General features: G+C 41.7%; 1 protein-coding gene across 2 annotated transcripts; it reads left to right on the top strand.

The window, feature by feature from the left end:
* The first annotated feature begins 39,359 nt into the window (after nt 1–39,359).
* Nucleotides 39,360–143,551, top strand: NEDD9 (neural precursor cell expressed, developmentally down-regulated 9). Of its 2 annotated transcripts, none has more exons than XM_067568334.1 (7): nt 39,360–39,538; nt 109,640–110,086; nt 131,673–131,774; nt 136,308–136,409; nt 136,898–138,118; nt 138,501–138,590; nt 140,930–143,551. In XM_067568334.1, exons 1-7 carry the CDS (start codon nt 39,536–39,538, stop codon nt 141,437–141,439), a joined length of 2,475 nt encoding a protein of 824 aa, XP_067424435.1. In that variant the 5' UTR covers nt 39,360–39,535; the 3' UTR covers nt 141,440–143,551. The 2 variants fall into 2 exon arrangements, with proteins under 2 accessions (XP_067424435.1, XP_067424434.1); XM_067568333.1 differs by lacking the exon at nt 39,360–39,538 and adding an exon at nt 87,310–87,459.
* Nucleotides 143,552–144,179: the final 628 nt, after the last annotated feature.

Raw genomic sequence — 144,179 nt, 5'->3', positions numbered from 1 at the left:
CTGGGGAAAATGGCCCAGAGAGAAGAATGGGAGCTTGATGCATCCAAACTACAACTCCCACAAGGCACTAGAATGGTATTTCCAAATCGGAACGTTTTGGTTTTCAGCCAAAAAATGTTTGGGTTGTGGGTAGTCAGTTTTTGAACAAAAAGTTGAATTTTTTCATGGAAAACAGACACTTTTCATGAAAAAACCCCATTTTCCATAGAAAAGTGTTTGGGTGGAAAATTTTCAAGCAGCCATAATTGGGGACTGGTTTACCACACAACTGGCCCAGTATTGAAGAGTACAAAGCGTCCTTTTTGCATCCCATCCTGATCTATGCACTGTGACTCTCAGCCATAATCGAGGATGTGGCCTGCAGGTTTTGAGGAAACCCTTCCATTTTCTGAATGCTTTATCCTCCTGTTCTTTGTCTCTTCAGTTACAGCTCTTTCTATTTGTATATTCTGAGATATTCTGTATATTCACAATTTTCACAATGCCACTGTAAGATTTTTTTGCCTGGGTTCTCAGGATGCACTAAACTGCACAGCAAGCTAAATGGTTTAGCTCTCACAACACTTAAAGTTGCCACCTTCTTATCATCTGCAATTTCATTTGCAACAACAAAAAACGCAAAATACTTAGTATATGAGCTCCATTGAGTATATTCTGAGAGTGATACATATGAGGCTTGTGGTATATATCATCCAAAGGACAAGAAGGCTGGGTTCCTAAAGTTTATACAAGACCTTTGGATGACATATACCGCAAGCCTCATTGGCTTGTGTCTTCTGTTCTTCTCTTGTGTGGTCATTCTGAGAATAGGACACAACTGTGTAATAAAAATGATAATCTAGCACTAATTATACGCCTTCAGCTTTCCGATTTGAAAAAGTTCTTTGGAGATTTTCATTGCTGCCGAGAATAGAATTATTAACTAAAATAATTGTTGTTGAGTAAAAAGAAAAAAAGAAAAGAAAACTAAGAGGATTTTTACCACAGCAATGGAGGTGTTTTGGTCTCTAGAACATGATTAAAAAATATTAGACTGGAGTTCTGACAAACACCTCTGCTGATACAGGTCAAGCCTGTCTCTTTAGGCAAAGATTTTGGCAAGGTAAGGCATGTAATATGCACCACCACAGAAATAGCCCCAGGAGACAACGTGCTGTTCAGAAATTCCTGTTTGGAGCAGAAATCCCACCCTTCTTTCTTCTTGCTCCAGGAGTGGGAGACAGCAAACTGCTACTGACCTATACCAGCAGCAAATCATCACACCCCCTGCAGCAACTCACCTATGTTGGCCAGCCCATTGGGGGCAGGATGGAACTTTGTTGCCACTCCTTGCCCACTCCCCACACACCTACTGCAGAGGGGAATAATTGGTGTGCACCCACTTATCCCTGTGCCCCTAGCCTGAAGGCTGGGTAGTGCCTGCAAGGGTGTGAGAGATTTTTTTTACTTCCATCTGATCCCTTTTGTGGGTGCATAGCCCAGGTTAGAATCTAGCCCATAGGGATATTTCATACTCTTATTAAGCCAATGTGAGAAAAGGACCTGTTTTTAAAGAGGCAGATATTTTTAATTAATTTTATTGCTGCAAATTACAGAGTTGAATAGAGGAACTCTTTTGCAAGTGGGTTGTGGAGAAAGTCTATGAAAGGAAGAACTGGGCTGGGGCTGGGGATCTGGAGCTCTGTTCCTCTATTTGATGCGATCACTTTTAAAGGTCACCCCCTGGGAGACCGCATAGATCACATTCTTTTTCTAAAAGGAACAGGGCTACCAATGGAGATTTATATAACACACTTGTGCTACAGTTCTGTATTTTTTTAAAAAATCATTTAAAACCATATAATAACTTTAGCAGGGATATCATAAGAGGCTGCCAAAATTTCAAACATTTCCTTGATGTAGGATGATCACAATGGAAAGGAATGTGAATCTTATCCAGCAGTCAGTAAGGTTTTGTCTTCCTTAATCTCTGAAACTAAATCATTGGGTAGTTTTTAGTCTCCGACCTAAATCTTAATTGATGCTTACTGTCATTTAGATTACTGCGTGATTCTTCTAACCAGAGACCAAAGCGCTCTTTAGGGCAGTGGTAGTATAGGAACCCCATGATAAAATATTTGAACAGTAAATAACCCCCAGGATTTATTACTGTTGTAATCTATTCATGTATGACCGAGCAAGACAACCCTCTGAGGAAATCTGATCTCTCTGAAAGCTCAAGTTTCTTTTGTAGTATTAAAATGGCCTTATTTTAGGTGCTTGATTACCAGAACCTAAGCATGTTGTCACAGTGATGAGCTTACACATTCAATCGGGGATTGAGTAGAATATCAATAGAACAGGTGATTTGTTCCCAGTGTTCTGTAATTTTACTTTGCATTGTGTAGCCATTTGTTTTTTCCAACATGTGAATTCTACCAAACTCCCCAGAGCAACCAGAGTAAAACCTTCCTACTCTGCAGAATCTAAAGGCTATTTATTTTCATTTAGGGATTGGTCAGACACAGTGTAGATCAAAGCAGAGAAGCTAAAAAGTCATCCTCATATGCCAGTTAATGACAATCACATCAGAAGTCTCTCCAAAGCTGCCAACATTTGCAAATACTTTGTAGAGACTCTGGAGTGGATGGTGGAAACAGAGACTTTCCTGTAGAATCCCCTGAAATATTTTGAGATTCATCTTTTCAGAGGAATGTAACATTAAAACAACATTTTCCCTAATGAAACAGGCAAGGTCCCCTTTCAGTAGAGGCAGTGGGCATACCTACCTCATCGCTGTCAACATCAACAAGTTCAGTTGTGCCTTTAAAAACAACTACTGACTGTGTCAACTTCTATTCTTCTCCTCTGAGGGAAATGAGCACACAGTGACTAACTGAGAAATTAGGGAGAGGAGTCATTTGATATGCTCTCCGCTACCTCATAATCCCTTGCTGTTTCTCCATGGTATCTCTGCCAAATTGGGGCTTGGGCAGGTTTCTTTATTAAGCCATATTTAAAGGCCACATGCTTCTCTGGCTAACCAGTGAATTTTCCAAAGGAAAATCCAGCTGAAAATAATGCTTCTCTTTGCAACATTAAGGCCTGAATTTATATCCCATTGACTTTACATGCTTAAGTGATTTGCTTAAATCAGACCTTAATCTCTCCATGCCTCAGTTTTTCCACCTTTAAAAATGAAGATAACACCTCTCTACTTCATTGTGGTATTTTGGGGGCTTAATATGTCATTGTTTTTGTTTCTCCTTTCTTTTTACACTCTATATTATTCCAGCTGTAAGCATTAATTATTATTATTTATTTGTATTGCAGTAGCTCCTTGAGGCCCTGGTCACAGATCATGCTAGGCACTATATAAACACAGCACAGAAAAAAGGTCCCCACCCCAAAGAATTTAAATGTAAGTCTGAGATGAGAGACAACAGGTAGCTATGACAAACAGAAAGAGGGGACACCCAGAGAGCAGCAAATCAGAAGCAGCTGTCACAGTACACAAATTGCCTAGCAATTGTCAAGTGTTTTGTAGGCCTCATATCAGAGGTGAGATTTAAGGAGCAATTTGGAGGAGGATAATGGAGGAGGAGGCCTTTTAGATTTTTTATGGGAGCTCCTCAAATTGATAAGGGGCTGTATGGAAGAAAGCATGATAGTGTTTCTGGGAAAATGGGACTGATGGATGATAAAGCAGAGTGAAGGCAGGGTTCAAACACAGTATAAAACATGATAGGTAGGGTGGGTCTACCCCACAAAGTTCCTTACACATGAAGGTGAGTAGTTTGTCTTCATTTACATTCACAAATGTTGGGAACATTTAGGTCCAGATCTAAACTTCCCTGTTCAGGCCCCATCTCTAATTTCCTCTCTTCAGATTGCCCCCTCTTCAGCTCCTGCTGTCACTGGTACTGGCTCACTGGCATTCTCAAACTATCCAGCTGCAACGCCACAAGAAATGGTACTTGTGCTGCAGACCCAGCCACATATGAATACGAACCAACAAGCCACAAACCTAAAAACATGCCACACCCCAAACAAGGATTTAAAAAATTACCATTATTAGCCACTAAATAGGGTAATTCTTGATTCCCAAACACTTGGCAGAACATCCAGATCTGTTTTAGGCTCTCCCAGCCCACAGTGGTAAAGTGGCTTTCCAATTTTTATGTAACACTTGGAAAAAAATAACTACCCATTTCCTCAATAATCTTCCCTTTGTTTCATACAACTTGCTTTGATCATGCTATGAATCAGTCCGTGAGTTGCTGAGTGATGCTAGCCATATTGCTAAATTCAGATGCTAACCAAAATGAAGGTGGATAAAGAATCTCCTATTTGGAAAGCCAATTCACATTTTTTGTAGATAGCCAGCTGTACTAACCACCATTTTAAAATCTGTACGAGGGAACAGACTAAACACATGACCTGTTCCACAGCCATGAAAGAAAAGTACCGTAAGAACTCACTCCTCAGGCCTGGTCTACACTTGAAAGCACACCGGGGCTGGACCAGATTTTTTCTTTAGTGGGCAATTCCGCAATTTCAATTTTTTTCCATTTTGAAACAGAACAAAAGCAAAAACTTTCTGAACTTCAGAAAAAATTGGAACTTTTCATTCTGCTTTTGACCTTTACAAACTTTCATTTCGAAAAGTCATTCCAAAACAAAAAAAGTGAAATATCCCATTCTACATCCTGTTTTGACATCAAAATACTTCATTTCAGGTTTCTTTTCAAAACAAAGCTTAATCAAAATTCACACTTTTTTTAAACATTTGGATTTCCACAAAAATGGCATTTTTGATCAAAAAACTGTTTTGATGAAAAATTTCTGATCAGGTCTACTAAAAGTTTTGCTGGCATAGTTATGTTGGTTAGAACAGTGACAAAACCCACACCCATAACAACGGACCATCAAATACTGGGTAAAACACAAATAAGGCTAGAGTACAAATATAGATATTGATAGTAGTGGTTGGGTTAAAAAGAAATGTATGTCTCCAAAAATAAAAAATCATTCATTCATTCAGAACATCTTAACGGTTTTGGTCAAATGTTTTTAATTCATGTTACTGAGGTCCTCTCTTTTAGCTACTTTCATTAATCAGGAATTTATCCCTGGGCAATATGAAAGCAATGATTTGTTGGTGGTAAGAGTTAAGATTACTCAGTTCAGACAGCTGTTCCTCTGGGTACTGATCTCAAATTACACCAAGAGATATAACATAAATAATATAAAGATCGCATATATTGTAAATATAGAGATATTATATATCTCTTATAAAGAGATATAACATAAATAATATAAAGATCCTGTATTTCAATTTCAATGTTTCAATGTCAAGTCAAACATTTTATTGCAAAATCTGGATACCAGGAGGATCTATCTAGACCTTTAAGCACATTTCAACAGTTGACCCAGGAGCGGGCTGGAACAAAAGGTTCAATTTTTAAGATATATACAATTTTGACAAAAAAAGATGTAAGAAAACTATTCCGATGAGAAAGAGATTTGTATAAAGAAATTGATATGGATGAGTGGGTCTCTATACGGGAAAGGGGATATAAATCTTCAGTTAGTGTGGCTCATAAAGAAAAATTTTAGAAGTTACTGTATAGATGGCATCTAATTCCAGTTAAGATCTATCATATTTTTCCTACCAGGGAGGCACTCTGTTAGGGGGAAGGGGAATTGAGCAGAAAGGGGAATATATTTGGACATGTGATGGTTATGTCCAGGAACTAGATGGTTCTGGGAGGAAATTATTAAAGACGGTCATCTGACAACAAAATGCAAGCCCTGGACCTGCTTACTTAATGCTACAGTAAGGGATCTACATTTTAAACAGAACCATAAATTAGTTTTTTTAAAATTATTATTAGCAGCAGCACTTTGTATTGCACATTATTGGAAAATGTGACTCCTCCTCCTATGGAACTGCAGTATAGTAAAATAGTGACTGTCCTTGTAATGGAAAATCTTTCACCTCATGTACTATGTAACAGAAGTGCCAAAAAGAGAAATGTGATCACCCTTTTTATTGTACTCAGAGGAGGAGGGCTCCCCAGCCAGCGAACCAGAATCTTTAGCCAGGTTCTTTGTATATTAACTTGATGCTGAATAATTAATAAGTAATGTACAATGGTAACATTTTATTGTAACTTTCCCTTAATAAAAAGGTGAGGGTTTTTTTTTTTTTAAATTACACCCCTAACCAATAAACTATGCCAGGAAAATCCTTAGTATAGATGCAGTTATTCCAGCAAAAAACTACTTTAGCCTGGATAGCTTAGTCTGTCCTTTTTCCAGCATAAGCTGCATTTTCACTTGGGAGGTTTGCTGATATAACTCTACTTATCTATAGCTATAATGGCAAACCTTTTTAAGTGTAGAGAAGACATCCATTTGTGGGATCCACATCTAATAGCTTTTGAGCTTCAGGTTGACTCTTCATCAGTCAACCAGAGATAAGAAAGCTTATGTTTTAAAGTATAATTAATTAATACTTTTCAAACTTTGTATTTATCAGATGGCTACAGGCATTATGTCCAAAATAACATAACAACACGCCCAGTTAATGGTTACGCACTTGTAATACCTTTTGGATGTGTTAGGAGACTAGAGGTCAAAGATCAGATTCTTTCAACCACTCAAGAAGTGGAGGTATCTTGTACAAACTGCACTTCTTGGTGTGTGTTACTCCCTGTAAAAAACATTTTGTTACTCAGTAACTTTCATATGTTCTGGAAATGACTCTAGATAACAGCTAGTCCAACTGAGAGCCAACTGTGTCCATTCTGGTCCCTTCGTTCTTCTTTATCACAGGAAAATTCTCTCTCACTCACTCACTCACACACACTCACTCCTGCTCCCGTCCTCTAGCACCACTTCACATAAGCTTTGTGGAAACACTGTATTTTTCCTTTATAATGCAAAAGTAGTTGGCTTCCTCCAAGCTATAATGCTATATACCACTCATCTGAAGATCTTTTAGAATATTCCTTTTGCTTTCTATGGAAATAGTGAATTCATATTTCCAAGCTCATGTCAACTAAAGACAAACTTTACAGGTGACCCCTGAGTCCAGGGCAATGAGTGGACTGTCTATGTTCTTAATAGGCCAGCATTTCCAGCACTGTTGCTTTGATCTAGACCTTGGTATATATTGCATGCAACTTAGGACTTGTCTACACTGAGCAGCTTCATCATCATCTCAGCCATTGATGCAGTAGCATTGATTGAGCAGGTCTGGTGAAAACATGCTTAATCGATTGCTGAGCGCTTCTCTTGTTGACTCTGGTACTCCACCAGAATGAGAAGGGTAAGCTATGTTGACGGGAGAGCACCTCCTGTTGACATAACATGGTGAAGACAATGAGACTACTCAACGCAAGGTACATTGACTTCAGTTATGTTACTTGCATAACATAACATGCATATCTTCCATCGACGGCACCGTGCAGTGTAGACAAGCCCTTACACGTCTATTTTAGACACTTGTATAGCCCCATTGCTCTGGTATCTGAGCACCTCACAACCTTTAGTGTATTTATCCCCATAACACCCCATGAGGTAAGGAAGGGAATCACCAATCCTGTCTGTCATCTTTTATAACAACAGTATTTCATACTGCCTTGCAAGTTCTGATGTGGCTGCCTAGATTATTTTTTCCTATGCTAATTCAGAATAAAATTATTTAGTGTGGCTTAATTTATGAAAATTAGAATGAAAAATATCAGTACCTCAAGGACACATGAAAGAGGTATATTTACATTTTTCTTTGTGTTGGAAACTCTGTACTTGTACGGCCCTGCCAGAGACCTGCCCACAACTTTACAATAACAATGAAAGGGCTCCAGTATTATCTGGAGTTGGGAGGATTTAAAAGGACAACAAAACCAACAGGAAAACCCTGGCCAGGGAGCTATAAAAATAAACAGTAGCCATTCAGGTGACAGTAGGGGGTGGACCCTGATCCTGTTTTCGTTCCCTTTAATGTTGTAAATAGTTATGAAATAGTGGCCCAAATTCTGCTCTCCCCTGTATCAATTCAGAATAGTTCAGTAGAGTCTCTCTGGACACACATCAGAGTAACAGAGAGCAGAATTTGAACCAAACAGGGTTGTAGTAGTTTTCAATTCTCTCTAGTCTTCTGGGAGATTTTATTTCTTTAAGGCCAAATCCTGCCCTTGAACATGCTCACGGAGTCAAATCCTGGTCCTGTTGAAGTAAAAATGGAAATTTTGTCTATGACTTCAATGGGACCCAGGATTTAGCCTATGGAGTTCCCACTAAAGTCAACAGGAATTGAATGTGAGCATCCGAGGGCAGAATTTGGCAAAGACTACTTTAAAGTGCAGTTTTACTTGGTGCACCTGATCTTTGGCTCTACTCCAGATGCTCTGCATCATCTCAGTAGTACAAAGCATCTATAAAGCTAATGGATCTGATCCCTGGAGAATTCTCCCCATGTAGGGGAATCATCAGGTAGCACAAAAACACCACTACTGCTTCCCCTGGCTCATGCTCCCTTGGGGATTTTCTCAAAAATAAAGGGGACATGGCCAGGGTTTCCATATACCCTGGCAGTTCCCAGATGCCAGTGCATCTTCTTGGACCTGCGGGCAGCTAGGTGTAAGTTAGAACTAGGCTGAGCCCCAGGACAAGGGGGAGAGTAAAAGAGGCTTAAAGCCACCTTGCTCACCTCCTGCCAGTATTGTGCCAACTGAACTAGAGGACTTCCTGGTACTTATTCAGTAAGAGTGTCAGTGTGGGATTTCATGATTCCATTACAAGCCAAAAGATGATCTTTTCTAACTGCTGGTCTGAATCCTTCATCTGAGATCTGAAAAACAAGCTGTTTTTCTGCATCATACACCTCATCATAACAACAGCCATTCAGAACCAGATTCTTTACTGCCTTGCACCGTGTGCTGTCATTTACACCTGTGCAAAGTCTGTGTAAAATTCACAGTATCACAGGCCATTATGATAAATCTAGTCTGAACTCCAGCATAACACAAAGCATAGGATTTCACCCAGTGATTCATGCATCAAGCCCATAACATCTGGTTGAGTTAGAGAATATCTTTTAGAAAGACATGCAGTCTTGATTTAAAGACTTCAAATGATAGACAATCCATCAACAACCCCAAGTAAATTATTCCAATAGCTAATTATCCTCATTGTAAAAAAGAAAAGTGCCTTATTTCTAGACTGAATTTGTATAGCTTTAGCTTCCAGCCATTGGATCTTGTTATAACTTGGTCTGCTAGACTGGCCAGAAATCTGCTAGCAGAAATCTCTGGTCTACATAGGTACTTATAGACCATGATCAAGTCACTTTTTCACCTTCTCTTGGTGTAACTAAATAGATTTAGCTTATATCATTTCTCACTGTAAGGCAGGTTATTCAGAAATAACTTTATTCTTGCCACTTTTTTCTGAATCCTTTCCAGTTTGTCAACAGCTTTTTTAAAGTATGGAACCCAGAACTGGGTACAGTATTCCAGTAATGGTTTCACCAATGCTGTATACATTGGAAACACAACCTTCCTAATTTCTATTTGATATTTCCATGCTATAATCCAAGAATCACATTTGCTATTTTAGCCGTCACATTGCACGAGAAGTGCATGTTCAGCTGCTTATCCAACATGATGGTAACAGCTTTTCTGAGTCACCGTTTTCCAAATTACAGCCCATCAGCCTATAAAGTACGACCTATGTGTTTGGTCCATAGCTGGATGACCTTACATTTAGCTGGAATAAAATGAATATTGTTTAAATGAGCTCAGTTTAACATGCTCTGTGGTGCTTATCATTATTTACCACTCCATTAACTTTTGTATCATTTACAAACTTTATCACAATAATTTTGTATTTTATATTTTCTTCCACATCATTGATAAAGATATTGAATAGCATTTGGCCAAAAACAGATCCCTGTGGGAGCCTACTTCAGATTTCCCCCATTGGATGATGATTCCCTATTTAGAATTACTTCTGAGATCTAGCTACAAGTAATTTTTAAATATATTTAATATTTGCCATGTTGATTTCGTATATTTCTAACTTTTTAATCAGAATATTGTGTGGTACTGAGTGAAATGTCTTAGAGAATTCTAATACAAGTACATTTAAGTATATATTGGAACAATTATCTTTGTCCACCAAACCTGTAAACTCATCAAAAAATTATGTTTGTCTAACAAGACCTATTTTCTATAAATCCATTTTAATTAGAATTAATTATACTACCCTCCTTTCAATTCTTTACTGACTGCATCCCATTTCAACCTTTCCATGATTTTGCCCAGGATTGATGTAAAGCAAGGCCTATAAGGTCATTCTGTTACACCTTTTAAAATATTGACTCAACATTTGCTTTTATGACCACTGTAAATGACACAAGATGCAAGACAATGGGTATTAGACTGATTGTCTTGGTACCCACATTCGTTTTTTTTTCAGTTCTTGCGCTGAAAAGTAACGAAATTCAGAGTGTTCTAATTTACAAACAAATTTTCACTAAATACCATAGAAATTTTGCAATTTTGTTTTGCTTGATTTCATACCCCTATAATGTTGCTTTTCTGTGAAATTTCACAAAAGGTTTATTACCCAGAAGAAAACTTGTAAAAACTTTCAAAATCTGCCCTGTCTCTTCAAATTCTGCCCCCACCTTCCTTTGGGAAGCGGAACATCACCAGTTCCATTGTAAGAAGTCCAGCTGGGACAGGTTTTGCCCCTTAGTGTCCGATTGCTCCCTATTTGTTTCCCTCTCCCACACCATCCTTTTCTTTGTCTCATCCATCTCATCTTTTAGACCACTAGCTCTTTGAAGGAGAAACTGTCATTTAATATTGTGTTTTTGTACAGCACCTAGAACAATGAGATCCAAACTGGTTGAGGCTTTTAGGCATTGCTGGAACATACCTGATAAATGATGATGATGATGATGGTACTCCCACACTTATTCATGTTGAGTCATATTTTACTCTGCAAGTGTGGGGGGGGCAGAGCCAAGGTGAATAATAAAAGGTCTCCTCTGCCCAATTTTGAAGCATCATAACTCTGGATATAGTCTAACCCTTGTCGTAAATGTCCTGTCTTTTGCTTTGGGAAGGACTAACTCATAGCCACATATGGTAGCCTGGCCATGATTCAGCTGAAAGCATTCAAACAGAAATGGGGCAAAGCAGCTGTAAAAAGAAATAGGAAGGGAAGGCTGAGACATTTGCAAGATGTTGAATTGTGCTTGGCACCTTTCATTGGATTGTATTATTCTGCGGTCATGATAGTTTAAACTATCAAATTTTCATCATTTGCCAAACAGACAAATTGGGCCTGGCAGCATATGTGAAATATACTGAATATAATATTGCATAATATTAGAATAAGATTTAATAATATTGCAGCCCTGATCAATACAATGGATTAGTAAAGAAAAGTATCCTAAATTCCAGATGATGCTAAGCTGCAGTTTTCAATCAGTAATATACGTGGTAGTTTAATGCTATCTAGTTATCTGTATCTGTGTTAGCACTGCTATGTTACGCTAATTCTTTGCTAAATTCATGCAAAGGGAACTCAGGTAACCCTTCAAATCCAGATGGAGTATTTTAAGAAATTGAATTATTACTTATGTGCCACAGGAAGGTAACTAATACGCTGTTTAAGTGTCTTTGACTAATGTATTTTGTCTAACGTTTCGTCTGGTCTGAAATGTATCCAATTTATCATTTTCCAATATAAACCCACTGGAACAAAAAAGGAAGACAAGAAATAGGACCATGCACAAGCCAAGGTTTACCACTGAATGCTGGAAACAATTTGTACTGTATTATCGGCGTCTGTATTAAAGTAATGGTTACTGTCCCATGCACCAGCTTTAAAGGATAATTAATAAACACAGGTGGCCAAAGAGCTGTCTGCTCATTTAATGTGATAAGTGTAGGGAAGGGGAAATACTGGAGACTCACTGCTGGATATGGCTATGCTGAAAGCACATCTATACAAGGACGACAGACTGTACATTATTTAAGGAATGGCTTTCTGGATATAAACTTGCATAGACTCTGCTTTGAAAGCAAATCAAATGCTTAGTGTTGGACCAGGACATTCAAGTTTTTGCATTCAGAGAAAGGTAAACAGTTACTGCAGCATAGAGCTGTTTGCTTTGATAGTTTATTCCACTGAGGTCAGTTTAGGGGGATATTCTGGGGATGATTTTCCCTCTTTGGACTTCTGAGCAGCTAGTCACTAGTCTGCATTGGACACTGGATCCAAGCCAGCAAAGGTTGACTCAAGGCTTCCTGAGGCCCTACATCACTCCAGTCTAGGGATCAGCTTTTTGCTGATTTTAACACTTGGAAAAATGGCTAATAGTTAAGAATTGGCTGGTTTCCTGGAACTAAACAGGAACCACCAGGGTGTTTGTGACAAAAGGATGGGTTCCTGGCTTTTGGGAGGCAGGATCCTTGCAGTAAGCTAACCACACTTCTTTTTCCCTGCCAGGAAAATCCTTCCTCCCCCTCTCCCTGCACCCTGCCCACTCTGCTTTCCCCCCTTGGTGAGCAAGCTGGAAACAAGCAGGAAGGTAGTAGTGCCTCATTTGGAAAGAGCCAGCCAGGGGCAGAAAGAAACCTGCATGGAGTCCATCAGGCAGCCCTGTTACCCAGAAAGGAAGCAGGCTGGCAGCATAAAGCGTGTCAACCTGTTTAGAGGGACCTCTTCTGGCACAGTGAGGTCAGAAGGGCTTTATTAGTGCTTACTAGCAGGCTGGCATATGGTCTTCTGCAAAGCTGATGCCAAGTTCTGTGAATGGATTGTGTAGGGCAGTGTTTCTCAATTGGTGTTTCATGGAACCCTGGGGTTCTGCGAGATGAATTTCAGGGTTCCGCGAAAAATTGAAACCGCGCCGCTGAAAACAGCCGACAGCGTGCGCCGCCGAAAAGGGGAAGATGTCCCGGATTTTTCAGCGGAGGGTATCGCATGGCCCCGCAGAAGTTAAAAAGGGTTCCGCGGCCAAATTTAATTGAGAAACACTGGTGTAGGGTGTTCCAAGATCATTACCCTACACCTCCAATATCCTGCATTTCTCTAAGCCAGTGTTTCTCAGCCAGTGGGTTGTCACCCCCAGGGAGTTTGCAAAAGACAAACACGGAGGCTGTCAGGTGCTGAAAATTTGATTACAAACTAAAGCAATGAATCTCATTCCCTGCACATCCTTACCCTTCAAGGTCAAGTACATTCATTGTTATAATTCATACATTTTTTACTCTTACTCTTATAGTAAATGTTAGGGGGTTGGTGACAATTTTTTACTTTGCATAAGTTTTGACCTTTTCTAAACACAAGTGGTCAGCTGTCAGTGGGAACTAGAGAGATCATTGTTAAATTAGCCTCTTCCAAGTCACAGTTTTCACAGCAGAGCCACTGGCCAGCCTCAATTAGTTCCACTGTTGCCAGTGTTTGTTATGAGATGCCCCAAAAGAAATTTCAAATTAGCATGCAGAAAATTGAGTGCTGCAACACTCACAAATGCAGCTTCAAAATGCAATGTATTTTGAAAGCATGGTCTTTTGCATCTTGTCCTGGGATGTATGCAACACTCTGGTGAGTGTTGTTACAGAATTTAAGCAAGTGTTCAACAACAACAACGGGGGGGTGGGGGGAAGATATTTCTTCAGCACTGTTGAGACACTTCCTTCCAGCCTGTATATACACGCATACCAAGAAGCATTTAGACAACTGCTTCTTTCTGAGCTAACGAGTAAAATTCCAGGCCAAATTTTGCCCTTCATTCCATCGGTGTGAATCTCGAGTAACTCCTTTGAAGTCAATGAATTTAAACCAGAGAGCATAATTTGGCCCTTGCAGATTCTCACTGTTCTCATACTTTGAAATATTTTCATTGAATTCCTCTGAAAGCTGATTGCAGATTATGTTCTGGTATGGGACTCTCTTCCTTCTTTTTCAGGACATGCAAATTATATTTGTAGCCCTGTGAAGGAAAGGAAATTTTTATCATGAAATTTCATATTTAAAAATGTCTCATTCCTATTCCAGGAAAGTCCTTGCCACTGATATTTTATGCATTTTGCAAAGCTGTAGGACAATGGCTAAATATTTTTTTAATTTAACTGTGCAAAAACACAAAAAGCCACTATTGCCTGAAAATTTGTACTCACAAATTTTTAAGGAGAAATGGAAACCATCTTTGATTTTTCTCTCTCTCTCATGTGTTGCTAAGAGAGAAGAAAAACTGAGAGAAAACGTAGGAGGTCAGATCTTCAGGTTTAGCTGAGCTTTGTTCAGTGTAGGACCTGAGGAAAAAAGGCAGATGTGGCATTATGCCATCTTTCCAACACCCAGTCCTGGGGGTCAACTGAGAGTTGTTTCAGGCCCTGTGTAACCTAGAGCAGTCTCAAAGAGACTTTTTGGTTTTCAGATCCAGAGAAAACATCATATGGCTGTGATGGAGTCTCCAGGGTGCAACCTGGACTGTGGGACTGCTGAACAATCTGTCCCACCAATCTGGGTTGCCTCCCACACTGTGATATTGATGTCAAACTACAAACCTCTGATAGGCACTGCACTTACACAGACATCCACAGGTAGGGACACACCCAACTGTGTTACATGAATGAAGTCTCAGTCACTCATGAACCATTGATAGGGAAGCTCCAGCCAATTCTTCCCTTCACTGCAGTCTTGAACCCCAGAACAATACCATCTTGCACTGATCAGAAGCCTGAACAGTGTAAATTCATTAAGTTTGCCACTCCCTCATGTGAAATGGACATACATTAGCCTTTGTAAACTGAGTTGAGATTTCCCAAGCACTTCAACTAAAACACACTGTTTTAGGTAAAATATAAGACAGGTTTACTACAGGGAGAATGATTTTAAGTGATTGTAAGTAGCAAGCGTAGAGATCAGAGGTGGTTACTTAAGAAATAAAAATAAATTTGCTGTCTAAATTCTACAAACTAAGCAGGATTTGAATCAAGCAGTGTCTCACCCTTTCAGATGGTACAAGCAGGTTACAGATCTTCAATATACAGTCGGGGACTTTTTCCCAGCCTGGGACCACCCTCCCCCAGTTCAAAGTCTTTGTCTTCCAGACGTTCCTCCAGGTGTTGAGTTGCGGGGAGGGGAGAGAGACCAAGTGATGGTGTTACTTCCTCTCATTTATATTTTCTTCTAACTTGCTCAAAAGATCTTTGATGTGATGTGAGGATCAGGCAGTCCTCATTGATCAAGCAGCCTCCACTACATTGCATACATGTTCTCTCTGAGAAGTCTCTAGATAGTGGATTCTTTCCTTGATGTGTGTTAATAAGCCATTAATGCTGTCTTGCTACCCATGGCTGGTCCATTGTTGTACCTGAAAGTCTGGTTTTGGATGTTCCCAACCTCACAACATATTTCAGTGACACATATAGCAATGCTTTATAACTTCACATACAATGATAACACATACAATCCAACAGGATATTAATGTACAACAGATCAAGACTTTTAAAAGGATACCTCACAAGGTATACTTTGTTCAAAACATATCATAATCATATCACAGTGGTGAATATGGGGGTGCCAAGGTGCTATTCTGAGGTAGAGAGAGTCACAACAGCTTAAATTATATGATGAAATGCAACCATCTCAACTCAAAATTCAAGTGCATAAAAGTTTTCACTGACAATCAATTAGCAGCAGCAGCATCCTACCCTCCCAACCAATAATATCACAAATGCAGGGATATTTAAAAGGAAGCACTGCATTTTTGTGGGACCTAATCTGCCAAGGTTAGAGTTCTTTTGGGCAAGTGGAGCTGTGCAAAGTGGCTGGGCCAATGGGCCTAGACTGTAGTTGTTCTTAGACCGTGAGAGATGGACAGTCAAAGTGTGACAGCAGCAGAAGATTGGAAGAAGAGAGTAAAACTGCAAAAGAAAGAGAGAATCTGATAAGGAAGAGAGACTAATGGGAGGATGAACAAACAGCCTGTTTTTGACAAAAAGTCCTCTGGAAAGGGGAGGGAGGGAAAGGGGTAGAAAGCAGTAGTAACAGACAGGAGTTAAAGTAGTATTCTGGGTTTACCCAAATTATTTACACACAGGAAATCTGGCTCAGATTGCAGTGCTGACTGCACTACAACTCCTGCAGTACTTCCTATTAGCTAGGGAACAAGCTAGGGATAATTTCAATTTTTCTTCTGCAAAACCTTAAGTTATTTTGGCTGTGTGTTTTTGGATTCATGACCTACAGAAAACTCTTGCAGCATGGATTTAGCATTGTGGCAACATTTGTTTACACTTCAGCATGCCTGAAATCCTGGGATCTAGTAAGAGAGATGTCCAAAGATGATTCACTATACTAACATGCATGTTTTGATGTTTTACATCAGTTTCACTCTGCTTCATCAGTTTTTGTTTTCTGAAGTGTATTAGTAAGAGGATCTGGCTAAGGTGGGTGGTGTCTAGACTCACTTCACTTTGTCTTCTTCAGAGGGTTTCAGTATTTTGGACAGCTGTGCCATGAGTTTCCAAAAGCCTGGAGTAAGTGAAGATGAGGAAAAGGATGATGCAGAAAGGTCTATGCAGCTGACCACCACCCGGTGCAGTGATTGTCATGTAGTTTTCACTTTGCCCATTTACCTATGGGTGTACATATACTTTGAATTGCACGTCACCACATAGAATGTGCACGGTCATGAGAGAGTTTTTCTTGAGCAATGTCTTCTAGTTGACACCTGTTATCATAAGGTAACAGTCTGTCATAAGTTGCAGAAGCCAGTGGCTTCACGGGGAGGAAAGGGACACAGCAGCAATTGAGAGTAATTTAGTTTGTGAAAGGACAGTTAGGGTCAGATATCCTTCCTCTTGCTATCAAAGTTAGCTTTTGTATGCTCTTGAAGGTAGATAGGTTTTTTATTGGACACAGAAATGGGCCTTCAATCAGTTTAGAGGTGCTAAGGCCAAAAATAATATCATTGCAAGTGGTGCAAGGGTCATGGTTTTGTGAACTGAAACTGCTACTACAAAAGAAGGAACAGAGCTGTCAGCCCTCCCCTGGGTTTTTGGTTAGTAAAGCAAGTCCTGATGTCACTAAAAGACTTGTCAAAATCCTTCCTCACTGCACCATCCCTTGCTTCATCTTCTCTCTAGTGCTAAATGCCCATACACAGGTTCAGTGTAGTTGTAGCCATGTCAGTCCCAGAATATATTATTTAAATCTAGTTCTTTTAAAAATCAAACAGGCCTTATTTAGTACATCTTTGTGGTGGAGAATATTGAGCACACTGTTACCTTAGCAAGGGTGCTCCAAAGAATTGTTACTGGAAGATGGAAATCACTAATCATGATAACATTCCATACCGTCTTCGTTCCCTACATCTTCCTGTTGACATACTGATGATGAAGGCACAGCATGTTGCTCTGGGTTCTGACAGGTTGAGTTGCTGCAGCAAACTCTACTCTGAAATCTCCTGTCTAGTTAAAGATGCATTTAAGGGTCTGTGTACAGATGCACTGCACATAACTCCCACTATTGAATGTGATGATTCTGGTGCTCTGTCAGTACAATTTATGAATTTTGATTGATGTTGTGAAGCTATTGCTACGAAAATCACTGTATCATGATGGCCTCTGTATGTGAATCCCCACCCCCATGTCTTACAAGCCTGAAAGCATGTTTTCCCCAGACTGAGGACAATGGACAGTTCTTAACTCTTAATGACTAGTCCATAGAAATGCTAAGGGACTTCACTCAATCTGGAAAAAGATATTTCTGCCTCTTGTCTGAAGGGACGGGCAGAGGGGAGTTGAAAAAGTGGAAAGTTACCCAAAGACAGAAGAAAGCAAGCCAGGCGGCGGAAGGGAAGATTGGGGAGCACATAAATTAAGGAACAGGAAGCATTGGGAGGAGAGAGGTCACAGAGGCTGGGGGAGAAAAGACTGCATGAGGGAGAAATATAGAAGCTTGGATGAGGCAGGGGACCCTGCCCACCTTTCTGAGCCCAGATGACCCACCAAGGACTCCCAGGGAAGTGAGGGGTGTTGCAGTTAGGAAGTGTATTGTTTGTTGTTTTCTAGATGATCTGGACTCTCTTGTGCTTTATATGATTAAATATAGAAGAGCAATGGTGTTAGAATCTGAGCAACGTGTCTGTGCGTATTATATGCTTTATAACTTCCACATGCCTCCTGGGCGAGTTTAACAGGCTCATACCCTGGGGTGGAGTTCTGGGGGAGAGTGTTTAAGTGACAGAGGAGTCCAAAAGGGGCAGCTCTGAGGCTAGGCAGCTGGACAACAGGTTCCAGCTCTCAGGATGGGCTGCTAGACAAGGGGTCTGTTCCCTGACAACATGTTTAGGGACCCCCAAGAATGGGGCAGAGGCTGACCTCATTTCAGGCCCAAGGCCTAGAACACCTGGTGGCTGGGTTTTTTCACAGCATCTGGTGAGTGGCCATCAGGGGCACCTGACTGGATCAGTAACATCAAAACATAGCTCAAGGTTTATTGATCACAGCCACTGCAATGACTATGGGACAGATGCTCCTCTGAGTTCTGGCTGCTTTACGTCATTGCAATGACACAAAACACCCCTACAGCCATCTTAACCAGTAAGGCTGCTTTGTGCCCCCTGAATCTCTCAGTAGCATACAGCTGCCAAAAGGACTCATATGACATCCTAATTCCATCCTCCCCTGGTGCAGGGTGCTTGGATGGTGCATCTCTACTGCCCAGGGATCTCTGGTTGACAAAATGGCCCCTTGGGACCACATGCAAGTGCTGTAAAATTCAGCAGTCCTGAAGCAGTTCTAATTTATGTCGGATGGCCCCTGCATCAGAGGGACACAAAAGTGATTTAAAGCAGCTCAACTTCTAGGCCTTAGGATATCTGATTGTATGAGGCTCTGAGTATCTAGAGTGAGGTGCAGCATGACATCAACTTCACTTTACCTCAATGGGAGTTGAGGGCACTTAGATGAGGTATTCAGCACTTCATAGGACTGAGCTTTTAAGACTAAATTCTTCTCTCAGTTACACTGATCCCAATGTAAATTTGGAGTAAGTTATTTCTCACTAAAGGAGCTAAACTGTTTTGAACATTAAACTATTTTAACTTCAGTGTAACGACTCCAGATTTGCACTGGTGTAAATGAGAGCACACCAGGACCCATATTATGTATGAATCTAAAAGCAATTATTAATTCATCTGAACTGCATCCCACCAGAATAGTTTCAAGTTTGCTTTGGCTGATAGTTCCACGTTTAGTCTCAGAGAAGTGTTGTATTTTGCAGTACATTTGTTGCAACATAAACATGTGAAAAGTTGCTTGCATATGTCAGAAAACTTCAAGTACTATAACGTCATTCAACTGTGTTATTCAGTTGTTTAACATGTAATGTTTTATTGTAGCGTGAATAACCTAACACTTAGTAGATTCAATTTGCCTTGTGCTGTCAGTTCAACACATTTTCTTGGACTCACCTCTCCATCTTTAACATGAGGTAATTTTTATTCTGAACCATGGAATTCTAAAGTGAGGCTATCATACAACTGGGCTCCAACAGACTTAGAGAATTAAGCAAACAAGTGCTTTTCATTATCATAAGAGTTTAAGGAAACTCATTCCCAAAATGTTTACATACATAGCATTGTTTCTCTACTGCCAAAGGCCTGCTGAATTTTATGGCAAGCCTTTGTTGCAAAGAGGTCACAAGCAATTTGCCCTTCTTTTGTTCTGAGCTGACATATAGGCAAGTTTATATGACTAACTTGTGTACTAATGAAATGTTTATTTAAGGCTGTATCTTTCTGTATCAGAAATCCAATGAATGAAATATAAATAACTTAGCATATTTCAAATAGTGTTTTTGTGGTTACCCTTGAATACTAGAAACCATTTGGCTTTTTTTTTTTAGCAGTGAGATTTTAACTAATTAATTGAACAATAGATATGAGAGTAATCATGACATGGCAGAGGAGAAAATAAAGAAAGAGTTGTTTCACTTTAAACAAAAGTGGATTGACCCTGCAGTATGAAAGCATGCCAAAACTAGGCTTTTACTGTTATATGTAAATCTCAAAACTAAGGAGTGTTGGGGAACTATTTATTTGGTTAAATCAAACAAATGGGTGGTAAATAGTGCCTTACTTCTGATCTACATATATTTAAACAAACATGCTACATATGCTACAATAATCTTGAGCTATTATTGTAATGAGCTCAACTATTTTCATAAACACTATGATTTTTAAATGAGGGAAATTTTTTTATTACACAATTTTTTAGATAAATGTATTCGAATGTGAGAATACATCAAACATCATAGAATCACAGGACTGAAAGGGACCTTGATAGGTCATCTAGTCCAGTCTCCTACACTTATGGCAGGACTAAGTATTATCTAGACCATCCCAGACAGGTGTTTGTCTAACCTGCTTTTAAAAATCTCCAGTGATGAAGATTCCACAACCTCCCTAGGCAATTTATTTTAGTGCTTAACTACCCTGACAGGCAATTTTTCCTAATGTCCAACCTAAACCTCCCTTGCTGCAATTAAGCCTATTGCTTCTTGTTTTATCCTCAGGGGTTAAGGAGAACAATTTTTCTGCCTTCTTCTTGTAACAACCTTTTATGTACTTGAAAACTGTTCTGTCCCCTCTCGGTCTTCTCTTCTCTAGACTAAAAAAAACAATTTTTTTCAACCTTCCCTATAGGTCATGTTTTCTAGACACATAATCATTTTTGTTGCTCTTCTTTGGACTTTCTCCAATTTTTCCACATCTTTTCTGAAGCGTGGTGCCCAGAATGGGACATAATACTCCAGCTGAGGCCTAATCAGCACATAGTAAAGCAGAAGAACTACTTCTTGTGTCTTGCTTACAACAGCACTTCTGCTAATGCATCCCAGAATGATGTTTGCTTTTTCTGCAACAGTGTTACACTGTTGACTTATATTTAGCTTGTGATCTGCTATGACCCACAGATCCCTTTCTGCAGTACTCCTTCCTAGGCAGTCATTTCCTGTTTGGTTTGTATGCCACTGATTGTTCCTTCCTAAGTGGAGTAGTTTGCATTTATCCTTATTAAATTTCATCCTATTTACTTGAGACCATTCCTACAGTTTTTCTAGATCACTGAATTTTAATCCTATCCTCCAAAGTACTTGCAACCCCTCCCAGCTTGGTATCATCCACAAACGTTATAAGTGTACTCTCTATGCCATTATCTAGTTCATTGATGAAGATATTGAACAGAACTGGACCCAGAACTGATACCTGTGGGACTGCACTCGAGATGCTCTTCCAGCTTGACTGTGAACCACTGATAATTACTCTCTGGGAACAGTTTTCCAACCAGTTATGCACCCAGCTTAACATAGCTCCATCTAGGTTGTCTTTCCTGGGTTTGTTTATGAGAAATTCATGTGAGACAGTATTAAAAGCCTTACTAAAGTCAAGATATACCACATCTACGGCTTCCTATCCTCAAGGCTTGTTACCCTGTCAAAGAAAACTATCAGGTTGGTTTGACATGATTTGTTCTTGACAAATCCTTGCTGACTGTTACTTATCACCTTATCTTCTAGATGTTTGCAGATTGATTGCTTAATTATTTGCTCCATTATCTTCCTGGATATTGAAGTTAAGTTGACAATGTTAAGCTGACAATTGTGCCAGCCATGTTATTGAATACAATCCAGACATCTCAAACCATAATGTACTAGATAATATTTTCTTCCCTTATGGGACAAATCACCAAAGGGACTATTGTCACATTGATGCATGCAAATAAGTTCCACTAATGTTGCAGTTGCACTGAAAGGAAAATAGTCCCATAAGCCTCTACACCTAAGACAATGGAAAACTTTTCAGAACAATTGAGGGAGCAAATGTACCCTGAGTGAATCTCAGACTGCAAGATTTGAGAGAAACATATGTTCACACAGGAAAATGGATAGACACTTCAGTGATATATACATTTTTAGAAGTCTGACACATTTAGAGGACACATCCCTGTATTGGACAAATGTCAACCCTGCACTGAAGAAAAAAAGATGACAATAATAAATTGCTACGTACTATATTCCTTCCCTATGTAACTTACCTTAGACAAGGCCATGACACAAAACAATGTACTGCAGCCTGAAATGCCCCAACTAGACCACCTCTCCTCCTTTACTGAGTCCTGATAGCTTTCACAACCATTTATTCAATTAGTTGAAATAGCACTGCTAAAAAAAAAGTCAAAATGGTTTCCAAGGTAACCATGAAAACACTGCTTGTAACTATGCTAATTAAATTATTCAGCCTAGACTACAGAGTAAATTAGGGTGATCTGCTGCTCATTAACTTGGGTTGGTAATGCTTTTAGAAAGATAGTGGGCTCAATGCTAGCCTTCAATAAACTCTCTTTGTGCCTCTCCAGTTGCACAAAGAGGACTTAAAGTGGCCTTAGAAAGGCAGCTGAGCAATTCCCCAAATGTAGCTGGCTTTAAGTCACCCATTCTCTCCTCAGGCATAAGGCATGCAAGAAATCAGGGAAGAGGAAGCTAGGGATGTGAAAGGTTAAGACCAAAATGCAAAGTGCTCTGGTAGTCCTAGGCCAGTGGAACAGTCAATCCACAGGAGTCTGAATAAATGTAAGGGAGCCCTAACTTGCACCCCCCTTACACATCACTTCTGAATTTGGCCCATCAGGTGGATCCCACAGAGATGGGGAAGAGTTTTATTCAGAAGCTAATTATTCACTTTCACTCTGCATGATTTAATAGAGGTAAATGTGTGAGCTGTGGTCTTATCTTCACAGCTTAAAAAAAGGAGTATTTTATACCACAAGATAACTAATGCACATGAGCTAACCTGAGGTAAAAGCACAGTGACGAAAAAGCATTTTAGTTGTACTATGAGGTAAAGTTGCCAATGTCAGCACTGGAACCCACCTGTGGTTGACTTTGTTTTACTGCAAGGTAAACTAAGTAAAGTGCCTAGTTTTCACTGTGTTTTTACCTGAGGTTAGCTCACATGCATTAGTTACCCTGCTATAAAAATATACCCCTTTTCCAGCAGAAAAGACCAGGCTTAGGGTGCTACAGTCTTGTAATGCAAGGGCAATCTTTTGTACTGATTTTGACCTGGCATACAACAAATGTGACACACTCTGTTACTCTGAGTGTAAGACCACAGCTGTAATTTCTGGTTGTATTTGCATGGGAAATGGGAGTTTATGCTTATCATTTCCTTAAAGAAACCAATTACAAACTACTCAGTGTGCTCCCAGTCTTCTCCCCAAAGTGTTCCCAGTCTTCTATTTACTTTTACGCACACACACACACACAGAATATATAAGAAAGATACCACTTTTAAAATAATTTTCCTGATACAACCATATGAATTCCTATGAATGCTCTGTGGTTCCAAAAGAACTTTTATTGCTAATTTATTGCCCAGAACCAAGTTGGTCTCTTTCTAAATTAAGCTTGCAGGAAAGTGACCGGTTGATGTTTGTTTGCCCAAGAGCAGACACCATGGGACTTGCTGCTTGATGTGTCAAAGGAGAGATTTTTCAAGCCAACATCAGGAGGCAGCAGCTACAGGAGGTATTTCACCTCCCTGAGGCTCTAGTTTGTCACCCATGACTAATTCTTCTGTTGTTAAATTGGAACACGGGGACTCCTGCTGATACTAGTGCATTTTCAATAGGACAAACAGGGCTTTTTTCCCCTTTAGCTTTTAACTACAGTACTTATTTTGTTTTTTTATTAACCAACCTCGGCTTTGCCTGCTGTTCATTAGGTTCTTTATTACCTCCTGTTTCTTATGACCTACCTCCCACTACTCCACTATACATTTAGAGACTTAGTGGGTGGTAAATACTATGCATACCGCTTTGCAGATGGGTCAAGATGGGTTTATAGCTGTGTCTATGTGCAAATATACGCAAGTGTAATAATGAACAGACTAGTAAGAGACAATTGACTCAGAAAGAATGGGCCTGCTTCCTAGATGTAAGAAGCATGTCTAGTTTTCCAATCTCAAATTTTGATTTAAAAAATGTGAGGGTCACATGATGCAACTCAGCATACAAGGCGATATTGTTTGGTACATTGGCCCACTATTTCTCTGGTGATTTTAAAGCAGATTCTGGGTGGTTTATTTGCAAATTGTAGCATAGGCTTGAATCAAAACCTCAAATCTGAACACTGTTGAACTCTGGGAAAGTTTGGATCTGGATTTGAACTGTGTGGCTCAGGTACAACTGCACACGGGTCATAACAACAAGAACACCTTCCTGTTATGGACCTAATAAGCTGCTGCCCTTTCCCAATTCTCAGCTGAATGTGCATTTACTAGATACTGGACTTCTGCTCCTTATTGGTCAGGCCCACAAATTTCTCAGGGAACCCATTCCATTGTCTGCATGTGGGGAAGCATTCTCATTGGCAGCGTTTGCCTTAGTGCACGATGTGTGGAATGAAAAAATTCATTTGACTTAAATAAATACAAACCAAGATCTCTGGAATCAAAAGGTTAGTGGGTTAATCCACTGTGCCAGCTACCTCATTCTACCCACCTGTGAATATGCTGGAGCAATTCTACCACCACGACTGCCTTTTATTAAAGGAGTGCACACTGCTAACCATCTTTTGTGAATTTGCAGAAGGGGATGCCAGGTGTTTTCTCTGAGTAACTGCAGTTTCAGGAGTGGTTCACCTTGCAAATTTTCATTTCATGTGAAATGCTATTGACCAGATTAGAGTTCCTACTTGCAGGCACACCATATGCAGTCAGTACTAAAAGGTTACATGTCAGGTCATTCACTTCACCCTCTCAGGAAAGATGACATGACATGGTTCCTTCCTAATTCATTTCTCTCAATTTAGGTAGACTTAGGAGAAGAAATGAATGAACAAGAGTTTTAGGCCAGCGGAAAAAAATCATATTTGTAATACATATACTAAAATGACAACAAAAACGTTATGTGTTAACAATGTTATGGTTGCAAAGTCAATCACTCAGAATTTAGGAAATGCCAGAATTATGGTTGTCTGTGCTACTCTTAGTAGGCTCCTTTATGCATATGCATTAAGATACACTCTTTAATTACATGATCACATGCTATTTTTTCCACAGGACCCCAGCACAATTAAGTGCACAGGATGGACCTGCTTAAGAAATCAATCAGGCTTGTGTAGTGAATAAGGCTGTTGTCTTTAGGGACCACTGCCTCATTTGTTGCAGAAGTTGAAAGATGTGTAGTAAATGAAGCAGAGGACTGCAGGAAGAGAAAGGATGGACTTCAGTAAAGCATTTGACACTTTACCAGGTGGAAAATTATTAGTTAAACTGGAGACGGTGGAGCTTAATACAGGAATTATAAGGTGGATAAGGAACTGGTTAAAGGGGAGATGACAACCAGTAGTGCAGAAAGGTGAACTATTGAGCTGGAGGAAGGTTAGTAGTAGTGGGGTTCCTCCAGGATCCATCTTGGGGATGATCTTTATTTAATATTTGCAAACTTAGGATGTATCAGGCAAGGGATTCCCAGTAGAGATAGGAAAATATTAATGCCATTGTAAGACCTCATCTGGAGTATTGTGCACAATTCTGTTACCCATGTTCAGGAAAGATTAAATCAAACTGGAACAGGTGCAGTGAAAGGGTGTGAGAGTGATCAGAGCAATAGAGAGCTTATTTTACGAGATAAGACTAAAGGAGCTTGGTTAGTTGAGACTAACAAAATGAAAGTTGAGAAGCATATGTTTGCAGTCTACAAATACATCAGGGAGCTAAACACCAGGGAAAGAAAGTAGCTATTTAAGCTAACAGACAATGCTGGCACAAGAACAAATGGATATAAACTGGCCATGAATAGATTTAGGCTGGAAATTAAAAGAAAGTTGGTAACCATCAGAGGAATGAGAAACAGCCTTTCAGTAGCAGTGAGTGCAAACAACCTTACTGGTTTTGAGATGCAGCCTGATACATTTATGATTGGGAGTTATGGTGGGGTTGCAATAAGAAAGGCCTGGACTTGATAACTCAGGAGGTACCTTCCAATTCTACATTCCTCTGTTTTATGATTAAGGTAGTTGCTGAATGCTGCACTGCAGACTTGGATTCAATCCCTGCCTCTGCCACAGAGTTCCTATGTGATGCTGGGAAAGCAGACTGCTACTGTGTGTTCCTCAATTTCTGGGTGCTTCTGCTGAAACTGCTGAGCCCTGATCTGCAGAACTGCTGGGTATTCACAACTATCACTGAAGTCAGAAAGCTGTATTTCAAATATATCAAGTGGTATGAAAATTCTAATGACACTTAATAAAATATCAGGCCCCAGGCATCTCAAATCAGGCACTTAAAATTAGTGGACACTAAGATCAATTTTAACCTTAATATCTCTGTGTCTCAGAGTAAAAGGGGAATAATACCACCACCTAGTCTCACAGACACGTTGTGAAGATAAATTCATTATTATTTGTGTTACCATGAGACACTATGGCCACAGAAAGGCCAACAAGGAAATTAATAATTTAGAGGATTAAATAAGGCCTAGGGACACACTGAATGAGGAGGATAAAAAAATATTAAAATACTACCTATTCTCTGACTGAGGCAGGAGAAAAATAACAATGATTATGTAATTAAACCATAACATATCCATATCCAGAAGGTGCAAGCAACCTTAATTCTGGCATTTTCTAATTTTTGAGTGCTTTACTTTGTGACCTTTTAATGTAGGTTTGTTTGTTTTTTAAATGGGATTTCCTATTTTTTTTAAACAAACTAAAAAGACTCAGAAATTCTATCATGTGGAACCACATTGACTGCCAGCTTGGATCATCAGCAGGGGTCAAACCTTTCAATCCACAGCACAGACCTCTACACCGCGAACTAATGAAGTAACTGATAGGGGTGACAGGCTGTTACCCTCCTTGTAGATCAGCCACTAGGAGGGAATGAGACATACACTTTGCAGTGGGTTTTACAGCAATTTGCTGAGAAAAGAACAATGTAGAAATACAGGACTCCTGAGTTCAGTTCCAAGTCCTGGAGAGAATGTACATAGACCTTCTGCACTTGTTCTCCCAGCTGGTCCCTATCCTCCTTTCATCTGCTAGCCACTCCCTCAGGCTTCTGTAGGGCTGCCACCTCCAAGATGCAGAAAAAGTCACCATACACTCCCACAAGCAAAAAGGGTCCTAGTGCTGACTATAGACAATTATTACCAAAATGTTTCAGAGAACCATTTTATACACCCACCCATGCCCATCGATGTGTATTATTGTATCTTTTTTCTTACCTTTTCCTTAGCTTACAATAAATGTTTTCAGACTTTGTACATTATACCACCGACATTTAGTTTTTGAATTTATAGTTTGTGTTTGATTTGCTGCAAGTGCTTGTTTTTAATTGTGATTGTGACCCAGGGACTTCTTTGTGCCAAGTGGCAAAGACACAAGGGTACAAAAGGGTTGCAGGGATCACCCAGGTCTGAGAGCTACATACTAGTTCACTAAATGTCATGTAAGATCTCTTATGACAGCCTATGTCACACTTGTCATCATAATTATTGCAAGATGTCTGTACTGAATATATGTGTGGAGTTATGTCTATATACTAAAAATTATCTTCTCTAGGTCCTGAGAGTTAAGGCAGGTCAGCAAAAGTGATCTACATACACCAGTCAGGCTGGAGGGAACAGACTCTGTCTGGTCATGTGCAAATTGAGTATTGTATGGTTCACCATGGACACCCATTTACAGTCTGAGCAAAATGCTACTCACCAGGTTGCAGGGACTGCAGGGGAAAAAACCCCAAAACAGCAGGGGTTATGCTGTTTAGGAATAAAGACAATTAACTTTTGGAACTATATCTGGGGAGCAGATGAACCCCCAGTTATCCTTCATCAAGGGGAGACAAGTTGTCAGTGGGCTTGGGCTCAAAATAGAAGAGTCTCAGCCTTCCTGGTGGAAAAACACTGCGAGAAGGACTTTAGGGTAAGCAGTATCTTATTGGACAAGAGGGCATCTTGTTAAGTGAGGTTAGGCTCTAGTTATGATTTTATTTTGTATATAACCCTTTGTTTCCAATAGCTGTTTATTATCGTTTGAATCTCATTCTTTATTAAATAAACTAATACTTGCTTACTCTATGTGCCATGTGTTAAATGGAGATGTGTTCTAAGGGGTAATGAGTAAGCTGTGGTGTACTGTTCCTTTGGGAACACCGGGCCTTGTAATTCTTTGAGCGTCCAGAGGATAAGGAGCTGGATGCCAGAGGGGGATAGTCAGAAGACTTGGGGATTGGAGTGTGCCTGTCTGCGGGACAGATGAGCCCATGTGGGCTGAGGTGGCAATGCTTGTGTTGCCTGTGGCTGGAAGCTGACCCCTGGCTGGCACAGAGAAGGCTCCTTCATGCTAATGGCAGATGGCAGCAAGGTGCCTCAAACCCTGTGTATCCCTAGGAAGCATCACCGTGACATTGTGGAATTCCAGGCATGAGTACCTGAGGTTGCATCTAATACAAAGGCTGAGGGATGTGCAAGAGGCTCTGTGTAGTAGCCAGGGTTGTGGCTGCAAAGGGGTGGTGCGTGGGTGTCTGTAAGGAGCTGTGGGTGATCAGTGCCTGAAAAGAGCTGATGTATGCTGGGCAACTGGGAAAACTACAGGGAAAGAGGTGTTGGGTGTCCAGCGGAGGCTGGAGTGAGTAGCCAGAGGTGCACCTGTTCACTATGTCCTCCCTGCAGGCACACTCCTGCTGGGAGCAGGTACTAGGTGCCAAGCTGCCCCCGCCTCTCCCCTGTCAAGCCCAGCAAGAAGACTGTTTGCAGCGAGGAGGATCCTCCATGCTGCTGCTTCCCAACAGCGACCCCCCCGCTCCTGTCAAATCAGGCAGCCCCTCTAAGCAAGCCGGTCAGCCTGCCTGACCATCTGGAACTCAAGAAGTCCCCTCCCTGAGCTTGAAATTCTCCATCTCTGCCCTCCCTAAATGGCGCCCCTGCTGTGACCCCCTTTGACCAGGGGCACACAAAGCAGGGTTGCCACAGTTGGGCTAAACTCCTGGCAGGACTGAGCTGCAGTTGCACCTTCTGGCTACTTGAGCGTGCTGGGGCCCCTGTGGAGCAGGCAGTCGGGCGTCTTTGCTGATGCTACAGCTCAGTTGCAGGCTGGTAGTGGCTAGACGATGGTGGAGTTGGCAGCAGCAGGGCAAGTGTTGATGCCAGGCTCCTCCACCTTACCCCACAGCCCCAGCTCCCTCAAGCCCTCTAGCACATGGACAGTCACTCCTCTACTCACAATAACTCCCCACACACACTAACTGCCCACAGAGTTTCATGGTCCGGTCAAAAGCCCCTGGCGGTCTGGGTTTGGCCTGCAGTCCACCTATTGACTACTCCTTCTCTATCCCCTCACAACTCAACATCAAACTGAACTACTAAATGTAGACATCTTTAAATCAGCAGGTCCAGAGACCTTGAATCTAAGAGTTTTAAAAGAGCTGGTTGAGGAGCTCGCTGGACCATTAATGTTGATTTTTCAATATGTCTTGGAACACTGGGGAAGTTCCAGAAGACTGAAAGAAAGCTGCTCATGTGCCAAGATTTAAAAAGGGTAAACAGAATGACCTATACTGTGACCTATACGGTGATATAATTAATGCCAATCAACATGGGCTCAGGAAAAATAGATATTTTCAAACGATCATATCTCCCTTAGTAGCCTCTTTTCCAAGCTGAAAAGTCCAGTCTTATTAATCTCTCCTCATCTGGAAGTTTTTCCATACCCCTTAATTTTAATTTTAGTCCATTTTAGTTACCCTTTTCTGTACCTTTTCCAATTCCAATATATCTTTTTTGAGATGGGGCAACCAGATCTGCATGCAGTTTTCAAGATGTGGGCATACCATGGATTTATAGAGGCAATACAATATTTTCTGTCTTATCATCTATCCCTTTCCTAATGATTCCTAACATTTTGTTAGCTTTTTTGACTCTAGCTGCACATTGAGTGTATGTTTTCAGACAACTATCCACCATGACTCCAAGGTCTCTTTCTTGAGTGGTAACAACTAATTTAGATCTCATAATTTTATGTGTATTGTTGGGATTCTGTTTTCCAATATGCATTACTTTGAATTTATCAACATTGAATTTCATCTGCCATTTTATTGCCCAGTCACACAGTTTTATGAGATCCCTTTGTAACTTTTCGGAGTCTGCTTTGGACTTAACTATCTTGAATAGTTTTATATCATCTGCAGATTTTGCCACCTCACTGTTTACCTCTTTTTCCAGATCATTTATGAATATGTTGAACAGTACTGGCCCCAGTACAGACTCTTGAGGGATACCACTATTTTCCTCTCTCCATTCTGAGAACTGACCATTTATTCCTACCCTTTATTTCCTTTTAACCAGTTACTAATCCAGGAGAGGACCTTCCCTTTTATACCATGACAACTTACTCTGCTTAAGAGTTTGGTGAGGAACCTTGTCAAAGGCTTTCTGAAATCTAAGTACACCATATCTCCTGGATTACCTTGTCCACATGCTTACTGACCCTCTCAAAGAATTCTAGTAGATTGGTGAGGCATGATTTTCCTTTACAAAAACCATGTTGACTTTTGCCCAACAAATCGTATTCACCTACATGTCTGATAATTCTGTTCTTTACTATAGTTTCAACCAATTTGCCTGGCATTGAAGTTAGGCTTACCGGCCTGTAATTGCCAAGATCGCCTCGGGAGCCTGTTTTAAAAATTGGCATCACATTAGCTTTCCTTTAGTCATCTGGTACAGAAGCTGATTTAAATGATCAGTTACATGCCATAGTTAGTAGTTCAGGAATTTCTCATTTGAGTTCCTTCAGAATTCTTGGGTGGACACCATCTGGTATTGGTGATTTATTACTGTTTAATTTATCAATTTGTTCCAAAATCTCCTATAATGACACCTCAATCTGGGACAGTTCCTCAGATTTGTCACCTAAAAAGAATGACTCAGGTTTGGGAATTTCCCTCACATCCTCAGCTTTGAAGACCAAGCTTTTTTTACCTCTGTACTTAGCATTGATACAAATGCTGCTGGAATACTTTGTCCAGCTCTGGAATCCACAATTCAAGAAGGATGTTAATAAATTGGAGAGCGTTCAGAGACGAGCCATGAGAATGATTAAAGGATTAAAAACATGCCTTTATAGTGATAGATTCAAAGAGTTCAAGCAATTTAGTTTAACAAAAAGAAGTTCAGGAGTGACTTGATCACAGTCTCTAAATACCTGGATGGGGAACAAATATTTGATAATGGGCTCTTCAATCTAGCAGAGAAAGGTGTAACATGATCCAAAGGCTGGAAGTTGAAGCTAGACAAATGCAGACTGAAATAAGGTGTTATTAACCACTGGAACAATTTACCAAAGGTTGTGGTGGTTTCTCCATCACTGGCAATTTTAAAATCAAGACTGGATGTTTTTCTAAAAGATCTGCTGTAGGAATTATTTTGGAGAAGCTCTATAGCTTTCATCATAGAGGAGGTCAGATGATCCTAGTGGTCCCTTCTGGCCTTGGAATCTATGAAACCCTATGTGCCAATGGGACTGACCATGTCCCATCCCCATAGTGACTGGCAAGCTCCAACCAAGGGCTGGACAGACTGAACTTGCATGCAATTGCTCCTCTTGGCTGCCAGGAGCCATTGCATCAGACACAGGAACTGAAAACAGAGCCAGTGTTTCTCTTGTGCTCTGAATACCCCTATGCTGCCAAAGCCCAGGCAGTGAGGTGGAGGAGAAGGAGGAACAGCAGCAACCTGGTTGGAATGCAGAAGGGTGAGGCAGGGTGGTGATTTCCGGTGCCACAGGGTGTGGGATGCTGTAGGTGGGGGAGGCATGGGGGAGTTAGATGGGAGCAAAGGGGATGCAGGGTTGCCACCTGGCCGAGTTTTGTACTATCTACCAGTTGCCAATGAATGTGCTGGATGCTGGATTTTTTTCTACTGGACTGTTAAGAAAGGAGCCCTGCCATGGACTGACAGCAGAAGTTCCACCGAGGATGTGGGGCTGACAACCAAGTATCCCCTGGACCCACGGTTAATGTCTCTCCCCTCCCCCCAGCCCTTGACTATACCTTGATGAAGAAATTTGGACCTTGACAAAAAATAATTGACTACCCCTGCGATAGAGTATGCTCAGCACAGACAAAATTTCTGGAGAATTTAGCTGCCAACCTCTAACAAGTCTCTAGCGAACATGTCCAAACTGAAATTTTTTTCCCCCAAAAGACTTACAACCTGGCCAAATTTGGTCATACTTTCATGACGTCAGCAAAAGGGACATTTCTGATACAGGGTGACTGCCCTGCAAAAGTTCAATTCCAAGTTCCAAAGCACGATGCACTAGAGCTCCTTGAAAAACAGGTTGCAAGAATTTTTTTAATAAGGCCAAACTAACACATTTTCCCCCCCAATTTAATTCTCAGAAACAGTTGCAACTTTTCTGCTGAAACTTTTCAGAAACATTCAGCCTGAGTCAGACACTTGACATGGAAAATGTCAGCCCAAATGGTTAATGTTTGGCAAAGTTATAAGCAACTGAAAACAGGGTCTTATAATGGAAAGTGTCAGGCAAACTTAACTGCAGGCAGAGCTACCAATTCCACCTATAATTCCTATGTATTGCTATATTCACAAGGTAACAGCTCCTTTAGAGCTATATGGTCTTGTGTCATGTCAGACTCCATGCACTTTCAGAAAAATAAAACTCTGCAAATTAACCAAACGTCACTAGTTGGACTGAGGTCCCCTCTCTCTCTTTCCCTGCCCATTCTCCAGATCCTCCCTTCTCCTTCCCCTCCTAGAAATGAACGTGTCTCCTAACTGATCTCCTATCCAGTCAGCCATACTTTACCAAAAGTGGTCTTCTGGCCAGTGTCCACTTAAATGTGGCATCTCAGAGGCTCATTTCATGATATAACAATGGTAGCAGCTTTCTGGGGAGCCAAAACACATTCTGGCTCTATTAGAGAGGTACAAAGGTGCAGCAAAAAAGACACTGGACAGGGACTCAGGAGACATTAGTCTATTCCTGGCTCTCCCACTGTTCTGCTGTGTGATCTTAGACAGGTACTTTCACCTCTTTATTCCTCTGTTTCCTCTCCTACCCTTGTCTATTTAGATTGCAGAGATAGTCTATCTTGCTGATATCCAAGGCTTCTCTTCCAATTAGAAGCTAACTGCTGTCTGTACAATTTCATTCAGCACAAAGGACTTTTTGAGTGCTAGGGGAGCAAAAGGAATCTGAAGCAGCAACTTTCAAAATAAGCTGAATAAATTTTAAAGCAAATAAAAGATCAGCCTCAAACAACCAATCATCTGTTTGTGCGCAGCAAAAACATGTTGTTTCTGTTCATTATACTAGAGAAAAAAACGCCTTGTGGGAGACCTGGAAGGAGTGTAGATTCATTACAGTAGCACTTTGTTTTCTTTCTTTAGTACTATGAAAGAGTATAAGTACCATAATTTAGAATATATTGGAGCATTTAACAACTCCAATACAATGTTGTACTTCTCTTGAGAAGAGTGGTAACGATTTATGTTTTTCTTGCTTCCTCAAACACAGCTGACGAGTTGTTTTTTTAAGAGTTTAATTGGATCTGTCTTTCCATCATTATGTTATGATTTACCATGGTAAACCACATAGATCATAGAGGAATAGTTTTGCTCTGGATTCCAGCTGGCAAGGGAAACTATCTATGTGCCTCAAGGTGGACTGGGGAAAATGAATGTATTAATTAAAATAAAAGGATAATAATCCTGGCACAGCTATCTGAGAAACCTATACTCACCTCAGAAGTGGCATGTGATTGACAGCCGTAGCTAGAATATAGCTGTATAAAGCTAAAGTTTTCACCAGTTGCCTTCAGTTCATGGGGGTGCTAGCTTGAAGGTGTTATTATAGTATCTAAAATTAAATTAAATAAGTTAACTCACTCTTTGGTACAATCTATGTCAGCTGATGGATAGAATGTTGTAGTAGTCTCAGGGGTGGATATTAGACTGTCTCTTGGTCAGAAAAGGGTTGATGAAATTACTAATGGCTCTCAGACCCCTACTGCTCTACCTTAAGCAACAGGCCACCCTTCTTTTCCTTTGCTGTATGGGAAGCTGACCCTGGTTCTTCCTCCACCCCCTCACTATCGCCACCTTCTCTTTGGTTTCCTCCACCATCTGACCTCCCTTGAGTGGTGCACATACCAGTTCGGTCAATGAAGAATCACACTGAGCAGCACTACCTGTATCAGTGGGGAGCACTTCTTTGACCAGTGCTTCCTTTGTTCTGCCCACACCAAGGATTGTCTACATGGAGAATTTTACCTACGTAACTGTACTGGTGTTGTTATACCTGTACAACTCCATTTGTGGACATTTTTATGCCTTTTTCCAGTTTAGATTTTCCAAGCAATTGCACCTGAAAAAAACTACAGTGGAAAAAGGAACTGTTATTCTGGAATAAAAGTGTCCGCATGGTAGTTATACCAGTATAGCAATATAGGTATACCAGAAAATGTCCCCATTGAAGACAAACCCTGTGCAGTGTCAGATTCAGCTCTAACCTAGAGGATCAAAATTTGCTCACACAGAGCAAGGAATACTGTGCAACATGGGAGCTCCTGGGTAAGACAAGACAGACAAATGCTCTTCCTCAGGGGAAATTTTACCACAGAAGAGATGTTGTCTTGATGCTAAGTGGGGAGGAATGAAAATACGTGATGCGCCTCTTCTCCTCTCACTGTGATAAGGCCACGTTACTGGCACGCTCTGATTGTACACAGGAGAGAGTGGGGCTAGAAGGGAGAATAGGAGATGTAGCAGAATGGGAGACAGAAGAATGAGCGTGGTAAGGTCAATGACCATGATCTTGCTATGAGGTAGCACACTCCCAAGTGGAGCAGCTTTGCAGGATCAGGTCTTATTGTTTGTATTTGGTACTGGATGAGTATTTAGGCAAAGTATTTGGATCAGTTCCAAAAAAAGAAATTACTTCTGTACATCCCAGAAGACAGCTTACTGTTTAAAACATATAATAAAATCCCAGTCGTCAAGAGATTGTCTCTGTGTGATATGCAGTGAATTTTAATTTAAAATATTATAATTTGGGTTAGAGCTAAGGAATTGTGTTCAGTCAGCAGATCTTCTCTCTTTGGAAGCCAGAGTCAAAAGAAAGTGAAAAGTTGGCTGGTGCCCATAAAAGAAGTAATTTTTTCTTCCCAGGGAATTGCTACTTCTGTGCTTTACATCCAGACAGACAGAAGACGACCTTGCCAAGGCATCAGTTTTCCTCATTTGCTGGGAAAAGAGAAATCAGACTGCAGTATGCATGACTTTTACTAGTGGTTTGGCTGCTGGCTGAAAGACCCTACGTATTACCCAATGCATTTGTTGTAAGTTTAGGGGTTTTTTAAGTATTTCTGTGAACTGATTCAACTACAGATCTTGGAAGTTGGTCTTTTCCCTTGTTGATATAGTCTTATTCTGCATAAATATTGCATAAGACATTAGTGTAGTCTTGAAAATTCAAGGGGACAAAAGGTGCAACTTGAATTATGTGCATGTTATAAATATGGGAGATGGAGGCATGTAGAAACTAAAAGGACACTACAATACTTTTTTGTTCCTCAGAACAGGTCAAGTGAACCATAGTCATTTGTGGAAAGGACTAACTTCTGGGTACAAATGGCAAGTGTTACTGGTGTTTTCAAGGTCCAGTCAAATCAAATGTACTGTTGGCCGGCTCACAGTTTGAGTATTAAATTTTGAGTTCAGAGGCTTCCTCCAGACTGATTTCTAATGGATAGAGTAACAAAGTTCAGCTCTGTACAACCAAAGTTTGTACCTGACAATCAAGGGCTTTTTTTCAGCCACAATTTCCACTTTCCTGTTAAATGCAAGCAAAACCTAAATATCTCCCTGCCTATCCTTCTTGTAGCATGTTGGGGGAATTATCTAACCTGCACTGTCTACTCCTGGCCCCAGCCGCAGATAGATTTCATGATAATCCCTGTATTGATAGCATGCAACTGAAGTCTACTTCCCTCCCCCAACCACACCTCTCACTTAGGAAGTGAATATTAACCCTCTGCCTGCCAACACCTAGACAAGTGTCAATTGCACATCACAGTCCCCCCATACCTTAATTAATGGGACTGAACACTGAAAAATACATAGTTGGAAATCAGTCTGACTCATCTGTGGGTTACTACGGTTAAAATAGGTATTAGAATTACAATGAGTTTAGCGTTTAGACTTTATGGGATGCTGGTAAAAATGCTGCCTGCGTTAATCTCACTTATAACATCTGTATCCTGTATTACAAGATAATATTTGAGCATTTGTATTGTAAATCTCTGTAACTGTGTAAATCACCAGACAGGAGAGAGACATTAATTAGTGTGAAATACTGGTCTCCAACAGAAGGTGTTCCATCCTGCCCAATAAGGATAGCCTACGGACACCAAACAAACTAGTATAGAGCATTAAAGAAGACAAAAGCCTTTGTTGTTTAACTCTCTCTTCCACCAGTGGAGATGAGTCATACAAGTAAATTCCCTTCCATCAGCAGAGTTTACAGCTCAGCTCAAGGGGCTGGGGGAGGGGAGGAAATAAAATCCCCTACTATGAAGGAACAGTATCTTTACGCTACTTGGACTCTGAGGGACAAGGTTTTCTAGGCATAAGCAAGAGAACCCCAGTGCTTAGCTTAGGTTATCCCTAATAGACATATAGAGCTTGCTTATTATGGATGCTTCTATTACCTTTTGAAACTTAAGATTGTAGCTCATTTGTGTGTTTATGTTCACTTGCTTTAATCTTGTAAATAACTCTTTTGTTTTCTTTTCCTGTATAATAAATCTTTAGATAGTTTATTATAGGATTGGCTACAAGCATTATCTTTGATGTGAGATCTAAAGTACAATTAACCTTTGGGACTGTGTAGGCCAGTGGCACGGTCCAGCTGGGGCATTGCGACCCTTCTTCAGGCCCAGGGAAGGCCACAGGGCCTTCCTTTAGGGGAATAATCAGTGCCTGTTTAAGAGTCTATAGCCGACGGCCTTCCCACAGCGGGGTGATTAACGCAGTCTGATGCCCCCAGCCCTAAGGCAGAACGTGCAGGCGAACAGTCTATTACCCCAGCCCTCCGGCCGGGCGGGCAAGCAAGCAGTCTAGTGCCCCGGCCCTCAGGTAGGGTGAGGCAGGGAAGCGGTCTATAGTCGCCGACCCTCAGCCAGGGTGGAGACAGGCAAGCAGTCTGTGGTCTCCAACCCTCAGGCAGGGTGAGACAGGCAAGCAGTTTATTGTCCCCAGCCTTCCGGCAGAGCGGGGCAGGCAGGCAGTCTATTGCCTCCAACCCTTAGGCAGGCGAAGCAGATAAGCAGTTTATAGTCTCCAACCCTCAAGAAGGGTGAGGCAGGTAAGCAGTGTATTGCCCCCGGCCTTCCAGCAGGGTGAGGCAGGCAGGCAGTGGATCTGCTGTCCGTAGCGGCAGGGGAGCGCACCTGCTCCTGGAGTAGCTAGTGAAGGGGGGAGGGAGACGCAGGCCCACCCATCTCCACTGAGTCCCAGCCCAGGGCCCTATCAGTGGCACAGCTGTTGCCACTGAATCAACGGGACTCCAGCCTCAACACGCTGATTGGGACTGGCCCCTGATTCAGCCACTGTATAGCTGCCTGTCCCTGGGCTATTTCCTCCCCCTGGTCCCCGAGTACCTGTGTGTCCTCCATTTCCTTGGGGTCACTTGGGTACTCAGCATGCGGCAGGCCCACCAGTCCCCCCTTGTCGATCGGCGACAAGTCAGGGAGCTCCTCAGCAGAGGGCAGCTCCTCCAGGTCACAGGGTTCTTGAGGTTCCCTGGCATCAGGCAACTCCTCTAGGTCCACGCCGGCCTCAGGGGGTATCTCCCATCCCCGGGCCTCGTGGGGCTCGGTCCCATTGCTTGGGCCTGGCAGGTCGGGCAGTTTCTGGGGTCTCCGCTCGAAGGCGGTTGCTCCGAGTGGCTGCTCGGTTGGGATCAGGCCTTGGCCACAGTTGGTGGGAAGGCACATCTGCTCCGGTGGCAGCCTTCCTCTTTCTGAGATGCGGGGCCTGCCTTTTATACTTCCTTTTCCCATGGAAGCTCCGCCCCTCTGTTTCCGGGCAGATTGGGCGGACAGGCCTGGGAGCGTCTGACCGGGGCGCTGCGACCCTTCCTCAGGCCCAGGCTCCGAGGAAGGCCACAGTGCCTGCCTACAGACTGGGACTGATCTGAAAATTTCTATGATCCTTGGTGTATGGGATCATCTGTCATAAAAGTATGCTCATCTGGTTGGCAAGATAGATTGGAGTACCCATAGGAACTGTCCATGACTCCATGTTTAGGCAGTTATAGTGCATAAGGAGTTTACATTTGATGATTGGCTGATGAAATCTAAGTAGAGAACTCTCAGCCAGCTTGGGATTTGTGCCCTGCTTCTTAATAGTCTGCCCTGAGGTTGGTACTCATGCTTTTGGGCCACTGTAGGATAGCTTGACAGTCAGCTCAAAAGTTAGATCATAAACTCTTCAGTGCAGAGAGACTTCCTTTCTTTTTATGGTTTGTATAATGCCAGCGAGGGCCTGGCCTATAGGTTCCACTGCAATACAATACAATGCAAATGAATAATATGTTACAAATATCATCTCAACTATTAAAACTGAAATAATGTTTAAAATCCAATTTACTTTCACTTTGTGCTCTTTACCCTTTGTATTTCTCTCAGCTTGTGCAATGAAAACAGAGCAGTTGATTTCACTTTGGATTGCAGTCATTTTCTAGGCAATTACACTTTTGAGTTCTCAAAAACTAACATAAAACTATGATATCTGGGTTGCAAATAATTTTTGGAATGTTTATTTGATTAAAGAAAACTTGCTGTTGGACAAGTATGAATATAATAATAAAGCCCCACCAGGTGAATGAACTAAGGAGCAAAAAACCAAGGCTTTCCAGGTTTGCACAGATAAATTAGCTTTCTGCAAAAGAGCCTAATCCTTTGAAATGCATATAAGGAACATTGTGCTGCTGGCTGAGAAGAAAACATATAGCACGTGGGCACAGGCAATGTTATTAAATCACATACCTCAGACAGAAGTGAGATCCATCCGAGCTTATTACCGTGCATCAGTAGGAGTTTTGCGGGGAATCCCAGTAGTTCAGAACGTTTGAATTGGCAGGTTGGTAACGTGATGAGAAGAGATTTTCCCTCTTTGATCATCTGCATCACTGTGTTTCAATGACCTTTTGTTTCAGAGGAACAAAGTGCTTGTGTCCATGAAGAAATATTTGGAACAAGGAAATCCTGGAAGTGAAAAGAAGACCTACAATAGAAAAGGACAAAAATTAGCCAGCATACCAAAATGCTGGGTTTCCTATAGAGATTGTTATCTTCAAGATACAGAGCCCCTGTGTTCCTTGAATTAACATACTGCAGGCGGAACGTCAGAAACAGTGGATAATGGTAAGTTTAGTTTTCAATTAAGTTAAAACTCATTTTAATTCAAGTTAAGCATTCTTTTTAATTAAGTTCAGCAAGGAAATACTTTGTCCTCTTAAACAATACAGACCAAACACCCACCTCATTTAGAATTCTGACTGCTCCTTGTTAAGGTCAATTGCAATCAGTCATTTTCAGGCTTAGGGCTATTGAGAATCTGTAGTTCTGTTTTGCCTTCTGTTATTGGCTAGAACTGTAAGCCATTATTGTAGCTATGTACTTGGTGAACATGTTGCCAAGAAGATTTCCTCATGCATGTAAAACAAAAAAAAACCCTACAAAAACATTGTTCTGGTAAGTGTATCAATAAGCTTGTAAAACATAATTTAAGTATGATTTTATAATTGCCATTTGTCTGTCTGTATGTAACATGATAACTTTTGAAGAATGCATCCGGTCAGTTCCAAGATTTCAAGAAATGTTCTAGGCATCAGTGGGGAGAAACAACTGATTTTGGTGACAATTGGAAAACTGGAACCCTGGGAAAACTTGATTTACACACAGTGCCTATTTGGCGCACCCTGCTCTTGCCTGAGCGTTAGCATGGTGACATCAGAGGTAACTCTCCACTCCCTTCCACAAGCTCATTTGCATCTCATCAGTCCCATTAGTTGCAGTGAGTTGGCAAATGAAACTGCAGGTCAAGACAGAGATGCTTTGAAAGAGTTGTGTGCGTGTGTGGGGGGACGTGGAGTTCAGAACTGGAACAGCAGGGGCTGCTTCAGATTAGGAACTATACTGGCTGAGTAGGAGTGAGACTGGAGGTTTGCACTGTGTCTCCCTCCACACTCTGTCTGCCTCAGGCAAAAATTGTTTTCCTTTGCTCCTCTATCTCCCAGACACCTAGGGTACCAGTAGTATGCCAAATGTACTGCGACCCATCAATAAGCACTGTAGGTGCTTCAGCAGCTAGGCTTTGTAAGTGCTAGCCCTGGTGGATCCCAACCACCGTTCAGACACATGGCTATTGGAAACGTTATTTTACGAGGGCTGGCAAGAAAGGGAAAGGTAACAAATACCCTAGGTACGTACTTGAACAGTTACAGTTCAAAATGAGCAATGGCAGTTCCAGTCAAGAGACAGGGTTCTTCCAACCTAGTGCCTGTGGTGCCCTCTCCAGTCCAGTCTCTGTTCTATGCAAATACACACTTCTAAGCACATACATATTTGCAGGTTTCTAGGCCAGCTTCAGTTAATGTCTCTCATTGGGGCCCATCTGCTGCTGCTCCCCCAGAAGTCCCACACACAGACCTGCAACCAGCTGTAGTGTCTGTCAGTCAACCTGTTCCAAACACAACTCTGCATCTGTTCCTACCTCCAGCTCCCAGCTTGCCTCATGGCCTCTGCTTGAACTTCCCTGCAGCTCTTTGCCTCCATGCAGCTACCACTCCCAAACATGGCACAGCCACTTCATGATTCAGGACCTTTTCCCTCACCTGGCCAGGGAAAGGGAAGTGCGGCGGGGGGGGGGAGTAGACCCCTACTTTGTAAATCCATCACAAGTTCTACAGTTGGGAAAAGATGACCAAGAAAGGCATCAAGGTTGGGGGGTGGGAATGGAGAATAGAAAAAGAGTCAATGGCAGCCTGGGATGTGGGGGACATGGGGAAGTAAAAGGCAGCATGCAGGGTGCAAGCCTGGGTGGGAGGAGTCAGAGACAGAGGAGGGGACCGAGGCAGCAGGAATGAACTGTAATTAATTTTATTTTCCTTTGTCTCTTTTGGGGGGGGGGGGGGAAGAGAGGGGAACTTATGAGGGTGCAGTCCCTCAAGGCTGTAAAGCACTTTGAACTCCTCAGATGGGCAGTGCTCTATGAGGGCAGGACATATTGGATCAGGGATAAAGACTGCATTCCTGCCCCTCCCACCACCTGCTAGCTTGGCCTACGTAAGTAATGAAGTGCATAACCCTGAAGTATATTAACTGACACGCCTATGTTTTATGTGCTTCTTTAAGTAAGTCATTATTGCTTCCCCAGCCAGAAAATACCACCTTTTTCTAAGTATTCTGAATTCCTTTTTATCTTATGTGTTCTGCTTAACAAGTGTTTGGAAATGGAGTCATTGGTTTGGTCACAGTCCCACAATCCTGCCTTAAGTAAAACTCCCACTAACTTCTTTAGGATTTTAGTCTGAAAAAGGCTAAATGTCATAATTATGTAACATTTGTCCAAACCAGACCATTTTACTAAATCAGGCTGCCATCTCATTTACTATCACAGACTCATCCAAATTATAGAACTGGGTCATCTTTCAGATTCAGACAAAATGTAAATGTTTCATATTTGGTTAACCACTTGCAAATTTGGGAGGAAAAATTGTTCTTATTTAGTTGTACCATTTATAGTGGTCTGTCCATTAAAGGCATTAGGCTTGATTCCAGTCTCTCAAATGTAAATTCTTTGGGCATGTCATGGGGTGTACCAGACCTGCCCTGGCCCAGAAGGGGTTAACAACACACTGCAAGCTGAGAAGACCATAACCCTCTGCCTCTGCTGGGCATGCTCAGCCTGGAGGCCGGGTATAAAAGGAAGCCAAGCCGTATAGATCAGTCTAGACTCAGCTGGCGGCTAAAGAAGAAGGATGCAGACTGCCGGCTCTCCCCAGGGAGTTGCTGCAGACTCCAATCGTGGAGCTAAGCCATACTGAGCCCCAGATGGATTCCAAGTTGGTGGACAAACCTGAAGAAGGGACCAAGCCACCAGGAGTGACACTGGCTGAAAACCTTGGAGGCCCCGGGACATCATGGATCATCACCACAGAAGACAGGGTAGGAAGTAGCCCATGGGACGTAAAAGGTGCTATGGCAGGAGAATTGGAGAACTGGTCAGCATGTTTCAGGAGGATCTCCACTGACTAGGTGGCAAGTACCCCCCCGCCACTGCCAGGGCCCTGGGCTGGGGCTTAGAGGAGCAGGGAGGGCCCGAACCCCCCTAGCCTATGTGCCATACATCCTTTGGTGGCGCCTCACTCCCCCAACCCCACAGAGGGGGCTGCTTTAGTGACTCCAATCCTTAAGCTGTGCTGCCCTAACAGGGAGGGCTGCCTTAGTGACTCCGGCTACTAGGCCATACTACCCTCTCGACTCCGACCATAGGGCCATATTACCATGTTTAATAGTCAGGGTCTCCAACGGGGTACCTAATTGGGGGCTACACTGCTTTTCCCTGCCTTCCCAGCATACACGACCCAAATCCCACGATGGGGCATATCAGACCCATGACAGGGCCAGAACTCATTCTTTCATAGCTAGGGATTACCTTGACATGAGGGAATCCTCAGTTTATGTAGAGTCAGTGTCAGGGGCAGGAAAAGGTATGGCTACGGCACATAGTGAGCCTTACTCGCATCATAACCCCTGAGGTAGCTGTAACTATGCTATGGCCCAAAACAGCGTCTTAATGCCTCCAGGTTCAGGGCAAGGGCCAGAATGATGTACTTCACATCCGCTCTGCTCCTTTGTGGAGCACAGCTCAGCTGGATCCAAAAATCTCACCTATTGACTTCAGTGGCATTTCTCCAGGTTTACACTGACACGAGTAAGATCAAAATCAAGCCTGTACAGTTCAGCTACACCCTAACCAGAATCCAGATTGCCATCTGTCAGAATGTCAGCTTTCAGTTAAAGAGGGGGTGGAGAGAAAAACAATTAACATTTTATGAAATGTTTTATCAGACACAAGATGCCTTCTCATTCTGCTCATTTCTACTAAATAGGTCAGGGAGTGAAACTCTCATGTTGTCTCTATCTATGCACATACCGCTTTAGAAGAGAAGATGTGCTGCAATTTTAGAGTTGTTAATTTACAGTGGCTCCTTACTTACAGAAAGTCCTTGACGTCATAGCAAAAATTAAATAAGATTTCCCCACCTGTCATCATGGAGGCCTTCGACTGCTTCTTGTCTCTTGCAGCACCACTGTCCATATCCAGGCTTCCCTTGAACAGGAATGGTAAGGGAGCCAGGCGTGAAACCAAACATCCCCAAGTTTGGATTATTTTTTGGTTTGGCTCATTACAGAGAGGCCTGAATTGCAAAGATCAGATCTGGACTCACTCAAATTCCAGAGGAACCAGGGGTCAGGTCTGGTATTCCGGTACAGACTCACCTCTATTTTTCAAAGATGCTTATAATCCAGCTCCACTTTAGCTGCCATGACAGTTGTTTATTCACAGTTGATTTTCTCCTCTTTTTATTGGTCCCATCATAAACAAAAGTCAGAGGCCTACAACCCTCTTCTCAGAGACCTATAACCCTTGTATAAATCACATAAAATATGCCCTGCATAAGTCATGTCAGTTATACAATTAAAGATATTTTCCTCTGGTGATGTAGTTTTATTGAAGTATAAATCACTACTAAACAGCAATTTAGTGCAGACAGGAATTTTATTGGGGGAACGCAGATCCCCTGGGCTTGTCTGGAAAATGAGAAACATATTCAGAGATGATGGTATAAGATTCACAGGGGCTACACAGAGGCCTGTCTAGACTGAGATTTAACTTTCTCATTTAAATCAAGTAAAATAGCACTGTGTTGGATCTGATTGCACAGTCTTCTGTGTTCAATTAAAGAGATTTTATAAAGCCCAGTCACACTGCAGAAATTAAGCTCTCAGAAAAGAGCATTGTTGAATACACAGAAAGTAAACAGGAGTCAAAATACAGCAAATGACCACTGAGTTTAGAAGGCTTTTAGCAGCCCTCAATTTTTTCCTTCCAAAATCCAGGAATTTTCCCTTTTCAGATACAGGTAGAAGAGGCTGCAGGATATTTTCTGCAGTTTGTTTCCTTCTAAGCTCAGTTGGTGATTCTCTGACATGGAATCCCCTCATATTTCTTTCTAATACTTTTTATCTCTCCATGTTAAAATGAGATCAGATTCAAGATCCACTTCTTTAGGGCTAGATTGTGCTCATGTTCATGGAAGGGAGGAGGGAGGTAGCTGAATTGGAATGAGTTTTTTGCCCAGGGGCTCCTGAACAGGGTCTAAGGCACAATCCCTGTCCTTGCATTCCTGGCATGCAAGAAATGAGGGAGTTTAGCACTGACAGTGACACTAGGTTTCCCCGAAAGAAAGGGATGAAGGAAGGGCATAACCCTGCTTTGCTGTTGTGGTCACCATAGATGGGAAGAGTGCATGCTGCACGCTAGTAAAGAGGGATAATGAGACCTATGTTCCTACAGCGCTGATGAGACCATTATGCCTGCCTCAGGCACAAAGCCTCTTGGAGTGTCTGCCAGTGAGCAGTGGCACCCCGCCTCCCCTCCACCCTCTGTGGGGGCACTGGTTTACAGCCACAGCCTCATCCTCCATTTGTAAAAATGAGGGTAGTAATGCTAGAGCAATAGTATACAAACACATTATTTTCTCTCTATGCCAGTTGTTTGGGAACAGATCCACCTTCATTTTTCCCACAAAACCTTAGGATGTGGCACATGGGGAAGGTGGCACACTTTTTCTGCATAGCTCTTGTATTTCTGCATAAGAATGGCCATGCTGGGTCAAACCAATGGTCCACCTAGCCCAGTATCCTGTTTTCCAACAGTGGCCAATGCCAGGTGCTTCAGAGGGAATAGAACAGAACAGATAATCATCAAGTGATCCGTCCTGTCACCCATTCCCAGTATGATGACATCAGTAAAACCAAACCTATACTTTTTCTTTGTAAGGACAGACAGAGAGACCTTGCCATATTGTGCTACCAATACACTATGCTTTATTTCCCCACTCTCCTGGCTGACACACATACACACCTTCCTATTAAGGATTTCTGGTAGTGTAGTCTACTAGGCATTTCCAATATGAAGAAATCAGAACTTTATTCAGAACACTATGGGCCCGATTCTGTCCTCACTCAGACCTTGTGCATTAATCTTGAAATTACTTGGTTGCATGGAATCTGAGCACGGACAGAATTTCACCCTAAATGTACATACGGCTACATTACATGGAAGGTTCAAGTTCAGCCCTCTCTCTAGCTGAAATGGGGTTGTGACTAACCATGATTGCCCTTAGTTAGTCAATAGATTTAGGTGCTAAAACAATTGACCAGCTAGCAATAGACTGAAACAGATTGTGGGACCCTATGAGAGCCAAATGAATTGTACTTGAATTAATTACCTAGTTAACATCCATATAGCAGATTGCAGATGTGAAGTGCTAAGTATTATTATTTTGCCCTTTTCAACCTTTCCAGCCTGTTGCCAGCTCTTGTGATTTTTATCACAAGTCTTGTGATATTTGGTGTTGTCCTTAACACCCCACCAGCTCATGGATTCAATTCTGTGAGAATCTCAGCCTTCACTTTTTTAAAAAAAAGATAAGTTTCTAGCTCTCATAGGGTATGTTTTTACTGCATAATGAGTTAGCCTGAGTGATAGGCATCTGGGTCTGAGCACTTGGGTTCGCCTAGACTGGCTGTGAGCTGTCACACTCCAGAGTTATACCTGGAGTTACTGAGCACTCATTAATGCTGCCCTTCCCTGTGTGCGTTGCTAGGACTACTGGGGCGCCTAGCCCAGGGTTCTTTGTGGGGTAGCCGGCTGAATCATTCTGATTCTTTCCCAGTGAGTTGTGGGAGAAATTGTTTTTTCCTCTGGACACATGGAGAGAATTGTGGGAAGGCACTGGAGAACGGTCAGCACACAAAAGATTTAGGATGCATCCTCAGTGCAAAGTGGGCAGGTTACCAGCCTGAGTGAAAGGTATTCCCAAGCTCTAGCCTATACCGAAGCTAGTTTGGGTTGAAAGGATCACTTAAATTGGGTGTGAGAGAGAGAGAGAGGAGTGCCTGGGGGGAAGATAGGAGAGGGGTTTGGGGCAACACACAAGTGAAAGCCATAGTTAACTCTGAAGTGAAGACAGGCTCATAAACATGAACCTTTAAGACTCAAAAAACCAGAAAGCAAAAACCTGATATTTATATTTAAAATCTGATGATTTTGGGGGGTGCAATTCATGATTTTTTTTTTTTTTTTTAATGCTTGGGGTTGGCAATACTGCTCTTCTTGCCTGCAGAGTCCCTCTGAAAAAATTCCTCCTCATTTGCTCTCTTTCCACTCTACCTCCATTTAATGCTACTTACTGCTTCCATCCCTTCTGTAACTAGCCTGCCATGGCTGCCTCCTCTAAGTCATTTTCAATAGCACCAGTTGAAATGTGTCAAATGTAAAATATCAATATCTTCCTTTAAAAAATTCAGACATTTTTTGGCAGAATTTGTCACCATTTTCCAACCAGCTCTATTTTGGAAGCATGGTGACTTCAAAAGGAACTTGCATTGGCCCACAGCAGCTAGCAAAGAGGGTTTGGAGGCACTGTTGTTTTGTTTTGTTTTTTTTTTAATTTTAGATGCATGAAGATGTCCACTGCCTTGGCTCAGCAGCAGAGACCAAAAAGAATGTATTTAAGACATCTCTGAGCTATTGTAACAGGCATCCTTTGACTTTAACTGGATATTCATCCTCAACCTGAATCTCCATCCCACACATTTTAGGGGTGCCAAATAACTACCCACCTCAGGCCTATTCCAAAGCCTCTTGAAGTCAGCAAGAATCCTTCTATTGACTTCAATGGGCTTTAAATCAGACTCTTAGGCTATTGTAGAATGCCAGGCCAGCAACAGGAGGGAGAAAGAAATGTTAATAAACTTATTAAAAGCCAAAGGAAGGCATTGGAGGAAGTTGGGATAAATCAGTGAGTGAAAAGAAAAAATAGTTCTCTTTTACAGTCTGCTTTTATTTATATATATTTTTTAAAGGCGTGGAAACATTTCTAGATACTAGATTTAGTCAATAGTTAAAACAGTTGCCTCATAGGTTTAAAAAATTACCTCAGTTGAGCAACAATGCTCCCCAGCTAGATTTCAGGGATTACATCTCACTCTGTCAATAACTCTTTCATTCACAAGGGCGATAGTTCTCAACTTTTGCTCGACATGCATTATTTATGTTCCTCCCATCTGAAATATAGGGAGATGAAGGCCCAAAGTAGCAGCTGCCTGAAAGGCACCTAATTACAGGAAATGTTGTGTGGAGAGTTCTAGGTCATTAAAGATTACCATGGAAGAAATTTGAGTTAATGTCCAGTGAAGCAGCAAAAGAAAAACAAAGTACATCATAATGGCTCCCTGAAGCAAATACCATGTTTTAGGTTTTTCCCCTTCTCCCCACCCCCAATTAATGATATTGCAAGCTAATCCTGGAATGGGGGGGGGGGGGACGAGAATGTGCTGCTTTTGTTAAACAAGGAGGGAGTTGCAAGTTTTTATCCTCCTATCTATGACACGTGTAGATTATTCACGCACATTGGGCTAGATTTTTAGCACTGCTTTGCAGCCTGTCTAGGGGAATCCTTCAATGAGGCAAGACCATGATACCAGCTCCTCTCTCACCACCCTACCAGCCACCAGTGTAGGGGCATTGCCATGGAAAATGGGCATGCCTGGGATTTCCCTGTAACTTGACAATCCTCAACTGCTCGAATGGCCTTTAGGAGTGGTTAGCAGCCAACATAAAGTAGAGCAGCCCTAATGCTGCTCTGTTTTATGCCTGAAACATCTAGACAGCCCTAAAATACCAGCAATATAAAGGTGACTTAAAGCTAGTTTAGCAGCTCAGCTCTCTCCCCTTCCTGAGCTGGAAAGAGTGTAATTCGGACATTGACTAAGATCTGGCTCATTGTCTGGTAGTGTTCAGTACCTCATCATGTCAAGTTTCCCTTATAGGGTTAAATAAGGGGAGGCATAATTCAAGAAGTGATTCAGTTGAAGTTTGTTGTGTATTTTGTGTCTTGCCTAATTGCCTAGGTTGTCGTAGCCACTGAGCTTAGTTTGTTGCCATAGCAATAGAGTTAGACTATTAGGGGATAGCTCAGCCAGTCCTGACTGGTTTTAGTGTTAGTTCAATAAAGATGCTCCCTGAGTTTGCATTTCTGTGTTCTGTGCTGATTTCTCTCTGAACACAAGTACTTTCCAAGGATTTAACATGACAAAGTTCAGATTCTGAAAGAATATATAGCCTTTGGGTAGCCTGAGAAGCAAAGGTCTCCATGACATATTGGGATGACTACAGTCCATAGGGTCAAATACATATTCATATAGACACCATGCTAGTCAGTTTTATACATAATTATTCAGCAAACATGACATTCAAGGATGTTATGTTCCACTTTAGGTAATTACATTCCATCTCTTTAAAATCTCCCTCTGTTTGTTTGTTGTTATTTTCAACTGTAAAAGTTATTCTCCACTTATTGCACTATGCTGTTGTGTAGTGTTGCTGAACTCTGATTATTACCATAGTTCACTCCAGAAGTGCCTGCATTTCAAAGGTGAACAAACTGATTGCTATTTCTACAGTCTATACTATTTATAACATTCTTTGGGGTCCCTTTTTAGATAAGACTACCAGAAAATACGATCATCATTATTATATTTCTGGTGAGAAAGAGAAGCTAATTGCAGTTGTATAGGGGGGATTTACTTTTTCTAAACCTAATGCACCACTGTGCTCAAAACAAAACCTTTGTCCAGGTTCAGAAATATTTTGGTTCTCTTTTTTACATTATTTTTCCACTCTTCTGCAATTCAGTGTTTAAATCTTCCAAAATTAGGAAGGATCATGAGAAGTGCACACTTTCTGGCTTAAAAAAGCCTATTTTCACAAGACAGTCTGATCTTATGGTATGTCCAAAATCAAAGAGGCTCAGATAAGGCATGTAAGTCCTCCGATGTCTGAGAGCAGACCCATTGAAATTAATGGAATTGATCATATGAGCAATGACTACAGGATTGGAGTCAATTTTTGGACAAACAACTGGTCTACAAAATTAAAATGGTTGAAACATTGGAGGTTGCCCATAATTAATAGAAATTCTTTTAGGAATACTTTTGCTAACCAACAGAAACAAAACACTAACAGAAAAGCTTCTGTGATGATATTTTTGTTCTTGAAGTGGAAAGGAATATTGTCTATTTATTTTAGGTTTTTTTTTAAGATGCTGATAACTAGGGACAGTATTTAAGCAATATGCAAGAATGAAGAGACATGCGATGCAAGAATGAAGAGATGAGGTGAGTGAGGTAATATCTTTTAGTGGACCAAGTTCTCTTGATGAGAGACAAGCTTTCCAGCCACACACAGCTCTTCTTCAGGTGAGGGAAAGGTACTCCAAATGTGACAGCTAAATGCAAAGTGGAACAGATTATTTAATCTTAAAATAGTTAGCACATATTTTAAGGGACCATTCAAGTTAGACTAGATTACCTTTCCCACACCAAGAGAAGAGCTCTGTGTGGCTCGAAATCTTGTCTGTCTCCAACCGAAGTTGGTCCACTAAAAGATATTACCTCACCAACCTTGTCTCTCTAATATAGTCGGACTGACACAGTTACAAATACAATGCATGCATGCAAGAATGAAGACATACTGACCATGGACCCAATTGTAATCTCATTGCTTCCCTCTTCCCTAGTGGATTTTTTAGGGTAAGGATTTTTCCCCCCTTCTCCCTTTTCCCCCATGAGGTTTCCTTATTGTGCACTTGACAAATAGCATACTTCATGTTACATTTTGTTTAAGAGTACAGTCAGGCCTATGGGCATAGCATATAACTGTCAGTATAGAAAGAGTGCTTTGTCTTAGCGATGGACCAAAAAAAATCCTAGGGCAAACTTTGGAGAAGTCAAGAACTGAACTTCTTGGTTGGCCCTTATATCTATAATGGCCCAAACTCTGGTCTCAGCATCCCAAACTTTGGAAAAATGTTTATCTGGATCCAGATCTAAACATTCTAATTTGGACCCATCTCTAAATTTAAGCCCTAAACATAGATGCACTGATTATATAACAGGGGGCCTTTGACATATTGGCCTATTTAGTAGAAGCCTGTGATATGATTAGCCATCACAGCAATGCACTTCTTCTTCTTTAGGGTTTAATCCAAAGCACTTTACAGTTAAGGGAAAGACTATTGATTTCAGTAGGCTTTGGATCAGACCCTTAATTAACATACCTCGATTACCTGGTTACCAGATCATGCATCTCAAACTGAGGGTGCCTTCCTTCTTCACCATGAAGTTTGTGCTGATCCTCCTGAGGCCTGGTCTACATTACAGAGTTAGGTGGACATAAGCTGCCTTTTGTTGACCGAACTCGGTAAGAGTCTATACTAGAATGTTGCTCCCATCTATGTAACTCACTGCTATGCTGATTTAGTAACTACATCTCCACAAAGGGGTAGCGCTTAGGTCAATGTACTTAGGTCGACATAGTGTCAGTGTAGACACTGTTACTTATGTTGACTTTAGTGACCTCTAGGAAGTGTCCCACAATGCCCCACCAGGACCGCTCTGGTCACTCTTTTGAACTCTACTGCCCAGGTACACAGGTATACATACATTCCTTCCCTCCAAATCCCCATGAAATTTTGAAATTCCATTTCCTGTTTGCTCAACATGGAGAGCTCACCTAGCAACTGCCATTCTGATCATGCCAGCAACATGCTGCAGATGCTTTCCTGTCTGGAGTACAAGGAGGTGATGGCTCTCCTGTATCTGTGGAGAGAAAAGGTTGTGTAAGTACAGCTGTGATCCAGCCATAGAAACATTGATCTCTACCAGCAGATTACTCGGAACATGGAGAAGGGCTGCAAGAGGGACCCGCAGCAGTGCCACATGAAAGCCAAGGAACTGTGGCAGGTGTACCAGAAGGTCAGGGAGGCTAACAGTGGTTCTGATGAAGAGCTGCATGCCATCCTCAGTGGAGCCCCCACCCCCAAAAGCCCCATGGATACTTCAGAGGAATCAGAGACACAGGCCCCTGGAGTGAACAGTGAGGAGGAGGTGTTGGACAAGGAAGAGGAGGACATTTCCTCTTCAGGCAACCGGGGATCTAGTGGTGCAGCGAGCCAGGACCTGATTTTTTACTCCAGAGCAGTCGAGCCAGACCCTACAGTCCAGCATGGGCAAGCCCGGTGCAGGGGAAAGAACCTCTGTTAAGTATGCAGTTTGCTTTGATATTGCAGGGACATCTGTTCACTTATGCTTTTTTAAATCAGGCTAGACGAGGTAGAGCAATAACAATAGAGGTAGATTTGCTATCTACTTCTCATTCCCCTGTACAGTTCAGCAGAGGGGGCCTTGCAGAACAGTTTGTCTGTGTGTACCGGGATGTCCCAGGAACCCATCACCACGATCTCGAGGAAATTTTCCAGAAGACCTGCAACAGTCTGCCAAAGGTTTCTGGGGAGAGCTGCTTTATTTCTTCTGCCATAGTAGGATACTTTGCCACACCACTCAGCACTTACTTCAGCAGGCACCATTGCAGCACACAGGCTAGCAGTATGCAGATCTGGTCTGCAGCTGCACACATGCAGGAGCTGTTCCCTTTCGGCCTCCCTTACACTCAGGAGTGAGATATCAACTAAAATCACCACCATCTGTGGAAAATGGTGCCAGTATTCAGTTCAATTGCCCTATTCACATATACTCATGCCGGTGAGCTACCCCTCTCCTCCCCCCCATTACTGTCTCAACTCGTCCCCTCCCCCTGGCCCATACTCACCAGGCCTGGGACTGCTGCTATGCTCTGAATCTCAAGAGGAAGCAAGAATATAGTGCTTATCATTTATGTGGATCAAGGGGAGTGAGTTCAGTATACCAAGTTTCCATTTACCTTGTGAATACACTCTTAATAGCACTTCTGTGTGTTGCATCTTCTGCAGCTGGAAATGTGGCCTTAAGGGTCTCTCCATCCACACCAGTGGAGCAGCTCAGCCACATGAAGAGGAGAAAGAGGAGGCAGGATGACATGTTTCAAGAGATCTTGCAAGCCTGTGGTGCTTCAGATATTGAGCACAGGGCTAGAAGGATCACCCTTGTGGACAGAATAGACAAGGATAGAGCGGAGAAGAGAAAAGCACAGGAAAAGGGGAGAGACATGAAGCAGGAGATGCTAGCACTTCTCAGGCAGCAAATGGACATTTTGGAGACACTTGTTGACCTTCAGGTTCAATAGATTTGTGCTTACCTCCCTCTGCAGCCCATAGAGAACTCCAGAACCTCCCTATACGCCCCTACACTCACATTCCATGTGGTGTCTGGGGCTGTTGCACTACCCTCACCATGCCACCCCAGGGAAGAGTACAGACAATCACAGCCGCACATACACTAACTGTGTGTCTCACAGGTCAGTGTATGCGTTTGTGAAATGAAAATAACTGTTCTTTCACTTTAAAGGCTCTTTCACCTAGATTCATAAAGTTTCATTGAACTATAAATGGCTTTGCATGGGTTTGGAATAAAAGTCTATTTATGGAAACAATCTTTATTAGTTCATAAGATATGCTGTCTGGGGCTGATGACATTCACAGATAATAGGAAAAGGTGCATTTGCAATGTTAGATTACTAAACACACAGCACTCATTATAAGGTTCATATGGGGGTGAAAAAAAAATGCCAGGCAGAGCACACAATGGCAACACGCATTACTGTGGCTCACTATTAAAAAGGTCTTTCCAAGTCCCCCTGAGCCATATAGCTCCCCCTTGAGCTCTTCTTATAGCCCTAGTATCAGACTGCTCAAAATCAGCAGCGAGGAATTCCACTTCTGCCATCCACCCTTGTAGAAATTTGTTCCCCTTTGCTTCATAGATATGATGAAGCATACAGCAGGCACCTCTAACCATTGGGATATATTTTTCACTAAGATCTAATCTTGTGAATAGACAGCACCAGCAGCTTTTCAGGTGGCCAAAGGCCATTCAATTGTTGTTCTGTTCCTGCTGAGCCTGTAGTTGACGTGCTCCTTGCTGTGTTAAGGTGGCCGTAGTACAATTTCATGAGTAACGAGAGTAAGAGGTAGGCTGGGTCTCCCAGGATTGCTATTGGCCTTTCAACATCCCCAATGGTAATCTTCTGGTCTGGAAAGAAAGTCCTTGCTTGCAGCTTTCTGAACAGGCCTATGTTCCTAAAGATGTGCGAGTCATGCACCTTCCCTGACCATCCCACGTTGATGGTGGTAGAATGTCCCCAGTGATCCACCAGCCCTTGCAATACCATAGAAAAGTAGCCATTTCTGTTGAAGTACTCTGGGGCAAGGTGTCTGGTGCCAAAATAGGGATATGAGTGCCATCTATCGCCCCACTGCAGTTTGGGAAACCCACTGATGCAAATCCATCCACTATGTCCTGCACATTTCCCAGAGTCACAGTCCTTTGTAACAGGATGTGATTAATGGCCCTGCACACTTGCCTCTCAGCAACCCACACAATGGCTTTTCCAACTCCAAATTGATTCCTGACTGCTCCCGACCTGATATTGCCAGATTCCACGCTGCGATGGCCACTCACTTCTCCACTGTCAATGTGGCTCTCATTTTGGTGTCGCTGGGCTGGAGGGGTGGGGTGAGCTCCACACACACACTCAGGAATGTGGCTTTGTGCATCCAAAAGTTCTGCAGCCACAGTTCATCATCGCACAACTGCATAACAATGCGATCCCACCAGTCAGTGCTTGTTTCTCATGCCCAGAACCAGCGCTCCACCATCTGCAACTGCTCCATGAATGCCAACAACAACCTTGAATTGTTTCTTTCTATATCTCACAGTAATCTAGCCTCCAACGAATCATCATGTTCCCCACGGCTCCTCTGGTGACTCTGCAAATACTGCAGGATCAGGCACATTGTGCTCACAATGCTCATCACAACAGCGCAGAGCTGTGCAGGATCCATGCTTCTCACGGAGATGGCAGATGCACGAGAGGTGTGAAACATTATTGGATGCAGATAAAATTATGGGGTGGAGAAAACTGCATCCTGGGGCATTGACGCCATCTTCCCAATCACCCCTGTATGACTCATTGCCCCGTGAGGCATTGCAAACCCTTCCCAAAACACCCTGCGCTAGATGGTGATGAGTTGCACAGTGGGATAGCAACCCACGGTGTACTGCTCTCTGCATCGCTCTTATTGAGGATATGCACTGCCAACACAGGAAGCATCGTGTAGACATGCAAAACTGATTTAATTACCGTGGCAGCTTTACATTGAGGTAATTTAGGTTGACTTAATTTTGTAGCATAGACGTGCCCTGAAACTCAGCATTAACACAGCAGAGACTAACGGCTATAGGATATTCCTCAGTCACTTTGCCTGCAGCTGTGCAAATCAAAAAGGGAAACAAACACCCAACAAGGAACGCCTGCTGGGTTTGCATCCCTGTTAATCAAGCACCTGGGCTACAGCCATTGTTTATTCAAAAAGCTAATAAAAGGAGTCTGCAGCTATTTTCTGGTTTAGTTGTTTAACAGAAATTGATTGAAGATTGAGAATAGCTATTGTGTTTTATTACCCATTGATTTGTTTCCTGGCACTTACCAAAATAAAGGAGGGACGGTATAGACTGGCAGAACTGCTAATGCTTGCTACAGTCTCTACAAGGTGTGGCCCCACTTTGTGCTTATTATCACATCTCATAATCAGCTTTTGCCTGCAGCAGAGTACGTAAACAAAAAGGCTGTAAAAGAACATAAGAAAAGTTGGTTGTTTCTGCCTTCGGTCACAGATTGCTATCATGGTTTAACTATGTTTTAATAGAAACATCATCTATATTATGTACAAACAAGTATTTGATTTTTTCTCTACCACTTTAAAAGGAGTGCATCATCATTCAGAAAATGCTGTCTGTGTTTCAAACAATACATCATAAACATCAGAGATGGGCCCAAACCAAAATCCCATATCCAAACACGCCAGAATTTTGTAGGTGCTTTCAGTTTACAAAGCTAGAAATTAATTTCACAGTTTAATCCTCTCTTTGCATTGGGCCAAACCAGACCTGTGGATCTAAATGTTCTTTGGGTGATCAAAATCCAGATCTGAATTTTGTGGTTCAAGCCCATTTCTGTTATGAAAACAGATATAAAGTCTAAATAAACTCAAAATCCCATTTGAGTTTCATCTGCTGTACATTAAAAACAAACCTCAGTTAACTAAATTGAGCAGTAGGTGTTCTATCTGCCTGATATCAGAAATCTTTACTAGCTCCCAGACCATTGCAGAAAACAGAACAAAATACCATTTTTGGAGTCCTCCATCGAATGTATCTATCCAATCTCTTGGCTGTCATCTTTTCCTGTTCTCTAGTCTTTTCCTTAGATGTCAGATTTAGCTACTTAGATGTCAGATTTATTTCTGTATGCACTGTAGTTGTAGTTGTGTCAGTCCCAAGATATTTCTTTCTGACTCATTTTTCTGGGTTCAGTGTTGCAGGGTGCTGAGCGCCTTAGATCTCCACTGAGTTGGGAGTATTTAGTACCTTACAGGATCAAGCCATCTGACTCAATTATGAGTTTGACACACAAAACTTTCAAAAGTGGCCGTTGACTTTGAATGCCCTGATTTTTGTCCAAAAACACACACCCCCAAATACAGTCATCATAAGATTTTAGCTTAGGTCTTTTTTCAGTCTACCTTCATTATCTGGAACAGTCTTTCTATGCCTGCCACACTAAGCTAAGCATAGGAACTGCCAAGTGGGTAAGACCAATTGTAAATCTAGATCAGTGTCCTGTGTGACATTGGCCAGCATCAGCTGCTTCCAAGAAAGATGCAAATAACTCTGTAACCTGCAGATGTGGAATAACCAGCCCAAAGGGAAAGTTCCATTAGTAACAGTTGGTTTATGTCCTAATTTTGAGATTTTATATCCCTTCCAATGACTCCTAACCCCCCATTACAATAATAATAATAAAAAATTAAGATGCTTGCTGGCACACAAATTGCCATTGGGATAGGTCATTTAGATTGGATTAGACTGGATCCTCTTTCCAAACCTCACCGTTTCTCCATGATCAATCAGTCATTCTGACTTTTGCCCTGTTTGTCCATTCCACTCTATCATATCATAGGTTTATCAAAATTAGATATGGCAAAAGTCACTTAGGTCACCTTGTCCATCACTTTGCCAAAGTAGGAAATTCCCAGCAGTGTATTCTCAAATATTTTGTCCAGTCCAGTTGCAAATGTCACAGAAAGTAATACAGGAGTATCTAATGCCTGATGCAGAATATGGTGGCTCTAAATTTTCAGCCCAACTATTTTTCAGAATTTTCCCTTCCACTGAATATCCATGATGAATATCAAATGCATAGCTTTGCATTTTCCTAGCCTAAGTCCTTTTGTATTATTTCTCAGTAATAAAACAGTACAGTAGTAATTGTAGCTGCTGCTTACAACCTCCCCAATTTAGTGTCATTAACAGATATTTTAGAATTACTCCCGGTGTAAGCAGACTATACTGTACTATACTTGTTAGTTTGTTCAGAAGCAGTCTCATTATGCTGAGCTTGCAAAAACAAATTTCATTAGTACATACGCTATGAATAGAATCATTCTGTATTTAACTGGCAGGACTATTGGCTAACACTGTGTCTGTGTATTGTTCTGTACAGTATCATCTTCAAGTTTTCATAATAATTCTGAAAAAAATGTGCATTTTACCCAGGGCAAGAAAAGCCCCTGCAATATAAGATTTAATTGGGACCCAGAATTCAATTCCTTCTTTATAAGAATAAATGAGCAATTGAAAACACACTGAGATTAATGTACTAATCATCTGTTGGCACAGCACAGCACGGGGGAAAAAGCTAATTATAAGGGAATTAAGAATATCAGGAAGGTCATCTGGGTTTATCATATACAGAAGACAGTAGCAAAACACTAGGGCTGTTATAGCTTTTATTTATTATAGCTTTATAATTAAGGTCCTAGAAAAAAAATATTTCTACCAGGAAATTCATTATTGGGTATGTTTGCATATCTGAATTGTAAAAAAAAAACAAACCCTTATGTAAGAAAGACAGGAAATCTGTAGCTCTAGGCATCTCCAACACGGTGAGGCACCTAGTAGTCTTCTACTCTCAGTAGGCAAGATCCTGCTCTCATTTAAAAAAAAAATTAAATAGCTTCCACTTACATCAGTGGGAGGAGGAGTAGGCCCACATGTGATATGTGGGACTTGCTTGCTAGTAAACCACCCAGAGTCAACTTATTCCCTGGCTGTAACACCTATGCTGTCAGTGGAGTTACAGCAGGGATGAATTTGACCCACAATACATGTTGTAAGACAAACAATATTTAAAAAAGAAAGAAGAAGAGGTAGGATCTGCAGAGAGAGCCAGATTAGCTGCTGCTTTTTTTTTTTTTTTTTTTTTTTTTTTTTTTTTTTTTTTTTTTACCCTGCTCTGGTTCATCAGGAAGCATTACTCGTGTGTTTGTAAAACTGTGCAACTACCAGTGAGGACTAATTCTCTTCAGATATCATGGTGAATGAGTTTGGTTATATAGTATTTATAGGCTTCTGAAAAATACAAAGAAATAAAGGAAGATAAATACATTTGCATAGGTAGGTGTCAAGGATGGACACTGGTGAATGGACATAGGTGAAAGAATGGACACTGGCTCTGTGGTGTTCTGTTGGGGGCAAGGTTCCTCTTCTGTGGAATAGTAAGGGATTCAGCTCAACCATACTTTCTAATTCCCTGGGGTGATTTGTGCTGCCATCCTTTCTCAGTGTTGCCCCCTCTTCAGTTTCATAGACATTACTCAATTGGAGCTGCACTACTATGGACTTCTCTGCTGGCTGTTGGACCCAGACGCCATCTGAAAAGTGGAGAAGAGCAGGGTTGTGATATATAGAGTCTGTGTGCTGGGGTGGCACTCAAAGTTAATACTGACTCGGAGGACGGGGACATACAAGGATCTCCCATGTGGAAGCTGGGAGAGTCTCCTCCAGCAGCCAGGAGGGGGAAGAAAGTGGAGAATATTTCTTCCAGCAGAAGCAAGAAGGCAAGTGACAAGAGACCACATGTCCACATCTTTGCAACAGCTAAGAGGAGAGTTACTTCATGGTTTCATCATGTAACAAGAGAAGAAGGAGCTTTACATAAGGAATATGGTTTGGTGGGAGAAGTTAAACTAAATCCACAGCCTAAGTTCTGACTTGCTAACGGGTGACAACTAGAAATGTACATCAGCCACAAAGTTCAGAGCTGGATCTGAATTGAATCCTAACTTCTTCAGAGTTCAGGGCCATTGGACCCCCCAACAGTCCCAGGTTTCACAGGCCTGTCCTGCTTTGACACCCAAACCCTCTGTCCTGGTTGAAGTAAACAAGTCCCACATTCAAGCCAGGGGCAGTTTCCCCCAGGCCCTCCGTTTGAAAGGGTCCCAAACCGAGTGGGGTAGTGATCTGCTGCATAGGGGTGGCAGTACCACTCAGGTTTGGCCCAGCCATCCCTCTCTTTGCCTATCCCATTTTAGCCATTTGAAGCCCTGAGATATATGGAGTCACTAGGATCTTGAGTTTTGGTTAGTCTATTGTAGAGAATGGGTTCAGCTGAAAATCTAAATCTGGAACCCTGCTGAGCTCCAAAATCCCCCAGAGCATTTGTGTGCCTGGACCTTTAAGCATGAGCCAGGAGTTCCCAATCAGAACAGACTGGCTATAATCAAGGAGGCTCTCTGCTTTGTCCTAGGACTGACTTATTTAAATAGGAAGAAGATGATTTTCAGCTGAACCCATTCTCTACAATAGAGGCAGTACACTCCTTCACAGGGTGGAAGACAAGACAAAATAATGCAGGATACTCCATTAGCTTCAAGAAAGGTCCAGCTAACTTTGATCATCACCTCTAATTTTAGCAGTTAGCTCTGATTGCACTTTTTAAGGTATTCTTGCTGCCAGGATGTATTCAAATAGAAAATAACTTCTGAAAAAAGTGAGAGACCTACAGGAGACAGTTATTTACTGGAGGTGTAATGGAACTCAGTGCATTTTAATGAAACTTCATTTGTCAAGTTTAGTGTTACTTGGGTGTGTGTGGTTTTTTTTTTTTTTTAAAACAATCTAGATGGAGATCAGGTCTTGATATCTCTTAGATGTGCACTGTATTTCATGTGAGGAAACAGTTCAAGTTTTAAAATGGTGTTGACATCATGCAAAAGAAAACCCCCAAATAATCATGCTTCTTGTCAACGGAAATCAAAAGAAAATATTTTCAGCTTTGGCAAAGTGACACACCCAGTTGCATTTTTATATGGGCTCTCTGCTGTCTGATAATCCTGTATGGGGATGAGGCCACCTGACAAGTCAGCACCATCTGGATGCAAAAATCAGATGGAAATTTACTTCACATGGCAAGATTACATCTTGTTGCTTATTAATGTGTTTTGATATGTGAACCCTGGTTTACATATTATCAGCGTAAATAGAACTCTGTATTATAACAGTGAAAGAATCAAGCACTACAGTTGAGAAAGCAAAAGCATTACCAAGATAGCCTCCTGTTTTCATTAGCTTAAGCTAATGTCTGAAAATGTCACCTATGAGGCAGAACTTGTCCAGCTACATGTCTATCTCAAGGTGAAGTTTTTGGAAAGTTTCAGCAGAAATAGTTCATCCATTTTTAAACAGCTGAAGAATAAAACCTCCATATATTTTACTCTTTATTAAATAAAATAACTGATTTCTTGTTAGACAGCTCTACAGCCTGAATAGCTGGAGTTAGAAAGTTGAAATATGGCAGGGAAAGAACCCTCAGTGAGAAAGCGCCCTTGAGTGTTTTGGTGATTTTTAAAAAAATTTTATTTTATTTGACTGAATTATGAGGCTTTGGAATGTGTATACTCTGCATGCCTTGGATATTTTGCATTTTGGTAAGGTCCTAAAGTCTGCTTCTAAGTAAGGTTCTATTATATGTGCCTGAGTGGCTAACTTAGCCTGGTTTAGAAATCTATACTCACCCTGCTGGGTGTCTATTCTATTCTATTCTATTCTATTCTATTCTAAAGGTTCTTATATTACACTCTCTGTAATATCTGAGCACCTTATAAAAGAACATTAAGTAATGTGATTAAAAACTGTCATATATGGTTCATCTTTTCTCTCAGATGCTTCCCATCAGGAAAATTCTTTGCACAGGTGGCGTTTTGTTTTGGTGGTTTTTAAAATACATTCTATAACTATAAATTATATGGGTTTGATACGGTTGATAACACACGTCACAGAGATGAATGGAAACACCTTAAAATGGTTCAGGTCCATCCACTCAGTCTGAATTCCGAGGTTGCTTATGGGCACCTGTCCTTCACCAATCAACTACTGAGTCCCACAAAGCTTAACCCTCTCCTCTATATAACTCAACATTTGCAAGAAACCACTAGGGAGTTGCGTGCTAGCAGTATGTAGATAACGTCCAGCTCTACAATTTCTTTCCATAAAATATAGTCAGCACTATCTCCCAGTTTTCTCAGTGTCCAGTCAAAATCAGCAGCTGGATGAACAGTACTTGGCTAAACCTGAACCCATGCAAGACTGGTAGTAAAAGGGGAGTGCTATGAAAAGCTTGCCTCCTTTGTAACAATGCTGGCTCACACACATCAGTTAGCACTTCAAAAGACTTCAGAAGCTATCCATTCCATCTGGCAACTGATCACGAACCTTACTGAAAACAAATAGATTGTCAACACTATGCTTTCAATTCCATCATAGCCTAATATAGCCATCACTGAAAATATTCTCACTGATTGGCAGATATCCTACTCTCTAGCCAATGAGTAACTCACTTGAAGAATGGCGTTATTCAGTGCTGGACACTTAAAACAAGCGTGCAAATCAGAAGTCCATTGAAAGAGAGCAACTAGAAGCATAGGAGTCTCCCCATTTCAACCAGCTTCCTGGCCCTGTATCACAGACATCATTCTTCCAGCTGGGGAGAAGAGGCCAAGTCCCCCTTCAAACTCACCTAACCTCCCTTCCTCAGTCAAAGGAATTCTTCGGAGTGAAACAAGGTACTTTTCTTCTCTCTCAGTCCCTGCCCCAAGGGGCTATATGTATTGTCTCTATCCATTTCTACTTCAGCATAAAACAGCATTCACAGTTGTCAAAAAAGGGGCCTGCTCTTGCCTCTAATTACAAAGTGTGGGCATACTCAAAAATACTAGGATATGCTGTTCATTGCACCCTTGTTTATAACAGTACCAGAGTAAATTAACTGCAAATGGGGAATCATCATCAAGAGAGTGTGTTTCCAGTGAGGTTCCCCACTGATCCGTTCTTGACCCTATGCTATTTAACATTTTTATTAATGACCTAGAAGAAAATATAAAATCATCACTGATAAAGTTTGCAGATGACACAAAAATTGGGGGAAGTGGTAAATAATGAAGAGGACAGGTCACTGATTCAGAGCGATCTGGATCACTTGGTAAGCTGGGCACAAGCAAATAATATACATTTTATTACAGCTAAATATAAATAAATACAACTAAGAACAAAGAATGTAGGACATACTTACAGGATGGGGACTCTATTCTGGGAAGCAATGACTGAAAAAGATTTGGGGGTTGTGGTGGATAATCAGCTGAACATGAGTTCCCAGTGCGATACTATGGGCAAAAGGGCTAATGTGATCCTTGGATGCATAAAGAGGAATCTGGAGGACTAGAGAGGTTATTTGACTTCTGTATTTGACACTGGTGCAACTACTGCTGGAATACTGTGTCCTGTTCTGGTGTCCACGGTTCCAGGAGGATATTGATCATTGGAGAGAGTTCAGAGAAGAGACACGAGATCGATTAGAAAAATCTGATTTAAAAATATGCCTATTAGTGATAGACTCAAGGAGTTCAATCTTTTTAGTTTAACAAAGAGAAAGTTAACGGGGTAACTTGATCACAGTCTATAAACACCTACTTGAGGAACAAATATTTGATAATAGGCTCTTCAATCAAGCAGAGAAAGGTATCCAGTGGCTGGAAGCTGAAGCTAGACAAATGCAGACTGGAAATAAGGCGTGCATTTTTAACAGTAAGAGTAATTAACCACTGGAACACTTTGCCAAGGTTTGTGGGGGTTTCTCTGTCACTGGCAATTTTTAATTCCAGATTGGATGTTTTTTCTGAACTGCATGCTCTAGGAACTGTTTTGGAGAAATTCTGTGGCCTGTGTTATACAGAAGGCTGACTAAATTATCACAGTGTCCCTTCTGACCTTGAATCAATGAATTCACATAGTTCAAATGACTTTTTCCTCTCCTATCTGATTTGGAGATGTCCCAGCCTTCTCTATATGTAAAAAATAGAGCTACTTGATTTAAAAATATTTAAGTAGTATCTTGAGTTTAACTATTCCCTGTTAAATTACTTCCACCAAATTTAGTACATAATGCCAAAAACAAAATAGCTAAGAGCACATTAACTAGCATGAAGACTCTTCCAAAGCCTTTGGCTAAGGTCATATCTACACTTCACTGGGTGACATACATTTTGCTGACATGAATGGGTGTGACAAACACACACACACCCAGAGCAACATAAGTTTTGCCAGCATAAGCACTCGCGTGCACGGCGCTACGTCGGCAGCAGGCGTTCTCTCACTGACATAGCTACTATTGCTCGTGTCGGTGATTTTTTTATTTCGATAGGAGAGCTCTCTTCCGTCACCATAGCACAGCTACACGAGTGATCTTACAGCAGCACAGCTGTATCAGTCCAGCTGTGCCGCTGCGAGCTTGCTCGTGCAGACGTGGCCTAATTCTGAAGCATATGATTGTGTACTGAGCCTCGGTATGGAAAATTCTTCACTCTACTAAATGTGGCAGCTCCTCTTTGTTTATTTTGAGTGGATAAATTAAGCAGTTATTTGTGAGTGAATAGGAAGAGCCTGGGGCTACAGATTATCATGTAGTTTTCTAAGTAAACCAGAGTGAAAATAGCTTTAAATCCTGAGGGTATACAAAATAAGTTCACATACCCAGTGGTTGATGGTAATTATTGTTCCCCATAATAACAGTTAATAACTACTTGTTATTTTGTAACCCAAGGCTAATAAAAGTGGTATGTATCCATGTTTATTTTACTTAGGTTGACAAAGCTTTTGAAAGACCCTATCCCAATGCTCTAACATTCCAAAGCACAGGGGCATGTTGTCATTTTATCTGCCAGTTCACCAATTACTTTTTAAGGGTGACCGCTTTATGTTGCATTACAATTTTAATACTTGGAGCATACTTCTGAAGTAGGAATGGGGGAGATTTTCACAGGCACAAATGACAGTTAGGCAATGTAGCTGGTGAAAAATTGTCCAGCAAAACTGTTTTTGACTAAAGGTAACTTTTTGCCAAAAGTGTCTGCTTTCTGCTGAAAATTTGAGTTTCTGTTGAAAGCTTTTTGGCTGAAAGTCATTTTTGGATTAAAAGGTTTTGGTTTATTTCTATGAAAAGTCTTGCTGATGGCAATGTTTTGTTTTGTTTTTTTTTGGTCTCATTTGTACTGATTTTTTCTCCCAACCAGCTCATTTAGACCACCAAATCCCATGTACTTTCAATGAGATTTGGATGTCAAATGGTCCTTTGTACCTTTGAAAAATCTTCCTAATACATTCTTAAGGTTAATAAATACTCCGAGGGCTTCTTTTCTGCACTATCTTTGCCATTTCATTGCAAAGCACCACTGAGGGAAAGGGCTTTCATAATACCAACACATTTTTTTAAAAATGTACTGTATAATTTTTAAGCAATTCAAATCACAATTACAGTGAAATTGATGTTAAGCAACTGCTCAGGATGAAATAAAGTCCCATCTTAACAGAGGTGGCTTTCTAATAAGAGTGGAGCAGAACTGTAGTTAGTATATTAGATAACTTCTTGTGTCTCGAAAGACTGGTGTCTTCAGAGATGTCTTCTAATTAGAATGATCTTTTATATAGTTCTCACTGTGTTGTACTTAAAAAGTGACCCACTAGGTAAAAAGCAATGGTGAAAGGTAAATAAAACAATAGGCCAAATGTAGATGTGATGTGTAAGATAATGCAAGTTATATATTGCTATGGGGAAACCTGAGGGAATCAGAAGGTCAAATTTTCAAAAGCACCTGATGTAGGAGCTTAAATGTCATTGACTTTCAATGATTTACTGTCAAAAGGTATGGAGACTTAGAAACCTAGGTCACCTAAACATTGGATAAAATGTTTAAATGTGCCTAATGCCTGGGCTACACTAGAAAATTAGATAGATTTAGCTGTGTCATTCAGGGGTGTGAAAAATCCATTATCCTCCCCCACCACCCCAATCCCGAGTGGTGTTGCTAAGCCAACCTAAATCCCCATGTTTCTTCCATCAACCTAGCTGCCACCTCTTGGGGAGGTGGATTAACGTCCTATGACAATAGGAAAACCCTTCCCAGTGTCTACAATGAAGTGCTACAGCAGCGCAGCTGTGTCACTGCATCATTTTAAGTATAGACAAGCCCATGCTCAGTGTAACTTACATGCTGTGTAACTGGAAGGTGAAAGACAGGGTAAAAGAGGTGGCCAGCTTTAACATACACATGCTTATTGTTATGAGCTGGGTTACCTTGTTATGAGTTGAGTTAAAACCTCATTGATACATACCCTTCATTTCAGATGGATGTAAGAGACAGTTAAGGGACCCCACCTTAAACAAGTCATAATAGAATCTGCCCAGAAACTAGCACCCTGTGGGCAGAGGGTTCCTCTGGATATTTTTTGGTCTGTCTGTGTGTGGGGGAAAAAAGACAACATGGAGTGCGGACAAGAAACAGACACTGAGAGGCAAACAAGAAAGCCAAGAAGCTGCAGTTGTAAGCACAGTGTGGCTCTCTGAGAAGCCCAGAGTGAAGTCTGAGTAAGGAGTACTGGCTGAAAGAAGCTTGGGTCTGTAAGCTAAGAAACAGCTCTTTTTGGTTTTGGTCACTTTGCTCAGAAAAGCAAGACTTTGTACATTCCTTGTAAATAAACAAGATTGCGTCAAAGAAAACCCCAGACTCCATCATCAATTTCTATTCCCAATTGGAACATCCCCAGGGCCCTTCACTTTGACTAGCCGCTTGAGTCAAAAAAGGGGTAACAATATATTCTCCTGTTACTTGCTGTACATGCAACACTCTTTTCCAGCAGCTCCTTCACATGCAATTTAGCTTTCTTTGATTTCCTTAGATTCAGCAGACCAAATCCAGTGGTTTAAACTGAAGAAAGACCAAGTAAGTCTCACTTGGGTTAACATACATGCTGAGGGAGCTAGAGTAACCAATTTACTTTCCCTTATACCTCTGGATTTGGCCTGATATTTGCTACAAATGCCACTTACATACACATTAGACAATTGGGTTGAACAGTACTACAAAAATTAACCAGTATAATTTGACACATTTGCTAGATTGATTCTTAAACCAATCTCAAGAACTACAGTTTCTAGTTTTCTTTAATCCCTCTTTTAATCCCAAAGGGGAGAGATGGGAGAAATATCTACTCAAAAAACTATGGAGTTAAGGTTACTAGCATTCAGTTTTTAACAGAAAGCTAATAGTTAAACCAAAAAGTGTTAGAAAAGGATTCACAAGCCAGACCATTCTATTCTGAGTCAGTTTAGTTATTGGTCTTTCACGGAGGACCTCAAGAGAGTCCCACTGTAACTCATAAAAGATCAGCACTTCTTTATTCATGGCTAATTATTTGTCCAAGCCTAAGGCCTTGTCTACACTAGCACTTATGCCATCAAAACTTTTGTCGCTTGGGAATGTGAAAAAAACCCCACTCCCCTGAGCGACAATAAATTTTGCCAGCATAAGCACTTGTGTGGACAGTGCTATGTTGGTGGGAGACATACTGTGGGCAGTATGGTGGGCAGCTCCATGAAAATTACATTTCATGCTTATTATCTCAAGCATTTGGGGCCAGATTCTGCCACGCTTTCTCACTCTAGTTAGTTATTTACTCCTCAGGTGGACCTATTAAACAACTGAGAGAACTCAAGGAGTAATCAACAAGAATAAAGATGGGAGAATCCAGTGTTTTGGATGGATGCAGCATGGAATTTTTTAAAAGCTGTTGGTTGTGTTAAAATATATTCACAATATTTAAGCAATACACAGAAGTATAATTAATAGTTTTATAGTACAGTGTCTTTATGTGGATTTTATATGTGCAGATGTTTTAGATTCATAATATTACGGATGGGTATTAGACTTCAGAAACTAGGTTTTTTAAAAGCAGGTTTCGCTTTTTGCACGTGCCAGGCTAGATACCCTTACTGAAAGTACATTACTTTTTGAAATCCATGGTGATTCTTTAGCAGTAAAGTACTACTCAATCCACCTAAGATTTTCAGAATCTGGAATACAAATTTTAGGCACAGAGGATTATGGAAGCACGTTTGGCCATTTAGACATTTAACTATTTAACTTTTGGGTAGAATTTGAAACTCAGTAGAGATCATTGAAAAACAGAAAGAAAAAAAGTTACAAATTTTGTCTAAAATATTTTCCACTTTTATTGGAAAACTTTTTATTAGAGCGTTAGCATTTAGAGATATCAATAGCCCAAGGGCAGATTTTGATAGTGTTACTAATGTTGAATAGTCTCCTACTTTACAAATCCGACCAGTGGAGTAAAGTGTCACTAAACCTGAGTTAGGAGATCAAAATCTGAATCCTAAACTGCACCCACAAATTACAGTGCACAAAAATGGAAGGTCAGAGAAAACCTGGCTGAAAATCAGGAGAATGGAGCTTTTTCTTCCATGTACAATAATCTCCAAAGTTAGGTGGCTATGCTAGAAACTTGAATGATGCTCATATGTTACCAGTGTGCTGAATATCTGGTAACAACATTTAAGTCCCAACCTCAGCATGTTAACCACAGGACCCCTGCACTTCTGTCAGTGACAACTCATTTAATTTAAACTATCATTCCAGGAAACCACATGGGACTGTAACACCATGTGAGATTAAAAAAAAAAAAAAAAGAACTCCCACAATCTGAGCCAGCTGGGGTAAGGGATACTGTGGTAATTAGAATAATGCAAGATTCAAACTCCACTTGTTAATCATTGTGAAAATTGTTAACCACAACTGCAATGAGTAAAAGGGCAGTTCAGCAACTCTGGTTCCTCCGCATTGGATAACATGAGCACACCCATTACCCCGAACCACCCCCTGTGCTGAGTTTCTCAGAGGGCTATGCAATGAAACTAGCTCTGCACTTTTCATATCCGTGTTTTGATCTGACTCTTATTTTAGCTAATATGTGCTGAAGGTTGCTTTAACCTCCTCCCTATGTAACGTGATACTCTGAGCTAGTAAGCTGAGAAGGAATCAGGTGCCACTACAGCCCTACTCATCATACATAAGTGAACAACCCTAGTAGAAAAGCCACTGGCTGCTGAAGAAAGGTGATATTTTGGAAGAGCAGTTTGTAATGACACTGACAGCAAAGAAGAGCACCATTACCAAGGATTTTATTACACTTTAAGGACACTGATGTATAGAAGAGGATTAGGGCAAAATTCTGACAGCTGGACTCCTGCAGCCTACCGGGGGATAAGTCAAGGAAAAGTTTAGGATTTGAGACTAGAACAAAAACAGTGACTAGCATTTATGAGCCAGACCCTCAGCTACTGTAAATCTGCATGGCTCCATGGGAATCTGATCCTTCATTTCCAGCTGAATACAAGCAGGGACACTGGTTGGACTGACAGCAAGTTGCACAAGAATCTCAGACATTCATTTATATTTCACAGCCACATTGTGTTTTAATAAGTTTTAAAAAATACCGTCAACTGTTTTTTATTTTTGCCTCTATAATCTCCCAGATATTTCACAATCACAACCGCCATCACCATCCTGGTCAGGTGGTTGGGAGTACATTTCTACAGCTACACTCTGATTGTTCAAGCATGGATTTTCTATCCATAAAGCGTCTATGGTATGGTGGAATTCACTTAAGATTTTTACTTTATTTGAGTCTATGCTTTATTTCATATATAGTTCCACACCCCCACCAGCACGATCTACTCTGTCATTCCAATATATTTTATACCTTAGTATTACCATGTCTAATTGATTATCTTCTTCCATCAAGTTTCCACAATGCCTATTATATCAGTATCCTCTTTTAATGCCAGGCATTCTAGTTCACCCATCTTAATATGTAGACTTTAACATTTGTATATAAACACCTATGCATTTTGTCAATATTGAGTTGCTTGCTTTCATGTATTATATTTAAATGGCACTCTTACATTTGACTGTTCTTCACTAGCTCCTACCTATACTTTACCAACTTCTTTCCTATCCTATTTAGTAGGATATACAATTCCTCCTTTAATAAATTCATCCTTAAGGGATGTCTCCACTCAAACCATGTGCTCCTCCACAGCTTTCCACCAGCGCTTAGTTTAAAAGAATCTTCCACAACCTTTTTAATTTTACATGCTAACAGTCTGTCCCATCTTGTATTTAGCTGTGACACTCTGGTTACCTTCCAAAACTTGTCCCTTCCACCAACAGAAGTTGGTTCAACAAAAGATACCACCTCACCCACCTTGTCTCTCTCATATCATGGGATCAACATGGCTACAACAATACTGCAGATGACATCACTGGCAGGTCAGAGGAAGCAGCAGCAGCAGCAGCAGGGAGCTTTCAAACCTTCACCTGGAAAGAAAAACATCAACCAAATTTCCAAACAGCAGTAGGTCAAAGCACACTAGGGAACTTTTAGTATTCAGCAGCTCCATATGTCAATTTAATGCAAAGCAGGGTAGTGTGCTGTAGATTTATAGCCTGATATGCCGTGCACTAGGTCTCCAAGCCCCGAGAGACAATTTTTTTAGTCTTCACTCAAAGCCAAACCCCAACCCTCTCTTATTGGGAGGAAAGGACGTTTTAGCTCCTTATTCCTGCACATCAGCTCTATGTTGGCTCTCTGTGGAATGGAGCATGGAGAGGCTCCGTGGCTGGTTAATGGTCACGACGCATTAAATTGTTTGTAGTGGGCTAGGCTTTCATACAAAATAATTTCTCTGTGTCTCCAACCAGATCTCTCACAGAGGGCTCCCAGAATTTACTGCAGTGTCACACTGGGGGGAAAGAAATTCCTAAGGCTTCCAAAAAATATCTAAGTATGGAGGCAGTCTGGGAGAAATTCTCCCCTCGCCTCAGTTTTAGTGGGAGGGATCCTCATCTGGATTTCTTCTATATAGTAAGGAGTATGAAGCCTGTATAAGTTCTCCACAGTTCTCCATGAGTCAGCCAAGAGACTAGTTCCCAGTGGAGTCAATGGGGCACTTCACACACTTGACATTCATTTAAAAGGGCCGACGAGAGCAAAGTATCAGACTCCACTTTCTGGGCAGGTGTCTGCCAGCCAACTGGACGTTACACAAGGATTCCTTACTCTGTAGCTTCACAACCATGGAGTTGGGCCAAGCTGCAAAGCATCTATACAGTTATGTGCTACAGGGCACAAAAATCCCAAGATTTGGCTGAGAGGGGGCTTTGATTTTAATGGAAATTTTGTCTAATTAAAGATTGAGTAAAGGCCCTGAACCACGCTCAGAAGCTATTTACTGCTTTATATCCTTCTGCCCTGTGAACATTTATCCCTTAAGTAATTTTAATTACCTTAATCTTTTGACAGTCAGTTAAAAATTACATAATGGTAAGAGTCCAAGTCATGAACAGGATTTAGAAAACATTTAGGGGGCAGATCATCCAAATGTTACTGGACCCAGTCCTAGTGAAGCACCAATCTACTGTGCCCGGTGGTGAGTGCTTGCAGGACTGGACCTAAACCACTGGCCAGATGCAGCTCAGACATCTTGACCAGTGGTTTCCAGTCTTTTCTGCATTCTAAAACAAAGATTGCTGAAACATTTGTTATAAATGGCACAAAATAACTTTTCTTAAAATCATTTCTGTACAAAACTTTTTTTTGCTAAACTTTGCAGCCTAGATAGAAGCAAAACCATATCCTTTTAAATTCTAGAAATCTAGAATGTGAGCGGATAACTGAGAAGTCACTATCTAAAGTGTGATTTTGCTTTAAGCACCAGTGAGGTCACATTTCTCTAGTTTCAATCAATTACTTTAATAGCACTGAAATTATAATAATTGTTTGCTGATGCAGGGAAAATGACATTACTACACAGCTGAGCAGAGTCAATGCTAACTTTTTAAAAATGTATGATACAAATTATTAAGAGATAAAAAACATAAAACAAAATAAAAAGACTAGTTTTTCTCTACTATATCCTTGCACTCTGTATATATTCCTCAAGTGAATGGGCATTTCAGAAGTCTTCAGAAAAGGTCAATGCCTACTTTTAGGATTAAAATGCATGTTTGCACTGAATCATTTTTTTCCTTCTTTGGAGAAGGGAGGGGCCACTTGTATGCACAGGAGATAAAAATGATAAAAGTTGTGGCAGTCTGAGCAAACAGGCTGTGATAATTCTACAATGGATGGATTTCCACTTGCCTGAATATTTAGGGTCACGAAACCGTCTGAATAATAATAAGTATCTCCACCTCCCCACACAACCCTCACCAAAGTTTTAACTGGAACCAGATCAGAATTTTGAGATCTGAGAACACTTTCAATCATTTTAAAAATAATGATGTTTCATTTGTGATTACCATTTTCTGCTTCCTCCAGCATTAACTCATCCCAGAGCAGGAGAGCTGAAAAATCGCACAAGAAAGCCTTTTCTTACAAGAGTTCTAGCTAAATCTTGCACGATGTTCAAGTAGCTTGGCCATGCTTGGCATAAACATTTAGGAGAAACTTTTCAAAGGAACAAAGGGCAGTCAGGTACTCCACCTTCAATGGACTTTCTATTTGCCATTGCCCTCAAAAATCCCCTCCTGAAACCTTTGCATGCCTAAGTGAACCAAATCTCCAAACTTTTGTCATTTAGCTTTAGAAGCAGAGAGAAGGATGGTCTTGTGCACAAGGCACAAACTGAAGAGTCAGGAAATCTGGGTCCCAGCCGTGCTTCAGTTTTCATGTGTAATCTTGGGCAAATCATTTAAGCCCTCTCTGCCTGAGTTTTCCTATCTGCAAAATAAGGGCAATACTAATACCTACCTCACAGGATTATTGTGAGGTTCAATTCAGATTCCGTTGTGAGAAGCACCATTGAGATTCGTATAAATAAATAAGATACAAACCCATCATTGATCTGATCCAGAGCCTTTGGGGATGCTCAGATCATTCTTTTGTTATAGGTTCTTCTACAAGTTTTGTTTTGATTTAACTTCTCTGAGACAGAGGGTTGGATAGTTGCTGGAGGTAAGAGAGGGAAAATTTTTAAAAGGGAAAAAATATTTGCAATAGTCTTCCAAAAGAAGTGGGTATTGGACATAAGATTAAGCTGGACAAAACCTTTGTATAGTAAACAGAAAATAATCCTGCATGAGAGGGAGATAGGCTAGTTGATCTAATAGGTCTTTTACAGCTCTGTCTTCTGTGTTTCAGTGATAATATGTACTTAGATTCTGGAGGGTTTTCCTTGTAACAGTAATTCCCAAAATGTGGTCTATGGATAACACTGATGGTTGTATAGTGTTCACTCCTCCTCCTTAATTACAGCTGCTAAACTACATTAGAAGACAGATCAAATACACCGAAAACTTTCCTAATGTTCTTATTCATGTAAGCAATGTTTGCAGCTGCCACAGAGATGTTATATGTTCTGGGATTAAAATGGAATTGTAATGTGCAGTTGTGAATGAGAGGGGAGTTGTCCAGAAGATCATCTCTCTATTAAAATGTGGCGCTCATTATGAAAAAGTCTAATACTTTTTAAATTAAAAAAAATTAAAAATATGCAATTTGTTTGAAGGCAATTAATGAATAGAAAAGGGAGATGAAACTCAATGAATATATTATTTATTGCAAATTATTCACCCAACTCTAGTAACAAAGTAGGTTAAACTTTGGAAGTAAACTAGTTATCTCTAACTGGACGTGATTTTGGGAGAGGTGGGCAAAAGCCTTCAGTTGCCAAAATGAAGGCTGCACCCATTTTTAAGATGACCTCCCCTTCCCAGCAGGTTTTTCTATAAGTAACTGGTCACTCACATTTTCAGTTTAGAATTCTATTTTCAGCTTTATTGCTTTAAAGGACCTGAGCAGAATTCTGTCCCTGTAAGCCAGAGCACAACTCTCGCTGGCCTTCATTGTAAATTTCATCAGCGTGTTGGGTAGTCCCAAGAGATGATCCCCTATCAATCCCATTGGCTGTAATAAAATTTGTGGGTGCTCAGCACCTCTCAGGATCAGGCCCTATTTGAGGACAGAATTATGTCCCTCGTGTACATACCCATTTAAATATACTTTCTGCGATACGTATTTTTAAAAACCAGCATGCCTTACATATTTAACCTTATGCAGGGATGCTCATATACATACAGTTAGGTCCATGAAGGTGCTGGATGGGACATGAACTTATGTCATCTTTTTCTTTTTCTTTTTTTAAACATGGGAAATCCCTTTGAGAAAGAAATAAATGTAAACTAGAATAAGAGCATTTGGAAGCTGCTAAAAGCAGCAGGTGGAAAAAATGCTTCCTCACTTCAGATGTCCTTGTTTATATTACTGTGCAAAGAAAGGGCTGAAAGTTTATGTAGTTTGGACACACTTATTTACCAAAACCCTTTGGTAAAGTAATTATAAATGGCAAGAATTGGATGTGTGGATCTAAATTCACTGTGAGTTCCCTAGGGACTCTTTTCCCAAAGAGTACAAGAATGGAAGGGCCATTGTCAAACTCAAAGAACAGAACAGAGGTCAGCAAAGAGAGCAGCCGCAAGGCCCTTGGGAAGGAGTGATTGCTACTTACCATATGAATGGAAGGCAAAGAGAAAAGCAGATCTGACCTTTCAGTGAGACCTGGAAACTGCCACAAGAACACTGGTCATTAAAACAAAAACAAAAAAAGGCATTAAAAAGAAATCTCTTCAGTAGAAACAGGAAGTGGTTCAAGGAGATTAACTCCAGAAAAACAAAGCTCCACTCTCCCTCAGGCTGCCGAAGTCTTCCATAGTATTTATTGGGCTGTGAAAATGGACAGATGCTGGCAGCCACCCACCAAATGATAGTAATGGGAGGTGACATCTCTGGACCCTAACCAGCTAGCACACAATTGTCTCATTTTCATGGTGTGTCAAATTAAATTTAGACTTTAGTGTTTTGCTTGGCTTGTGCAGTTATCTCCTATCCAGGTCAGGACACAGCAAGAAGTTTACAACTTTACACTGACTTTGACCTACAAACAAAAATGCCAGCCCCACAGAGACCAGCACTGAATCATTCTTTTTCCTAGCCGTGACCTCTGCAACCCCTTTACCTCCTCACCTTTCCTTTCTTCGAGGCAATTCATTTCTTCATCAGTGGCTCACATACATCTGTATGACAGAAGCATTAGAGATGTTTTGGTGGAGCTTTTATTTGATGAGTGCAAGGGAAATTATCTCAGCCAGGATCTTTTAGTTGTGTGTGATAAAATGCTTCCTGTTTCTCACCATTTTTGGTTTTGCATAAAAGACAAAATCTTCTATATACCAGAAAGAAAACTGAAATACTTTCAAAACTTGGGAAATTACATGGAGGCCTGGTGGCAAGCCACTACTAAATGTACAATAGGGAACAGACCTCTCTTGACAGAGAGAAGGAAAGGATGGCCTAATAAAATTCTTTTCTCTATCTAGGTGAAGTACTCCCCTTATTGAAGTCTGTGGCAAGACTCCCTCTGACCTCAATAGGGACAGGATTTCACCCCATTATGTCCGTGACTCAAATTGCAGCATATTCAGCTGCTGTTTTGCAAGCACCAAGCATGGTAACGTAGTGAATTCAGTCACATTTAATAATGGATGGACCTTGAAAACTTCAGCGTTTGGGTTGGTTCAGAAAGGCATCTAAACATTTCAATGCTTGTCTGAAGCTCATCAGAAGGGCCTGATGGCTTTCTGGATCAGGGCCTAGCCCTCTAAATTCCTTGAGCTTAGAAAAGTATGGCTGGAAATAAGATAAGGACAGCAGGTGTGGAGAAAGGCAGTCAGCACAATCCATGGATCCTAGACTGAGTGGGAGCTTATGGTCTCATAAAATGGACTGATCCAAAACAGTGAACTCAGTTGAAAGACTCCCATAACTTAAACAGGCCTTAAGTTTGGATCCAGGAATCAACATGGAAGCATGCAGAGAGAGAAACAAGAGAGAGCATTATGAAAGCAGACAGTAAGGAGTGTCACATGTACTTTAACAGTTGCGTTATGTAGTTGGGTGAGAAGGAGAAGTGCTTTGACTAGACTGGATCACATCCCAATTAGTTTTAAATCACCACCGCTTTCTCATGAGGTTTCTAGCACTGCCTATTTTAGCTCAGGATAAAAATATTATTATTTGCATTGTGCCTATACCAGAAAAAAAAACCTTATCTTGTCATACTTCAACACTTCTCATTCCAGATTCAGTTAGATGCAGAGAAGCATGAGAATTAGAGAAAGGACTCAACCGGAACCTTACATCCAAATACCTTGTGTTTGAAAACACTGAGCTCCATATCCAAAATTTGCAGCTTTGACCTATTTCTAGTGAAGATGAAAAATGATGTGGGGGAAAAAGCTAACAATCTTTTCAGATCCTTCAAAAACTCGAGTCTTAAGAAGCTCGGTCTTGGTTCGGTTTAAGAGGCAAAAAAAGGTTCAGAACAGATTTATGTTGTTACTAGCTAGGACACCAATTCAGCAAGGCATGTAAGCCCATGCTTAACTTTAAGCACTTAAGTGCTTTGCTGAATGGGGATGGACTTAAGTACCACTTAACTCTATGCATGCAAGCACCCAGTAGATTCTCCTCCCCCAAACCCATTTCAGGGGGAAAAATGTTGTTTAGATTGATATTTTTAGATACATTTTAATGGACTATTTTCTGGGCACCCTCCATGCTGTACTATCTGGTTTTTGTTGTTGATTTTTTAATGGTTAGCAATGGAATGTACCTAAACACAGGGCACTGTTTACTAGATTCCTTATTACCAGCACATCTTACGGCATGTTATGATAAGAGCTCATTGAGCTCTTTAAAGGTTGGATTTTTTGTTTTGTTTTGTTTTTTAAAGTCCGTAATTTTTCTATTAACAAAAGAGCAGTAAATATATTCTACAATAGCATGATGGGAAAAAATGTGCTAAAAGTATTTCCATAAATCAAATGTAGCACTTTGGCAATAGCTCCGAGGCAGTAACTTTCGTAAATTAGGACCAGATGATTTTAAAATAGAAACTTACATAACTTTATGGTGTGATTTTTTTTTTTCCTTTTAATTTAACAGAAGTTTGTCTGTCTTCACAAAGTTACTATAGCTGTTAAACAAGATTGAGTTGGTATTTTAGAAGCATATTTTTCTGATTTATCATACTTACGTAAACTGACAGAATATTTTAAATATAAAAACAAGAAGAGGGGATGTTTTCAGAGACACAAAAGGGACTTAAGCATCCAGTTCCCACTGACTTCCAATGGGAATTAGATGCCTAACTCTCCTTGTGCCTTTGAATATCTCCTTCTTATTGTTTTGCATAAAAATGGAAAATTCAGCTCCCCACTTCTTTCACACAGTTTTTCTTTCCTTGTTTATTTTTTTTCTCCTCCCTCCCTGCTTGTCTACAAATTTCAAGATACTTCTCCCCTCCTCCTCCCAGACATTATTGCTTCTAAAAATGTAATTTTTCCTGGGTTGTTTTTTTTTGCCAGTTAGTTTGAGTGGCTGGCGGCACACAAGCATCTTAGGTGCATCCTTCTCTCATTGAAGTGATTGTTCTGAGTCTGTCGGCACTAGAAAAATGAACCGTCTCTGACAAAGGGTGACAAATGGAATGGTAGCATTGCCAGATACGGACATTTCACTCATCATCTTGTTTTAACTCAAATCTTTCAATACTACGTACATATACTGTATACACATTCTTCTAACCCATGATTGGCCTTAACGTTAGTGATTCAGGTAGCTACCTACAGCATATAAAACTACAGGGGTGCTATAGGATTTATCATTAAGGATTTAGTCAGGTACACAGTTGTTGCTCAAGAAGCAACCTGCCCAGGTCAGATTTTGGCAATTCCCTTTCCCAAACAATAAGCAAGTAGGATTTATCATCATACCTGGCAGGCTGCTTTTTGAACAAACACTGTACCTGACTTAATCCTTCGCTGGAGTCTCTAGAGTAATCTGTCTGTCAAGTGCCCAGCACCATGGCATCCTGTCTACTAATGTTTAAATGGCCCCCTGACATTGAAGGGTATCTTTGTCCAAGTGTTTTTACAGCATTTACACATTGTCCAGAGAGAGGAAAGTTGCTCAGATTGTCTCTCAAAGCCACGTTGATATTAGAGTTGCCTCTCTAGCCTGAAGCTCAGCCCCACTCTCCCTCCAAACTTTCATCCTCTAACATAATAAACTGAATGAAACTCATTCTTATATTCCACTCAAGTTAAAGAGGCAGCTCTGAGTAGCAACGATATAATGGAGAACTCAAACGTTTGAAGAATCATGGATTTGAATCCCCATTTGAAGCATGACTGAAAACCTTCTTAGAGTCCGAAGTTCAGGAACTGACAATTAATTTGCATCATGAGGGGCGGTGTGTAAGGAGCTTCCACTGAACTGCTGCTCTTGCAGCTTCCCATGTGTGCACTTTATGGAATGATGCTGGCAACAGCAGTACAGGCTTCTCTTCCTGACCTGTGGCAGGACAAACATGGACCTGCTGCTGTTTGCTGAAGAGACTGACTATCTTCAGTGTTCTCTCCTCGCCACATGCACTCTGCTAAGCAGAGTCAAACACATTAAAGTTAAGTCTCTGGCCACTGCACTGTGTCCCCCAAATCCTGGCCCCAGGGAAATCAATGGGAGTTTTGCCAGTGGGAAGAGGATTTGGCCTTTCCCTCCTCTTTGGATACCATATCAATGCCAGTATCCAGAGCTTATGAATGACAGCACTAGAAAAGAGAAGGAACAAAGTCCCCATGTGTCTTCTGTTCCAGTATTATGTACTGAGAGTCCTGGAAACAATGCAATACGCTGTTCTTTTCTCTAAAAATTGTTAGACATAACTCTTTGTTAGAATGACTGCAAAAATAAATAAAATCAGGAAGTCTCCTTTAAAGAACAAATTACAGGGACAAGAACATGAAGAGATGTAGATGGCACCAAAGATAAGTATTTTTAAATAACCTTTATGGGAAGGGGGGTTCACAGTGAGACTGAACTGAGATTTTTAACAAACCATCAGAAATGCAGTGTCAAATAAACTGAAGCATCATCCTCTGTTATTATGGGCCTAACTTAGCTCCTGTTGAAATTAATGAGAGGCTTTCCACTGACTTCAGTGGGACCTGGATCAGCTCGCTGAGGAGGCAGCAGCTATCTTCCCATTATAAACCCTCCATCCAACTTTCCCCCGTAGAAACCAATCCTCCTGAAATTTCACAAGGCACATCTCATTCCAAAAGTAGAAATTGTATGGGAAGTTTGAGGAAAAAACCAAAGGCGATTTTCATAGGGTGTTTTTAAAAATTTCCCTTGCTGAGCTTTTTGAATTTTTTTTTTTTTAAAACAACTTTTCTTTTTGACTCATTCACAAAATGAGCTGGCCTACAGATGCTGCAGGTGAGTTATTGGCCTGGCTGAGGAGAAGTGCCTGGTAGTGTTTTGAGGGGGCTGTCTGGGAGGAGTTATGAAGATAATGCAGTTTGCTTACACTAATGGTAGGTGGGGCAAATGTTAACTAGAGACTCCTGAAAGCAGGGATACAAAGAGAAGGCTGGAGGAGAGGCTGTGGGAGAAAGTGTCTAGCCCACTCACAAGATCAGAAAAGGAGGAGGATATGAAAAACTGAAGGACTATGCTGTTCAAGAGAGACTTGAAAAGTCAAGGATTGTGGGTTTTTTGTCCAGCTTATGCAAGCCATCCTTTGTTGTTTTGCCTTTTTTTTTTTTTTTTGAACCATCCTGCAGACAGCTCTGGTCTTGTCTTCTTGTGCTCTGGCCAGGGGGCAGAAATTCTCTGCAGAGATGCATCTACTTTAAAAGTGGCAGGATGTAGTATTTTGATTCTCCTCCCTGCTCATTCCTTCCTCCCAACCTTTCTTGTTACCTGTTGCCTAAGCCACATTCATACACAGCTGTTTTCACATGCATGCAAAGCAAACCTTAAAATGTTTAAAAATATATGTTTACCTCCTACTGACTGCATGTATGGATGGGCGGTTTGTGGAGAGGAGGAAATGTGAGAGAGTATGGAGAGGAGCCAGTGGACTGAAATGGTGGACATGGACTGGTATGGCATGGAGACTGGGTTGCACAGAGTTGTGTTACCTGGTATGGAGTAGGGAGGTGGAGACTGGTGTTCTTGGAAAGGGGGAAGAGCCTGGCAGGACATGGAAAGAGGGGCAGGTGAACATGGGGCATGGATAGTGGTGGAATACTTAATTTCCAAACTATGAAAGTGTTCAGTATGGAGAAGAACCATCCCCTCCATTTCCACCCACTGTCTACTACCTACATAGCCCACTCACGAACAACTTGTCCACTCATACACACCTTCCCATGGACTTGCCAAAGGTCCGCAACAAAGAAATCTCACTTTGATGAGCCTCATGATATCCATCCCCGGGCAGCAGGACTACCCTCCTGCAATCCTAACAAGTCAAACTGATTTAAGCTTTAGATGCTCATTGAAAGGAACCTGGGAAATTCCCAAACACTCATAAAATTGCTATGGCATCCTGACTGGACTCCACTGAAACCCACACATTCTGAACCTTTGGTGTTGTTCTAAAGATGTCATTGTTTGGAGAGAGCAGAATAGCATACCACCCGTCCTATATCTCATTGATTAAAAGCTGAGATTGGACCAAACTACAACACTGGATCTCCCCAAAGTCTGGGATGGTTCAGATCAGGAGCTGAACTTTTTGATATTCAGACTTATTTCTGTAATCAGTTAAGTAGGATCCAGAATCTGACCATGCCTAAATTTGGGGAAATTCAGAGTAATGTGATTCTTATTCCTAACTACATGTGTTGGATCCACCTCTAATTAAAACTGCTGCATCAAAGAGAATGGTGTTTGTCATGCTTCATCCACACTAGCATGAGTTAGCAAGAGTCAGATAGTTTTTTGCATTCTCATTAATCATGTTTTTTTTCTCAGCTTTTCTTCTGAAGAGTGGTGTTGGTTTTTTTTCCTTTTGGCACTAGTGGGCTGAATGGCATGCAGTCCACCCTTCTGGAGGCAAGTCTCTTTTTAAATCCATGTAGTAAAAGCTATTGTCGCTGGTGGGAAAACAAAAGAGGGTATTCTCCAGAGAGGATTGGTAAACCTCTTGCTTTGCTTCAGAAATGAATGAGTCTTTTAAAGTATCTTTGGAAGCAACAGGCTAGCAAGTGCTGCATCCTTGCATTCCATTCCTTCTCCAGTCTTCCCCACATACCATGGATTCTTCCTGCCCTCTCAAGAATACTGCTTGGTGGGCAGATGGACGCTGGGGACAGTAGTCAGCCTCAATCTCACAGCCTTAGAGGGGCAAGAATTGCCCACCGTGATTCTAGTTTCTTCAGTCCCTCTCATCCAGCAGCAGCTTGATGTCAAAAATTGGAGTTGGGGTACAGTCACTTGTCTTAGCTTTCTTAATGAAGGCCCTTTCGGAGTGCTCTTCTGTGCTCGGCTGTGGTTAGCATTGTGACAGATACGACAATTTCCTCCAATATCTTTGGGAGATCTTACTCTATTAAGTTTATATCTTACTCTATTAAGTCTATATTACCGTGGGCTAGAGATTGTATGTAATTCTGTTGGGGTGGGTGACCACAGCTCCTCCAGGAGCCAAGAATAGTGCGGGCGGGGGGGGGGGTGCGGGGGGCAGGGTGATTAGGCAAATTTACTCAGGTTGTAGCCCCTTCAGAGAGACACCACCTCATGGGGAATTTCACCTGTATTAGTTCCAATGGGATTCTCCAGAAAGCAACAGACAAAGAAAGGATTTTTCATTCTAAACAGACTCTGGGCCTCTTTGCTGACCAGTAAACAGACAGGACCTTCTGTCCAAGAGGGACCCCAATCATTCATGGGAAGGACTGGAAGGAGTTTGGCCTACTGAGGCCCATGTGACTGAGGGGTGACCTTTGATGAACTTTGAGCCTGTGTGTAGGTTCTTTCACTTTGTGTGTGTGTGTTTTCTCTGTAATGCTTTCACTGAAGAACAGACATGCTTGCTTATAAAGAGCTGTGTGGTGATTTATGATTGCTAACAATGCTGTTGTTTGTAGCCTTCAAAGGAAATGCAAAGCATAGATGATGGCCTGTTTAGGCACTCTGGCTTGATGGAGATGCCACAGGGTAGGCAGGGAGCTGTGCAGCCTGGAAAAACAAGGGAGAGAAACACCAGTCTTTGCCCAAGAGAGGTGATGTATGAGGAACCAGGAACTTAGAATGCGTACCCTTCAGAGACTACAGAGGGTTAATACAGGTGCAGCTGCCCTGAACTGTGACAGCTTTCTTTTTCGATCAATTCCTCCTTCTGCTGCTACTTTGAAACCCCTTACTGATGTGTGACCATGTGCACTGTACAATCTGAGGCACTGAATCAGCTGCCATGAATGGATCTGAAAGAGCTATTTCATCCCATTCAAAACCTGCAGGCAACATGCAGCATTGGGATGAAGGTAAATGTAATTCATTCTGATTTTATTTTCTCATTTTTCAGAGTGGGGAAGTGCCCCAGGCTCTCCACTGGCAAAGCCTCCACTGCTTTCCTCTCCTCTCTACGTTCTTGCTACACACCCTTCCTTTTTCTGAGGGTCCTGCCACTCTCACCCTTACCATCTTTCTGGTTAAAGAAAAAAAGAAATTGACACTTCTCCCAGCACTTTGGCTTGTAAGGAGGTCCACAGAAGAGAGGTGCTGCATGCAGTCATACCGTTTGCCTGTCCCTGGGACCAGATCTAAACCCAGGAACATACTTAGAGAGAACTTGGAGGGACAGAGAAAGCTCTTTTTGCTGAAATTGTGGCTGACAGCCACTCCTGTGTAAGATAAGACACTCTCCCTTTCTGAAGTCCTCACTTCCCAGCTCCTTTTTGAAAAGTCTCCTTTCGTTTTTTGAAGTTAACAAAAGGGTAAACCTTAAAAGATTCAGAAATCCTGATCATATTTATTCCAAATTTGGAAAAAACTCTGACCAGCTCTGGTGCAGAGGTTTGGTTCAAACAATCATCCAATGCCTGGAGACTTATGTGAAACTTTCAAGCTTGCAAAACAGGACTTGAAATCTTGAGAGAAGAGCTGTTCTGGTCATTCCAATTTTAAACAGATACAACATTTCAGAATCTCCAGGGATTCATTTTGAGCTGGCTTGGGGTGGTCCTAAGCGTAGGCTAGATAAATGGCTGCCTGCAGGACCATATATTGAAGAGTCACCACAGGACAGCACTCAGGCAACTCTGATCACCCAGCAACAGACCAGTCCTGATCAGCTCTTCCTAGGTTTGGCGATTCTGCTCACCAATTTACTCCTCCAAGAAGGCGCCACAATTTCTGCTTATTTGGGTGTGGTGAGGATTTTTGGCTTTTAGATGTGGGTCAGAACTGTGTGTGCCAGCTGCAACAGCACCTCCTTTGAAGCATTCCTGCAAACAGTGCCAAGGATTCTGGGATGCATACTGGAACCTAAGACCTGTTTCTGCTCAGTAACATGCAGCAAGAAAGGAACTCCATTTGGAGGAAGAAACGACAGAGGCACTGGTTGGAATCAGCAAGACAGCAATGTGAGCAGTCACTAAATTTAATCTTTGACTAGAGCATCCATGTCCCCAGCATTCAGCTCAGCTGGATCTGAATTTGGTTCTGAAAATGAATGAAGATTTGGAGAGGGAAGTGTGTTTCATCTTTTATCCAGACTGGTTCACCTGTCATTTAAATACCTCTCTTTGGACCAGACTGGTGGTTTAAAGATAGAACCACGCTGCAATGCTCCGGTTCCAATCTTCTTCCAAGTTCCTCAGGCTACGTTCATTTTGAAAGCATCACAAATAACCTCTGAGTGAAAGGGAACCTTTATGTTTCAATTACCATTGGAAGCAGCCCTGTCAAACTGAAGGGAGCTGCATTACCCCTTTTGGTCAGAAGCAGGGTCACCAAGCAAGGCATTCAGGGGTGGCTTGGGACATTAAATGAGGGAATCTGGAGAACCTCTGGATAAAAGGCTCTTTGCTGAGAATTGAGAGAGCAACTTTTTTGTGCTTTATAAAGAAAGGCTGTGGGATGTCAGTGAGATTATTTCATTTATTTTAGGAAACATACTGTTCTAAAACAAGCCAAGTAAGCTGGAATTGTGGTAAAAAGTGCCTTTGATAAAATGACAAAGAATAATCCCTTAAGTAGAAGAAAAAATTGACTCCAGTAATTTAATTTTCTTCTCTATTTGATCTTTGCATATAAACTTGACATCTACAGGAAGTCATTGCCTATAACTCCCTCTAGCAAGACAGGTTCTCACTGCTGTTTCATGTAATGAATTGTTTATCTGTCTGTCCAGCACTAGAAATGAATAGAAAAAATTCCCACCATTGGCCAAAATGGGGGAACAGCTCCTTTTTTGTGTGTGCTTTGCTAAAACACAAATTATTCAGTGAGTTTCCCTCAAATATTTTGCTGTTTTGGGAGAAAATTAAAAGTCTTTGTCATAGTTTCTTTTTAGCTTTGGGGAAAGAGGCATAAAGGAGCCTCTCAGCAGCCTCTCTGCCCATGCCAGAGGCATCTTTTTGTTATTTCCTTCATGAAAACAGTAACAAATTTGCCCAGCAGATCACATTCCACCATTTTGGCCATGGATGGAACTATCTTACAGTGAAGTAATTCCATTCTCCAGAGAACAACTCCACTGAGGATTACTCCTGCATTTCTTATGCCAAAGGAATTGTTGCCTACATAAATGCTACAGGATTAGGCCATGTATATGGACCTTCGCTATAATCAGAACTGTAGTTTGCACACTGAAATGCAGTCACACTATATCCATATTCATTTTAAGCTAAACCTTAAGACTCACTAACAAGATTGTAAAGAGGGGAAGATGCTTCTCACAGCTTCAGAATACTGTCTGATGACTAGTTGGGCTTTGTGCAGAAGAAGGGTAGTTTAGTGCTCATATAGTAACATCAGTCTCCCTAAAGGCCCTCTGCAGACTCTGGTCTCTCTCTAGCTTCCTGTGGCAAAAGAGGCAACAATCTGGGAAACCCGGTAAAGCCAGGATTTCATCTCATAAGCACATTACACTGTATAATTTAACTGCTCTGCCAAGACAACAGAGTAAAAAATCTATGCCTGTAATACAATACTATGCAGTAAAGACATTGCAATCTACGAGGTCATTAAGAAAAGCTAAGTAGCTGTACTAACCACAGATATGCCCTTTATACAGTTAGGTCTAATTTTTCAGCAATGTGTCAGGGTTACAGGATCACATTTGCAATCGCCCCTTTCAAGTTGTATCTAATTTCTGACATTCATGGTGTGTTGGGGAAACTCACCTGTGTTGCAGACTGTGCTAGGAGTGTTGCATAAAGATGGAGCATTTCACCCTTGGGGAAATTAAAAGCCACCTCAAAGCTCAAAGCAAACCTGAGATGGTAAAAGGAGTAGGCCAGAGAGCGGGAGGGCATGTCTGAAAACACAGAGCAATAAGATAATGATTTGCTTTAGTGGGGCAGCAGTGTGAGTTTTTATCTAGCTTCCCTTTATCATATTAATGTATGTATTTATTTCTTCAATTTTAAAAAAAATGCAACTATTACAATCTCCCATTCAGTGTTGTTGGCCACTGGGACTTTGAGGTTTGACACCCCAAAACTTAATTCCAGCAGAGTCCATGCAAGCTTTTAATACACACTATCCAGAGTAATAAACAGCTTCCTTAAATATTTTCTGCCTTTGACCAAAAGTTGACATTAACATGCATGTAGAGAACATAGTAAAAATGGCATATTAACCATGGACACAGCATTTTAAATAAATCAGAAGAAATAAATCTTAAAAAATACAAGGCAGGTTTGTCAGATCTTTTTGCATGTGATCAGTTTTCACTGGCTTTAAAGCACTTTGAACGTGAAAAGCACTAGTTATGTGCTCAGTATTATTATTGGTGTGTCAACTGAGAAACAAATACATTGTGGGTTTAAGTTTAGGAAAAGACAGAAAGATAATTCTATGCCTCTGAGGTACTTATCTTGTCCTATTAGTGTAGTGCCTGGGTCTCTCTCAAGCTAATGTACTTATTCTTATAACACCCCACTGAGAGGGAAGATTATTATACCCGTGTTATAGGTGAGAAAACTGAGGCACAGAGAGACTTGTCCGAGGTCACACAGGGAGTCTCTGTGATGGAGCAGGAAATTGAACCTGGGGCTCCTAAGTCCTAGGCTAATTCTCTGACCACTAGATCATCCTTCCTCCTTTAGGAAGGTAGCCCAGAAGGCACCATTTGTATGCTCTCACAAAGCCTCTGGGAGTCAAGCAAAAATATCTGAGGATGTCAGGCCATAAAAAAAAAAGACACACAGACTTTCACTGCAGTTACAATAAGTTCATACATGGGATACATTTAATCATCAAAAGATTTTTCAGATATTCCTTGGCTATTTGCTTTCTCTCATTTATGTGGACACAAAACAATTTTAGTTAGTTATCCTTTGAAGCTATTCTAAGTATTTTTTTGATGTTCTACTAATCATTAGGAATAAGTCCATCTAACATCCATAGAAATATCACATGTTGATTGTTGCACCTTTCAGTATTTTGTAAATTGACATTGAATAACTGTTCCATGTATAAACTAATTCACATGATTTCTCTGAAAATTTGCAATGAAAAAAAAACAAACAAAACCAGAAGTCCAAGCAATAGCAATGTTAAGTGTCAGAGTACTATGCTGTGAGCACAATTATAATGCAACATGGCAGGCTTCTAAAGTATCCTTATCAGCACACAGAAACTCACTAGTCCTCATTAATGATTGGAACACCCATTGTGGATTACTGAATTTTGTTAATTATAAACTGATTGCAGCAATCGTGCTGATGTGGAGTCAAGTACAGGATCAGAGCCTTAGTGAGTAAGCGAACTGGGAAACAAATATCAAAGCTATTGTATCAAAGACTTATAAATTAAATTAACAAAATAAAGCATACTTTTAATTATCTGAAACAATACTTCACTATATATGGTAAGTATAGGATAATAGAAATGTACAGTATTATTATTATTAAGCTTTCATTATATATAGAAAACATGAGACCTTGCTAGTGGCTTAGTCACATGAGAATTAGTGAGGTTCTAATCACACTGTAGAAATGGAGTCATCTTTATAGTTTGGTAATAGAAGACACACTCTTACTCTTTTTTCCTTAGACCACTAGAAGCAATCTGAGTCCATCTGTGACCTAGAACTTCTGGCTTAGATCCAAGTTGGTCAGAAAAAAAAATATTTTCTGTCCAGGTCATCCAGTCTAGCTGGAGTTCTTCCCACTCAAAGACTGCTAGTGTCTGGAATGGATTCATCAAGGCCTGACTAAGAGGCAGAGTTATAAATCATGGCACTATCAAGTCACATTTTCTTCCCTTCTCTTTCCTGCCCCCAAGTAATCTGAAGGGAATTACTACTAAACTATAGTGATTTTACCTCCATCACAATTTAAACCAGGCATAGAGATCATTAAAGCCAACTTGCCCTCCAGTGTCTAATCAATATGTAAATAACAATCCTTTCCCATGCAAAGTGAACACTTGGCATTTTGATTCAAGAGATAATGATTGGTCTGTTAACAGACCATAGGGTGGGGGGGCCGGGGGAGGAGGGGGGTGGAAGGGAAAGACAGGAATGAAAAACCTCACTGTTCAAAAACAAAGATACAAATGTGCTGGTCAAGAGAATTAGCACCGAAAGGATTACAGAGAAAATGTAATAGAAAATAGTATTAGATAGCTCAAATGTAACATAAAGCATTACTCTAAGGCATAGTGCCTACCCGATGTATATTGTCTGGTATATATATGCATATATATTTTATATTAATATATACAAATAAAACATGATAGACAATATGAATATATATCTGATATATATATGCATCTGAACATCATATGCATCTTATTCTGTCTATAAAGTGCCTTGCACAGTTTGATCATCACTGTAATAATCCTGTGTAGGTACAGAGTACATTTTTTAGAAAGTTTTAGTGTCTGGTCTCTGGCATATCAGAGAGAATATTTTAGGGGCTTGCTTCAATCTGACAGTGGGAGCACTTTGAACCTTGAAAAAGAACAAAAACACCACAGCGACCAAAAGAGATATCAGCAGGGGTGGTGAGTAAAAAAAGAGTAATTCAGACAGAACAGCTTTTGTTCCCACGGTCCATTTCATGTGGAGATTGCGAGGCGAATGGCTTTGAAATGAAACTGGTTTATGAAGGAGTTGCTAGGTCACAGGAAGCAGGGCTGTCGGAACTTGTTTTGTGAATTGATTTCTTGAAAAACGGAGCTAATCTTTAAAAGATTTCACCGTCAATCTCTCTCTCTCTCCCTCTTCCCTTTCGTGGTAGAAAGAAACTCACATTCTGTTCAACGATCTGTGCTGGAAGGAGCGTTTCAGAAGTTTGAGAGAGGGTGGGATCCACGCTACCTTGTCCCCGCAGTTCTACCCATTTAGCCAATAGTAGGAAGCTATGCAAATGAGTTCAAGAGTCTGCCTCCATCAATTCCAACACGAGCTCAGATTCAGGGAAAATCCAGCAGCGCCGAGAACTCTCACAATTAGACTGGCAAACCAACTGCAGTACTGGGAATATTTTCATTTTCGTTCAATAAGACATTACATGGGTGGAAAAATACATGCGATCTCAATGTATTTTGTTTAGCTTCACAACACTACTCCGTATAAGCCTGCAAATATGAAGTATAAGGTAAGGAAGTGGTTTCTTTAAAGGGATTTTCTTATTATAGTACATGGGGCGGGAACCATTTATATTTTTAATTTCAAATGGATTCTGAGTGACAGCTCCATTCCAGTGCAGGCTAGGAGAGGGACTGGGTGTGCTGGTCTACTCCATACCTAGAGAACTTTGTTTGAATTCTGTCTGTGTCAGAGTATTCCCAGGCAAACTCCCAGCTGATTTCCTGTAACTGCTACAGATATAGTAGTGGCTCAAAGGAGGTGGAAAAGCAGAGCTTCTTGGTCACGGACTCACTTATTTTTGGATTCATCCTACGGCAGTTTTTAAAGTCTCTCCCTCTCCTCTGTTGTGAATGATTTTGCCATGTGTGTTTCAAGGCGACCTTTCAAAAGTCTACCCTTCGTTTTTTTAAATCCTTAAAATGGGGGCTCTAAAGTGGAAAAAATTGTCGAGGTTTCTCTTTTCTGAAAATAGAAGGCGTTTTTAGCAGATTCTGGTACACACAACATGAGTCGTAAGTGTATTAGGTTACAGTTCTGTTGGACACAACACTTGTAAAAAACCTTTTGACTTCATCCGTGGCAAAACAATAACTGGTACTTTATGAGAAAGCGGTCACTTTAACCTTTTGTCAGTAGGTACCTACTGTGTTAATGTATAATCAAGAAAAGGAGCTAGCGGGGGGATGGAGGGTGAATCTTATGCTGACTGAGACATGGTAGGATTCTACATGAATTTCTTGGATCAAATTCTGCTCCCCCATTTTCCAATGTAAAATCTGAACTGACCGCACTGAAGTCAAAGAAGATACTCCAGATTCACGATGGTATAACTCAGAGCAGAATTAGGTCCCTTAAATGGAAAATAAGTGTGTAGTATATAGAGATAACTTGGAAGGGGATTCTCTGATTTTTTTAAATCTTGTTTGATTTCAAAGGAGAATGTGCTTTCCTGTCACTTTCTTTGATCCAACTACTGTACTATACATATCTGTACAAGGAGCTAAATTCTCCCCTCATTTACACCAGCATAATTGCAATGACTTCAGTGCCTCACTGATATAATCAAGAAGGAAATTTACATCCACAGGTGTAAGATGTATTTATATATATATATCAAAATATATCTTCCAAAGTGATGTCAAGCATTATTGACCAGCACTGTTTACAAACATAAAAATTGTTGTTTTCTCCCTGTGAAATGATTAGCCTGTTTCCCACACTGTAACAACATATGGTTTATATAAAAAAGCTGCAATTATTTTTTTTAAATATGGTTTGCTTTAATTCATTGTGAGAAAGAAACCAATTACACATTTGGAAATTAGAACCATATTCCTCTCTTCACTCTCTAACAAACCAACCCACCAGCACACTGTAATGTATCAGATCTGTTTAACACCGTTGTTCTTAAAGACATAAACATGAAATGCTGATGTGTCACTCAATCATAATGTTACACTAATTATAAATATCTGGGCAGGATAGTGGATTGTTGCATTAGACTAATGTAATACAGTAATACAGCAATCTTGTATGATGGGGGAAAAGGGGGATGGAAAAATATTTTAGTTCTCCTTCCCCCAGCTCCACCTCCCAACAACAAAAAACTCATCAAGGTCAATAAAAAGGTGAATCAGAAAAGTCGCACACATTATTCACACTCAGACTGCAAGCTCTTTTTGGGAAGGGGCAAACTTTTGTTATATTTGTACTGTATCTAGCACCATGGGGCTTGATCTTGAGGTGATGAAGGTGGTTCAAGAACCTACATAGCATGGCACCTCTAGATGCTGTCAGAATACAAATAAATAATAGTAATAAGACATACACACTCACACTCACTCTTAACTGTGTGTGTTCTTATTTGATAATAAAGATAAACCCAATCCAAGCTCTCCAAAACTAAACTCATAGACTTTAGGAAAGTTTGGATCGAGATCCAGGCTTTATGGCCAGCTCCTATTTCTCTTATTAGCTGAACCCCAGAGTCTATCTATGGCACTCAGATAACATAGTGATGAGGATCATTCAGATACGACCTAGAATAACAAACCGAAACATCCAGTAACTTGGGAAGTTCAGATCTGGATCTGAACTCTATGGCTAGCTCAAGGTTTGTAATGGGCTGAGCCAAAATCACTGATCCAAATAATCCCAAACTTTACAGTTCAGGCCCATCTGATTCTGGTTAGGAGAAGGTGTCACACACAGGAAACATAGGTAATTAATAATATAACAAAATACAGAAAGCACTGAAACTGCTGCTTTACTTAGGGAAACTGTCATTTGTTTTAGCATTAATCTTCAGCTAATTAAATACATTCTTACTTACAAATGAGCAATATTGTGCTTTGACTGCAGAATGACAGACCTGCAGGTTTATACAACTCCCTAAAATTTCTTGTCACCCTTACTCCTTGCATGCCACCAAGAAACAACTCTACAGTAGTGAGGTGGTCATATTTCACACTAGCCACAAGGCACTGTGAGAATATGAAATAAGCCACTTCCACAACAGAAATCTTCCCTGTAATGATCCTGCTCTGTTTAGTTAGAATGAGAGCTTTGGTTTGGAAGGGGATTACGTAATTCTAGATGGAGCAGGCTAGACAAAGAAAAAGAAAGAACAATCAAAAAGACAGAAGCTTTTTGGCCTCCATAAACCTTCCTGCCAGACTAGTGTGTTTACATTTCCTGGGAAGTTTGAAGTATTTATTTAAACTGTTTATCCAGGACAAATATCTTTAGATCTATTTCTCAGCCAGAGTGGGGGCGGGGGGAGGGGTGGGGAAGCTACAAAGAGAATACCTGCTTGTACAATATTTCCCAATTTGAATATATTTTTATTTTATATTTTTATCTATTTCCTTGTTTACTGTAGAGAGAAGAAAATAGTGCAAATATTAATATTTTAAGTTTTGATTTAAAAAAACCTATATAGGTTGCATTTATGCCAGGTGTATAGTTGACTTTGTTTCACTAACAGCTTCCTGTCATTTTTCTAGTGCAATAAGTGGTGGCTGCTGTTTTATTTATTTTTTTATTATTTTACTTTCCTGGCACTGTACATCAGAAGAGCCTCTTTTTATTGGGGTGACTGAGAGAAAGGTTATATTCCATGTGGAATGTTGCTTGTTGGTGAAAGCAGGATTTGGCTCACTACCTAACCTGAACTACTTCTTTCTGTCTTCCTCAAAATCTTCCTCCAAAGGATCTGCTAGTGAAAGATTTGTTCACCCTGCTAGCTTTTTTTTTTTTTTTTTATAACCTAAACTTCTTTCATTCTCCATCCTGTTCCTCAAACTTCTCCTCAAAGAACAGGGGTGAAATCCTGGCCCCCACTAAAGCCAATTGTAAAACTCCCATTGACTTCAGTGAGACACGACTTCACTCCAATTTTTCCTCTCTCTGCCATTCCCTAGGTCAAATTCAGTGGAACTCTGCCTATGTACCCCAGAACTGAATTTGACACTAGGGTAGATGAGATTTTTCTTCTATGCTTCTCCATCAGTCATACACCTTTAATCTCCTAGTTTCCCAATATTTAATTAGTCTGATCTTTATACCTTTCTCCTGTGTTCTACCAGATGTACCTACATGATATATTGCAAGTTGTATTTGTATATTGGCTGTGAAGTGTCTCACGATTTTGTATGAAAGACTATCAAATATAAATTCCATTGCAGTGTGATTGTATTGTGGCATACCTTGGGTTCTTTTTCATCTAGCTATGGCAGGTTAATTCCCATAGAATCTTCACTGGGGGCATATCATCCTGGTATTACAAATATCAAAGGACTGAATTCACAGTTTCTAAACCCAACTTATGATTCTGAGGACAAAATGACCATGATTAAAACTTTCACTATGGAAATGAAAATGTAATTAGGTGTCACCATGACTAGATACACTGTGACACAATGAAAGGGGAGTACTGTGATAACAAGGTTTTGATAGCTATTCATCAATCACAAGCAACACTAAAAAGAAAGGGGGAAAAAGTTTATTTGTTATAGAATCCAAACAGGGGTGGATGGGTGTGTGTGTGTGTGGGGGGGGGGGGGGGGGGGGGTAATGATTACATTACATCATTCTTATTGGTTTAAAGGAGATGAGGAATGCAAAGTATGAAGTCCTGATTATCCATTTTTGGATAATTTGTTGGGTAAGAAAAGAACCTAAACAAATTGGTTTGAAATGCCTGCCAATTATACTATGGCACAGAGAAGTAATATATAGACTTAATTACAGTGTCTGCCAAGTCAAACAAAATAGTGTCACTGGGAAAAAATACTATATTTCCAGCCAGAAATGCTTATGAAAAGCTGCTTGTAACCCAGGAAATAGCCAAATAATTTCTTGTTTATGTGAAGGAAAAAGTACTGTCTGCACTTTACTGACCAAAACCTTTCTGTTTTGTTTACTCCTACATTCCTGACATCACCCTGGGACTATCGAGGTATGAAAGTACAGTAAATAAGATTTGTAAAACCTTGCCAAAATTCACATCACAGAGCAAACTAACAAATTTAAAGAGTGTGCTTCAGTCTACCAGCCTTTAAATTGCTTCAATCGCTTTATATCTTAAAGAGCACATCATCAAAAAAGGAATATGATAAACGTTTAACAGATTTTTCTTGATGATTTTTAGCAGTCTGGAAATCAGTATTGTGGACAGGAAGAGTTTTCTTGTTAGATGCCAATTTAGCACCAACAAACTGAATAAATGCAAGTTACAAAAAGAAGACATTACTATTGACAACAATCTTTGCAAATCTAGTTCAGTTTTGAGACTGCCTCCCAATGCTCCATTTAAGAATTTAAAATTTACTACTCCTCATATACAATTCACATACATGTTTTAATTCATATTGGGCCTAATCCTGCAGCCTTTATTCAAGAAAGATTCCCAGTAAATTAAATGGGAGTTTTACCTGAGTAATGGTTGAGAACCATACCAACCCCCATGTCAGTAGAGAGAGGCAAAACAAAGGGATGCATGTTGGGTGAATCTGAAAGAGAAGAGTGCCATCTCAGTGACATTGAACCCTGCACTGTGGAAATGCCCCTCTGCACGTGCTTTGAAGGGTTTGTGCACCATAAGGTAGGACAAGTAGGTTATGAATGGAAAGCTGCTGACATCACACAGAAGGCAGTGGCAATGAACAAGCCAATGGTGGCATTGACATACTACCAATGGCCCGGAGGACGCCAAAGAGGTTAGTTGCCATTAGATACGGGCACTGTAGGTGGCTCTGGTCTCCAAGCACCTTAGCAGTCTGTATGACTTGGGACTAGACTGCTGGTCACTTCTGCTGAAGTCAATCCCCACCAAGGGCAGAATGCATCAGAAACCGTAAGGTTATAAACTCAATTCTCTCTCTTGTGTTAGCCTCTGTGGGGGACAGGATGGCACAGTCTAGCCTATCAACTATCTATATTAGGTACTTATATGGTCTACAACACCATAGTATCAGACCACCTCACAATCACTAATGTATTTAAACTCACAACACCCATTTTACAGATGAGGAACTGAGGTACAGAGAGGCTAAGTGGCTTATCCAAGGACACACAGGAAATGTATGGTGGAGCAGAGAACTGTAACCAGGTCTCTCAAGTACTAAGCTAGTCCCCTAACTATGGATCATCCAACTCTACACTAAGATACTATGAAGTCATGGCAAAGGGTCATATCAAAGAACTAGCTAGTGATGGGCAATTTTTAACTGGTTTGTACGCACTCTACATAAGGGTGCAAAAGTTCAGATGTTTGTGAGAAATGTTATCTGAACCTGTTTAATCTGGAAATTGGTCTAGTTATCTAAGATCTCTCTTAAAAAAAAAAAAAAAAAAAAAAAAAAAAGCCCAGTAGTTCCTGGTTTGGGCTGGGTCATCAGAAATACCATGAGAACAAACTTACTTCTGATATTTTGTTACTTCAACTTTCACTGGGGTCCATGAGTTGTAGAGGCCTGGGAAAGCTGTATGTAAAATCAATTTTAACTACACTTTTTTGGGAATTTCTATAAAAAATCAGATCACGTTCTGAGTGAAAATTCAGGTCAGTTGTTACTCTAAGGCGGTTTGCCCCTCCATTAATAACAACTGAACTGCTAATCTGATCAGGGGAAAATTCCTTCTTAACCCCCCACTATGATGATCAGTTAGACCTGGATCACATGGTCAAGACACACCAGACACACACCTGGGAAAGAATTCATTGCAATATCTCAGAGCCCTCCCTATCTAATGTCCCATTGCTAGCCACTAGCAGTTGCAGATGGATCACATGCCATTGTAGGCAACCTCATCATACCATCCCCTCCATAAACTTCTCAAGCTCAGTCTTGAAACTAGATATGTTTTTTGTCCCCCACTGCTTCGCTTGGGAGGCTGTTCCAGAAATTCACTCCTCTGATGGTTAGAAATCTAATTTCAAGCCTAAACTTGTTGATGGCCACTTTATATCCATTTGTTCATGTGCCAGCATTGGCCCTTATCTTAAATAACTCCTCTCCCTCCCTCGTGTTTATTCCTCTGATGTATTTATAGAGAGCAATCTTATCTCCCCTCAGCCTTTGTTTGATTAGGCTAAACAAGCCAAGCTCCTTAAGTTTCCTTTCATAAGGTAGGTTTCCTCTAATCCTCCTAGCAGCCCTTTTCTGCACCTGTTCTAGTTTGAATTAAATTTCTTAAACCTGGGAGACCAGAATTGCACACACAGAATTCCTGAGGTCTCATGCTGCCTGCTATAATGATTATAACACTTCCCTGTCTCTACTGGAAATATCTTGCCTGATGCATCCTAGGATTGCCTTAGCCTTTTTCAAGGCCTCCTCATATTGGTGGCTCATAGTCATCCTGTGATCGACCAATACACCAAGATCTTTTTCCTCCTCAGATATTTTAATTGACATGTCCTCAATTTATACCAGTAATTCTTCTTGTTAGTCCCAAAGTGCATGACCTTGTACTTTGAACTATTAAATTTCATCCCACTTCTATTACTCCAGTTTTCCAGGTCATCCAAATCTTCTTTCGTGATATTCTGATCCTCATCCGTATTGGCAATATCTCCCAACTTTCACTCACCCACAAATTTTATTAGCACACTCCCCATTTTTGTGCCAAGATCATTAATGAAAATGTTAAATAAGATTGTCCCAAGACTGATCCCAGAGGAACTCCACTAATAACCTCCTTTTCATAACACAAAACTAGGGGTCATCAAATTATATTAATAGGCAGCAGGTTAAAAACAAACAAAAGGAAGTATTTCTTCACAGAACGCACAGTCAACCTGTGGAACTCCTTGCCAGAAGATGTTGTAAAGGCCAAGACTATAATGTTAAAAAAAACTAGATAAGTTCATAGAGGATAGGTCTATCAATGGCTATTAGCCAGGATAGAAAGGGATTACTGTTTGCCAGAAGCTGGGAATGGCCAAAGGGATGGATCACTTGAGGATTACTTGTTCATACCTTCTAAACACCTGGCATTGGCCATTGTCAGAAGACAGGATACTGGGCTAGATGGATTGGTCTGACCCAATATGGCCATTCTTATGTTCTCTCTCCAGCTTGACCATTTTCAGTATAACCTGTTGTAACCTTTTCTTAACTAGTTCCTCACCGAACTTTCAGGTCTCATATTAATCTCCATCTTCTCCAATTTAACTAATAATTTCCCTTGTGGAGCTGTATCAAAGGCCTTACTGAAATTGAGGTAGAATAGATCTACTGCATTTCCTGTATCTAAAAAAATTGGTTATCTTCTCCAAGAAAGGTATCAGACTGGTCTGGCACAATCTACCTTTTGCAAAACCATGTTGTATTTTATCCCAATTACCATTTATCTCTATGTCCTTAACTTTCTTTTTAAAAATTTGTTCCAAAACCTTGCATACAATTGAGGTCAAACTAATGGGCCTGTAGTTTCCTGGATCACTTCTCCCCCCGTCACCTCCCCGAAGGATAGTTACTATATTAGCAATATAGTCATAGACTCTAGTCGTAGACTCTATGCAGTCTATAGCCATAGACTATAGACTGCATATAGACGGGCTCCAGTCATAAATTCATGGATTCATTAAAAATCCTTGCTACTGGGCTTGAAATTTCATGTGCCAGTTCCTTTAATATTCTTGGATGGAGATTATTCAGGGCCCCTCAATTTTGTCCCTTTAAGCTGTTTGAGTTCGACTTCCAACTCAGTCAGATGTGGTAATTTCTGCTTCCACATCCTCATTTCCATTAGCCGCCCTGCCAAACCCCTAAGCTCCTCATTACCCTTATTAAAAACTGAGACAAAGTATTCATTTAGGCGTTGGACCATGCACAATGGCTAGCTCTGGAAGGGTTTGAAGCTATGCGGACCCATCCCATTATCTTTCCTGCAGCTAGTACCCCTGGTACTAGGCTGGATCAAGGTCTGCAGTTCTCCTCAGCCTCAAACTGTGGCTTGCTCTTGAGCAGAGATGAAAGAGAAAAAGAGGCTCATTGTGCACCTGCATGGAGCCCACTGAATTGTGGCCCTATGTGTACCAAAAGATGCAGAAAAATATAGGCTCAAAGCACAGTATCTTATGATTGCCATATCACTATTACTAGTTGGTTTAGGGCCATCAAAGCAACCCTTTAACAAAACTGATACCAAGTAATTTTTCCCAAAGTAATTTAGGTGCCTAAGTCACATTTTCAAAGTAACTTAAGTATTTAGGAGTCTGTGGCTATGGCTACACTAACGATGGCAAATTCGCTGCCGTCAGACGATTTCTCTGGATCGTACTAAGACCAGCTACACAAGTAGTGTAGCGCTGCATTGACGGGAATGCTGTTCCCATCGGCACAGTGCAGTGAAGACAGAGAGCAGAAATGAAGCTCAGCAGTCGACGGGAGTTGCGCAAGTTTTCTGCGTACTTTACGTAACTCCTGTCGACTGCCGCCAAATCTCGCAGGTAAGTGTAGACAGGGTCTGAGTCCCCCTGATTTTCCATGAAACTCTTAAGTACCTAAATCACTTTTGAATTTTTGCCCTAAATCACCTAGGCACTTTTGAAATTTTTACCTGATGGATGGGAATCTGTCTTTGACAACAAGATGCTTTACATTAGGTCTTCAATAGGGAACTATTGCACAGACATACTATGGAGGTGTCAGTATGTGTACAGCAAAGCAAACAGTGGTAATATATACCTTAAGCACAATTTCTGCTATTGCTAGTTAAAGCTGGATTTAGAGATATCAGGCCAAATTCTCTACTGGTGTAAACTGATGAAGCTCCATGAATGTTAATGGAGTTGGGCCAATTTACAGCAGTAGAGAATTTGAGTTTTAAATATTGGCTGCCTACTACAGGCTGCTTTTTCAAAATGTCCTTCTGCTTTTTTCCCCATCATCTAGACTTCAAGAGTAATGGAAATTACACTCATTTTTAAGGAGTTAAATACAAGTCACACCCATATGCACTAGGGAAAAATTGTCAGGAAATGGAGCAGCTAAAACTGCAGTTTAGAGTCCCAGAAACAGTTGCATAGGATGATGAGAATTGTATATTTTTTCCCTCTCTAGGATTGGAACCCATGCCTGCCTCTTTATTTATATATATATTTTTAAAGCCTGTTCATTAATAGTCAGGCTGGATTAGCCTGCCCTGAAAAGGGAAAGTAGTAAGAATGGATTTACTCTACAGGAATGCAATCAGCACATCAGAGGCCTTTTCTTAAACATACCCCATTCACAGAGAGGTTGAAATTTCAGCGGGAACAACCCTGTGAATCATGTGGAGACAATGGATCCTGGGGAATGCCAAAGTGGCCTAGGAATAAATCTTGTTTCCCAATGAATGACTTCTTGCTCACTAGGGAAAACAGACCATGAAAATTCAGAAACCCTCTTCAACGCACAGCTCTTTATCCAGAAGCTAAAACAACAAAATGTATACTTTGCCTATCTGACATGAACTTTGTAATAGCAGGGTAGTGTGTTTTTCTTCTTTTCTTACTAAGTTTGCATTGAGTAAACCAATCAGCTGTCTAGAATTTTTAAGGTACTATTACATTTTCCAAGAAGACATCTTCTAATGGATTTTCTTCTAATGGATTTTTCCTTGTATCGATGCACTGTATTAATTTGTAAATGCAATGGGTTTAATTATACTCTCAGCTACACTGGTGCTATCCTATTGAATTCAGTGAGGTTGTACTGTTATAACTGGGAGAAGAACTGAGCCCCCTTAGATTTTTTATATTAACTTGAACATTAATAGTATGTGTGTGTCTTCCCTGTCTGACTATTTAGGCATTTATATGGGCCTCAGAACCATAGTAATAACTCAGTGCGTTACTATGTAAGCAGTATTAGGCCTCATTCACACTATAACTTCAACTGTGCTGGAGTACCTCATTTAAAACACAGTTATCTCCCACCCTGGTTATACCACCTTTGCAATATAAAAAAGGTCCCTAAACTGTGCTAAGGGCTTGGACATGATCAACCACCCATTTAATGTTTTGTCTGTACTTCCAAATGAGTGTTATAACCAGTTTGGTGGCCACCATGTTGTGATGTTTTTCTCTAACAAGTTGTACAGAGAAGGTGTAAGTCTGTCTGCGAAAAGACTTGTTGCACGTGCCTGCATGTGGAAAGTTTCAAAACATAAAACAGATTTCAGGGTTGGGTTTTCTCCTCTCTCACCTTGTTTTTCTGTTCTACTCCTTTTACCCTTAAGCGTCCAAAATCCAGTCTCCTTTAACTAAGGATGCAATTGACTGCCTGAGGGAAAGAATTGACGTTTTCCACATGCCTCTGTTTTTTACTGGTGTGGAGTTTAATCAGAGTGAGATCACTTACACTGTGTTGTTTGCGTGGTGTGGTGCTATTTTTGTTGATGTTACAGAATGCATACAGTCCACTGTGCAGATTTGAAAAGCCCTTTTAAAATAATAGAGCTAGATCACCACCCTTCCTTGGGGAAAAATAGTGGGTGGGCAAAAGATATGTAGAGTTATTAATATTGATGGAGATTCCCAAAAGAATTGCCTGGGTTTGGTGGCAGCGCAGGGACTGAAGGTTGCCTTCCCACAGAGTGAGCAGGGGCATGCTGTTCTGTTGTTGCTGATTTTCCAAAGCGACGCTGGAAAATGTAGTGAGGAATTCACATTCACCTGGACAATGTGGGCTTCTCCCTCCACCTGAAAGCACAGCTTCATCTTGAATTATATCAGCAACAGCTAAACCTGTTGGCTACTACCCTCTCTAAAAAGTGTTTGAAAACACAGGGCAGGAACTCACAGATGTTAATGGTTTTGGGGTCAGCATTAACACTCACTGGTATTTTCTCAATGCCACATAGAATAGCATTACCGTGGCTATGCCACTTTCTTACCCAACCGTGACTTGCAGATTCCCAATTGCAAAGTCCAAGCTATGCGGTGAGAAGGAGAGATGTTTCCACTTTCTCCCCTCCTGCTTTGATGCCATTTTAGCAGCTTTGCTGCTACTTTCACCTCTTTCAAAAAATTAAAAGCGATGATTTGGCTCATTATTTAGACATTTAAATTTCAGGCCAGATTTTGCAAGTTTCCTTATAACAGTCTGTGAAGCAAAAACCAAACAAAAAACCCCCCCACCTCCTCCAATTCACTTAGATGATTTAGAGATGTTTATTGCTCTTCCAGGAATACAGTTTAATTTACGGGGCATTATAATTTAACCAGAAAGTGGAGGGTTTTTTTTAACTGACTTGCCCAATTGAAAATGTCAAGCACCGAAATATGTTAACGTTGTACTAACTCAGTGGAGAACAATGAGATATTTTATTCACACAGGTTAAAGCATTAGTGCGCTATCTCATCCTCAGTTTGGAATTCTTCTTATTTCTCCTTTCAGTACCTCCCTCCCTTTCCCCAGTGGACGGCTTTCATTATTGTGCATTAAACCCACTACTGCCAACTACTGACTGATCTGAGCCACTAGACTTGCTACTAGATCTTCCAAGAGCTCAGCCCCACAAAGTGCTGAGTGCCCTTCACACCCAGGACCCATTTAATTGTATGTTGCAGGACAGGAGTAGTTCCCCTTAGCTTGAAATGGAGTTACTTTTATTATAGGACTGGGAAACAAGGCCTTCATTGTTAAGGGTGCTCAGTATCTCACAGGATTGGACCCTAAATTTGAATCCACTTCATGGAGCACATCAACATCTTAGGTGCCAGAGTGACACCTCTCGGGCTTGATGATCCTGTCAGCTGACCACCTGCCACTCCCACTGAAGTCAGTGGGTATTGCGCCTACTAATGCTGGCAATGAATCTGGCCCAACATGCCAATAGAAAAAAGCATGAGGTAAACTAAAAACACCTAACCCTGTAATCCACCTTTGTGTGTACAATAATATTGCCATTAAAATGTTTGTTCCCAGTTTTTATCCCTGCTATCTCAGCAACTAGTCATATACCACACAAAATGCACACACCTCCTACAGTCCAGAGCAGACTCTGAAATGTAGGCCCCCTCAGGCGAGACACCTCAGAGGAACATTGAAATAACACACTTGCCTTTCTCCTCTGCAAACCAAAGATTTTCCACGTCACATAACTTCCAGACAACTTGTCATACTATATAGCATGACCGACAGCCTCTGATACACAGGAATGGAAAGGAAGGGTACTCGGGACTGAAGATCTTCCCATTAGACCTGGCGTAGGCTGGTGCTATGAGACCCTCACTTTCATTAGCAGCAAAAATCAACCCTCCCAATCTGTCAAAAGAAAATGCCCTAATTTCAGCTAACAAGACCTCTAATTATTTTAGCTGCTACCACTTCACCAGGGGCAGGAAGGGGAGTCTCTCTTTAAATACCACATTTATTATTTTGGTGGCATAAAGTGAGTGAGTTAGAAAAGTGGGGCAGTGGACTGGTGCTGTGAAGCCTTTGCACAGTGACTCTCCCTTTTGTCATCAGCTCGGAGCCAAGGCAGCCCTCCATCCCTACAGCAGCTCACACCTCAGGATCATAGCCAGTCTAACTGGGGATGGAAGGGCATTTAAAAAACCCTACTTGGTTGGCTTAGGCCATTTTACAATCCATTCCCTGAGTGAATACCTAGGTGTCCATGTGCCTGCCTCTGTGTGTATACGCACACATACAGACCAGAAGCTGTAATTGCTGCATTCACTGTCTGCCCCCCCACACCTCTTCCACACTCCCTCAGTCTGGGAAGGCAAGCTGAATATCTGACTTTGAGGTACTGGTGGCAGAAAACTGTTGTATACTCTGAAACTACCTCAGGTCTATAAGTGTTGTCTTCTGTACCTAGATGGCTTGCAACACTACCTCGCCTTCTTTTCCCAACAAGCTGTTCCATGTAGTGAGCCCCAGTCCCTCTAGTAACTCAATCAGAGGTTAGGGATCTATTACAGGAGAGGTTGAGTGAGGTTCTGTGGCCTGAGGTGTATAGGAGGTCAGATATAATAGTCCCTTATGACCTTAAAGTCTATGAGTCTATGAGAGCCAAATGATTCCTTTTAGGGTCTCGTAAGAAATAGTTCCAATAAAACCCAGTTTCTTACAGATAGATTTGTTACCTACAGAGCTTCAATAGTTTTCTGCCTTGGAAGTACAGTACAATAGCTCCTTTATCCTAGGCCAGTGATCGGGAAAAGTGGGCAGGGAAGAAGTTAAAAAAGAACTGATGCAAAACCGCCTGATAAAGAGCAGCTTCTGAGTTGTCGACAGGCACAGCACAGCTTGATCATCTCTCTCTGCTGGTGTGTTCTAAGTCGGCCCCTGCTCGTGTCTAAGGCTGTGGCTACACTACCACTTATGTTGGCAAAACTTACATCTCTCAGAGGGTGTGAAAACTCCCCCCTCCCCCCAGCAACCTAAATTTCACCGGCATAAGCAGCAAGTGGCAGTGTGCACAGCACGATATCAGCAGGAGAGCTTCTCCCGCCAACATAGCTACCGCCGCTCATGGAGGTGGTTTCATTATGTTGATGGGAGAGCTCTCTCCTGACAGCATAGGGTGGCTACATGAGCCATCTTATAGCAGCTTGTAAGCTCGCTAGTGTAGACGTGGCCTTGGTCATTTATTTTAGGACACACCGTATTGCATTTTCCACTTGGTTCCTTTCTCACGCTGTCTCTGTCTCTCTCTGGTTTTTATCTCACTCCTCCTCCATCAAAACATTGTGATTATGCTTCACAGCACTATATAAGAGGACAGTGTAACGTAAGTGCTGTATTCCTGAAGTTAATGTCAAACCTCAGGAAATTTACTTAGTGACTTGAAGAAGAAACAAGGGATGCTGACAAACAAACAAATACAAAAACAGGAGAAACATGTTCTCTCTGATTAAAAATGATCTGGTCAAATTAAAGCTACTGGTTGTGCGTAGATACTCACGTCACTCCTTTATTTCTGTTTTCTTTCCCTTTTCCTGTAACTGTCTAAACATAGAAAAGGGGCTGTTTGGAGTTTGAAGTAGCTTGTCTGATAACAGAAATGAGAAGTCACGCCCTTCTTTGCTTAGGAAAGAAGACAGTAATAAACTGTGCTGCATATAAGAAAAGTTAGTCACCTAGTGCAGAGGTCAATGTACATAAGTGTACGTGCTCAGGAGCCTTTCCACCCTCTTCCCCAATGGTAGCATGAGATTCTGGCAAAAGCGCGGTTGGTTAAACCTTTTCCTCATTCGTTCGCATGGCCTGGTGAGGAGTTAAGTGTTGGCGCTGCACTGTGACACTTGCCCCACAGTACTTTGCCTTTAAAGAACCCGTTGCATTTAATCTCATAATACTTCACTTATTATCTCACTATTTGCTTCTATGTTTGCTTTATGGCAGTGTGCACTTCGCACAGTCTTGTTACCTACGTCATCCTCCCCGTTTATACTAACAGAAGGAATGGACTCTTCCACAGTTCTCTCCCTTTCACTTGCCTTCTCCCCACAGACTGTCACAGCCCTAAGAGCCATGTTTTCCCTTTTGGTTGCATCAGAAGTACCAGCATCCTCTCACCTCCCTACCCTGAAGAACAAACAAATCAAAATGACAGCAGGCCAGATTTTTAAAGGTATTTTGGTGTCTAAAGATACAAATAGGTGTCTAGTGGGATTTGAAAAAGCACCGAGGCTCCAAAGTTCTGTTAATTTTAATGCGTAGGTGCTTTTGAAAATCCAAAAGATGCAGATAGGCATCTATTAGGTGTCTTTTTAAAATCTGCTCCAACCGCCTGCGCCATCCAAGTGAACTACTGGCCTCACAGTCTTGTTTCTTCCTTAAATTTCTGAAAATAAAATGCCTTACTGATTCCAGCATGCAGCAAATCCTTCTTTCAGTCTATCTTTGCTGGCAAATGCATTTGGGGTTTACAATGATGAAATTCCTCCAGGTCTGCAGTTTGGAATGCTATTCGAGTAAGTGTTTTAAGGCAAGAACAGCTCTTGGTTTGAGGATTATTTAATGTTTTATCATTAGTATTTTTTTTAAATTGAGATTATTTGGGATTATATAGAATTCAGGATCCTGAAACCACTGTTGACGGGCAATACACTAGACCAGATAGTGCTTTAAATTGTATTCTTATCTCAAAAATGTACAGTATTTGGGGTGACAAGGTTCTAATCTGCATTTAACCAGAAATTATCTGTGTACATAAAACTCAAACTCATATAAAACTCCTCATATAAAAGTTCTCATATAAAACTCCTAATCAGCTGCCACCAATATGCATTTCCAACCCACTTCTCCTACAAGCAAGATGACTGCAATCAACTCCATTTTAGGAAGCACAGTTGCGTTCCCCTGGGTGCCTCCATTCCAATATCATTAAAGCAACTGATCTCATTTTCACCTTACATTTTCCCTTCTCCACTACCTCCTGATACACCACCCATCTCAAAACATGGAGTTTTAGCTGCTGGCCTTCTATTAGTAGTTTACTGCATATTGTATTAGAAATATAAAGGGACCTTTGTACAATTTTCCCCTTGACAAAACAAACCCTAAGACAAGTTTCTTCTCAGCTCTGCTACCTACAGCTAATTTTCTCACTTGTTAAGGAAATAGCCTTAACATGCTTTTTAACCCTACACCATATAAAGAGGCCATAGCTGTGCCCTTGCCTTCAGTGTAACAAGCTTCAGACAGTAACATAGTACTTATTCAATGCTTGATCTTCAGAGAAGTAAAGTGACAGATCCCTGCCCCAAGGAGTAAATCTAAATTAAATCTAGAATAACCCCTCCTACTCATGAGTATAAAAGTATCTCTACTCAGTATTTTGGAGCTAGTGGGAGCGAGAGCTCCCAACCTGGGTTGACAGACTCAGGCTAGCAGGACTCACAACAGTGCTCTAAAAATAACTGTGTAGACAGCCCCTTGAAGCTGTGGCTCAGGCTCTGAAGCCTAGGGAAGGGGGGTGGGATTCACTACCCAAGCTCCTGTACGAGCTGCAACTTCAAAGCATTGTCTTTACAGCTGTTTTTAGTGTGTTCGTGCAAGCCACACTAGGCCAAGTCTGCCAACCTGGACTGTTGCTCCACAATGCTGTGTAGACACCCTATGAGCCACAACAAGGGATAATAAAGAAAAATGGACTAAGATGCTTACAGTATCCTAATAATACTCAGTTCTGTGGGCCTGGTCAAACAAAACCCACTGGAATCTTGCATCAGGTCCCATGTCTTCATCACCTTCAATTTCGCTTGTGCAGTTATCAGACTTACACACTCTCTGGCTGAGATAGGGGCTTGGATGAGGGATAGTTAGTTGAATTTTAACCCAGATAAAACTCATGCTCATAGGCTGTAGCAAGCAACCAGAAGAAATGGCCATGTTTGTTTCAGTGCCCCGATGAACAAAATGTGCCTGCCATTTATCATTTAGGTTCACAGTTTGTAGATTGTGCTAGATCCTTGGCTAATGTTCATGTAGCAGCTGTGGGCAAGATGGTTCTTTCAACTGGATCTGTGAATAAAAGAAGGGTGAAACCTTCTCTTTTGGATTTGGTCCTGGCTACAGCTATCCATGCCTCTGACACCTACAGATTAAACCACTGCAATGCACTTGACATAAATTTCCAGATGGTGTAAACCTAACAAGCAGACTGCCACATTCTTTACTAAGTAATGCTTCATGCACAAGGTATATTGCACTAGTGCAATCTGTTCTGGCTTCCAAATAGTTTCCAGGTAGAGTTTAAGGAGTTGCTTTTTACCTATAAAGCCCTAGATAGTTTGGGACCTGGCTACCAGAGATGTGTCTTTTTTCTCTGTGATACTTTCTTTACAATAATACAGGGTACTTGAGCTAACACCTTTTTAGTTTTAAAAAAAAGGAGGAAGTTTGAAGTAGAATATTTCCAAGACAGGTTCTCAACTCTGGAACTGATGGGGTTGGTCCAAAAGATTTCAGATTTATTGACCTTAAAGGAACATTGATAGGCTCCTCTACATTACTGATTATTTTCTTGATGTGGTTAGCTGAAGGATAGAGGGCATATCTATACTTCAAATCAGAAGTGTAAATTCCAGCTCAAGGAAACATATCTGAACTAGCTCTCGTCATGGTAGCATGCTAAAAATAAAGGGTAGCTATAGCACCTGCCTTGAGTGTGCACCCCATCCAAGATGGTAGGTATGTATTGAGGGCAGCTAGCCCCACCCACCACTTGCACAGCAATGGCTACACTTTATTTTTAGCATGCTAGCTTGATCAGAACTAACACGGATATGTCTCATCAGGTGAGAATTTCCATCTCCAGCTTGATATATACATGCACCCATAGCTGGATTTGGCAGGAGAACTTGTTATTCACACAGATGGATTGAATGGACAATTTACTGAGCATTTTGAAACGTGTTCAAGTAAAAAGTAAAGAAATGCAGGCTAAGAGAAGATACAGTAGAACGAAGGGTCAGGAACGATTTAAAAGGTCTGTATATGCAATAGTTCTGAAGAAAGTTTCTCTGAAGAACCAAGCTTAATGGGACTGACACTGATCATGTGAATGAGATCAGAACCTTGCCCAGTATTGGAATTACTAGATCAAGGACATCATGTGATGGGAAACCAGCCAGTGCTAGGCATAAGCAGACTAAACAATTGCGTAGGGTCCCATGCAGCTCAAGGGGGCCCCTTATGTGTTGGAGGAGGGAGAAATATTTCTGTTTAGAGCCCCCAAAGGGCTAACAGTGGCACCGAATCAGACTACATGAAACCAGGCTCCTCAAACAGCTGAATTCAAACATGGTCTCCAAATTTTTCCTAAATTCTAAGGGAGTGTCTTCTGCTCCTTCTGATTTAAATGGAAGCACTAATCTGTGTTGGTTGACTACACCCTGCACAATCCATGTGAAGACAGTACAGGATTTAGCCTGGGAAGTTTAGCAACTTCCAAATCCCTCCTTGCAAATAAAAATAAAATGTGTTTCAAACGGGATTTGTGGGTTGGTATTGTCAGTAGTACCATTTTTTATGCCTCTGTGTTTCTGAAGAGATTTCAGAGAAGAAATGACTGAGAAGTGCAGGAAGTTTACTGATAAATGGCACAGCCCTGTAGTCTGATGTGTGGGGGGTGATGATGAGCAGGGCTGAGTAACTGATGCCTGGGGCAGCAGAGGTAACATTTGGACACCATCAGACCTATAAATAACCAGCTTTCATTTTCTTGTGTGGGAGAAGGTCTGTGATTTTCAGAAGTTATTGCCTACAAGCTTGTGTGAGTGTCTTAATTTTTTCTATGGCCAAATATGCTAATGAATTTAACACTTGGAGGGTGTCTTATTTCCCCCCAAGAAACTAAGAACTCCCATTGAGGGGGAATCAGGACTGGGAAGATTTACTCTGTCTGGGAGGGGAAATATCTGCACTGGCAACTGAGCATCATTGCAATTGCTACTTACTGAGCTCACCTACTTACAGGTAGGCACTACATGAATGTTGAAATCTCCTGGTGGTCATTCACCCTTGGCTGAAAATATTCCTCTGTGAGTCAATATGTGCAGCATTATTCCCTGACATTGATGGTGTTGCTGAGGGTCATTTTCGAAATGCTAACCCCTGCATTCACTTGGGGACATTGGTGTGAAATAACCGACAACCAGTTAGGATAACTGACTTGCTGGTGCCTCAGATAACACCAACAATGAGCATCTGAAAGTATTTGCAGTGAAGCAGTACTTGAGACAAACCCAGAAAACATTAACATACTGCTAACCGGATGGTGAGAAGGTCACTAGGAAAAGATAATAAGCAACTAGAAAGATTTTCACATGGGAATTTTTATCTGGTCTAATTCTAGCACAGCTCGAGGCTTTGTTCTGCATATTGTTCCACAAAAACTATCGAGGTCTCTCAAATACCTTTAATGTGTGGGTTTTTAAAAAAAACCAATTATCCCATCATTTACTCTTGATTAACTCCGGAAATTTTGGTGGACCTTCTGCGGTCTTCCTCCTTTCTTTCCTAATCTTTGAACCACTCCACCTTCAAAGGCCTCATTAAACAGTCATAGCTAGCCAAAGAGGATGAAGACTTGATATCTAATTACTATATTGAAAGGCACATTAGAAGTACATGTAGATAGATAATAGACTGCACAGGAGTCTTTCCTTTCTGAGCTTCTCAGGGCCCAACTTAACAGCAAAATCTGTATAGTTAGGGAATTGTGATGTAACGGGAGATGGGACAGCTTTAACCTCCAGGATAATCTTACAGCATTGTAAAGACAGGGACCAAATTCCTCCCTGATGTAACCCCATTGAAATCTCTCAGCATCAAAAGCTCATTACATTAATAGACTTATTCCAGGGAGGAATTGGGCCCATGTGCTGTAGCTTTAACTTGCAATATGGTTTAAAAATGGTTGTCTTGTCCACGCAAGTCAAACCAAACCTTATTTCCCATGGACCTCAGTGACAATGCTGATGAAAGACAAATTAAGCCAACGGTTCCCAAACTTTTGAAAGCTGAGCTCACATTCAGAAAAAGGAAACCAGATCTCACACACCCACTTCAGTCCTGCCACGTGTTATTAAAGGCCTACCCATCTTCAGGTATACGTCTTCTGCACCCCCCAGTTAGTCCGTCATAGTACCCCCATGGCACACCCCAGACTATGGGGGAGCACTGAGCTAAGCAAAGCCAAGTTAGGTTGGATACTCTAAGAATCACAGGGGAAGGAGGGAGAAAACGAGAAAAAGAGAACAAGTGAGGATACAAAAAAATGTTGCTCTTAAATGTCTGAGGGGAAGGATAAAAATATACCAAATAAAATCATGCAAATGTCTTTGTCAGTATCCTTTTAAATGAGGCAAAGTAAATCCAAGAGTCAGTTGAAGCAAGCTACATCTCTTCTTTCCAGAAATTAGCCCTGTTTCATTTATGTGCACTGCATCCAAATATTTTAACTACAGCACTTCAGATACAGTACCCCTTACATTTTTCCAAGTACTTACAATTAGTTTATAACTGTCTGCGCCGACTGCCTTTACTGAAAAGCAGACAGGCATGGAGTAGTAGTTGCCAGCACACTTGGAAACATCGCCAGAGCCAAGAAATGAAATGTCGAGTGCCTTTGTGAGGGTTCCAGGAATGTCAGCATACACTGCCTGCCTACTTTCCATTGAATACCTCGTTGGCTGACTACTCAGTACTGAATGTGCCAGACAGGCATGCATACAGAAAGAGAGAGAAAGAGGGAAAGAAAGTGTGTTTGGTCTGGGAAAGGCGACAGCATATTTTTACATATGCATAGATAGGTTTGAGTAACAAAAGTTATATTACTAGATGGAAGATGGCTGGGATAAGGACAGCCCAGGATGGTTTTGTACAGCACTTAGCACAATGTGTCCATAACCTCAACTGGGGCCTCTGGAGACTTTGGAAATATAAAAGTTTAATAATAATGAGACGGCATTCTCTCAATAGAAATGTTCAGAGGGAAACAAAAATATACGCTCAGGACCCTGCTCTGCAGTTCTTGGGCATTGTTATCAATGGATATTTTAATCTGCATAAGACTTAAAGCAGTGGTCCCCAAACTTTTTACCCCTTGCCCCTCCTTATCCCTGTCCACACCCCACTCTCAACTCGGGCTGGAAGTGGGGCCAGTGTTGAGGCCAGGGGCTGCATCTGGGAGTGGGGCCACAGTCAGAGCCTGTGGTCAGGGCTGGGGAGCCGTGGCAACCCAAAGGGCCAGGGATTGAGTTGGGGGCTGGACGCAGAGGGTAGGTGTCGAGGCTGTATGCTGGGTGCTGCGACCAGGGGGCGAGGCAGGGACCAGGTGCGGAGGCCACACGCACTTCATCTGGGGGCCCAGGCCAAGCCAGGGGCCAGGTGCCAAGGCCATGGTCGGGCCCAGAGCAGAGCCCAGAGCGGTGCTCCCTCCCTGCCTCCGGTGGGGGCTGGCCCTTGGCCCAGCTGCGTTCCCTCCCCCCCCATCCCCCGAATGATCCTCCGTGCCCCCTTGGGGGGCAGGGCATGCCCCACAGTTTGAAGACCCCTGACTTAAAGTGTTTGTGTTATACAGCATTCCCATGGGAAAGGAGATTATGGAAAGAATGAGGAAAGGGAGATTTGGATAAGAACAACCACCCTGATAATTCAGACAAACTCAGGCTGTCAGATTATGTTCTCCTAGTTGATCTTCTAAATTATATCACTTATAGTCCTATTCACCTGCAAGGAATCTGTCTAACTGTAACTTTGTTAATCAGCAAACCTCTGTGAGGTAGGCAACTATTGTTTATCGCTATTATACAAATGGCAAAACTAAGGCAGAGAAGTAATGTGACTTGCTCAAAATAATAGGAGGAATAGGTGTCAAAGCTGAGTAAAACTCAGGAACACCTGGATTCCTCAGTGTTCAGGCCAACAGAGTACATGAAAAGCCTTTTTGTTATTTGTATACTCTGATATTCACTGCCCAGCTGTTAGCATTGCAGGGAAATCTCTCAGCATCAATATCTGTAATGTAAACTTTGAATTTTTCCTGGTGTTTTTTTGGAGAGAGAAATTCCATATTGTGCCTTTTTCATGTTATTTAACTTTTTTAAAATCATTTCTTATGCCACCCAGGAAGCTAGCTGCATCCATAACTAAATGTGCTTCAAGGTCTGAATGGTCACTGAAATTCTAATTCGTGTTCAATTTCTCTCCCCCTACCCTGTCTCTCTATAGAATCTTATGGCAAGAGCCTTGTATGACAACGTCCCAGAGTGTGCAGAGGAGCTGGCCTTCCGCAAAGGAGACATTTTGACAGTGATAGAACAGAACACTGAAGGGCTGGAAGGATGGTGGCTCTGCTCTTTACATGGCCGACAAGGCATTGTTCCAGGCAACCGGGTGAAACTTTTGATCGGCCCCATACAGGATAGTCCGCCTAACCAGGACATGTCCAGTTCAAGATCAGTGCATCATGCCTATAACCAACAGAAGGACTACCAAATACCAAGCTCACAGGCTTCACCTTGGGACCCGGTGTACCAAGTGCCACCATCCCATCTGAATCAAGCAATCTACCAGGTACCTACTGGCCATGGCATACAGGGACAGGATGTTTACCAAGTCCCACCATCTGTGCAGAGAAGCTTGGGTGGCACTGATGGTTCACTTTTCAACAACAAGGTGGGTGCTTTTACTTTCACTTCTTTGTTTCAAAGCAGGTTGTGCGCACTATGCAACAGCAGGGTAATAAATAAAAAGCCTGAGGGCTTAAGAATGTCTGAGTAAGAATGATGTGCTGGACTTCCACTCATTTAGCTTCATAATGGGATGCTATTCATCCCTGTAAATCCCCCTCTTTCCTGCTTGCACACATGCTGCACAGGGAGAAGAAGAAAGGTCAGGTGCATAATGGACATCTGACTTCACAACAAAGAGAGAGAGGATGGGCTATTCTGGGTCTGCTCCTAGAGGAGCTGCTGGTGAAAGGTGTAGTAGCATCTTCCCATCCCCAAGGCACATCTGGTCCACAACACTCCAGCCCCTGCCTGTTAGCATAAGCCACCACAAAAAGCTTAGAACTCAGAAGATAGCATGGTGTATTGTTCATTAGCCAAGCCATATTTACCTTGTTTAATTGAATAAAATACCCAGCTTTTATGATGTACTGTCTTGATGGAGATGCCCCAATCAGATGTGACATTAAAAAAAAAAAAATTAAGTGGTGATAGTGGTGACAACACGTCCCTTGTTGGAAGAACAGGAAGCCAGATAATGGTGATATGAAGGGATACTTTAATATAAAACAAAGTAAATATATCACTTGGCAATTGTCTTCAGTGTACGTGCCTATTGCATGATGTAGGGTATTTACCTTCCAAAGGTGGGAGGAAGAACAGTGTTGTAAAACCCTTCCTGTTTCACATGGATGTAGGACAGCTGACTGGCACAAGCTTTCAGTAAATAAAATTTGGCGGTTGTGAGTTATAAAGAATAAACATCTCGGTGATGTATTTTTACCTGGAGTAGGCAGAAGAGGGAGGGAAACTAGAGCAGGAAGTGAGTGGCCAGAAGGTGCCATAGTTTAAACTCTCATCTTGAAGTTTATACTGGCAAAAAGGTCAGATGTTTTTCTTTCTAGACTCAGCCTTTTCCATTTTGGGCCTTTGGAAAACTTCTGAGATTTTTGACATCTTATAGTTTTGTTTTCATTGGTAACTAATAGATTTTCAAAAAAGGGAATGAAGAATTGTGAAATAATTTCAACTCATGCTCTAGAGAGATTTGTTTGGACTTTCAAAGTTATTCTTTTTGGAAGAAAAGTATCAGTTTGTGTGTGAGGATCTGCAGGCGGATGAAATTGCCATCTGAAAACAATTGGCTTGCTTCACAGGTGGTGATATGATCTTTATTAGAGCAGTTAGACTGGTTTTATTCGTGGAAATCCCACATCATTTCTCCTGCCCCCATCCCCTAGACAGTAATGAACCTGATTCAAAGGCCTCTGCCTGAAGCTGTGCAATTAAGTACCCTCAAAAGCAGTTGAAGGAGGCCTTGATAAATTTCCTCTTTGGAGAATATAATTGATGAGCAACTAAATCTTAGCCTGAAAAACAGTCATACCAACTGGGGGTCATACTATGCTATCACTCCATGTTCAAAGCTCCTCACTGAAATCAATACCGCATTCTGTACAAATATCCGCTTGCAACATAACTATATAAAATCCTGGGTCTGTTCAAGGCTTAAAGATAAACTTCTTGGGTTAAATGCAAACTTTTCCTCTGGATTCCTCAGAGACACTAAAACACCTATTTACTCTAAATTCCTTGGACTTCAGAAAAACTGGATATGCATTTTTCTGGGTACGAGTCATATTCTGTGGAAAATAAAAAACCATTTGTTTGAACTGATTTGTAACATGCTTAATTTAGTCCCTTGTAAATTATGAAAGATTATCCGTACTGCATGAAGATACGTTGTTATACTGCCCAGTAGTTATAGAATATATATATTATGAAGCATCTGATTTCCAGCAAAAGAGGCTACCATCTTGCTTAACACTGCCTTGGAAGGAATGATTCCCCTGTCAGCTTAGCCTTGCCTTCCCCTCCTGAATCACACCTTCTGGTTTATTGCTACTGAATACAACTGAAGCTCTTCTTCAGATGCTCAGAGGAAGCTGGTTTGGTAGTAGTTACACTCCAGTTACTGAGGAAAGAGTTACTTTAACCCTCACATGAGAGGTTTGAACCAACAGCCCTGATTCCTCACTAATCACACATTCATGACAGACTCAGTGGATGACAAACTCAGTTTTAGTGACCTCCCTTGATTAGATGTAGACAGTGAGCACTACACATTTTCAGTTCCTGAAGTTTCCTCTGGCTGTAAATGAGCAAGATACGTTATAGCCCGAAATAATTATAGTTCACTTTCATTTCAGTGCAAGTCTGCTGGGTATGAAAGGTTCTGAGGTGGATCCGGGAGCTGAGGGGAGGAAGGAAAGGGAAATAAATAAATAAAGATGCTTCTTTCCTAATCATCTCTACATTGTTTTGCAATTTATGTATGCCACTGTTGCACTAACAGAAAAGCACAGTAGCAACAAAATTCCAAAGCCTTTGTAAAAGAAAAGCCTAATTAAAAGGGAACTTTTTCTGCTCTTGCCTCCTATGGCTGAAAAGGGAAGCAATCTTTCATCCAAAAATCCCTATTCTCAAGGGATCAGTAAAACAGTCTTTAAAGTATTAAAGAGAGCTTGAAGTCCCAAACACTTGATCCCAGGGCTCCTTGCTCTGACTTCTAAAATGATAAATACTTTTCTCAGATTTGCAACACCTACCCCCAACTTCCTAAACAAGCTGCTGTGCCTGCTTTGGTTAACAGAAACTCTGCTTGTCAGGGTGTTGTCTGTTCTGGCAATGCTACTTAGCTGAAAAATACTCACATCTCAAAAGACCTATATTATTATGCACCCTTTATGTAACTAGACCCTCTCCCTGCTCAAAATAAGAGGTAAGACAACCACATACTCAAAGGAACCTTCTAAGCAGCAACATTTGCACTTGCACCCTTTTTATACAAAAATATATATATTCCTCTGTGCAAAAATATGGTTTGGCATTCACACAAAATTTTACACACACAATTTGGAAGCTCTTCTCAGGCAGGAATAATCTATCCTTAAGTAATAGTAAATCAACAGCAGTAATGATGTAAACAGATAAAGCCTTGCTTAGGTAACATGTCTTGCTGGCAGGAATTGCAAAGCAAATCAGAAAGAAGTCGTGAGGCAGAAAATTATGGTGATGTAACAATTCTGGAATGCTAAATTGTTTAGAACGTTGCTGTATCAGCTTCTCTCATCAAATGAAAATACTACCTTTTAAAAATGACCTTAAATTGCTTAAGATAATGAGGAATGGTTTAGAATAGTCCTCATCAGCAATGAGATTTTCTGGCTGAGCGATAGTGTATAACACAAAACGATCATGTCCATAAGTGTAAAGAGTATCCAAGGAATAATAATGAAAAAGCATTCTCTTACAAGTTTCCCTCTATCCCCGCTCTCCCTTCATGCTCTCAAAGAGATAGGAGAGTCTTGTAGTTAAACGGACATTAGTCTGGCAGTCAGGAAACCTGGGTTCTATCCCCTGCCAATGACTTCTGAGTAATCTTGGGCAACTTTCTGTACCTTGGTTACCTCATCTGTAAAATATGCAGGGGTGTCTTGAAGCTACATTCATTGTTTGGAAAATTCCTTTGAGATCATTAGCTGGAATGTGCTATAGAAGTATAAAGTATATGTCATATATACAGTATTTGTAATCATCCCCAGTTTAGTAACAACTCTGAGCACTGAACAAACAATAAAAACCCTCACTTGTTCTCATTGTCTTGGAAGAAAGGCTGAACAGAAAATTTCTAGTGAAATGTTTTCCCATTGGAAAATGGACTTTCATCAAAATCCAGGTTTTCCACAGGAAATGAGAGATGTCAGAAAATGCTGCTGTCAGAAAAATTAGCAGAATCAAAATATGGGACTATGATGCACCATAGCAGCTCAGTCACCAGGGGACTGTGATGCATCCTAGGGGATGTCATCCAGCCAGGGAGTAGGACCAGGGAGCAGGGGAGAATGGAGTTATGAGGGGCCCAGAACTACAACTCCCCATGAAGCACTGTAGTGACTCAAGCAGATGCTGACCCAATCCAAAAAACACCTAAAAACATTTAATCATTTTCTAGTTGCAATTTTTTAGCACTGTTCATTCCATGAAACATTTTGGTATTTCAATATTTCTACAGTGGACTAAGCTAAATCAGAAAAAGGCACTCCTGTTCCAGAATAAAAAAGTGTACACACAGGGATTTATATTGAAATAACAATTTTGGAATAATTATTCCAGAATAGCTATTTCAATATATTGTCAAGGGCAGACAGGCCCATAGTGGAACAGCAGTGCTGCTACCCAACCCTGCCATGTTCCTTGCCCTTTCCAAATTTTCATTGCCTTCAGTGGGTTTTTTAGGTAAAACAAGGAATGCAGGAACGGGCCTCCCCGAAGGACTTGTATTTGTCTAACAGTTGCTGCTAGTTGAGTCTACGAGAAAGTAGAAGCATTTCCCTAGGAGCAGCACCACCCTGACAGCTTTGGCCCAGACTTCAGCAGTGCAAGCCAGTTCACCAGTTCAGCCACGTTCTGACGTTTTTCCTCTGAATTAAACAACTACTGTCTTACTCGGGAGGAACAAACAGCAGAAATATTCTTCCTCCCCATTATTTTTTTGGTTACTTATTTGTTTCACACTCTATAAAGCTGTTTACGAGTCATACTTTGGAGCATGGTAAAAGCAGCATTTATTATGCTACGATATTTGTTGCTTACTTGCAAAATTTATTCTATTCAGGCAACATAAAAATATATCCTTTTTCACCTGTTTCCTGTGATATGGTTGATTTAAAAGATTCAAACAATAAAATTAGTCTCTGTTTCTTTCACTTTCATGTTTCAAATTCTACTTTGGGGATTTGTAATCTTTGTAACAAAATATTGCTTTAGTGTTAAAGCTTTAAACATACAACAAAATTGCCGAGTACAACATGAATTGAAACATTATATGAAACAGGACAATGATTGTTGAGGCTAATGTGCTGAAAATATTATGCCTTCAAATTGAATGCAAACTGTTTATATATACTTTTAAAAAAAGAATGCATGCAACCTTTCACTACTTTTGAATGTTTTACTATAACTTTCCATATGAAATGAGTAATAGAACAGTCATTTACAGATATAAAGCATGTGAAATTATCAGCAGTTAATCTAGCCTCCGTGGTCTCTTAGAAAACCACTCAGTAAAGAAACCTTCACCCACAAGCTGAAGTAAGTTGTACTTAGGAGTTAGTCACTGATGTGACTTATAAAGATGCATTGTTAGGCAAAGCCCATGTTTTACTCGACTGTTGCTGTGAGAGTAAATAAATGAGCTCAACATTACTCACAACCTCTCACTAGGCGTAGGATTCTTTTCAATCAGTTCTATTTGGAAAACACAGAGCACATTTTTATTCCTGGTTACATAAAAAGAACCAACGATCTAATAATCCACACTGGTGTACTCTGCATGAGTACCAGAATCTGCCCACATGGATCCGATTGCTCAATCAGGTCCTTAGTTTTAAAAGCCAAGCTTATGGGCAACATTTAGGTTACTAAAAACCTAATAAAATGTTTTGTTACATTCATAAAAAGTTAATGAAATGTTAGATTTGGAGGACTTAAACATTTCTCTGAAGGAAACCCAGCAATGGAAACAACAATGGGCTAATTTATGAAAACCAAAAAGAGGAGTTGAGTATAAACAGAAAGAGAATCTAATCAAAAGGAATATGTCTAATTTCTAAAGCTGGTTGAAAAAAAACTTTGAGGGAATAGTTTTCCATTGGATAATTCAGTTCTGTTGAAATCTAAAACAAATTTCATTTTGGGGAAAAATGTTCCAAAACTGTCAGCTGTCTTGTTTCAACATTTTTTGAATGAAACATTTTAAGTTTTCCTTTCAAAATGACATTGCTTATTATGTACTATAATATAAAATGTAAAAAGTCAAATACATCTAAACTGATTTTTAAAAATTTTCTTCTGGAGAATTTCAAAATGTTCAGGTTTCATTCCTAATCAGAATGAAAAATTTCAGAAAAATTGTAATCCTTTGGGAAAGACAATTTCAAGTTTTCCATATAGCTCCACTAATTTCACAGCCCAAAATGAAAGAAATAGGAGGTAGCGATGAGGTAATCGGTATTGTTTTTCTTAAGATTCATTCAGTTTTATTAATTCATTAAGCATCACATAAGAATTTTTTTTCCTTTTAAAATATTATAAAGGGGCTGATCCAAATCTCGATGTCAATGGAGTCTGTCCATTCACTTCAGCGAACTTTGGATCTTGATGGGCTTGTACATACTACCACTTCCGTCAGTATAATTTATGTTGCTCAAGGGTGTGAATAAGCGACCCCCTTGAGCTATGTAAATTAATGCAACCTAAGCACTGGTGTGAATAGCACTATGTCAGCAGGAGAGCTTCTCCCACTGACATAGCTATCGCCTTTCAGGGTGGTGCTTGTATTATGCTGACGAAAGAACTCTCTCCCATCGGCATAGACGGTCTTAATCAGACACATGACAGCAGTGACTATAGCGCTTGAGTATAGACTAGCCCTATGTGATTTTTATCTTGACAGTGTCCCTAATTGATCTGGCTAAAGTATTTCTTGCTACCAACTAAAATCTTTGGTTTTGGAGTGGCAAATAATTTCATGAGATAAAAGGAAGTCTAGGAAAAAAATGGACTTTTTTCAATGAGGCCTCATCTCCAGAGTTTTTATATCAATTGAACTATACCAGGTGAAAAAATAATATAATTAAATTGGTACTACCCCCAGCATGAATGCAGTAAAATAGGTATAAATGTGTTTATATCTTTACAGCTTATTCCCATAAATTTATCAAAATAATCTATACCTCTGTAAGCACCTTAGCTAAATTGGCACAAAACTGTGTGCAGAATAGCCCTGAGAAATGTATGCAAAATGGAATCAGGATCCTTTTCTTCCAAGGCAGCAGATCTCTGTGGTGAGCCGGAGAGCTTCCTGTTGTCCAAACTGCCCTGAGCGTCTCTTAGCTACAAGTTGCTCTTTGCCCCATTCTTAGAGCAATATACTGCTCCCAACATAAATCTCTCTGACTCATCTCTTTCTTGTGCCTCACAACAGCCAATAGCAATGCTTTTGTGGAACTACCTCTTTTCCCTTCCTTCCTGAACCTCTCTTTATAAATAAATACATTTTAAAAAGGCCCCTCCTTCCTTTGAAAGGAGTCAGTAATATCTGGAGTGCATGGAGGATGGAAGTTTCATTTTCTGAAGGATTTTTAAAAATCTGGTTTCATTCGGAATAAGCAAAAACTGAAACATTTGTAATTCTCCACCAAGAAAGATTCTGAATTGTTTGTTTCAGATTGCTCAAAACATTTCTTTTAGATTTAAAAGCTTTTAAAAATGTCAATTGTATAATACAAGATTTTAAAAATTCTAAATGAAAAGTCATTTCAAAATGAAAACTCAAATAAGTTTCATTCCAGAAATGTCAAAATAGGATGTTTTGACACTTTTGGAAGAAAACCAAGAAAATTCCAGAACAAAAGTTTGGCTAAAGTGATTCAATTTCACAAACATTTTGATTTCAACATAACCACATATTCCAACAAAATTTCTAGCAATATAATTATCAGCACTAAAAATGTTTTGCATTCAACAAATTATTCCTCTATAGTCTCTTGTTTTGTTCTTCATTAGGCAATTTAGTCTCCCCATGTTAGGAAAGTCCTATCTTAAATATTTTAGTGGGCCAGTCACCATAGTACTGAAGTACTTAGTTTTGTCCTTCATTAGCGAATATAATTTAAGCCACAGACTGCCAGAGGAAAACAAGGTTACTTACCAGTAACTGATGGTCTTCGAGATATGTTGCTCATGTCCATTCCACTATAGGTGTGTGCACACCTCTGTGCATGGCTACCGGAACTTTTTTCCCCTTAGCAGATTCCGTAGGGCCGTTTCCGGCGCCCCCTGGAGCCCCGAGCACATGCCACGGCATATGAGGCGCTGCCAGCCCTACGCCCCCTCAGTCCCTTCTTTCCGCCAACTCCGGCGGCAGGGATTGGGGGGTGGGTTGTGGAATGGACATGAGCAACACATCTCGAAGAACATCAGTTACTGGTAAGTAACCTTGTTTTCTTCTTCGAGTGCTTGCTCATGTCCATTCCACCATAGGTGACTAACAAGCAGTACCTTGGAGGTGGGCCAGAGTTAGCAGTGAGCTGCCTGCAGCACAGCTCTGCTGAAGCCCGCGTCTTCCTGCGCCCGTTGGACAGAGGCGTGGTGGGACGTGAAGGTATGTACCACCAGCCTGGCAGCTGCTCTACAGATACCCTGCCTTGGCACTTCTGCTAGGAAGGCTGTAGATGGAGCTTGAGCTCTGTTGAGTGAGCTGTGGTGGCACCCGGAAGCGGCACCTTCACCTGCTCGTAGCTGAACTCGATGCAGGAAGTTCACCAAGACGATGCGCCGGACAGAGACCGGTGAATCTTTCATCTGGTCGGCTGCTGCAACAAAGAGCTGCATCACTCCCTGGAACGGCCTCATACACCTGATGTAGAAGCCAGGGCCCCTCTCACGCTTAACGAGTGCCACATTCTCTTCTCTTCTGAACTGTGTGGTTTGGGGAAAACATAGGGAGAATATATATTGGTCACAATGAAACTGGGAAACCACCTGAGGCTGAAGGCCCAGTGCAGCCTCAACTGAACCTTATCTTTATAGAATACAGTACAAGGGGGAGGGGGCTCCGAGATCAGACCCCTGATCCTGGAGACCTTCCTTGCTGAGGTAAATACCCCCAGGAAGGCCACCTTCCCAGAAGACAGGAGTAGAGGGCATGACGATGCAGGTTCCAAGGGGGGGCCCTGTGGGCTGTGAAAGGACGAGGTCGAGATCCCAGGGAGGCACTGGATCACGGACCTACGGATAGAGCCTCCCGCCCCCCTCAGGAACCTAACCGATATCAGATGGGAGAGTCGCAATCCCCCTTCCAGCAACTGATGGAAGGCTGATGTGGCTGCTAGGTGGGACTTCAGGGAGTCCGCAGCCAGTACCTGGAGCTTTAACTTTGGCAGGCATTTCCCAGATCACCTGTACTGGCAAGAGGCTGGGTGGAATACCCCAGGACTCCTCCTGGCAGGCAACAGCCACTTCCACTTAACCCAGTAAACGACCTGCGTGGAGGGGTTCCTGCTACCCAGAAGGACTCACTGGACTTGCTGTGAGCGGCTCACTTGTCGTTTCTCGGTCACCAATCCACCACTCCCTAAAGTGTTGAGGGTCCAGGTCGGGGCACCGCAGGTGACCGTGATCTTGAGATCTGGGATAATGCTGTCTCGGAGGCTACCGAGGCGGCAATCGAGAAATCCAGCAGTATGGTGAACCAGGGTGGCGTGGCCAGGCTGGAGCAATTGAGATAGCATCAGTTTAACCCCTCCTCATCTTTAGCAGGGCTGTATGCAAGAGGGGAAAGGTGGGAAAGTGAATATGAAGCTCTATGACTGCTACAGACAGATGGTGTTGGCGATCACCCCCGCCCCATGACCACAGAGAGAGCAGCACTGCGGACGTCTCGTGCTCCAATCCAATACGGACAGATTCCCTTTGGCGAACCCTCCTCCCCCCTCCAGACGGTCGTAGACGCCCTTCGTGAGCACAGTGACCCATCGTGGTGAGGGAGAGCGACCCCTTGACGCGGTCTGCCTCGTTGTTCATCACCCCGGGAGATGATCACTGCCAGGTCCTAAGGACCAATAGCTTCCCTTCCTAAGGCTGACGAATGGGCTTCCCCCGCCTGTCAATGTAGTACATGGTCACTGTGCTGTCTGTCAGCACCTGGACTACCCTGCCCTCAATAAGCGGAGGAACATTCCACAAGCGCTGTGAGCGTTTCGCGGATCTTTACATTGGTGTGCCGACGCCTCTCCTTCCTGGCCAGACGCCTTGTGAGCCAACATCAACGCTGATACGGCACTTCACCCTCTGCCCGAGGCATCCGATATCAGGGTAACTGAGGGAGCCAGCTCCATGAACTGAACGCTCCTTCACACATCCTGAGGAGTTGTCCACCAGTCTAGGGAGGCTAGGGCTTGCTGTTGGTTTTGGGGGTTTTTTTGGGTGGGGGAAGAGGGAAGAGGAGGAGAGGGGACCGTAGCCTCCTGGTGCAGAAGTTACCTGCTCGGACTCTACACCAAGGCTAGCCATGACTGAAGTGGCCTAAGCATCAGGCTCGCAAGCCTCACCACATAGGTGCAGGCCACCCTGTGACCTACCAGCTGTTGGCCACGTTTGGCTGTTGTCGTTGGGCATTTGTGCAGATGGGCCATCCTGAGGGACGCTGTCTTGCAACACGGCTGAGGCAAGAAGGCCTGGCCCGGGAAGCAACCGGTCACACTGATGCATTTCATAGGCTGCACCTGAGTTAACAAGAACTTTTGTTTGTTTACCAGCAGGACGCACCAGCCACAAGTGGCACCTGACTGGTTCACACTGATCTGGACTTGGGACCTGGACCTGCCTTGTGCAAGTCCTGCACCCCCTTTTGCCTCAAGCGCACAGCTACCACTGCCAGGCCTTCAGTAAACACCCTCGGGGCCGAGAACAGGCCACAGAGTAAAGTCGTAAGGCGTTAGAAGGAGCCAACCACTACGAGGTGAAGGAAGCATTGAAGATATGCGTCCCTGATGTCCAGGGCGGCATACCAGGCTCCTGTATCCAATACTGGAGCTGGGGAGACCATGCAAGACTTGAGTCCCTTGCGGTATTTGTGAGATGATGTAGGTCTGACACCATCCTTAAATCCCCTTTTTCTAGGGGACAAGGAAGTACCTCAAGTAAGACCTCTTCCGCCGTGCCCTGAGGGACCTTTACCACTGCTCCGGGCTGAGGCGGCCTCAATCTCTTGGATGTGGAATTGCCACTGAGAGGGAGGAAGGGGGAGGTGTCATGGGGACTGGATGGGGGGGGAGCAGAGACGACTGGAGGCCCTAGTTCACCAAATCGTATCAAGGACCCAGTGGTCCGAAGGCGTTCTGGCCCACACGAACCGGAAGGAGGGTAGAGGCTAAGGTGCTGCCCTTGTGTGCACCATCATAAAGGACCTTTTCCGACTGCCCTATCGCCGAGATGACCCTTACTGAGGGCCTAAGGAGCCACTCAGGGCGGATGGTGTCTCCTAGACTCCCTGATTCTGTCACATTGCCTGTAGGTCATGAGACAGCCGTGGCTGACACCTTTGCTGCTGCTGCTGTCCCTGGGGAGCTGCCTGACACCTAAAGGCCTGTGGCATGTAACGGCCCAGGGAACAGAGCATGGTCTTGGAGTCCTTCAGACCACGCAGCTTCACATCCATTTGAACTGAAGCCAAGGCTGACTCACCCAAGGGAAGACCCCGGAAGGGCTGCTGGACCTTTTGAGACAGCCTGGGATTGCCACCACTAACATCTGAGCATGCCGATGGCGGGGGGTATGGCTCTGCCCACCGAATCAGCAGCAACTGAGGATGCCTGGAGCGCTGCTCTAGCTCCCATGGTACCCTCTTCTGCAATGGTATACAAGTTCAGCGCCTGCTGCAGGGCAGAGCCTCCGCAAAGCAACTCACTGAGTCCCCCAAGGGCTCACCTTCTCCTTGCTGGCAGTGCTACTGAATAAAAAATTTTCTCCAAACAAGTCTGGCTTACAATCGCCCTTGTTCTCTGGAATAGAGCCCGGCTGCCCTGTCTATCCCGGTGGTTGGCGGCAACCACCACCAGGGACCTGGGGTGGGTGGTGAACAAGCATTCAAACCCCTTGGTTGGGGCGTAATACTTTTCTCGGCTCATTTAGGTATCAGCTATGAAGGAGGGGGTTTGCTACAAGGCCCTCACTATCCTGAGCACCCCTTCGTAGACCGGGAGGGCTACCCCCACTGTGGGGGCCCACCGCTAGCACATTAAAGAGACTGTCTGACGCCCCTTTTGCTCCTTCACCTCCAGCCCCAAGGTAGAGGCCACCTCTTGAGCAGTTCCCAATGTGCCCTAGAATCAACCAGGGTCCGGGAGCATGCTTCATCCGGTGGGGGGGGGGGGAAGATTGCAGGGCCGCAGCACCTCTTCTTGTCGACAGGCAGTCCCCACAGGTGTCCCTGCCCATGGGACCGAGTCATTGTCCAAGGGCAAATGGTGGCCCTTTCTCCTGTACCCGAGGCACTGACTGCATCCCCAAGGGGTTGATGGACCATGGTCCCCGAACTCCCCGAGAAACCCCACAGGCCTCCATGACCATTGTCTCTGAGGCCATCCGGGGTTACCTGCACTTGGTGCTCTGGCACCTTTCATTGGTGGTGGCTCCCCCAGCAACTACTTCCCCAAAGGGACACCGAGGCACCGTCAAAAGACCATGGTGGCGCTGCCCCAAAGGCTCTCACTATGCAGTACCGAGCCTGGGAAGGGAAGGGGTTGGGGTGGTGCCCCAATCCACAGTGCTCCAGTACGCGTCCCCTCAACGTCAACGACCTTGACTACCGGGTTCGATGTGGGTGCCGTGGCCAGAGCAGGCATACAGACAATGCTCCAGTGAGCTGGGCTGACCAGAGCGTCATCCCAGTACCGAGGAATTTGCGCTCTGCATGCATGCTGCCGCTGAGTCCGACCCCAGCGCCAGGTTCTGCGCGGCCTAAGTGCGGGGCAAACTCCTCAGTGCCGAGTCGGTCTTTGGCAACCAAGTTTGGCGAAGCCTCGGTGTGGGGTGAATCCTCAGTGCCAAGGCTGTCTCTGGCACCCGGGTTCAGCGCTGCCTCGGTGCGGGGGGTGAACTCCTCGGTGCCGAGTCTGTGTCTGGCAACTGGGTTCGGCACCGCCCAGCGAATTCCTCGGTACCGAGACTGTCTCCGGTGACCGGGATCAACGCCGCATCATTGCAGGCAACCACTTCGCTGCTGGAGAGCAAGAACGGTGAGATGGACCTCACCCGGTGCTGTGGGAGTTAAGACCGGTGTCAGGCGGGCGACTTTGCTCTCCGCCTCGATGCAAGTCGGTCTGGCGACCGCCACCTGGAGTAATTTCTAGGGGAGCGTTTCTGCTCTACCCTAGGAAACAGGTCCACAGGAGGTCTTCCTCCCTGTGCTGGGGATCTCCTGAGTCATTCAGGGGGTCCCACGCAGGCTTCCCCTGTAACGCCAGCCCCTTCTCTCTCGTGGAGGTATGGGCGGTGGTGGCATACGCAAATCCAACAACGCTCTTGCTGCCTGATGGCCTCCAAAGTTGACAGTGCCAGTAGGTGCCGAGGGGCTCCCCCACTCCCAAGAGTCGGGGGAGGCTCCCTGGCTGGAGACACTGGCTCAGGCAGCGAGCCTCCGTGATCCAACCTCGGTACGGGTCAGTGCTCCATACCCCACATGCTTAGCTGGTGTGGGAGAGTATCTGCGCTCCGAGCGCTGATTCCATTTCTTCATGGTTGCTGAGTTGGGTTGGTGCTGGTGGTGCCCTCTGCACTGACAGCACGCTGGGTACTGCAGCAGAGCAGGTTGGTTCGGAGCTGGTCGGAGGCTCTATGAGCGAGGCTTTCAGACGGATTTTGGTCTGAAAGCCTTGCAGATCCGTTCTTCTCTTTGCGAAGGCTTCCCACCCCCCCCATGCTTCAGGCGGTGGGAATCACTTAGCAGGAAAGCCTTCCTGCCGGAAGCACACAGCTTGAAGCCAAGAGACCGAAGCATACCCACTCCTGGTAAGGTCTCAGCTAGATTATCTCAAAGTCTCTAACTACCACTAACAACAGTTATTAAGCTAACTAATTAACACAAAAAAATCATTGCTTAAAGTTCAAAACACGGGGAATTAAGCGCTTGCAGTGCAAGCACAGGCAGTTCCAGTCACGGAAGGAAAGAAGGAACGGAGGGGGTGTAGGGCCGGCAGCGCCTCATGAACTGCGGCATGTGTGCAGGGCTCCAGGGGGAATCAGAGCCAGCCCCACGGGATCTGCTAAGGGGAAAAAAAGTTACGGTAGCTGTAAACTCACCTATAGTGGAATGGACATGAGCAAGCACTTGAAGACGAAATATTTGTTCTTTAGCACAAAAATATATTTTCCCAGTGACATATGTACCTAAGACATTATGAACAAGATTTATCCATCAGACCCTTCCACCCATGCACCAATCATTCACTTCAAATACTCCAGAGTGCATGACCTGTTGTGTCACAAATGTTGTACTGCATCAGACCCTCAGTGGTTGTGGGAGTACACTGACATGTAGAAATCATGAAGTCACTCAGTCTGAAGTGAATAAATTTCACGGAGGGAGGGGATAAAGCTCATGTAAAGAGTGTTGGATGAGTATCATCTTCTGAGAAGTCCCCTCCCCCCCCACCATTAAATACTAGTTATTTAGTACACTCTGATGCATTCCATCATTTCCCTCCCTTCCCCTCCAAAAAACCATCAACAAACTTATCTTCAGAAGTATTGTTCTGACTCTCTATCAGTATCTATAGAAAGGAATGAACTCTATCAGAGACCCAGAAACATCCCCTTTCTAGCCAACCTTGCAATCAAGGACTACCTGCCTGAATCCTGCTCCTCCTGAAAAAGTGAGAGTTTTGCTAGTACTTAATTGGCAGAAGTAGGAGCACTGACATCAGTAGGAGCGGGATCAGGTCCTGAATGGATTAAGTCATAAAAAGCAATACTTTTTTTCCCAGTGAAAACGTGACACAAATAGTTATCCTTTTTCTCTTTGAGTACTCATTCTGCAAAGCCTGCAGAAAGGGTCGTTGTATTTTATGTATGCTTGGAATCACAAGCAGCTGAAGAACAGCAACAGATCAGAACTGAAAGATTCCAGGCCAGATCTTCATCTGGTATAAATCAGCATAACTCCATGGAAGTCAGTAGAGCTGTGCCCATTTATGCCAGCTGAGAATCAGGCCATTTAAATAACTTCATAGCTAAAAAAGCAGTTCAGAAGAAGATATGCAGTGCTTTAAATAAAGAGTAATACAGAGCTCAAAAATACTTTAATAATCCTGCAGGCCTGTCACTGAGTGACAATTAAAGGGAAGTGGTTTTTTGTTTTAACTGAAAGTTGTAAAATCTTGGCTTGGCTACGTGAGCTACAGTTGACTGTACCCATATCTCCCCTCTTTCCTGGTTTGAATCAAGGTCTGTGCATGATTTCCTTATTTCTCTCTTCTCCTACATATTTTTTTTTTTTAAAGTTACACAACTCCTGCATTGTATCTTACAGCTTCACCGCTTAAACCGTATGTCAAGCTGGCTCAAAAAGACAAAAATCAACACTGATTATTTTTTTTAAAAGACTTGTATTTTTATTATTTTAGCACAGACGCTCCTATTAAGATTGGCCCCCATTGCACTAAACATTTGACAGACAAGTAGTAAGACAGTCCCTAATCTAAAAAGTTTATAGTTTAAGTTCCCATCCTGCAAAAATGTAAAGAAATGCTTAAGTTCACATACTATGAATTAATGTAATTAGAACTTACTTACAGTGCATAAAGTTAAAGTACTTACATAAGTCTTTACAGGATTGGAACATAAGCAGAGCAGGTAGATAAATGGTGGGAGAAAAGTAAGTAGCCATTTCTTAGGATGCATGTAGCAACAGGAAATAAAACAGTTCTAGGTAGGAGTAGCATCTCTCATATCTTCTTATTGCCTCATATCTCGCCATCTGAAGCCTATTTCTAAGATAATTAATGTAAGAACAGCAAAAAAAAAAATTAAAAATTAGAGCTATGAACTGCAGAATCTCACATTCTTCTCAATTTTCCATCAGACAATGGAGCAAATATTTTATTCCCCCCAAGAGGAAAATGCTTTTGTTCATTTAATCTTTCCTTATAATAGGTGTTGGGTTGATACAGCTCTAGAAACCCATGCCCTAGTACTAGCCACAGACAAGGTACAGTACAGGAAACTGTTATGTAAGCTTCCCCCATGATATCCTGCCAGTATAAGTCAGCCTTTTCTTGAAGGGACCTCGTTTAGGGGTAGGTCATGTTCCATGCCCACTGAGCAAATGGTGTCTATGCTGAGGATACTATGAGTAAGCATTTTATGACAAGCCACACCATGTCAGTTAGCAAACCTGGATTACAAATTAGATTAGGTTAAAACTTCACTCAAAAATGGCTTTGAAAAATACATTGTATGTTTATAACAGTCTATAGTAACTCATGAAATGAGCCTAATAATCAAGTAAGAGTACCTTTAAACTTCAGTGAATTGTCACTTAAACTGGAAGACCCATTGTAGATTATTAATAAGTAAACACACAGATAAAATATTGTTCATATATTATAGCAGATAATACTCCTTATTAAAAGATAAATGTCAAGTAATGCAGTTAGTGATATGAGATCTTGCTGCGTTGTTTTGCTATCATAACTTGGAGGGAGGAAACACCAGGTTCATTTTAAAAATACATTAAATTAATTAGCAAGGTTCTTTCTGTACCCATATTGTCTTCAGACGCCAGTTTCTAACACACGTTTTTGCTACTCAAATTAGCCACCAGTTCTGAGAAGAAAAATAAGTAGATACACCCCCCCTGTCTCTATGGAGTGATGTGAATTTTCCCAATGACTCATGTCATTCTTTCCTTCAGATGTCCAGAAAGAGTTAAAGACAGCAGGGAAACAGTTTCATTTCAAATTCCCTTTCTCACGGTATTTCCTCATATTCTCTTTGATTGTTTGCTTCTCTTTGCAAAACAAAAGTGGTCCAGGTGGCTGTTATATAACCTTCCGGGATCCTGGGAAACACTGTACCAACTGCAGTTTTTGTTCCAAACACATTTACAAAAGCACTTTACAACACAGTCAGCTGTGTGTTTTCTTTCATTTACTTACATTTTTTTTAAGCCATCTTTCCTGCTGCAAAGCTTTAGAGTTTCCCATACAGCTATCATGCTCTTCACCCTGTGTCTTTCCTCTATCGTGGGGCCTTGCCACTGATAAATTCCATCTGATTTCAATAGAAAGAAGATTGGATCTGGGAGGAAGAGGGAATTGGTAGCAAGCATAGATTAACCTGATCAAAATGGGTGTGCAGCACTACCACAGGCATCAGTGAGCATTGTTATGTGGGGGTTAAAAAACACAGACCTTCAGATAAGTGTTGTGCTGAATTGCTACTTTAACACCAACCTGCAGCAGTCAGTAGGGTTCTGTGGTTAAGGCCTAGGACTGGGAATTAGGAAACCTGTGTTCTATTTCTAGCTCTGCTCTCTCTGAGTGACTTTGGTCAAGTCACCTAACATATATGTGCTTCAGATTCCTGTAGAACAGCACAAAGGTATTTACCCACCATTGTAAAGCACTCACAATAATGTGTAAGTGCTAAGTATCGTATTACAGGGAATAAACCAGATTCTGCTCTCTGGCAGGCCACTGTAAATCTAAAATAATTCCATTGGCATTAGTGGGATCACTCTAGCTTCACTAGTGAAACTGAAAATAAAATGTGGCCCAGTGGCCTATAGCATTTTCCACGAAAAGTCAGCTGCACTTTAAAACCCACATCCGTCTGAAGGAATCATGAAAATCTGCCATTTGTGTCTTATTTAGGAACACTATGGCAGCCTTCCTCCCATTTTAGTGCTGAGTATTTAATGTTGGAAAGACAGTGGAAAGGCTTTTCCCTTATGTGTAAGGAAAAGAGATTTAATGAACCACAGAACTGGATACTTTACAAAAGTACATGCATATTCAGCTCTTTTTTTCCTGGGTAGAGAACACACAACTGGCATGGAAAAGGCCCAAGCCTTTCACAGGAGCCTGGCCCTCAGCAAGAACAGAACAAACTTTCAGCTCAATTGTCTTTGTTTTTAATGCTATGAGTTTGCTGTACACTCGCTACACATTTCATAAGAGCCAAAGCTGGTCCTTGTTAGTTGCTCTGCATGGATTAAATGGTTGCAATGTTTTGAGACTGTTGGGATAGATAGTTTGCGGGCTCACCATCTGTTCTTTTAATGCGTAAACAAGGAAAATTGCTGGTTTGAAATGAAGGATTTTTCAAAGCCAGATGACCACAGGCATTCTTTAAAAAAAGAAAGAAAGAAAGAAAGACACCCTGGAGTTCATTGACATTTGACAGGAAATAAATTCCTAAACACCAGAAAGGGCTGCTACCCCATACCAGAGGAGAGAGATAAGAGAGGAAAGGTTTTCTCTTACTGACATTTCCTTCCTTCTGAGGTCTTTCTTTAACATTAAATTACAAAGTACTATTTTGGCTTTTAAAAAACAAAGTAAAGTTTAAACAATTATAGGCCAAGATTTTTAAAAGTGGCTGGTGATTTTGGGTGCCTTCATTTTGTTCTGATACATATACTGTAAAAGGTCCACTAATCACTTTTGAGAGACCCTGCTCTCCCACTACAGATTATCTGAATTTGTGAAACAGCAAGGGAGCAAACACGCACATTAGAAAGGATTCTGCATCACAAAATGGACTTTGCTAATTTCATTTGCAGAAATCTAGTTTGGTTTTAGCTATTTAGGATTATACATCGTAATGTTTTTGTTATGTACAGCAGTACATTGGGTAAAAGGAACAGGCATTAAGTTAATTTAAGACCTTATTACAGTAGTCAACTATTACAGCCTTTTCTGAGAAATGGGGGGAGAGTTCTGTGGTGTACTGTAAGAATTATTGGATGTGCAAGACTCTGCTGCATGACACAGATAGTGGTTTTGAGGGCATGCTTCTCTTATAAACATTTGGAGATACAATACAGCTTTTGTTCTATGTACGCGCCATCCTGTACAGGGTTAGGATGTCATTTAAACTGATACATTGCCATTCAGGCTTATAATTTCAAGAACATAAAATCCTGTTAACAACAACAGACTTTTGTTTGTTTATAGACACACACAAAACCCAAAATGGTGGGGTTTGGGGATCGATCTTACAAGTCCCCAGTGCGTGAAACTGTCACACACTGAGAGCAATGATTTCCATTTATGGAGGACTAGCAGCATTGGAAATCTAGTCTGCTTACTTTTAAATATCGCCTGGCTGCTATATGGATGACTCCCAGTGCCTTTTACTGCAAAACAGCAGTTAAGAATTAAGAAACTTTGAATTTCAACAATTTAGCAGTCACCCACCAGCCCCACTTCACCTCCCCAGGACTGCACTGGTATCTTTGGCTGAGTTCCAGAACACTCAATGGCTGAACGTTTTTTCCATAATTTAGTAAGCAGGCTGATGTCAGAGTTTTCACATTAGAGAAAGGATTAAAGATGATGGCTACTCAGGGAACAATCTTTTGTTTCTAATTTGCTATGTCTGTTCTACTGGAAGATCCTTTGTAAAAGCCTGGGGACTTATTATTGATGCAAAATAGTCATTACAATATAGAAACTCCTGGAAGGGACATTGAGTAAACACACCTAAAAACAAGTCCTTTGATTCCAAGGCATTTCTCTTAAACTATGGTGCTCAGCGTTACTATGTAAACCTACTAATGGGTCAGGTGAGGTTCATTTTATTTGTATTACATTCATTCCTGTCTTTGATTGGTGTTTGGTGGCACACTTGGACTTCTACATAGCATCTGCCAGTCTAGCAAAAGTAAGCCAATAATGCCTTACTATCATATTGTGCTTTTCACCTTGAAGGATCTCAAAGCACATTGCAAACTATATATATTGGCCAGATTCTCTCCAGGATCTGCCCTACCATCCCCTGGTGGCAGAAGACCACATGAAGAAGGGGTGGATTGCTGTTCCTCCTCCCTCTCCCCCCCAGGGAGTCCACAGGCAGACAACACAACCCCAAAAGTGGGTAACAGTGACCAGGGAGGGATAATGGCCAAGGCGATCCCTTTTGAAAAAGTCCTGTAGAATGTAATGGCAAATGATAACTTTCTCATAGGTTTTCTGTTTAATCATCCTATAGAATTGAATGGAGAATGCTATTTTTGATATAGAATTCTACAGGAAACAGATCTTCCTCTATTAAATTATATAGGTTTTTAGATTAATTTCTATAGAACCCTATTAATTTCACCTCCATTAAATTCTACAGGACTTTTCCCACATGCATTCAGCATATCAGCCTGGCACACTAGTGGAAATCAGAGCCTCCAGTGAAAATTTAAACCATTCCAGCCCTCCCCAATCATCTGGCAGAAACCCAAGGAAAGGGCAACTGTGAAAGCACCATTTACATCCCCCAGAAGTGAATGCCACACCTCCATCCTCCCAGGGCACAGCCAGCCTATCCCATGCATCTTATCCTCCTTGCAACAGTCAGGTTGAATCTGGCCCATACTACTCAGGAATAACATCAGCCACCTCTGAGGAGGAATTCAGCAGCTGTTTAATGGCGCAGAGGAAATTGCCAGAAAACAAAACAGGTAGGAGAGGAAGTGAAGAAGAATAATGTATGCCATTGAAATGCAGGGAGAATAGAGATATGTAGAGTGTAAACAGCTGGGACAGAGTCCTGCAATCCTACTCGGACAAAACTCACAGTGGACTTTGGCCAGGACACTGGGACTTACAACTGTAAAAAGTGTTGTGTGATCTTTACCAACAAGATGCTCAGGAACTCTGTTTAATATCTTGCATACATTTACAAGGAAAATTAACTCTTGTTCAGAATTCTCCTCAGCTGAAGCTGAAACCATTTCTTGTACAATTCTATGGCATTCAGTCATTGTGTGTCTTTGATCTACAATGTATACTTCTTCACTGGAGCTAAATTGCACTGACAGAATTTAGAGTATATCAGTATTTCCACTATAAACCCTGTTTTTCCAGGGGTTATGTAACAACATTTCTTTTAAATCACACTATGCTAAAATCTTGCCATGCAGATGGTTGTCCCAGATGTAATGTATTTATTTTTAACCACATTTTATCTGAAATAAGTGGGGACAGTTTATGGTCTAGAAAACATCAGCAATGTAAATTCTAACCATTGCAGAAACTGTTTTGTCACATAGTGCAGTTCAAGAACAGCTTAAATTTTCCAGTCTGGTAGCTGCTAGTACTGACTAATTACACTTAAACTCTAAGAGTAAATTTCCTGTTTTAATAGGCTAATTGTAGCATCTTCCATTTAAAGGAGCTTCAAAGCCACAACAAATGCTCTATTGTTTAGGACTTGCTCACACAAGTAGTCATGCTGAAATCAATGGGACACTCACATTAGTAAAGGTTGAAAGATTACAATTTTAGGTCCAGAGCCTCAAAATGTATTCAGGCATCTAAATCCCATTGTAATCAGCTGACATATAAATATCTCTGAGGACAAAGATTAGGATCATAGAGCCTGATCAAGCAAGGAATCCAGTCAAGGTTACTCAACTCCTTAGTAAATAACTACTGTAGGAACATTTTATACTAGGGGTAGAGCTGCTCAAGGAAGAAATAATGGTTTCATTGTAACAATAAGTATAGTTTTGGAATGAACTTTTTAAAAAACATCAGATGTGTGTATGGACTTTCATTAATAAAATTGCCAGATAAACTGCAGAAGTTAATAAAACTGGAATGTTTGCGCAGAGAATCAGATCCAATTACAGACAGAATGTGCTAAGTGCCTCAAATAATTTTGTTTCCATCTCCTTCTCTTTTAACCCACAGGTTGTAACTCCAGTCAGGACAGGACAAGGTTATGTTTATGAGTTCCCTTCCAAATACCAGAAGGATACCTATGATATCCCTCAAGTTCGTCCTTCCCAAGGGGTATGTACCAATCAAATTGTCAGTGGCACTGAAAAGCTACAAAAAGTTTTGCCATTTTACATGCAGTTGAAGTGCAGGAGACATTATGTTGTTCCAGAATGAAAATATTTTAATTAGATTATATGTAATAGGTAATAAGTCATCAGGACCAGATGGTATGCACCCAAGAGTTCTGAAGAAACTCAAATGTGAAATTGCAGAATTAGTAACAATGGTATGTAACCTGTCATTTAAATCAGCTTTTGTACTAGACAACTGGAGTATAGCTAATGTGATGCCAATTTTTAAGAAAGGCTCCAGAGGCAATCCCGGCAATGACAGGCCAGTAAACCTAACTTCAATACCAGACGTATTGGTTGACGCTATAGTAAAAAACAGAATTATCAGACACATAAATGAACATGATTTGTTGGGGAAGAGTCAATGTGTTTTTTGTGAAAAGAAATCATGTCTCACCAATCTACTAGAATTCTTTGAGGGGGTCACCAAGCATGTGGACAAGGTAATCCAGTGGACAGACCTGGCCTTAGGGATAGGTGAACTAGGTAATTGTCTAGGGTGGCAAATTGTAAAGGGCAGCTGCTGGGCTGCAGCTGCCTGCCACCTGCCTGGTCCTGGTGCGCAGCTGAGAGGAGGGCTACAGCCACCTACCTCCTGCCCAGTCCCTCCTGCCAGCCGGGAAGCAGGTAGCTGAGACTCTGGCAGCAGCCCCTCCGCCTCCTGCCCCGTCCCGCCGCACAGCCAAGAGCCCGATTGCAGCCACGAGTGTCCCACCCGTGTCCCTTCTGGCAGTGGGTAGCAGCTGCCCCCTCCTCTCCCAGAGCCAGGGTCCAGCTGCCCCTGACTTTAGAATGACAGTCCCTGCACTGCTGCAAATAATCAAATTTTTCCGCTGGGGGGGGAACACACGTTTTTATTTTGCCTAGAGTGGCAGAATATGTAAAGTCAGCGCTGCCAGTGGATATAGTGTATTTAGATTTTAGAAAGCCTTTGACAAGGTCCCTCAGCAAAGGCTCTTAAGCAAAGTAAGCTGTCATGGGATAAGAGGGAAGGTCCTCTCCTAGATCAGCAACTGATTAAAAGTTAGGAAATAAAGGGCAGGATTAAATGGTCAGTTTCAGAATGGAGAGAGGTAAATAGCGATGATCTTCAGGGGTCTGTACTGGGACCAGTACTGTTCTACATATTCATAAATGATCTGGAAAAAGGGGTAAACAGTGAGGTAGCAAAATTTGCATATGATACAAAACTACTAGATAGTTAAATCCAAAGCAGACTCCGAAGAGTTACAAAAGGATCTCAGAAAACTGGGCTACTGGGCAACAAAATGGCAGATGAAATTCAATGTTGATAAATGCAAAGTAATGCAGCTTGGAGAACATAATCCCAACTATACATACAAGGGATGGGGTCTAAATTAGCTGTTGCCACTCAAGAAAGAGATCTTGGAGTCATCATGAATAGTTCTCTGAAAACATCCACTCAATGTGCAGCGGTGGTCAAAAAAGCTCACAGAATGTTAGGAATCATTAGGAAAGGGATAGATAAAGACTGGGACTGTTCAGCTTGGAAAAGAGAAGACTAAAGGGGGATATGAAAGAGGTCTTATAAAATCATGACTAGTGTGGAGAATGTAAATAAGGAAGCACTGTTTACTCCTTCTCATAACACAAGAACTAGGGGTTCACCAAATGAAATGAATAGGCAGCAGGTTTAAACAAACAAAAGGAAGTACTTCTTCACACAATGCACAGTCAACCCATGGAACTCCTTGCCAGAGGATGTTGTGAAGGCCAAGACTATAATGGGGTTCAAAAAGAACTAGATAAATTCATGGAGGATAAGTCCATGCTCTGAAGTATCCCTAGCCTCTGCCAGGCATTGGCCACTGTCAGAAGACAGGATACTAGGCTAGATGGACCATTGGTCTGACCCAATATGGCCATTCTTATGATGTCCTTTGACATTTCGTTGTGCACCACAGTACTTTAAAAATGCATTTGATGTTAAGAGCCGGCAGTGCACAAGCATCAAAATCACATTTATTTGCCCAGCAATACGATTCATTGTTCTGATCAGACAAAATACCAGAACAGCATAAATATATTGCCAGAGGAAGTGTTTTCTCCTTCTGTTATTGCACAATTGGCAATAGTTTACTCAATAAGGGCACAGTTGTGCCCTACCATGGAGGATGTTGTTCTTACCATGTGTCTGCTAGATTATTTCCCTGATGTTGGATTGTGCCCCCTACTCCCATGAACAACCAGGGAGGTTGGCCCCCAAAGCCTGTGAATTTCAAGGATATGGAGGCCCAGTGACTCTGCACTCACTGTATGGTCTCCAGGGCCTCTTCACAGCACAGCTCCTACAGGACGTGTGAAGCCAAAGCTGCCCCTGAGCAGATGCCCTTGGCATACCCTCCACATTCAAAACAGCCCAGGCACCAGTGTCACAAATGACCGAAACGGGGAACCCCTAAGATTTGCTGCACATCATCCCACCATAATGGACAGATCACAGTGTTTGTTTTGAAGTATGTTTCCTCACTGTATGAATTATGTAAACAGATGTTGTGAGATCATAACCCAGGTGGTTTGAAGATGTGGGAGTCTGTAGTGGAGTCCACCCCTGGGTTTCTCAGAACACAAGTGGGAGGGGGGTTTGGAGGGGAAGGAGTGATTCCTGATTAGGGTGACCAGATGTCCCGATTTTATAGGGACAGTCCTGATATTAAGGGTTTTTTCTTATACAGGCGCCTATTACCTCCCACCCCCTGTCTTGATTTTTCACACTTGCTGTCTGGTCACCCTATTCCTGATAAGGCTTCCCGCAATAACATTAATTAACACAAAAATCAATTCAGGCCAGGGCTCTGCTCCGCCCCTCCCCTAATACAATTAGCATAACACCCGCTAATCAGATTCATTCAGGCTGGCACTGGCTCCGCCTCTCCGCAAGACACCATTGCTCCTGCCCCCGCAGAGGTCCTTGCTGCACTGACAGCCCTGAGCCCTGCTCCTCTCTAAGAAGATGACCTCTGGTTTCCATTAGAGGAGGGGGGAAGGTGGAAGGGGTGATCTGGACCAGCCCACCCTACCGCAAGTCAGGACTTGATCCACTTCTTGCTCTCCCTCCCCTTCTTTAAATAGTGGGGGGCGGGGAAAGGCAGCCTGCTCACTCCTTTTTCATCCCTCCCCTACCCAAAAGCTTGTTAGTTCCTTGGCTCACTTCTTCCCTGAGACCACGTGCCTGCTCTTCAGAGATGAGGGGCGGAGAAGAGCAGGGGCCCGAGAGCTGCCAGAGGAGAGTCTCCTCTTCCTTTCCCCACGCCTTGCTGCTGTGCCCTACCCTTGCAATGCACCACTTCAGAACGCAGTGCAGTAGGACGGGGAGGCAGAATTCGCTGTAATGCAGCACATACCACACCACGTAGTACACTTCAGAGGTCTGGCCGTTCTCAGAAGGGTGGCCCACATCACCGAGGGGACAACAGGTGCGTAATGCTGGCAGGGTCAAGGTTAAGGTTTGGGGAGTAAGTGAGAATGATGTCACAGAAAGCAGTTATCCCCACAGGATTGCCATCATAGAACCATAGATTATTAGGGTTTGAAGGGACCGCAGGAGGTCATCTAGCCCAATCCTCCTGCTCACAGCAGGGCCAACCCCAACTAAATCATCCCAGCCAGGGCTTTGTCAAGCTGGGCCTTAAAAACGGAGATACAAAAACCCGGGACATGGTGAATGATCCTGAGCCCATAAAACAACAGCTGGCAGTGTATACTGAGCATCCTTACAGATTTCACAGGACAGCTGCCTCAAAAAAGGGATGATCATGGAAAAACCTGGGCAAGTGGCAACCCTATGCGCCACCCCACCCAGGGCCCCCATGTGGGGGGGGAAGGGTACACTTTACCAGGACCTGGAGGGCCTGGCGCAGGCTGCAACCCCCATTACCATGAGGAAAAAATATGTCATGGTTCATGAGATTGTATGTATGGGAGGAGGGATTGTGGTATGTGTGTGGGAGGGGGCCCGTGTTACAAGTTTGTACTGGGCCTGAAAAAATTATGCTTGGGCCCTGATCCCCACCCCTCAATGCCCCATCGCTGCCCCCTCCCACGCTGCATCAAATTTTGTAACGTGTACCTGCCATTATGGCAACCTCTTCTTCTGTCTTCACCCCAGCGGAGCTCTGTCATGATTCAGCTCCCTCTGCATCTGTAAATAAGGAGGGGAATAAAGGGGTCCTGTGAGCAGATCTTGATTTAACTTTGAGACTGGAATTCAGATGAAGTGTTTCAATTCAGAAACTTCATCTGTCCAGCTCACACTCCACACAATCCCACAAAAGGAAGCTATTCATCTTTCAGTATCCTGAGTATAAGGCAAATTCTGCCTTACACAAAAACTACAGCCCTGCTCCTCTTCTTCTTTCTATTGAAAAATAAATAAAATGTGAGAGAATTCATCTGAAAACACAGCTATCACAAGGTGTCCCTATTTTCCATAACAGATGTATTCTCTCTTCAGATATACGACGTTCCACCTGCATCAGTTAAGGGGCCTGTGCATCCCGTCCCAATAGGAGAGGCAAGAGCTCAAGGGGTGTATGATATACCTCCTATAAAAGGGGTAAGTCTGATGCAATTTTCAGTAGATGATACATGTATTTTCATGTCAGACTGAAGGCGTGTTTAGACATAAAAGTGCATATGACATTGAAGAAGAAGGGTATTGATTTCTAGTACTTTAAACATTCCCTCGGGCTTTTAACACATTTATTAAAATTTTGTAACCTAATTACTAACCTCATGTATGGTAACTATAAATTAGAGCTAAAGCGACATTTAAGAGATTTTTCCCCCCTGCTTATAAAAGAACAGTTCGTTTCCATCAAAATGAACATTGTTTAATTAGTAAGAAAACTGTGACTTCATGGAATCCAAGGTGAAAGTCTGGCCCCGTTGAAGTCAATGGCAAATCTTCCATTGACTTCACTGAGGCCAGGATTCCCCTCCCACTCTCCCTCCCCCCTCTGAATTTTAATTTTAATGCTCGTTCTATTGAAGGAGTCTTTGCTAGTCTACTTTTGTGCTCAAGTCTTGCTTTCTGCATTTCAGATCTATGACATTCCTGCATCAGCATGCAGAGAGGATACAGGGCTGAGGGAAAACGCACTGGATTTCCCTCCTTCAGTGAACCATACTGCAAGACTGGAAGGAGTGTATGACATCCCTCCTCCCACTGCCAAAGAACTTAGCAAGAATTTTACCTCTGACATCCCTCTACCTACTGATTTAATGTCACGCAAACAGGGCCTGTATGACATTCCAGTGAGCCATCAAAATCCATTTCTTGGCCAGCAGATTGCTCCTCAGAAGGATGTATATGACACCCCTCGTGGGGTTCCGTTTCCTGGACAGAAGTCAGGATTCAGCAAAAGTCTAAATCCAGAGGGAAGGGAAGGTGTATATGATGTGCCACCACAGACTACACAAGACACTAAAGGACTGAAAGATGTGACAGATGGGATAAACAGACTGTCTTTCTCCAGTACAGGAAGCACCAGGAGTAATATGTCTACATCTTCCACGACTTCAAAGGAGTCTTCTTTTTCAGCCTCACTTTCTCAGGACAAACAATTAATACTGGATCCAGACACGGCCATAGAGAGGCTTTACTGGCTTCAGCAGACAGTGGAGAGTGTGGTCTCTAACCTCATGGCCTTTGTTAACACAGAATGGCGGTCTTATGGGTACATGGAGAAAAATATCAATGAAATCCACACGGCCGTGGAGAAGGTAGAGCAGTCGTTGGTGGAATATCTTCAGTTTGCAAAAGGAGCAACAGTCAATGCTTCCTGTCTTTCAGAAATCAATCTCTATAACAAAATGAGAAGGGAGCTGCAGAGACTGGAGGATTCTCACCAGATCTTAACCCAGACTAGGCATGACCTGAGTAGCTACAGCTGGTCATTGAACATTCTGGCGGTCAACAAACCGCAAAACAAATGTGATGATCTAGACCGATTTGTTATGGTGGCAAGAACAGTCCCAGATGATGCCAAGCAACTGACCACCACTATCAGCATCAATGCAGAGATTCTATTCAAACAGACATCGGGCAGCTCGCGTTTAAAGGTTGTTTCAGAGAACATTACGAACACAACTGACTATGCATATACCAACCTTCCGAATCAGCTGTTGCATCCTGGAGAAAAAACTCAGAACCACTGCAGTTCTTTGCCCCCACTTCTGAATAAAGACCAGCATCCCCGCAGTATCACTAATGAGGGCTCCGAAAAGAGCTGGATGGATGATTATGATTACGTTCACCTACAGGTAAGCAAGCCAGATACATGGTTCTGCTCAGTGCAATTAAGAAGTGTTGCACGCTCCTTTCTGTCAGAACTGTTCATGGCAAGATAGAAAGCAGCTGTCACACCTAGATACTCTTGAAATTCCTTTTCTTTTTTTAAATGGATACTTTGAATCCCAAGAATCAAATGGGACTACTATATACATAATGGCTATAGATCTATCACCAACATAACATTATCTGTTTCGTCTTCATCCTCTTGTGGGTGTGTTACAAATTAAGGTGGCAATAAAAGAAGGTATAATTACCCAACTGTCTGTGGTCATTTGATTATTAACTCTAGAGAATTATTGAACTCTAGGGAATTGATTGTTTGAATTATTGTTTTTATCTTGTGCAAAACAGGGAAAAGAGGAGTTCGAAAGACAACAGAAGGAGCTTCTAGAAAAAGAAAATATCATCAAGCAGAACAAGATGCAGCTGGAGCATCATCAGGTATGCTTAGTCAGACATGGCTAGCAGACTTGGAATGTAGCATGCAGGCCATTTTGTACCATGAGACGTGTCAGTTAGATACAAGAGAAAGGAGCTCTTCTCTCAGCCATTTAATCGCACCATAGTACCAAAGGAGGTGAGGGTGTCCATGCTCCCCTCAAAGTCAGAAGCAGTTAGCATGCAAGTTTTCCACCATCCTCTCTTGTACGTTTTCTTCAGCCGTGGAGGCACCAAAGAAGGCAGGAACCTTTACGGCAATTTAGCCATTTCAGACTCTTGGAGACAGCCTGGGAGTCAGCAGCAGCATCTCATTTGTTACCTTGCTGCTGTTAGAGAGCAGACCGGCAGCTCTTCCCGTGTATTTGAGAGCTATCGCCTCTGCTAGGAAGAAATCTGTGCACTGAAAGCACCTTCAAAACATGTCTGTTTAACAAATTAATTAGTTTTTATCACAGTAGCACCTAGAAGCCCCTCTATACGAGGCACAGTATGTACATAGAGGCGAAATCCACACTATGCACCGCTGGTGGTGGCTTGTAGGGTATGCGTAGCTACATGCCACAGTGAAAAGCAGGCTGCATCCACACTGGCTGAGCCTTTCCCCACTGCCTCCCTCCCCTGCTGGCATCTTTCCCTCCGCCCGCGTCTTTCCATGAGGTGGGGTAAGGCTCTAGGAGCTGGGAACTGGCACCACCTTTCTCCATCCCCTCCCCGCTGCAGGCATCTTTCCCTGAGATGGGAAAGGGCTCCAGCAGTGGGGAGCTGGTAGAGCCTTTCACTGCTGCCAGCAGCTGCCTGTGGAAGGGGCAGGGGAAGACGCCAGTCGTGAGCAGGTAGCAGGACAGGACACGGCTTAAAAATACCTGTGAGGATGGCAATCCCATGACCCCCCTACAAGTGCTTCGGGACCCCTCCCTTTTGGGTTGGGACCCCTATGGTTACAACATTATGAAATTTCAGGTGTAAACATCTGAAAAATGTGACCCTGACTAATTTTAAAGCCCCCCTGGCTCTGAAACAGACCAAAATGGACCGTGAATTTGGTAGTTAAGGCCCTACTCATGGTCTACGCTGCTTTTTGTACCAGTGGCTGGGAAGCTACAACACACTTATACGCTACACGCCACCAAAAGAAGCAAGCAGTTTAGACATACCCATAGTAAGAGACAAGTCCTCCTCCACAGAGCTTATATAGGAGGGGAAAGAGAGAGTGGTGACAAGAGCGTCACAGAGCAGGTAAGTGACTTGCCCAAGGTCACACAGCAGGGCAGTGGCAGAGCCAGAAACTGAACTTCAGTCTTCTGAGTCCTAGTCCAGTGCCGTATCCACTGGCTCACCCTGAATACAAATATTTATATATCTATATCTATATCTATATATAAAACGCATACCCACTCTATAAATACATACACCATTACATTAAAAAAAAAATCTTAGTATAACTTTAAAATTGTGATTTTAAATACCAGAAAGATCAGGAAACAAAATTTTGAAGCTTTCATATAATAGTAACTCATCAACATGCTGACATAAGTGTACAATTTTCCTTAATATGAAATATTAACAAACTTAGTGACTAAGAATACTCCATATGTGCAATGTGGGAGTGGTTACATTAGTAAAAGAACCTTCATTTTTGCTTTGCCTGATGTGTGAGCATTTAAAGCTGTAGTCTTAACACTACAGTAATGCAAGTTTTTGTATTTAAATTTCCCTGTGTGTTTTTCATTATTTGAAAAGCAATGAGGAGTGCAAAATTTAAGGTTTGATAGCTCACGATCATGCGTCGCTAGAAATGTTAGCTTTTTAGCATTTGTCGTAGGAGAGATTTACAACTGGATGGACAGCAACTGTTTCTGACTCTGTAGTGTCCCAATATATCAGGTCTTAAAATCATTAGCTTTTTAGATATAGGTAAGCTATTTTAGATTGTTATGACTTCTCTAGCCCTGTGTTGTTGGACTCATGGTAACTGAAGTGCCTGATTTTATGGGCAGGGGGGTACAAAGATGGCCCAAGAAGTTTTTAAAACTCTTAAAAAATGTCTACAATAGTTTTTCTATATGTGGCATATACAGATATAGATGATGGTACACTCTGGTATAAAGGATTAATTAGCCCTCATTTGGGATGGGATGCATAAATCAGTTGTAAAATACCCAAGCCAAATAATTTACACACTATAAAGAGAGTATTTGGAAACTGTGCTTGCAGCTAGCATACAGAGTGTTAAGAAATGTATTTGTGTTTATCAGAAGCAGAATAGGTTTGTGAATTATAACGAGGGTGATGTAATGTGTTGATAGCTCTTTGAGGAAACTCTTCTGTTTGCCATTCAGATCAATCAGTTCCAGCAACTGGAGCAAGAGATCACAAAGCCTGTGGAAAATGACATCTCAAAATGGAAGCCGCCTCAGAGTCTTCAAACTGCAAACAGCACAGTGGCCTCTCAAGACAGAGAGCTGCTCTTCTTTTATTCTGACCAGTGTGAGATTCATTTCATTTCTCTCCTGAATGCCATTGATGCCCTTTTTAACTGTGTCAGTGCTGCTCAGCCCCCAAGGATCTTTGTCGCTCACAGCAAGTTTGTCATTTTAATCGCTCACAAACTGGTGTTCATTGGCGACACCCTCACAAGGCAAGTGACTACTCAGGATATCCGCAGCAAAGTGATGAACTCCAGCAACCAGCTGTGTGAATTGCTAAAGACCATTGTTATGGCAACCAAGATGGCTGCTTTGCATTATCCCATCCCAGCCGCCCTGCAGGAGATGGTGGATCGAGTAACCGAACTGTCTCATCAAGCACAGCTGTTTAAACTCTCGCTGGCACAGATGGCATCATTCTGAAACAAAAAATGGAATCCAATCGATGGACAGTAAAAATGATTTAAAAAAACTGGAAATGTGTCCTATTTTATGTAAATGTTATCAATGTTTTGTAGATATTTTATATGAAATGTATTAAATACATTGTTATGGATTAGAAAATCTAAAATTCAGGGATCTGGGGGTATATCTGTTTCCCTATTATGTTTTTAATATATATATATGTGTAAACATTGCATATATGTATATGTTGTGACATTCCATAAAACACCATTATGTAAGCACCTTAAAAGTATGCATCAGTTAAGTGGTGCATATCATTGTATATACTGCCTAGTTTCCAATTATCCATTAATTGGATGCTGCACTCTCTTTTGGGGGGGGAGGCATGCTGTGTATTTTGCTTCAACTTAAATGCGGCACATGGACAAGGCTATCAAATCTACTTGTCGCAATTCATAATGTAGATATAATAGTTATAATGGAACCCCAATCCCTTCCTAAAACCTGCTTGATTTGGATTAATTTAGTAAAAAATTAACTGTGCCTTTTGACTTTACTTTGCATATAGGAGTCAATCATTTTGAGCAGTGTGTATATATATATATATATATAAATATATATATAAATTACATAACAAGCAATAAACCACGGCTCAAACCAGCTGGGCAAAAATTACCCATATAGTGTATGATAGACAGAATCTCCTCACAAGGAGCAGAAAGGATTGTATATATTTAAAAGTAATTTCTTAATGCCACAAGATATTTAAAAAACCTGGAAGAATTCCCAACAATGTAAATTCACATGTGTTTATCCCACCTTCCCTTGCATGTGCAAATAATTATATCTGTCAGACTTTAAAGGTGTATTTTTTGAAAGACATAGGGACTTACTCTGAGAGTTGTTGAATGTCCCTAAATCTTGCTGCCATCAGTGGACTCTGAAGGTACACAACACCTCACAAGATCAGGATTAATGAAAAGGCATGGCATCATAATTCCTCAGGAAAAAGCTTAATTTACCATCAATTTTGGAACATATAAATCTAAGACACATGGAATTTTAATAGCACTTATATGTCTGTGACAAATTCTTATTAATCATTTGCACTTTTGTAGCTCTGAGCTTCATTCAGATTTTGGGCTCTTTCCAAATGTTCCTTCCTGTCCCAGGGACACACCATGGGATGGCTACAGAGTCATCAAAACAACACCCTATTTTAAGGGAGTAATTCCATATGTAGCAGACACAATGGTAGCTTGGCCGCAGCTCACATTACATTGCCACGACTCCACAGCTAGGAGTAGCCATCAGGCTCAAGGGAATGCGGTCCAGGTGATGCTCAATGTACTTGTGATTTAAAACAAAAATATTGGCATACAAGCTTCTTTGTGATAATTCAGGATACTGTCCCAAGTCTTTATGCATGCTGAGCGTTTGCATAAATGACCAGGCTGGTGGTAAATATTAAGTCACACCATGTATAATACCTAGTCAGCAGGCACTTAAGTAAAGTCTTTCTTCACAAAAGGATATTTAGTACGTTTGTGCCAGTCTATGTCTAAACATGTTCTCCAGTACATGCCCCATTGCAGTGCATTTGTTTATCTTGGATGACAGAACTGGTTACCCAGCAAATGAATTTGTTTTTCTAATATATGGTCTCAGAGCGATGACTGCTCATCATTGAAAGTTAGCATAATGTTATTTCCAGAGGGCTCAAGCCTGCTCCCTTTAAAGCCAGTGGAAGGTCAGAGAGACTTCAGCAGCAACAGACTCAGACCCAGCACTTGCATCACATAACATTTAAAGCTCTTCTCAATTTCTCAAGAGGAGGGGAACAGTTATCCCAGTGTCAACAAAATAAGACTGCCAAAAAAAAATACCAAAGAATCCACTTAAACCTGCTTTGTACTTGTGTTATTTGGGATTTTTCTAATTTTTTTTCATTTTTCCATTGTATATTTTTAGAACATGACAGTACTTTAAACTTTAGACAGTATGTCAAAAGCTTTTGTGTTTTTAAATGGGATACCTTTTATGGCAAACTTATATTATTGTTAACTTGTTATCTTATAGAAAGTATTTTTAAAATCATTAAATATACAAGCTTTTTTTTTTAAAAAAAAACCAACATGTTATGTTAACTGGTTTTATTCCTTCTTTGCAATTCTCTGTGAACTATGGAAGCAAATGTTCCTGTCAGCTAAATACTGCTATAGCTGTTGTGAGATGGAGTGCTTGTGTTCATATACACATTACCCTCCACTAAAGAATGTAGAAGTCAATGAAGCAGTAATTAAGCAAGTTGCTATCAAGAAGGAACAAACTTAACTAGAAAGGGTTTAAGAGAATTTGGTCTCTAGTGATTACTCTTTACAGAGTGAAATTCAAATCAACCTTGGAAAACCCAAGTAGACTGGCTTTGTGGGAGTAACCAGCATGGAGATTGAGGGGTGAAAAAATTCTCTACTGGTCCAGAGGAAGTCGGTGGAGCACCTGTTCAAGGTCTGCAGTAGCTACCACGTTTCATAGATTATAAAAACAGCTACAGGTTGCTGCTCTCCTCATCTCTCTGCAGGATTTATGGCCTGTGGATGCACAATATTTATGGACCCATTTGGCCACTTCCCTATCTCACTCATGAAGCCCCAGTGTATCTTCCCACAGAGATTGCTGATGAGTAGCACTGCTTTATGGAACAGATATAATCAGATGGAGAGAGCATGTCCTCTCAGCTTTATACTTTCCTGTTAAC

The sequence above is a fragment of the Emydura macquarii genome, unplaced genomic scaffold (genome assembly GCF_026122565.2).
Source record: "Emydura macquarii macquarii isolate MOO-44397 ecotype Brisbane River unplaced genomic scaffold, CSIRO-AGI_Emac_v2 contig_2890, whole genome shotgun sequence".
In the NCBI taxonomy this organism is placed as follows: domain Eukaryota; kingdom Metazoa; phylum Chordata; order Testudines; family Chelidae; genus Emydura; species Emydura macquarii.
The sequence above is the reverse complement of the archived record's forward strand: the minus strand, read 5'-3'. Positions and strand labels throughout refer to the sequence as shown.

What these genes read in the sequence shown, in the direction of transcription:
- NEDD9 (XM_067568333.1), top strand. An exon ending in AAGTTCGTCCTTCCCAAGGG is followed by an intron (nt 131,775 to 136,307) that starts GTATGTACCAAT and finishes TTCTCTCTTCAG; the next exon opens with ATATACGACGTTCCACCTGC. An exon ending in TGCAGCTGGAGCATCATCAG is followed by an intron (nt 138,591 to 140,929) that starts GTATGCTTAGTC and finishes TTTGCCATTCAG; the next exon opens with ATCAATCAGTTCCAGCAACT.